At 44.4% G+C, this 144,179-nt stretch overlaps 1 protein-coding gene, 1 long non-coding RNA gene, 1 other non-coding gene and 2 pseudogenes across 6 annotated transcripts; 2 read left to right on the top strand and 3 right to left on the bottom strand.

Moving 5' to 3' along the window:
• Positions 1-21,289: 21,289 nt before the first annotated feature.
• Positions 21,290-21,394, bottom strand: LOC120094402 (U6 spliceosomal RNA). Its single transcript, XR_005488728.1, has one exon. It is a non-coding gene; the product is annotated as a U6 spliceosomal RNA (small nuclear RNA).
• Positions 21,395-22,081: 687 nt separating this feature from the next.
• Rps7-ps9 (ribosomal protein S7, pseudogene 9) lies at positions 22,082-23,101 on the top strand (annotated as a pseudogene).
• A 7,198-nt stretch (positions 23,102-30,299) lies between these two features.
• Nup35-ps1 (nucleoporin 35, pseudogene 1) lies at positions 30,300-31,644 on the top strand (annotated as a pseudogene).
• Positions 31,645-46,096: 14,452 nt separating this feature from the next.
• On the bottom strand, positions 46,097-54,654 carry LOC100909416 (uncharacterized). The gene is made up of 3 exons (NR_131119.1): positions 54,644-54,654; positions 47,223-47,292; positions 46,097-46,177 (listed from the first exon to the last, which is right to left on the bottom strand). It is a non-coding gene; the product is annotated as an uncharacterized LOC100909416 (long non-coding RNA).
• A 3,080-nt stretch (positions 54,655-57,734) lies between these two features.
• On the bottom strand, positions 57,735-142,626 carry Nedd4 (NEDD4 E3 ubiquitin protein ligase). Of its 4 annotated transcripts, XM_039080889.1 has the most exons (30): positions 142,461-142,532; positions 142,018-142,026; positions 135,738-135,893; positions 134,632-134,705; positions 127,437-127,515; positions 127,300-127,338; positions 118,841-118,894; positions 96,345-96,395; positions 94,923-94,984; positions 92,839-92,938; positions 86,831-86,997; positions 84,089-84,206; positions 83,847-84,011; positions 80,871-80,936; positions 79,109-79,228; positions 76,120-76,197; positions 75,833-75,887; positions 75,682-75,740; positions 74,585-74,650; positions 71,141-71,370; positions 69,722-69,843; positions 69,560-69,630; positions 67,273-67,368; positions 66,907-66,980; positions 66,495-66,555; positions 65,502-65,561; positions 64,654-64,761; positions 63,781-63,877; positions 61,139-61,211; positions 57,735-60,460 (listed from the first exon to the last, which is right to left on the bottom strand). In XM_039080889.1, the coding sequence occupies exons 1-30, from the start codon at positions 142,515-142,517 to the stop codon at positions 60,358-60,360; spliced, it is 2,670 nt and encodes an 889-aa protein (XP_038936817.1). In that variant the 5' UTR covers positions 142,518-142,532; the 3' UTR covers positions 57,735-60,357. The 4 variants fall into 4 exon arrangements, with proteins under 4 accessions (XP_038936817.1, XP_063121020.1, NP_037118.1 ...); XM_063264950.1 differs by lacking the exon at positions 142,018-142,026 and having other exon boundaries at positions 135,738-135,903; positions 142,462-142,626; NM_012986.1 differs by lacking the exon at positions 142,018-142,026 and having other exon boundaries at positions 135,738-135,902; positions 142,461-142,582.
• Positions 142,627-144,179: the final 1,553 nt, after the last annotated feature.

Below are 144,179 nucleotides of genomic sequence, written 5' to 3'. Positions count from 1 at the left end.
GACTCCATTTGTATCCTAATGCATAGTTTGTTTGGGGATAAAGTTCCGTGGGCTGCTGATGGAGTGTATTTTCTTTGGCGTTTGTGTGGAATGTTTTGTTAAGTCCATTTTATTTATGATGTCTGTTTCTTCGCTTATTTTTTTTCCAGACCACCTCTCTACTGGTGAGAGTGGGATAGGGAAAATCATCTATTAACCCTATGCTACAGTCAACCTAAGACCTACATAGAAAACTCTCATGTAGTAGAGGGCCCCTGTATACTGCATGTATTAGAATTATAATATGCTGTGGTGGGTATTTTCTTTAATGAATATGAAGTACCCCTTCTTTTTTTCTTTTTTTTTTCCGGAGCTGGGGACCGAACCCAGGGCCTTGCGCTTCCTAGGCAAGCGCTCTACCACTGAGCGAAATCCCCAACCCCTGAAGTACCCCTTCTTATCTCTCCTGACTAGTTCTGGTTTGAAGTCTATTTTGTCCGATATTAGCATAGCTATGCCTCCTTGCTTCTTACTTCCATTTGCTGGAATATTTTTCTCCATCATTTTACCTCAGGTGGTCTATTGCTGATGGTGGAGCATGTTTTGCAGAAGCAGAAAAAAGACGGATACTATTTTCTAATTTAATCTGTTAGTCTGTGTTTCAATTTTTAGTTTTGCTTTTGTTTGTTTTGCTGTTGGTTTTTGGTTTTCATTTGTTTTTAGCTGAGACAGGGTTTCTCTGTGTAGCCTTGGCTGTCCTGAACTCGCTCTGTGGACCAGGCTGCTGGGATTAAAGGTATGTGCTGCTACACCTTTTTATTATGAGTGGAGACCATTAATATTATGAGTTGTTATTAAAATATGTGAATCAATTCCTGTCATTTGGTGATTTTTATGGCATTTTGTCAGCTCTCTTTTGGTATTTGCTTTTCTTCTGTGACCTCTTGGTTGTGTTTATCCTTTAGATTAAATATTTGTCCTAGAATCCTCTGTAGGGCTGGCTTAGTGGCCATAAATACTTTTTAAATCTGTTTTTACTATGGAAACTTTTTATCTCTCCTTCAAGCTTAATAGATAGTTTTGCTAGGTATAATATCTGGGTTGACAGTTGTGGTTCTTCAGGACTTGGAGTAGATCTTTCCATGTTCCTCTAGACTTTGTCTCTGCTCTCCTCTGACTCATACAACCCTCCACTTCATCTGTCTGTTTATAGGGAAGCTTCCCTTTCCCCCTTGTGAGCTCATTGAGGTTCAGAGTTATGCTTTATTTAGTTCTGATTTGCTAACACGCAATCCATAGTGGATACACTGAATTTAATTAAGAAAAGACATCTGAGGACCAGAACTGGGAGGTAAACTCTACCCTTAAGTAGATGAGTCTCCATTTGAATTTGAATATGAGCCAGAGAGAGTGTTGATCTGGTAAATCTCTTAAATAAGATGTTTTCTCAGTAGCACAAAGAGGCTGAAGGCTGGGACTGTGTGTAATACTTTTGTGGGGTGTGGGGACCTGCATGTGTATGTGCATGTGTCAGGGTATCCATTCATCTGTGTGCACATGTGTTTTAAGACCAGGGATAGAGATTGAGTGTCTTCTTCAGTCATCCCCACTTTATTTTTTGAAGCAAGGTTTCTCACTGAGCCTAGGGCTCATTAATCCTAAATGGCTGGGCAGCAAGCTCCAGAGATCCTCCTGACTCTATCTCTGGGATGACCAATATGTCTACACCTGGACTATTTTATGTGGATGCTAGGGATCGGAACCCAGTCTTAGTGCCTGCCTGGCAAGCACTTTACCACCTGAGCCATCTCCCTGACCCATATTACTCTTGATTGCTTTCTTGCTTTGGATGAAGTCGGAAGTTTGCTAATCATGCGGAACATCTGCAATCCTTTTTTTTTTCCCTCAGACCTTGAACCACAGACCCTCTGTCTCCTAAGTGCTGGGAATAGAGATGTGTGACCTCATGCCAGATGGAATATGGAGTATGGGAAGATATACAGAGAGGGTCTGTTTGGATCCCTGGTGTTTGACTTTCCATCTCTTCTGTGTCCTTTTTATATAATCACAGAGAAGACCCCAAGGGAAAATGTGTTTGCCGTCCAGATAACCATACAAAATAGCCTGTTTCCCGAGCTTAGTTTTTCTTTCCTTTTCTTTTTTTCTGGTGGTGGTAATAGGGATTGAACCAGGGGCCTCATTCATGCTAGGCAAACACTCCACCACTGTGCCACACTCGCAGTCCTCTAGGATTCACTTAAACTTTATAAATTTTGCGTGAATGAAAATATTGAAGCACCTTGTGCTTGTAAAATTGGTTTCAAATTAGATAGTTCGAATTTCTTAATTGAGACTGAAGAGACTTTTGGGTAACTCGTGAATTGAAAGGAAAGAAACTGCCAGTTTCCGTCCCAAAGGTGACCCCTTTAAAGACGTATTTGTTAGTTATGAGTGACAGAGGTTACGGAGCCAGCCGGGACCATTTCTAAAGTGTTAAGCTGACCTTAGGTAACGAGGTCGCGAGGTCGGTGGGGGTCAGGATTGTGCAGGAGAGCCCTCTGCCTTTTGTGGAGAGCTTTTTAAAAGGTTTTAGCTTTCTGTCCCTCCCTCTCTTCTTGATGTCTCATCCTGCCTGGCTGTTTTTTAAAAAACCACCGTGATTTGAAATCTGACTCATGGGCTGACCTCCCCAGTGGAAGGGCACATGGACAGCCAGATGCTGTGGTCGGAGCCTCTTCCCATTTGGCAGGATGGAAGGAGCCCGAAGCCTGATAAGAAGGCATCTCTTACGTGCCCCACCCCCAAATCTATCTAATGCAGTCACTGTTTTCAGGTCTCCCCTTCCGCTTCTGCTTCTGCTTTTCTATGGCTCTGGTGACCTCGGATAAGTCATTCACACTTCCTGGGGAACCCCCCCCTGTCATTGACAAAATAAGAAATTCGGACTGCATGGTGTGTTATTGATTTTTATCTCATTCGTTTGGGTTGATAAAATGACTGAACCCTTTTGTTTTTGTTGTTCCTAATTAGTAAAAATTAAAAACAGATCAGGTTTTATTTTCCATGTTCTGTGCATCTCTTTTTTTTTTTTTTTTTTTTTTTTTTTTTTTTTGAGCTGGGGACCGAACCCAGGGCTTTGCGCTTCCTAGGTAAGCGCTCTACCACTGAGCTAAATCCCCAGCCCCATGTTCTGTGCATCTCTTTAGGGATAAAGCTGCTGCGTTAGCTTTGCCCTGTGTGTGACTAACAGCACTGTACACGGGGCAGTAGATTCTGGGAGCTCCTACTTAAAGGGCAAGTCCCGGAGGACTCGGGATTCAGCGTGAGTGGGGCCAGAGAGATGGCTTAGTGGATAAGGCAGTTGATGCCAAACCGGATGGCTTGAGTTTGATCGCTGGGACCTACATGGTAGGAGGAAAGGACTAACTCCCACGAGCAGCCCTTTAACTTCCCACATGTGCACCATGGCTGTGCGTGTGAACACACACCTATACACGCATGCGCAAAACGTTAAAATAAAATGCAATTTTTAAAAGTTTTTTTTTTAAGCGTTTAGTACAAGCGACTAAGCTTTGCTACATCATGTGCGCTTAGTGCGTGGTCCTATCTGTTCTCTCTGGCATGTGTGACGGCACCAGGATGAACCTGATACCTTACTACTACACTATGGGTTTGTTTGTTTGCTTGCTTTTTGGTTTTTTTTTTTTTTTTTAGCATAGACAAACTATGCTATATAGTCTCTTCTGAGCATTGAAGACACATTCTGACAGCCTTTGAGCAGAGAGATCCAGCTCCCTGCCCACTGATACCTGAACTGACTGGGTGACATTCCTTCGTCATTAATTTCTGTCCATCAATTGGGAAAATAAGTCAGCAGGATGAGTTCTCTCTCTCTCTCTCTCCCTCTCCCTCTTTCTCTCTCTCTCCCCTCCCCCACTTTGGAAAGCCTGCTGGAATTTTGACTGGAATGTTTTCCAGGCTCCTGGCTGTAGAAACCTCAGCTCCCTAAAACCACAGTTGTTTGTGTGTCTGCAGCCCTACAGGAGGCTACAATGGTGGAAGCCCAGTGTGGAGTGTCTTCCATTCCCTTATCCCTCAGGATTCCAGAGACTGGCAGGAGGACAGTTCTCCCTGCCAGGGGCTCATCTAGCTCTTCCCTCCACCTCCATTTTAGGAGAAAATGCCAAGGGGAGAAGAGAACATGACTGTGTTGATGATGCTGGCACCACAGACATCTGGTAGATATGCTGAACCCACAAGAACCAAAGACCTCGAGTAGAAATTTTAGAATTGTTTAAATCTGATTCAATTAAATGAGTATTTCAAGGAATAAACTGATTTTTTGTTTGTCTGTTTGCTTTTGTTTAGTCCTTGCTGGTCTGAAACTCAATATGTACATCAGGCTGGTCTCTCATCTGCTGGCCTCTGCCTATCCAGTGCTGGGATTACAGGTGTGTGCTACCACACTCAGGCTTGTATGCTAAAATTTGGTTCTGTGAGCAAGGGAGATGCAAAAAAACATTTAAAAAGCATAAGCAACAGGTTCATCTTCTAATGGGAGAGAAAGAAAAACACATCTAGATCTTACACAAGATACAAAATGAACGGTGGGTGGGGACCTGGGAGATGGTCATCTGGAAGGGAGAGCTCCCGGGAGGAGGCTTCTGGCAGAAGGTAGCATTTTAACTCAGTCATGAAGAACGGGTGTGATTTAGTAAACAGATCTGACTAGGGGGCAGAGGTCATGGAGGGTGATCCAGAAAAGCAAGGAGAAAACAGTTTGAAAAATCCTAGATGAAAAAACCAAAACAAAGCAAGATACTACATAGTAATGACTTCTCAGTAAAGTGTCCAGTAATCTGAAAAAAAAAATCCTAGAGGAGGCAGCAAATGACTGAAGGGATGGGAGGAGTTAGGATTCAGATAAGGTCCCGATTAATAGTGCTTTAAAAATCATTGAGAAGAAGATGATTAAAGGCAAACTGAGCACTTAGTTTAGGAAGATAGATAGATAGATAGATAGATAGATAGATAGATAGATAGATAGATAGATAGATAGATAGATGATAGATGATAGATAGATGATAGATAGATAGATAGATAGATAGATAGATAGATAGATAGATAGATAGATAGATAGATAGATAATAGATAGGAAAAGAGGGGGAAAGGAGAGGGTAGAAGGGAGATATTGTTAGAAAAAGAAAACCTGTCATATATAGCACAGAATATCTTAGAAAAACTTTAATATTACTTAGACATTGCTCAGACTAGGATAAGTGTTGGAAATAAAACTTTTGTATGTGCAAGACTCTAGGTGTATACCAGAGAGAAACCAGAGGACTATCTCAGTTGTCACCAGGGCATTCTCAGGGGAACTCATCCACTTCAGTCAAGCCAAGTTCCAGTTAGGCCAGACATATATACGGGCCAGCGAGCCCCAGGGATTTTCCTGTTCTGCCTTCCCAACTGGGACTATGCCTGTCATGTTGGTTCATCGAACTCGGGTCCTCATGCTTCTGAGGTAAAGCAGACTGCTGAGCTACCCTCCAGCCTTGCACACTATGGTTCTCATGTGCGTAATCACTAAGGCTATTGAGGCGAAAGCCTTAGCACTCTGCCAGCTCTCTATGCTGGTTGCTACTGGTATTATTTTTAAACCTTTAATAATATTTATCGCAATTTTTCTAGTTTTATGAAACCAAAGTCCAAAAAGCAAGAGTTGAAAAGTGCTTGGCTATGAAATGAGGTGGGAGGGATCCATAAAAATTTGACCCTATGGAGTGGAGACTGGAGGCAGCGGCATATAAAATCTGCGATGATGAGGGGCACATTGAGCCCCATCAGACCGTTCCCTCCAGCCTTGAATTTTAAGCTCAGCCAGTGTCCTTTTTTTTTTTTTTTTTTTGGTTCTTTTTTTTTCGGAGCTGGGGACCGAACCCTTGAACTTCCTAGGCAAGCGCTCTACCACTGAGCTAAATCCCCAACCCCTTCAGCCAGTGTCCTTAGTAGCTACAAACCACTTCTGTTCCCTAGCAACCTTCTACACGTCTCCCCAAGCCTAGGCCAGGTACCACGATATTTTCTTCCCATTCTTTCCTCCCATTGGTTGAAACACACAAGTGTTTTCTGTGTGTTCAGAATTCTGACCATGCACAGAGTTGTATGCCTGTTTCTCCCGCTGGGCTCTTCTGGCTGTCTTGCCCTTATAGGTACCCAAGAAATATTAATGTTATATGGCAATATTACGTTTATGGTTTTGGATGTTTTGTCTGCACGTATGTATGCATACTATTTGTATAAATATATAAGGAACCCAGAAGAAATCATGGGAACCCCTAAGAGTGCAGTTACACATGATTGTCAGCCATCATGTGGGGTGCTCAGAATTGAACCCAGGTCCTCTGTAAGAACAGCCAGTGCTCTTGATTGGTGAGTCATCTCTCTAGCCCATGTACATATCTGTTTGTTTGTTGAGACAGGGTCTCACTATATAGCTCTGGCTGGCCTGGAACTTGTCATATACAGACCAAGTTGGCCTTGAACTCGTAGAGATCTGTCTGGTTGCCCTCTGGAGTGCTGTGATTAAAGGTGTACTATCACATCCAGCTATACTTACATTTTAAATGTAGCTGTTGAAGGAGTAGCTCCAAGACCTAGATATTTAAAAAAATAACCATTTTTCCTCTCCCTCTCCCTCTCCCTCTCCCGCCCTTCCTTCCTCTCTTCCTTCTTTACAGAGAGGGTCTTGTAGCCCAGGGTGGCTTCGATCTTGGCATCCAAACCACTGATATTACAGGCATGTGACTCCCCTCTAACCTATAGATTCTTTTTTGTAAACTCTATTCTTTTATCTGAAGGTGAGAGAAAACTGTACTTATTGTTTTATTTGTTTATTTTATTATTTTTATCTTATTGTTTTTCTTTCCCTGTGGCATGAAGTTCTAGAGGGCTCTTTTGATACTGTTTGGTACTCAAGCTGTAGTCTACCCAGCTCGAGGCTAAGCTGTTTCTTGTTCCTTTTGTTGTCTCTGGGTTTCTCAATTTGAGAAACTAACTCCAATACCCTGGTGGTATGTGTGCCCTGCTGCTCAAATGTTCATAGAGTTTTCCCTGCTCTTTACTCTGCTGTCTTTGGTTCTGTAGGGGACCTTACCCAAAGCCATTCCTGATATCTGTTATCATTTCCCACCCCCAACCCTAGGCTAAGACAGAGTACAAACCTTTGTCAGCAACCTGCATGCTAATGGTTTCTATCACTGCCTCCTTTCTAGCATGGGATTTCTTCCTCTTTCCACAGCAGAAAACCTTCACCTTGGCCCAGGAGTTGACATTTGCTCTGAGACATGCATCAAGTCTCTTTTGATGTCCCAAGGGTCCCATCAAAACCTGAGTGGGATCAGCTTTTAATTGTCAACTTGATCACCTGGGAGGCAGGCTTCTGACCAGGTCTTGAAGTGGGAGGACCTGCCCATTGTGGGTGGCACTATTCCCTGTGCAGAGGATTCTGGATTATATAAGAGTAGAGAAAAACAGCTGAGCATTCACACTCCATGTTTTCAGATATGGGGGAAGGTTTCTAAGCCTTCAAAGTACAGTGTCAAAGTACCCTGGCGAAAGCAGCTTAAGGGAGATAGAGTCTGATTGTCTCTCAAGTACATTAATTCATGGCTCTCTGTTCTTGACTGTGATTGTGAAGTGACTTGCTACTTCGCGCTCCTGCCATGTTTCTTGAAATGATGGACTGTACTTGAGAGACAAATAGACTCTGCCTCCCTTAGGTTGCTTTTTGTCAGGGTATTTGACACTTTGAAAACATGGAATGTCCTTTGTCCCTCAAGGGAAAAATGGACAGTGAAGAGGGAGTGACTGGAGTCTTTATTATTTCAGTTGCAATAGGCGGTTGGTTAAGTGGACTTCGTGGCATAGAGAAGAGAACTAAACATGTAAACTTAGGCATCAAAAACATGAGGGTTGGACTAGAGAGATGGCTCAGCAGGTAAGAGCACTGACTACTCTTCCAGAGGTCCTGAGTTCAATTCCCAGCAACCACATGGTGGCTCACAACCATCTGTAATGGGATCCGATGCCCTCTTCTGGTGTGTCTAAAGACAGCTGCAGTGTACTCATATAAATAAAAATAATAAATCTTTAAAAAATATGAGGGTTTTGATCCAAGAGAATATTCTTTGTCTCCATACATGTCAAAGGGGAGGGGAAAATCAATTCAGTAATTTTTTTAAATTAAGCACTATGCTGATTACCCCCAGGGAATAGAGAGGAAGTTTGCAATTAGGTATAAGATCCTTTGGGAGTATGGGCCCAGGCTTCCTCTGTAGCCTTTCCCCCACCACAGCCTTCCTAGACTACTCAAACCTAAGCCTTTTCTGCCTTCATCTCTTAGACAAAATGCCTGCAAGGCTCCCCGGAGCGCTTCACATCAGCTGACAAAGTCTTCCTTAAAAAAGATCAAATTTCTGCAGCAGTGGCCTATTGCATGCAGCATTGTGGTAGCTCTTTTGCCCAGCCTGTCCTTACAGCAGCGACCTCAGACCTGTGAATCACCAAGGCCAGGGACTGAACCCATCCCACAGTACACCTGGCACATTCCTATGACCGAATGAAGGGTGTGTGTGTGCGTGCGTGTGTACACACATATGTGCACATATTTTTTTTTCTTTTCTTTTTTTTTTTTCAGAGCTGGGGACCGAACCCAGGGCCTTGCGCTTGCTAGACAAGCGCTCTACCACTGAGCTAAATCCCCAACCCCGCACATATTTATATATATGGATATGACAAACATCTGCATGACGTCTAGGCCATCAGCTATAGTAACATATATGTTGACTATAATAACATATGCTGAGTGCTGCTGTCTAAGAACTTTGCCTCCATTTTCTCATGTATTCTTACCCACAGACAAAGCCTAGCTTTTAATTTCCATTTAGAGGGAGTAGTATTGAGAGCTAGAAAGACTGTTACCTGTATAGAATTACTTTCTCACCTTACTATCTTACAACTGTTATTTAGTTGTTAAATGTGATTCCTAGAATCTTCTGAAGTTTCCCTTTGGAAAGTTTCTGCCTAAACAGGGATGTGGCTAAAATACAAATGTACCAATGGGGAGGCAGAGGGCTTGGGGCAGGAAAGGGACGCAGTCTAGCAGCAGAGGCTGAAGTAAGAGACGTTGCTGAAGTTCAAACCTAGGCTAGGTACCTGGCTCAGTTGGTAAAGTTCTTTCCCTGCAAACACACCCACGGACTTGAGCTCCATCCTCAGTACTCATCTACAGAAGAGCCAAATGTTACCTGCTTATATCCCAGCCCGGGCTGCCAGGAACGAATGGACCCGTCCAGTTTAGCATAGATAGTGAGATTCAGGCCAGTGAGATACTTTGCCTCTCCCGCTTCCTCTCTCTCCCCCTCTCTCCCCTACCTCCCCCCCCCCCCCCCCCAGTGTTCGGCAGTGTTGGTCAGGAAGTCCCCTCCCCCTCTCCAATACAGGCTGTTGATTGCAGGCTACAGCTGGGTGTTAAAGCCCTGTTGCTGAGGGCAGGGCACTGTATACTTTGGCTGTAGACCAGGGAGGGAGAATTGGGCAGGAACTGAGTTAGAAGCCCCCTGCCCACTGGCTGCCATTCCTAGTGCTGGAGACTTGTTAGTGCCGGTCCTACCAAACTATGAGCCCACGCACTAACACTGGCAGCATGCCGGGCAGGCTATGCACACTGAGGTAACAGTGGCACAGCTATTATGGGTACAGTGAACTGGGTTCCACTTGCACTTAAAACTTGCTCCACTGGAGAGAACCTGCGCTTGGTATGTAAAAAAACCCGGGGCCATGGGTCCTGGTGAGGAACGCTAGTGTTGTTTTGTTGAATGGATTCTATGTGCTTGTAAAGAGACACAATATATTACTGCTGCTGTCAGCCTTGGTCGGTGAGGCTTCTTTTTGCAGTGAGGATGGTGGTTGCTATGGAGACTCGTAACCAGTCAATCTTCTGGGAATAAACGCTTGTTGCTGTGGCACAGTGACCCAACACTCAACCCTTAATTGAAAAAAAAAAATACCATACACTTATGTCACCTTCTCTAAGCCTAGAGAATACAAGGGCAGGAAGAATTGGAAAGGCCAAAAGAAAAAATAGCACGTTGTACGGCATTTCCTCTGCATAGGACAGGATTTTATCCCTTCTTGTTATAGTTGCTTGTTTGTGTGTGTGTGTGTGTGTGTGTGTGTGTGTGTGTGTGTGTGTGTGTGTGTTTAAATGGTTTAACTTCTTGTGATGTGGTCATATCACAATTTTTTTTTTTTTGGTTCTTTTTTTTCGGAGCTGGGGACCGAACCCAGGGCCTTGCGCTTCCTAGGTAAGCGCTCTACCACTGAGCTAAATCCCCAGCCCCCATATTACAATTTTTAAAAGATTTCTTTCTGAATATGTGTCGGAGTTGGGAGCAGGGCACCTGTTTCAGGCACTCTTAGATGCTGGAAGAGGTGACTGAGGGCCACCCTTATGTGGGTACTGGGAACTGAACCCAGAGCTTCTGAAACAGCAGCAAGCTCTCCAAACTGCTGAACTCTCTCTAGTTCTGATAATGGCTCTTAAATCGAGTACCTGTGGGGGCTGGAGATATGGCTCAGTGGTTAAGAGTACTGGCTGCTCTTCCAGAGGTCCTGAGTTCAAATCCCAGCAACCACATGGTAGCTCACAGCCATCTGCAATGAGATCTGATGCTCACTTCTGATGTGCTCATATACATAAAAATAAATAAGTCTAAAAATAATTTGAGTACCTGTGATCATTAACATGAGGGCTGTCATGAAATGGAGCTTACTGACAACCTCTTGAGGTGGTAGGAAACGCATGAGCTCCTTCCTTCCCCAAGGTCATGTGAGGTGGGATGAGGATTAGATGTATTGGTTGCTCACAGATTATCTAATGCCATTCTATACTCATGTACAGCGCCAAATAAACTAATTGGCTCACCAAGCAAGGCTTGAGTAGAAACCTTTGTTCAGTCTGCCATTGTCCCCTCTAGCTGGTGTGGATAGGAAATGACACCACCTCCACCTCCCCCCCACCCCCGGGAAAGTCACACGTGAGCAGTTTGCCTTGTAGGTTCGTCCTCTGATGGCTGTAAGTGGAGTTGCTGACTTTTAGTTTGTATAACATTTTTTTCTTATGAGGATGAATGTGAAGGCCTCCAAAGCAAAAAGCAGAAGCCTCGAGACGGCCTATTTTGGAATAAGGAAGAAGCAGATGACCCAGACAGAGGGGAAGTGAAGAAGCAGGCAGTTGTAGGTCTGGGACAGTAAGGGCTTCTCTTGTCTGTGAGGGTTTGCCCCTGACATGATTTAGAAACAAGCCCCAAGCCCCTATCTGCGCCCTCCGTATCTTACCTTCTAGGGAGGGGCCTGAAGAGAGATTCCTCACCCCTGTATCCATTAGCTATGGCCAAGGTCCTAAGGTCACATAGTAAGGGTGCGAACTATCAAGCCTGCCCCTGTGAGCTGGGAAGGGGTCTTTGTAAGGTGAGTAGGACACAGAAGATATCCACCTCACTGCTAGATGTCCTAGTTTGAAGGCACTTGTGAGGAGAAGGGAGGGAAAAGACAGTTGATGGGTAAAAAGTGCCACAACTGTCAAGAAGATGGAGACTGAGAAAGAACTGGCTTTAATTAATTAATTAACTTTTTGAGACAAGGTGTACCATGTCCCTGGGGGGCCTCCCACTTGCTATGTAGCAGGGGAAGGCTTTGAACTCCTGCCCAGTGTTACAGTTAGAGCTCTGTCTCACCAGACATGGTTCATGTGATGCTAGGGGATTGAACCTAAGACTTCAGGAATACTACCAAGTGTTTTCATTTACTTTTGTGAACTGAAGGCCAAACTCAACACCTTACATAAGCTAGGTAAGTGCTCCGCCACTGAGCAATGCCTGAGGCCTCAAACGAGTTCAGTTCCTAACGACTAAAGAAAAGGCTGCTAGAGAGACGGCACCCACGTCACATAGCCTCAGCTTCAGGGAATCTGATGCCCTTTTCTGGCTTCCGTGGACACCACACTAACATCTACACAGACACACAATTACAAATAAAATATTTCTCCACTCCACCCCTGAGGAAGAGGGGAAGGAAAGACCGTAGGAGTCAGAGGGGGTGGAGGATACCAGGAGAACATGGCCAACCAAATCAACTAAGCAGGGCTCATATGGGCTCTCGGAGGTTGAATCAGCAAGAACACGGCCTACAAGGGCCTGCAAGGCCTCTGAGCATTTTAGCTTAGTGTTTCTTAGTGGGACCCCTGACAGTAGGAACAAATGTGTCTCTGACTTTTCTGTCTGCTCTTGGGACTCTTTTCTTCCTGCTGAGTTGTCTTGTCCGGCCTTGATATGGGGGCTTTTGCCTTGTCTTCGTGTATCTTGTTTTGTCCTGTTTGGTTGTTGTCTCTGAGAGGCCTGTTCTTTTCTGAAGGGAAACAGAGCGGGAATGAATCTGGGGGAGAAGAACAGTTGTGGGGAGCTCAGAAGAGTGGACGGGGAAATAGTGGTCAGGATGTATTGTATGGGAGGAGAATCTATTTTCAATTTTATAAAAGTGTACAGGATGGGGGAGCTGGGTAGGGAGATGGTTCAGTGGTTAGGAACACTTGTTGCTCTTGCAGAAGATCTAGGCTCTCCTGGGGCCTGTATGGTGGCCTACAACTATCCTTAACTCCAGTTTTAGGGAATCTGATGCCCTCTTTTGAATTTCACAGATGCCACACATGTATATGGCACACATACATACATGCAAATAAACTATTCACACCCCTAAATTAAAATAAATAAACTTAAAAAAAAGTATATGGAACAAAAAAATTAGTCTTATATCCTCTGCTAATTTGGCTTATTTGTTGAAGATGTTGGTGGAGAGAGAAAATTGGGTGACCAAAGGAAGGAATTCAGAGATGGCTTTCTGAATGCAGGGATGGAAACCAGAGGGTGTGCCTGAGGCTAGATCTGTAGCCGGGAAGGAGGGAGAAGGGAAGAGAGGCAGAGACCACGGGGTTGGGAGCTCTGTTTTGGCATCTGAGGTACTTTCTGCTCAGAGCCTCTGAGATGGCAGCTTACAGGCTGTGGATGGGTAAAAAAGGGAATCAGAGGCCAGAGGCAGAATTTGGAGTACTGTTTCTGCATTCATTTTGTAGCAAGTGATACTATAGCAAAGAGTTTTAAACTGAGCAGCTCGGACAAACAGAAATCTACTGTCTCAACCCTAGAAAGGGAGGTTAGAGTCACCTGCTGTCCTAGTTAGGCGATCCAGTGTTTTCCTTGCTCTGTTGAGACACCATTCCAAAATCAACTGGGCTATTTCATTTACATCACTGAGGGAAATCAAGGCAAAGCTGATGCAGAGGCTGTGAAGGAGTGCTGCTTACCAGCTCGCTCATGGACTGTTCATCTTGCTTTCTTGCTTTCCTTCTTTCTAAGATTTTAAATCTTATTTTATGCATACAAGTGTTCTATTTTCATGCACACTAGAGAAGGAAATCAGATTCTATATGAATGGTTGTGAGCCACCATGTGGTTGCTGTGATTTGAACTCAGGACCTCTGAAAGAGCAGCCAGTGCTTTTAACTGCTGAGTCATCTTCCAGCCCCCACACTGCTTTCTTTTTTTTTTTTTTTTTGGTTCTTTTTTTCCCGGAGCTGGGGACTGAACCCAGGGCCTTGCGCTTCCTAGGCAAGCGCTCTACCACTGAGCTAAATCCCCAACCCCCCCACACTGCTTTCTTATAGCACCCAGGGCCCTTAACCCAGGGGGAGCACCCTCCACAGTGGGTTGGGCCTATCTCATCAAAATCATTAATCAAGAAAATGGCTCAGAAGCTTGTCCCCAGGCCGGTGTAGTGGGGGCATTTTCTCAATTAAAGTTCCTGTTCCCAGACAACTCTAGTTTGTGTCAGGTTGACATGCAACTAAGCAGCACATCTGGGTTGTGACCTACCCTGAGTGACTCCATCTTGTCCTAGTTTTAGCTAACTCATTAGTGCTTCACCCAACCACTCCCTGGTCTCTGCTACCCACATCCTGCTGAACAGAGGATTCCTGTGCACTGTGCCTTGGTGGTGGTGGTGGTGGTGGTGGTGTCCGTGGTTTTACAACATAAAACAAATTGTTTTCATCAACTGAACTGAAACTTTTGAAACGTCTGCCCGCTGACCTGCCTCTGGTAGGATATAATTGTGGGGTTCTGCCTTCCTTTCTCTGGGGTCAAGAGTTCTTTCTGGCATAAGACTGCTCTGGACAGGGTCTAGAGAGATGACTCAGGGGTTAAAAACACTGACTGCTCTCCTAGAGGTTTAATTCTCCAGCAACCACTGATGGCTCACAACCATCTGCAATAGGATCCCATGCCCTCTTCTGGTGTGTGTCTGAACACAGCTGCAGTGTACTCATATAACTAAAAATAAATACATCTTTAAACAGCAATGAGAGAGAGAGAGAGAGAGAGAGAGAGAGAGAGAGAGAGAGAGAGAGAGAGAGAGAGGGAGAGAGATTCTCTGGCATCCCAAGTGGGCACAGCAGGTCTGTTCCATTTGAGGCTGCGGAAGAGGACCTACCCGTGCCTATCTCTCTCTGAACTTCTGTATGGTGAAGTCATTTCAGGCCCTTGCCTTTCTCTGTACAGGATGGTTTCCCTGTGTCTTCATTTGGCCTTCTTGTTAGACAATCAAGGTCACGCCTGAGTTCTCAGGGGCTACAGTTTCGCTATATTTTCTATTAGAGTAGCGTACCCATGAGTTTATTGGTATACTCACAAGAACATGGGTGACTTAAGGATACCTGTGTGGTGTGCAGGTTGGAGACTCTTCCGTAAGATCGATCCGTTTTCTTTTCTTTCTTTGTATGTTTTTGTTTTGTTTTTCAAGACAGGGTTTCTTTGTGTAGCTTTGGCTGTCCTGGAATTCACTCTGTGGACCAGGCTGGCCTCACATTCACAGAGATCCACCTGCCTCTGCCTCCTAGTGCTGGAATTAAAGGCATGTGCTACCACTTCTCAGCTAAAACATTTTCTTTTGAGAGGAGACAAGTCAACTTGTAGTAGTTCTCACTTTATACATGAGCAGACTAAGACTCAGAGAGATGAAATGAATTTCTGGATGTCATCCAGTCTGTGCAACCAAGGTTTGAATTCGGGTCTGATTCCAAGCCTCAGACAGAGCCTTCTTCCCTGTGATCTGAAGTCTGGTGCATCAGATTCCATTATAGATGGTTGTGAGCCACCATGTGGTTGCTGGGAATTGAACTCAGGACTTCTGGAAGAGCAGTCAGTGCTCTGAACCACTGAGCCATCTCTCCAGCCCAGCTCATGCTTTTTTTAATCCCAGGACTTGGGAGACAGAGACTGAGTTTGAGGCCAGAATAGTCTAGACCTAGACCTGGGTCCTGCTGTGCCCTCCAGCTACCATCCTGCCCCCTCTTCCTTTCCCTGGTTTGAGACCACCCAGGATTGTATACTGAAATCCTGAGAGAGAGAGAGAGAGAGAGAGAGAGAGAGAGAGAGAGAGAGAGATAGGAGAGTAATGGAAAGAACATATGACACTGACAGCTGGCCCCCACATACAAATGTGCACACACAGAGACACATGTGCACACACTCAAACATGAACACACACACACATACCACACACCAATTAATGATTTTAAGATTAAACAATGGTGACGTCAATACTCATGCTTTTATAGTACTTATACTTCATTTCTGCAAGACACTTAAGTCTTTCAAGGTACTTGAGGCCTGGCCTGAGGTTTAGTATCTACTGCCATCCTAAGATTACTGAAAGTGAGGCTTAAAAAGCTCAGCGAGGGGTTGGGGATTTGGCTCAGTGGTAGAGCGCTTACCTAGGAAGCGCAAGGTCCTGGGTTCGGTCCCCAGGCCCAGAAAAAAAAAAAAAAGAAAGAAAAGAAAAAAATTAAAAAAAAAAACAAAACTCAGCGAATTCTCTAGAATTTACCAACTGGCTTAGGAGCAATGGCTAGGCTTCTGGTTCCATTCTTTCCCCTCCACCCATAAGTATCTTCTTCACCAAGGATCTACTGGAACAGCAAGGACTCAATGATATCACCAGGAAGGCCAAGGAGAGAAGGAAGTGAGGGAAGGTCCCTCAGAGGCCACACTGGGTCACTATGATAAAGTCTCAGTAGACACGTGAGTCCACACAGGACAGGATTGTGGATCAGAGGGAATGAGTTGGTAACAGGCAGATCAAACGCTCAAGCAATGTCAAGGAGGATGAAAATGAAGAAATAATGCCAGCGCTTTGGAAATGAGCAGTCTACTCAGCCTATGACCTCTTGAAGGTTTCAAGAGAGCAGGGAAGGAAACAGGCGTGCAGGGGGCGGGGCTGAGGAAGTGGGAGAGTGAGTGGCTCCATTTTTCATTCAGAAAGTTTGGCAGGGAAAAGGAAGAGAGAACAGTTTGGTAGCTGGAGGGCACAGCAGGACCCAGCAAAGGTTTTTCCAAGGACGGGAGGTGGGGGTGGGGGCCCGTGTGTGTCTGGAATACATCGGATTTCAAGGCTAGCCTCCGTTTCCAGATGTGCAGTAGTCAGTGATGAATTCAACGTCTCCATCTGTCAGCACAGCCAGAATCTCTGTCACAAAGATTTTCATGTTTATCAGCACATGGTACTAATTCTGTTTGCATTGTCTTGGACGGTGTATTGCCCGACATTTGTCAGAGAAGTCCCTAATTAGATTCAAATGCATCCTAGCACACGGCCACATTGAGTGCATAGGGATGGAGAGCTTGGATTTGAAGGTATAAGGACCGAGGGGAAACAACGTGTGGACAGTTACCGTGCCCCAAGTCCAGTTTGGTCATCAGGAGCCCAGGGGTGAGGCCTTCTGCAGCATGTTGTCAGTGGAAGGAAATGAACTCAGCCCAACGCCCCGAACAACGGAGTGCTCACTGCACCGCTGTACAAACTGCTGTAGCCATCCATGGTGCAGCCCTGAGAACGATGCTTCTACTCTTTGCCCTTAAAGTATGAAAATGGAGGCTTGCCTTATTTCACATGCTTCCTTTCCATATGGGGAGTGTGCAGTCTCTTCCTACCAGAACTTTCTTTAGGCCAGGGAGCACTGGTGTAGAGTGGGCTACACCCCATACCAGAGCAGGCCCCTCCCCCACTCATTCCTCCATTATCAGGTCAGTCTGTGTGTGGGAAAAAAAGATCTGAGCTTTTTGCAAACAGATCTGGGGTGGGGGTTGGGGAGGAAGAAGAGAGAAGGACAGACACCAAATGAAACTCTTTGATCTAAAAAAAAAAATTCTTCAATGTGCCGATACACACACACACACACACACACACACACACACACACACACACAATTTGGTTTCTCTCTAGCATGAGCCTTCCTTTTTGAGGCCAAAGAGACAGACAAGAACATTGACGTAGAGGTTTGCTTTTGTAGATGTTAAAAATGGTGAAATCTGATGGGACTATCTAGCTCTTCTCTCAGCCCATAAAGGTACACAGGATAAGCTCCTGAATTATTATCTGGAATTAGGTAGATTATAGGTCCCTTTCACATATATTCTTTGCGCACACATCCCTTAGCCTCTAGAAAAGCTACCCCCTTGGGGAGAAGCAGGGCTGGAGAAAAGGCAGACTGCCCCAGAAACCTGACAAACAGAAACAAATATCCAGACCCACTGTGATGTTCTTTCAAGTTTTCTCAGCTCTTCACAAATACCCACTCCCCTTTGATCAGTTTCTTCTGAAGATTTGGGGGGAAAGATGCAACTGGCTTCCTGCTGCTCTGGCCCATTTTATCTCATTAGACCCTCTGCTCCTCGGGAGAAGGCCACTTGGCCAGGGGAACCCATATCTCCCTCCAGGAATGTGCTCCCTACAGTACGGCTGTCACGGAAGACTGATGGCCTCCCTGGAGTGTGAAGATACACAGGTTTCTCCTGTCGACAGAGCTTGTTCCCAGTGCCACCCATCCACTCCTGCTCTGGAAGGACCCTCCCTGCATTAAACCCCCTCTCCCCCATATTGCTGCCCAGGGTCCCTTTCCGGGCTCTCTTGTAATTGTCGTCCTAGCATCCCAGAGGCAGTTAATGCAGTACAGGCTCTTAAAAGGGCGCAGCGACAAGCTGGTTCAACAATGGCCGCGCTAACAGAGAGAAGCACTCTGTCATTCTCTAAGGTTACAATGGCCACAGATGTCAGGATCTGCCACCACAACTGCATACACACAGAACACATAGACACACACACAGAGACAGACACACGCACACTCGGACACACATGCATGCACTCATGCACACCCATCTTGCCAAGGCCTCCCACCACATCTGACTTCCTCGTCTCGCACCGGGCACTCATGGTCTTCCTCACTCACAGAGGAGCACCTACTGGATTTATTTGCTCCTGAGATTCAGTGGTGGACTTGGGTGTGGGGAGATAGTGATGATCCGGAAAGGCTCAAAAGATCTCGACTATACCACTGTCACAGAGGCTCAGTGCAGACACAGTTATGGGAGGTAACATGGACTGACCTGAGAAGGAGCCAGCCTCCTGATCTCAAAAGCTCTTTTTTTTCCCCAGCGCAGAGTTGATGTTTTCTTAGGGCAATGACAATTTCCTATTAGTGGGACACGAAGCCTGGCTTTGGTTTTGCAATAAAGGTCTTCACACAGACCTAAGAAGAAGACAGCAGCTACACAGGCAAACCTCCCCGGAGGGGCAGCAAATGCAGAGCAAAGCAGAGGCAGGAATTTTAAACTGATAACCTCAGAATAGCCAATTGGGTTGATAATCCCCCCTGGCGGCAGGTGACAAAGGCTTCTTGATGCCTTGCAGACAGGGCTCCCCTGCAGGGCCCCTAATGGTCAGCAGTACATTCCCTAGTGTCCCTGTGACCGTAATACCGCTCTAGGGAAAACCTCTTAGGCTCTTCAGGCTCTCTTCTGGTGTCAACAACCCTGGGGACAGTGAAGGGGGTGGGGGTGGGGCTAAGGAAGGACTGGAAAGACTTCGCCTCTAGCGCAGGGAAGTGCTCTGTAGGGAGGAGGAAGGATGACCCGGGAAGGGCAGATTCTGACCCCACCCTTGGTTTCAGAGCAAACGGGTGACCCTAAAGAAGGCAAAGAAAGGTTGGTCCTCCCAGCTCACAAGAACTCTAGAGGCCCGGCATCCTCTTCATTGGGCCTTGTAGAAAGGGACTGACTTCCAAGTGAGGCCCATCAAGGGAGGAGAGACTTGGACTTTACCCCTAAGCAAATGCTGAAGGGAGTGAAAGCCGACCCACACCCACTTCTGCATTCCTTTCTTCTCTCCCTCCAGCTCTTGGACTGAGGTGTGTGTGTGTGTGTGTGTGTGTGTGTGTGTGTGTGTGTGTGTGTGTGTGTGTGTGTGTGTTTCCCTGGCTTCAGCTGGGTTTCCTGAGACAATTACGTGGAGTTCCTCCCTGCCCTCTGTTTTCTTCTTTGACTAGCTAAGCTCTTCCAGAGCGCTCTGTCTGCGTCCACAGGGTTCTTGAGGAGAAGGTGATAGGATGAACTGTTTGGTACACAGTGGGGATGCTGTGGATGCTGAATGAACAATTATGATAAGTAATATGAGGAATAAATGGCTCACTCCCTGGACCACTCTCCAGAGCATTCTGCAATGTTCTAGAATGCTTTCAACCTCTTCAGTTAACATTATGAGAGATACTAAGAGGTCTTTTAAAAAAAAAAAAGACCTCTTTGCTGGGCAGTGGTGATGCACGCCTTTAATCCCACCTGGGGGGGGGGGGCACAGGAGGTGGATCTCTATTCATTAAAGGCCAACCATGTCTGCAGAAAACCCCTCAGCTCTTCAGTGTGTGCGCATGCGTACGTGCGCACAAGTGCCGTGGTGCACATGAGGAGGTCAGAGGTCAACCTCAAGTGTCAGTGCTCACCTTCCACCTCCTTACAGACAAGATCTCCTGTTCGCTGCTGCATCCCTCAGGCTAGCTGGCCGGCCCGTGAGGATTCTCCTGTCTCTGCCTTTATGCTGGGCTTATAGCTTTGTCCTGCTGGATTTGGCTTTACTCAGTTTCTGGGGATTTGAACTTAGGTCCTCACACTTGCATGGCAAACACTTTACCCACTGAGCCATCCCCCTACCCCCAACATGGGGAGGTCGTAAGTTACCTGGTATCTAGTAGAGGACAGGAGAATGAAAGCAACATTTGGAATCTGGCTGTGTACCAGGACATACCTTGTACTCCTCCTTTTGGTCTTTGTGTTTGAAACAGGGTCTCCTGTAAGCCCGGGCGGCCTCGAACTCATGATGTAGCTGAGGATGGCCTTGAGCACTCAATTCTCCTGATTCTGCTTCCCTAATGCTGGGATTACAGCCATGTAAAGGCATCCTCAGGATTTGTTTGTTTTTAAGATTGAAAATTTTTCTGTATGTGTCTACACACATACTCACGCACGCACATGCACGCACGCATGCATGTGCATGAGTGCCCATGGGGCCCAGAAGAAGGCATCAATCCCTCTGAAGCCTGAGTTACTTGTGGTTGTGGTTTGAGTCACTGTGGGAACTTAGCTCGGGTCCTCTGGGAGAACAGACTTTGAGCCATCACTCCAGCCTCATGATGTCCACTGTTTTGTGAAGCAAGGTTAGCAGAATTGAACCCACAGCTTATTGAGGACAAGGTAAGCGCTCTGCCGACTGAGTTATATTCCTAGCCTCTCAGTGACATTCTTGATGTGGGGAATTCTTTTTATTTTTTTATTTTTTACTCCTGGCTGTTCAGGAACTCTGCAGAACAGGCGGGCCTCAAACTCAGAATCATGCCTGTCTGTCTTCTAAGGGCTGGGATTAAAGATCTGTGCCACCATAGCCTGGCTGATGTGGGGTGTTTTTAAAAAAGAATGTATTTATTTTATGTATGTGAGTACACTGTAGCTGTCTTCAGACACACCAGAAGAGGGCATCAGATCCCATTACAGATGTTTGTGAGCCACCATGTGGTTGCTGGGATTTGAACTCAGGACCTCTGGAAGAGCAGTCAGTGCTCTTAACCGCTGAGCCATCTCTCCAGCCCCCAATAGGGTGTTTTTAACATGTTTACATTAATACACTGAATCACAAGTGTGGGCTACACTGTAAACAAGGTGAATTTTTAAAGGTATGCATATATAGACTGTCTTTAACTGTACTGGCTGGTTCTGTGTGTCAGCTTGACACAAGCTGGAGCTGTCACAGAGAAAGGAGCCTCAGATGAAGAAATGCCTCCACGAGACCCAGCTGTAAGGCATTTTCTTTTCTTTTTTTTAAATATGGAAGCTTCAGGAATTTGCGTGTCATCCTTGAGCAGGGGCCATGCATCTTCTCTGTATCGTTCCAATTTTAGTATATGTGCTGCCGAAGCAAGCACAGGCATTTTCTCAGTTAGTGATCAAGGAGGCTCCGAGGGCCCAGCCCTCTGTGGGTGGTGCCGTCCCTGGGCTGGTGGTCTTGGGTTCTATAAGAGAGCAAGCTGAGCAAGCCAGGGGAAGGTAGCCAGTCAGTAACATCCCTCCACGGCCTCTGCATCAGCTCCTGCTTCCTGACCTGCTTGAGTTCCTGTCCTGACTTCCTTTGGTGATGAACAGCGATGTGGAAGTGTGAACTGAACTTTCCTCCCCAACCTGCTTCTTGGTCATGATGTGTGTGCAGGAATAGAAACCCCAACTCTGACACTAACTTACATGTTATGATGATTTGACTTAAAATAATTTTTGTGTGTGTATATGATGAGTATACATGCATGTAAACCTTCAGATGTTGGTTCTTTCCTCCCTCCACTGCAGGTTCTGGGGACTGACCTTGGGGGTTGTCACACTTGAGCCACAAGTACTTGTACCACTGAGCCACCTCAAAGGATTTTTTTTTCTGACTTCTTCATGATTCGAAAGGATATGTACTCAGTGTAAAGAATACTCCAGATCTGTGACTTTCGATCCTTCCCAGGCTACACTGTACACACTCCCGAGTGGCTAAGAGCTGTCAGAGAGCTGTAGTTCTATGAGCCATGGCCTGCTGAAGGGGATCAAGCAATGGCTGCCATGAAGCATCCTGAGCCATGACGCTGGTAGGTGTCTCCAGTGCACTCTTGAATTATGGGTAATGTGTTCAGCTTAGGATGAGTTGCCTAGGTCCAGAGCATCAGTGTAAGCGAGGACGGCATGTGTCTTTGTCCATTTGTCTTACTATAACAAAGCACTTAGACCAAGTGACTTGTAGTGAGCAGGAGTTAATTTTCTCATGGCTCTGTAGTCTGAGAATTGCAAGAACGACATCTTAATTTAGTGAGTTCCAGGACTACATATCGAGACCCTGTCTCCATAGAAACCAAAACCCAAACCAAAACCAAACCAACCAAACAAACAAACACGAAATGAAATAAAAGGGTCAGACCAAGATTTGAGGGGGCTTCGCTTGGAGCGCACTTGACTCAGAGATGTTTGAGATTAAAGGTCACACCACACCCTTTCCAAGCCCACACTCCGTAAAGACGAAACCAAGTTCAGCTCGAGCGCCAAGATTATGAAGCCCAAGATTATGAAGGCCAAGAAGCGGGACGAGTCAGAGTCTGACTTCTCTCAGGTGCTGCTCAAGCTGCAGATGAACTCAGATCTCAAGGCGCAGCTGCGGGAATTCAACATCGCTGCGGCAAAGGAACTCGAAGTCGGTGGTGGTCGGAAAGCCATCATAATTTTTGTACCAGTTCCTCAGCTGAAATCTTTCCAGAAAATCCAAGTCCAGCTAGTTCATGAATCGGAGAAAAAGTCTGTGGGAAGCACGTGGTCTTTATTGCTCAGAGGAGGATTCTGCCCAAGCCGACCCGGAAAAGCCATTCAAACAATAAGCAAAACGGCCCAGAAGCTGCACCCTGACCGCAGTGCACCACGCCATCCTGCAGGACTTGGTCTTCCCAAGTGAAATCGTGGGTCAGAGGATCCGTGTGAAACTGGATGGCAGCCGGCTCATAGAAGTTCACTTGGACAAAGCACAGCCGAACAACGTGGAGCAGAAGGTCAAAACTTTTTCTGGTGTGTACAGGAAGCTCACAGGCAAGGCTGTCCCAGAGTTTCAGTTGTAAAGAAAATGACTGAGTAAAGTGTCATTCATAGTAAAAATAAGTAAGGTCACAGCACGTTGCTGCTGGAACCAGTGAGAAATCTGCCACAGACAAGCCTGGAACAGACCCTAAACACACAGGACTAGAAATGTGTACAGCGATCTTGGTTATTTTCCTTCGGGGAACGGTGTGAGTGGAGTCTGCTGGCTACCAGAGCGCAGAGGGGACCAGCAGCAGCAGACTTATCCTCGACAAGCATGTCCGGCTTCAGATCTGCCATGAAGAGCCAGGAGGTGGCAGGGTGCAGGCTGCTCTGGTCTCATCCTGAGCCCAGCTGTGGGCACACTGCTTGGACGAGCTTCTCGTTCCTAAGATTTGACATCTGTTCGCTAACATTCTGGTGGTATTTTCTGTGACAAAGCGATACATGGCATTTTGACATTTAGAAGAATATCAGAAAGAAGAATATCACAAAGGCTGGGGAGCTGGCTTAGTGGATAAAGTGCTTGCTGCACAAACGTGAGGACCGAGGTTCAGATTCCCATCTTCATACAAAGCAGACACAGGGTGCACACTTGTACTCCCAGTGCTGGTAAGAGAAAGCAAAGGATCCTCAGGGTGTGCCCACCAGCTAACCTAGGCAATCAGTGAGCTGTAGGCTCACCGAAGGACTTGAGAGGCAAGGGAGGGAGTCAGAGAGACAGTCCAGCAGGTAAGCGCACCAGTGGCCCTTGCAGAGGACCTGGGTTGGGTCCCCAGAACCTACATGGCAGCTCGCAGCAGACTAACTCCAGTCCCAGGAGATCTGATGTCCTCTTCTGAAAGCATGTCACACACGGACATTTAGACAAATGCAGGCAAATCATTCATGCACACAAAAATGACACAATAATAATTAATAATAAAAAGGAAATTGAGGGAGGTACCCAACATTTACCTCTGCCCTTCATACCTTCTCTCTCTCTCTCCCTCTCTCTCTCTCCCTCTCTCTCTCTCTGTATTAATTTATTTTCTGTAATTAATTTGCTGTGATAACAAACTGACTAAGAACAACTCAGGGAGGAAAGGAATGATTTCATCGTACAACTTCCAGGTCATCGTCTGACACTGAGGGAAATCAGGGCAGGAGCTGAAGCAAAGGCCATGGAGAAACACGGCTCACTGGTTTGCTCTTCACGGCTGCCTCAGCTCACCTTTTTATACAACCCACGGCCACCTACCCCTACCCAGGGATGGTACCACTCACAGTAGGCTGGGCTCTTGAATGTCAATCATTAACCAAGAAACACCCCCCATACACACACACACACACACACACTTGCCTATGGGACAATCTTGTGGAGGCTTTCTCAGTTAAGAGTCCTTCTTCCTAGATGATCTTAGCATGTGTCAAGCTAACAAAAAAACTAACCAAGGCACATGAGAAGCAAATATTTGGAAGTGCACTTGGTTCGTCTTACTCTGGGACAGCAGATGCCAGATTAGAGAGACCATGTGGCCGCTGGCCATAAGATGCTGCTGTGTGATCCTCGTTCTCTCAAAGCCCAAGATGAGGTCCAACTGCCATCGTCCTTCTGCATACAAGCCCAAGCAGAGGCCAAGCTTGACCTGGTATTGGGCTTCTGTAGAAATGAGTCTCCATGTCTGGTTTAGTCAGGGATCCCTTGCTAAGCCTCCTGCTCCCTGGCCATCTACAAGCCCAGTCAAGCTAGGAGATACCAGAACCACGTGGTGGCTGGTGACCAGGCATCCCCTGTGGGTATCTCACTGTGGAGAAGGTGACAGGTAGTATCAAAGCAGAGAGTGAGAGTAAACTGGGGCTAAGTAATGAGACCAAAGAAGCATCAGAAGCTCAGGCCACTTCAGTGTCGGTTCCAGGAAGCATCGCTGGCCCCAGCACTGGATGTCCCATTTTGCACAGGGACAGGACAGCGATGAGCACCACTGTTTATCTCTCAACTGTGTAACCTCCTTAGACAGTATCCTGCACACAGAAGCTGCGTAATGACCGATTCATGACTTCGCTTGACCAGTGCCAAGATTTAGATTTGGAGGGACTTGTCACAGAGACCATGAGGACTGAAAGAGAAGGTCTGATGAAGTAGTGAGCTTCTGTCCTCGGTCATGGCTGTTTCAATCCACCTGGGCTTTAAGAGGGTGGCATTCACAGTGTCCTGTGTGTGATCCAATGATGCTAGTGTGTATGCTGCAAACCAGACAGACACATGAAAACAATCCAGAAGTTTCCTTCCCTTCTCTACATCCCCTTTGCTCCCTCCTTTCCTTTCTTTTTTTTTTTTTTCCGGAGCTGGGGACCGAACCCAGGGCCTTGCACTTGCTAGGCAAGTGCTCTACCACTGAGCTAAATCCCCAACTCCTTTCCTTTCTTGTCAAAGTCTCACTCTGTAACCTAGGCTGGCTTTAGATGATTCTGCCTCAGCTTCCAAAGTGCTGAGACTACAGGTATACACAACCATGCCCTGCTGGGCTACCTGATTCTTTTAAAGTCTTTATTATTTATGTACATGAATGTTTTACCAGCATGGATGTCTGTGCACCACATGTGTGCAGTGCCCACAGGAGCCAGAAGAGGGCATCATATCCCCTAGGATTAAAGTTACAAATGGCTATGAACTGCCATGTGGGCGCTGGGGTTTAAGCTCAGGTCCCACGGAGGAGCAGCCAGTGCTTACCGGCTAAGTGATCTCTCCAGCCCTCCCTACCTGCTTCTTGATGCCATCTCTCATTACTGTGACCTCAGGATTTGGCCTGTGCTACAATACGTAGCTGCTATTCAATGAATATTATTTTACTAGGAGTTTGTTCTTTGTATGTTGCACACAGTGGTTTTATTTCTGAGGGTTTTTCCTTCTGTCTTTGAGTGACTAATGTTTCGTTGTAATGACCCATGGGACTGGCTGTCCCAGGAAGACCGTAAGCAAGGTCTTTGTAATCAGGGCCACCCACTGTCCTAACCCTGCCTGCAGTACCCAGGCTAGCACACTGTAGGACTTTTCTAAGCATACTGGGAATGAGAGCGCCTGTCCTAAAACTCCCATTAGCAGATTCTCCATGGTTACCCAGGTCAGCCCGTCTTCAGTCCTAAGTTCTTGCAGCTGGCCCAGTATGTGGCCCTGCCCCAGAGCCATATAGCTCCAGCTATGGAGGGGGACAGGAGGAGGACCCAGGCCCGGCTCTCGTCCTCAGTGTGTGTGCACATATACATGGTCAGTAGCACAGACGCAGGTATAAATAACCCTAACTTAAAACTCTATTCCAGAGTCGGGGGGGGGGTGGAGGGGGGGGACTGAGCAAACACATCAGAGGAAGGAGGATTGCTTCCAGCTGTGGAGACCAGGCAGGCCTCCAGGACACTCACTGTCTTCTGCCGCTCACGCTCACGCTCACCCCCATCGCTCACCCCCATCGAGGAGGAGTGACCTCCCAAGACTTCAAAGGACTCTGAAACTAAGCTGATAACAGCAACTGGAGAGCCCCTCCCTGGCTATGCTCCTTGGAGTACTTTAGCATTTACTGTGTGTAGGAATTAGGATTTCTGTCGTCCCCCCTCCCCCCTCCCAGGGGTGTGTGTATGTGCGTGTGTGCGTGTGAGCATGTGTGTGTGTGTGTGTGTGTGTGTGTGTGTGTGTGCAGGTACACAAGCACTATTGTGCATATGTGGAGGTCAGAGGACTACACTGTATCAAAATTAGCTTTCCAGCTTGTTTTTCTTTTTTTTCTTTTCTTTTTTTTCTTTTTGGTTCTTTTTTTCGGAGCTGGGGACCGAACCCAGGGCCTTGCGCTTCCTAGGCAAGCGCTCTACCACTGAATTAAATCCCCAACCCCCCAGCTTGTTTTTCTTATTTGTTCTTCTCTGCTATGTACCCAAGGCTAGGCAGCCTGCAAGCGCCAGCCTTTCTTCTGTCTTGGTCTCCCATCATCCTCATAGGTGGTGCTCAGATTACAGCCACTGCTGCTACTGTGTCCAGCCTTTACCTAGGTTCAGGGGATCTAAACTCAGGTTGTAAAGCCTGACTCTGTATTTTTTATGGTTGAATACAATTCCGTTGTGTCTATGTATCAAATTTCCACTGTCTGGTTGATGGATACTGTGGCACAGTGTAGCAACAAGCGTGGGTGTTCTGGTGTCTCTGTGATGTGCTTAGCTTCCCTTGGGTGCTCTCTCAGCAGCCAGGGGCTGGTATTGTTGGATCACAGGGTAGTTCTTTCAGTGTTGTGAGGAAACGCCACACTGACTTCCAGAGTGGTCAAAGAGTTTTTACCATTTTACCTTTGTTTTTTTAGACTTATTTATTTATTTCATGTATGTGGGTACACGGTCGCTGTCGAACACACTAGAAGAGGGCATCAGATCCCATTACAGATGGTTGTGAGCCACCATGTGGTTGCTGGGAATTGAACTCACGACTTCTGGAAGAGCAGTCAGTGCTCCTAACCACTGAGCCATCTCTCCAGCCCCCATTTTACATTCTTATCTAAGGGTTCCCCTTTGCCCATATTCAGACAGAAATTTGTTATTTTCTTGGATTAAAGCATTTGAAATCTAAGGGTGCTGGAGAGATGGCTCAGTGGTCAAGAGCACTGGCTGCTCTTCCAGAAGTCGTGAGTTCAATTCCCAGCAACCACATGGTGGCTCATGACTATTCTTAATGGGATCTGATGCCCTCTTCTGCCTTGCAGGTGTACATGCAAATAAAGCACTCATATACATAAAATTAAAAAAAAACTAAAAAAAAAAAGCAGTTGGTAGTTTAGGCAGTTTGGGTTTTTTTCTTCCTTTCTTTCTTTTAAATACCAGAAGAGGGCATTGAATTCTATTACAGATGGTTGTTACCCACCATGCACTTGCTGGGAATTGAACTTAGGACCTCTGGAAGAGCAGTCACTGCTTTTAACTGCTGAGCCATCTCTCCAGCCCCGTTTTGTTTTCCAAGACAGGGGGTTTCTTTGTGGAACAGAGCCCTGACTATCCTAGACTTGCCTTGTAGACCAGGCTGGCCTCAAACTATCAGAGATCTGCCTGTGTGTCACAGTGCCCAGATTTGGCAGGGTTTTGTTGTTTTTGTGATTATTTTATGAGTATGTTCACATGGCGGGCACTCTTGGGGTCCAGAAAGGGCATCACACACTTTTGGAGCTGTAGTTACGGGCGTTGGGGAGCTGCCTGGTGGTGAGCATAATTGAGCAGCAAGCATTCTCGCCTCAGTTTTGGTTTTACTCTGTAGCTTAGGCTGACCTGAATTTCCAGGGATCCTTCAGTCTCTCAGTCTAGAGTGTTAGGATTACAAGCCGGAGCCACAATGCCTGACACAACACCCTTTTAATTCCCATCTCTCTGAAGGCTAAGGATGGCTTTGTTTTCTTTTTATTTTGACCAGGCATAGCTCTTTTTTGATCTTTTAGATCATTTGCCTATTATTGATTGCATTTTGTTGTTTAATATTTGGAGGGTTTGTTTTGCTTTGCTTTTTAAACAAGATCTTTACATATAGCTGTGGCTGGCCTGGAACTCACGAAGTAGACCAGGTTCAAGCTCAAGAGATCTGCCTGCCCCTACCTCTTGTGTTTAAGGCTGTATAGATTAATTTTCCTGTTAATCTATCAGATGTTTAGTTGGCAAGGTTTTCTCCTGTTCTGTAAGTGCTCTTCCCTCTCTCTGTCCTTTCTGTTGCTACACAGAAACTTGTTTCCTGAAATCCCATTTGTCCATTCTGGAACTATTTTCTGAGCTTCTTTCCTTTTCAGAAAATTTCTTGTGTCTGCCTCCATCCTGAAGTGTCTTCCTCTAATGGCTTGAAGAGTTTCAGGTCTTACATTAAGGTGTTTTGTCCATCCTGAGTTCATTTCTTTTAGTAGGGTTTGTTTTGAAACAGGGCCTTGCTATATAGCTCTGGCTGTTCTGGAATCCACTATGCAGACAAGGCTGGCCTCAAACTCACTGAGATCTTCCTGTCTCTGCCTTCTGACTATGGGATTAAAGGTGTGAGCAACTATGCCCCAAATACAAGATTCATTTTTTATTTTATATATGTAAGTGTTTTCCTGCTTGTTCCCTAGCCTTGATGTAATGGCTCTTCCTGGTTGTCAACTTGATGATATCTGGAATGAACTAGAATCCAGAATTGGAGGGTTCACCCGTGATCTTGAGCCTGGAAGACACAAGTTTCTGACCTGGATCTTGGCATGGAGATCTTGAGGCAGAGTGACCATGAAAAGCTTAGGCCCAGGCAAGGTAGCACATGCCTTTAATCCCAGGAGACTAGGGCAAGGAGATCTCTGAGTTCAAAGTCAGCTGGGACAAAACAAGTCCCAGATCCAGTTGTGGTGGTACACACCTTTGATCTGGGCCACACCTTCTGCTTGACACCTAAATAAGGGCACTGGAAGAAGGAAGGTCCCCTCTTCCCCTGCTTGCATTTACTTGCCAGCACATCCATTGGAATCTACTTCTACAGAAGAGCAGCTGACACAACCAGCCTTGTGGGACTGAGCAACTACTAGGTTCTTGGACTTCCCATCCACAGCTGCCCATTGTTGGGGAGTTGGACTACGGACTGTAAATCATCATAATAGATCCCCTCAATATAGAAAGACATGCCATATGCTCTGTGACTCTAGAGAGCCCTGACTAACCTACATGTAGGTTGGTTCAAGTGCTTGATTTACAACTGAGCACTTGAGGTCTGCTCCTTTGGTTCTTAGTTTCTTCACGTTTTCTATCATGACAGGATACTTCAGATGATCATACAATTTCCTCTTTATTTTTTTAAAAGATGTATTTGCCTATTATGTATGCAGCATTTTGCCTGCATGTATGCCTGCAGGCTAGAAGAAGGAAGGCACCAGGTCTCATTACAGGTGGTTGTGAACCACCATGTGGTTGCTGGGAATTGAACTCAGGACCTCTGGAAGAGCAGTCAGTGCTCTTAACCACTGAGCCATCTCTCCAGCCCCTGATTATACGATTTTCATTGTGTTTTTCAAGATGAGATGTATTAGTGACTTCTGAGTTGCTATGTTAACCAAAGAAGCATCTTAAGGGAGGAAAGACTTATTTTGGCTCGTGGTTTTGAGAATGTAGTCCATTTGGACAGGGAAGGCCAGGTAGAATGCTCAGCAGTAGGAGCAGGTGGCAGACTCCTTGCATCAGAAGCCCACCAGTGGAGAAGAGTTTCTGCCGTTTTTGAGAAGTGGGAAGGACCTTACTGGAGTGGCTGTGGCCGTTGCAATGGCAGTGTTTGCAGTGGATCCCCAGGCACCCACGCTAGGATCTGAACCAATGATGTTGGGCTCACCTACATCTCCAGAGCCAGGCCAGTCCTTACCTAGATTTTTAATGGGGGATCTACCAGCTCCAGGGACTCCACAACTTCGATCAATTAGCGGCCCTTCAGTAGGAGCAATGGAAATGAGGTCACCTTTACTTGCAGGGGGCTCCCCACCACAGCCAGCTGTACCTGCTCATAGAGATAAAAGTGGGGCTCCACCTGCTAGAAGTATCTATGATGACATTTCCAGCCCAGGACTTGGATCAACACCTTTGCCTTCAAGAAGACAGGCAAGTATTTCCATGTTGCACAGTCCCCTTGTTGGAGTTACAACTGCTGTGACTGGGCAAAGCCTGCTCAGTCCAGCAAACAATGGTCAACTACGAAGGACGACACTATCTCCTGCCCAACTGGATCCCTTTTATACTCAAGGAGATTCTCTGACCTCAGAAGGTCACCTAGATGACACCTGGGTGACTGTGTTTGGGTTTCCAGAAGCATTTGCTTCTTATGTATTATTATAGTTTGCACAACATGGGAATATCTTAAAGCATGTGATGTCTAAACTGCAAGCCCGGAAAGCCTTAAGCAAAGATGGGAGGATATTTGGAGAAGCCATCATGACTGGTGTCAAGCCATGTATGGATAAAAATGTCATGGAAACAGTGACAGAGGAGTCTTGTCATCTCCATCTCTGGCCTTTACACCACCGATTAGGACCTTAGGCACTCCGACACAGCCTGGAAGCACTCCTAGGGTTTCTACCATGAGGCCTCTCACCATGGCATGCAAGGCCTCCACTAGTGACTATCAGGTTATTTCTGACAGAGAAACACCAAAAAAGGATGAGAGTCTTCTGTCCAGAGCGATGGAGTACATACACACTCGGTCGGTGGGACAGTGAGAGCTGGACTGAGCGTTAGCAGAGGACTGCCAGTTTCCTCAGGTTAGTTGTATAGCCATGCTGGCAGGGTTGGGGACCCATCTCGGATTCATCTTTACAAACCTTTGTTTAAGGAAACAGCCCATTTGTAGCTTGCACTTTAAAAGATGGCCGTGATACACCTGCAGAGAAGCCGTCCAGATGGTATTCTGTGCTCTGTGATACAGTGCATGCTTAGTGCCCTGTCCTTGGCGTCTGCCGCAGTAATTAAATGATTGAGCTTGAAGTGAGTCTCATTGGCTTTCATGGGAAGATGGATGAATTCCACAGAGCGACAGCTGCTTTACCAAGACACAGTGATCACGATTAGCAACTTGAATTATGGTCTTAATTTAGATAGTATTTAATATCTTCATATATGTCTTGTAGATTGTCATATTTTATGTTCTTTTTAAAAAACCATCTACCACTAATGTTTCCTAATAAACTTTGTCAATTTTTATGTGCTTAAAAAGAAGAACCCCACCAGTGATGTCCCTCTCCTGTCAGCAAAAGCCAATCTTCTAAAGGTTAGTTTCAGCTGCACCACAAGCTAAGTATTCAATATGATCCAGGGAGGATATTTCAGATTCAAACCATAAAGTGAGATAAAGGGAACCAGAGTATGGTTTGAAGCTAGAGAGGGAGAATTAAAAAACAAAATAAAACAACAGGAGGCTGGAGCTGGAGAGATGGCTCGGCAGCTAAGAGCACTCACTGCTTTTGTGGAGGACCTGGGTTTGGTTCCCAGCACCCAGGAAGGGCAGTTCACAACTATGTGTAACTCTAGCTCCAAGGGAACCAATGCCCTCCTCTGGCCTCTATGAGCAACTACGTGTCCATGGTGCACGTATACTCATGCAGGCACCAACACACCTACACACACATACAAATAATAAATGGATCTTTTAAAACGTCAGGGAAAGCAAGACAACTAAAAGTATAAAGAAAAGGTGTAGAGTGGCCAGGCGACACCAGCAATGCGCTGAACACGCCTCGCACCATCGGTACAGAGCGCGGATACAACAGTTCCTGTTAGTGGCGGGGAATCGGAGGTCACACAGAGAGCAGGCAGGAACAAATGTGACTCGGGAATTCCACACAGAAAGCACACGCTTGAGCAGTATACTGTGTGAAGGAAGGTGGCCAGAAGCCATCATCTTACTCTGTATTGCAGCCTCTGTCTTCACACTCAGCGTTGTCTGGACCTCACAGCATCGGTAGTAGGTAATGGGATATAGTTCAGGGGGCACCCATCTTCCCCAGAGGTGCTCTCAGTCCACTCGCAACAATGTTCTGGTGCAGACCTAAGGGACCAACTCTGCTACCATCTTCCTCACCGTGGAAGCTCATCTTTGAGAGCTCTGTTGCTTCCTTGGCTCAAAGCACCCATTTCCCGGTGCATCCCTCTAGGTGCAGCAGGTCACCCTCTTTTTACCACCCAAGGTGGGGCCTTCTGGACCTAACACAGTGCCCAGCGGATCCAATGTTATAGAACGCAGGGCAGTTTTGCATCACCTGTGCTGTACGGCATACAGAAAGAAGACAGTCTCCAATTTCAATGCTCTTTCTATCACGCACAGAGCAGTGTAACTCAGAAGGCATACTTTGCCCTCCAACTGTTCATAGCTAAGAAGTAGGTATTGGAGAAAACATTTGAAATGTAAATTAAAAAATATCCAATAAAAGAAAAATAAAGTAGGGTATCAAGTCGGATGTTGTGGCATGGCTGGAGCTGAGGAAATAGGGTGTCACATCCGTATCATATGCCACAGTATGGGTGGAGACAATGATTCATGTGTATCCCCTTCCCTTGCGTCTTCTAAAAGACTTATTTTTATTTTTACTTGTATATATGCCGCATGTGTGCATGTGCCCACAGAAGCTGGGAGAGGGCCCTCCGGAGCTGGAATTTCAGGTGGCTACAAGCCACTCAGTGTGAACTCTGGGCCCTCTCCAGCCCCCTCAGATATATTTCAATAAAATAATGTCTTATTCCCCAGCTCTTGGGACTGGCGTCCTTATCCTTCTCCAGCTCTGATGAAAAGTCTTAAACAGCCCCTTTCACTGTTCCGAAGTCCAACAAGTAACAACCATGTTACCATTTTTTTTTTTTTTTGGTTCTTTTTTTCGGAGCTGGGGACCGAACCCAGGGCCTTGCGCTTCCTAGGTAAGCACTCTACCACTGAGCTAAATCCCCAGCCCCAACCATGTTTTATGGTGTTCCTTCACCAAAAGGAGATCAACATGCCTTTCAGTAACTCTTCTCTGTGCATGTGTGTTGTGTGCGTGTGTGTTGTGTGTGTGTGTGTGCACGCGAGTGCGCATGTGTGTTGTGTGAGCGCTCATACATGTGGAGGCCGCTCTCTTTCTCCCTGCTCCCACTTTATTTGTTGACGCAGGGTCTCTCACTGAACCTGGACCTAGGTGTTTGGACTCTACAAGTGTTTCTCAACCTCTGGGTCTCGACTCCTTTGTGGATCAAATGGCCCTTTCATAGGGGTTGCTTAAGACCGTCTGAAACACAGATATATACATTACAGTTCATAACAGTAGCAACAGTACAGTTATGAAATAGCAATGAAAAGGTATTGTATGATTGGGGGTCACCACAACACAAGGAACTATGAAAGGGTCACAGCATTAGGCAGGCAAGAACCGCTGAACCTGACTAATAGGCTGGTAAAACCCCAGGATCCTCTTGTCTCTGCCTCCCAGCCCAGCATTTGCACGGGTGCCAGGGATCCGGACTCAGATCCTCAAACTCAGGATGAGGTATTTCATCCACCGAGTCATCTCTTCAGACCCCAAACACATACATCTTAAAGGTTCTGCTGAGGCCACTACCAGAGAACAAAGTTATGACAGCCAAACAGTCAAAGGGCCAGAATCTGTCCACAGGATAATTTCCTAATATGCCCAGCATGACGACCTGGAAGTGCCCAGTGCTTACCTATGCCAAGGAAAGGCAGGACTCTTGAAGCAAGGGTCAAAGGTTACAATACAAACCTTTGTATTTTCTACTTGAATCTTAAAATTATTTACTTCAGTGGTTCTCAACCTTCATAATGCTGTGACACTTTCATACAGTTCTTCATGCTGTAGTGACTCCCACCTATAAAATTATTTCTTTACTACTGCTATGAACCAAAATGTAAAGATCTGATAGGGGTCGCGACCCACAGGTTGAGAACCTCTGAGTTACTTTTAAGAAAAAAGAGTTAGATGATTATTTACATCAGAACTATTTAATGAATCTACATTTCAGCCCTGGTCTCTTTCTCCCCTTCCCCTTTCCTGCCTTCAGCTCCCTTTCTGCTCCCCACTCCCTTCTCTCCCCTCTTCTCTCTTTCCTGTGTATGGGAGGGGTCACTTGTGTAGTTTCTCAGGAGTCATCCATCTTGTCTTTTGGACAGGATCTCTCACTGTCCTGGATCTCACTGAGTAGGCTGGTTGGGTAGTTAGTGAGCCTTGGGGTTCCCTCTCTTCTTAATTCCCCAGCACAGGGATTACAAAATTGTGCCACCATAAGGAGCTTGTTTAAAAAACATGGGATTTAACTTAGGTCCTTTACAGACTGAGCTATCTCCCAAGTACACGTACACACACACACACACACACACACACACACACACACACACACACACAAATGCCCCCTTCCTTCCATTCTCTCTTCTCCCGCCTCGTCTTCTGTTTCTTTAACATGTGAGAAGAAACACATGTGAGAATTCTTTTGGGGATTTTCGATTCAAATTCACTTTATGTGTCCTGGACAGTCTTGGGGTAGTATCCAGGACATGGGCCTGCTGGCCTAACGTCTTTTTTTTTTCCTGCCCTGATCACTCTCCACAGTACTGACCTGACTCACAGTAACCTGAGACAACCAGAGAACCACTTTTTTCTGGGCCTCTCTAACATAGCTGCTGCCAGAGATCTAAGGTTGCAAAATTGTATCTGCTCCCCTCCCCCAAGCAGCAATTAGGCAATTGACAAGCTCAGTGGCCATTTGTACCTTCTAAACAGCGTGCAAATGGCTGATGGTGGGTGCAATTCAACAACAGCACATGCTCATCCGCGGCTGGCTGTTAGGGCTTTCCAGAAGCCAGACGACAGTCCAAAGACCATGTTAATGTGCTCGGAGTAAGAAAAGGGATAGACGGTGCATGGTGTAGCCACCCCTTGGGAGCATGAGCAGCATTATTTTTAAGATTAATATGTTGGCAGCTGGTAAGTAGGTGAGTTTCCTGCAGCCTTTGAAAGCGGAGGGGATTGACTTACAAACGACCTCCCACACTTTTGCAGGAAACATGAGTCCGTGGCGCCACCTTCTGGCAGAAATGACCCCAAGGCGTGGCTGAGGAAAACAGACATTTTATTGGAGGCTCCAGAAGATTCTGAGCTGGGGGAAATCACAGGACTGGTTTTGATCTGGTCCAGTCTTCGCATTTCTTAGGAAAGCGAACGGAAGCCTGGAACAGGGAACAGTCAGGAGTCAGGGTAGAGCTGAGACAGAAACTCAGCGGACCAACCGATTGCTACCTGTTGATCTTTCGGCTGAGCCCAAGTGTAGCTCAAGTGTATCCTCACACCCTCCATGTGAAAAGTGAGGTCAGAGAGGCTCAAGAGATGACTAATTACATGTCCCAGTGGCCTTTCATACACACAAATGACACTTGAAACAGAAACCCAACCTAGGCTCCACAGTGTCTGGGAAAATACCACCACTCTATCCTGCTCATGTCTCCAAAGCACCTGAATGGACCCAGGCCCATTTCTTTGGAGAGAAGACCGCGGTGGGGGTCCCCGGAGAGCATGGAGTCCTAAGAAGGCAAGGGGCTTACGAGAAGCCAGTCTGTAAATAACATTCGCCAGACGCTCTGTGCTTCTTGAGTTTTTTCACAAATGCCAGACGAGGGTCTTATTTGGGAAGAGTAGATCCTATGTTATGGAACACAGATCCCATGTTATGGAACACAGTGGGGGAGACGCTTATTAAATATAATAGATTGGGCCGGTGAGACAGCTCAGTAAGGCTGCTTGACTCCTAGCATGATGACCTGAATTTGATCCTAATGAACCACAGACTTCTGAAAGTTGTCCTCTGCCCCTACACACATGCCATGGCACATGCCTGCACACACAGAGAGAAATAGGTACAATATACATATATGCATACATATTAGATGACCATGAAGGGGAACGCAGGCATCAATTCCCACACAACTCTCTCTCGCATACATGTAACATGCCTACCACTGCCTACATTATTCCAAATCCCTAATCCAGATTGATTAGCTCCCAAAATCTCACTGAGAGACTGCCCATCTTTTTTGGATTTGTTTGTTTGTTTTGTTGGTTTGTTTTGTTCTTCAGACAGGGTTTCTCTATGAAACAGCCCTGGAAATGACTCTGTAGACAAGGCTGGTCTCAAACTCACAGAGATCCGCCTGCTTCTGCCTCTCGAGTGCTGGGATTGAAAGTGTGCACCACCACCGCCTGGATAGGTTATCTATTTTTAGTTCCTATAATTAAAGTTATCCTTTTGGTGACTCAGTTTGTCATACAACTGCAGCCTCTGGTCCTAATAGGTCATTTCTTGGCCCTGTTTGTCTTCTACCGAGAGGCGGCCATGTTCCTCCTGCTCACCTTGGTTTCCTCCATATCTCCTTTCTGGAGGTTCTGTTCCCGCCATGCAGCCCCCATCCCTGGTCACAGGTACAACCTGCTGAGAAGATCAGCTGAGAAGGACTTCACTCTTCCCTACCCAGGCACTGCCATGCTCAGCCCTGCCCTCCACCAGACAACAGTCTTACAGAGAGAGCCTCTGTACCTGACTGCCCCGATGGGCACACGGGCCTGGACTGTAAACATCTGCAGTTACTGGGAAACTCTGCACTGGTCACTGCAGATCTGCCCCACCTCCCATCTCATCCATAAACTAAGGGTGTGGGCCCATTTACCTCAGCGGTCCTCTGAGGCTCTGATGCAAGCCCTCTTAGTTCTGAGCGCCTACACTGGCATCACTGAGGAGAGCAGAGGCATTTCCAGTCACCTCGGTGCCCTCATCTGCATGCCAAGCTTTTCCTTCCTGGAAATTTCATAATGGCTACAGATTACTATTTGGAGATTCTTTCTGGCTGAGTTGAAGAATCCTTTACATGACTTTTCTTTCCCATCTCCCCCTCTCAGTGCAGCCCAGGGCACTTCCTCACCTCAGACTTCTCTAGGCCTTGTGTTGGCATCTCTTTGTGCTGGTAATGCCTGCCCTGCACTGGGACAGCCTTGAGAAGAAACCATGGGGATTTTCTTTTACTGTTCATGTCTGTTAGGTGAGGTAGCTTGTGGAGCTCAAACGTCAACCTCGGCTGCAGTTCCTCAGGTGACAGCCATCTTTTGAGGTAAGGCTTCTGGGACTTGCAAAGTAAACTAGACCGTGTGGTCTGTGAGCCCCCAGAATCTGCTCATCTCTTCCTCCCCCAGCACTGGTTTACAAGTGTTACCATGATTGTTTTTTTAATGTGGGTTCTGGGGTTTGAACTCTGGTCCTTGTACTTGCAAAACTCTGAACCATCTCCTCAGGCCCCAGCCTAGGGGGTGTTTTGAACACTGAGAAAATGCTGTACACATCTAGATCAATGTCAAGATTATGACAGCCCCCTCTTTCCATATAGTCATTGTTTTGATGGTCAGGAGTAACCCATTATTTACTACAATTTAGAGCTAGAATATATGAGACACTGTTTTTCTCTAATTGCTCTCACATGACGAAGGTATACATTTATTTATGCAAACACTTCATTTATCACAAGAGAGGATGCATAAAAATTTTGAGCATACTTTTTTTTTCATAAGGGAAGATGCTGGGTAGCAAAGTAACAGTTGCCTACCTGTGTGTCCAGACCAAACAATTCCTGACTTTTCCTCTCAGCCTATAAAGAACAACAGACGGGTTGTGGCTGAACTCTGAGTCTAGGCTAGCATGTTCTGATGCTGAGACCCCAGAGTCCTGCGTGCCTGGTGCCTGGTAGGTTGTCCAAACAGCCACAGCACAAAAAAGGGCTTTGCTGCAGCTTCCACAGGGGAATAATCATAAGAGAGAAAGAAAAAAAAATGCTTTAATTGCCTCGTGACTCTCCTTAGCTGTGAAATGAGGTGTCCTTTACAGCTGCCCCCCAGAGAGACTAAACACCCCGCCAGGACTATTTTGAATAGAGAGCCATAAAATGCCATCGGTTAACAAGAGGCAAATCTGTAATCTGGGCTATTTATAGCACTGGCCCCACAGGCACAAGGCCCAGAGAGCCTAACTGCCCGGCTGTCAGCAGCTGGCTTAGCCTGCAGCCGAGGGCCCAGCATCCAGCAGAAGCTTAGGTGGGAGGAAGCCTAGGACTGTGGGACTACAGTCAAACACACAGTGTGTTTAGGGGGTTAGGAGTTGGGTGGCCAGAGGCCAGAGCCTCCCCCAAGCTAAGCTATGAGGAAGGTGGCTGGGCTGACAGTGTTGTCACTACTTTTATCTCTTGTGCCCAACAAATGCTTGGAAGCTAGGATCTATACCATTGGAAAAATTTAAACATTAAATTTTTTTGTAGCTTTCTTCTGCAAAATTAAGCATCTGTAGAACTAGTACTGTGCAGGACGGCTGTGGCCAGGATCTTCACACCACCCTCCTCTCTCCTCCACCCCTCCCTGCTTCCCTACCTCCTCCCTTCCTTCTTCCCTTCTGCTGTTTTGAGACAGGGTTTCACCATGTAGCCCTGGCTGGCTTAGGACTCACTGTGTCGATCACTTCACACCCGTGGTGACCCTTCTGGCTCCGGATGCTGGGGTTACACTTTTACAGACAGCACCTAAGCAGCACCCACAGGCCAGCTAGAAGGAACGAGCGAGCGAGTGTAACCAACAGAGAAACTCATCCCATGAAAACAAAGTCGGGAACAGAAGACTTAGAACCAGAGTCTGTGAACAGTGTCTCCAGAGGGCATCTTGTCCATAAACAAGACAGGATGCTGTAACATAGAGCTAGAAGATGGCTCGTGGATAAAGGAGCTCGTCATCAACGCTGACAACTGGGCTTAATCCTTGGATCTACAGAGTGGGAAGAGAAAACTTGTCCTCTGATCTTTACATGCACGCACGCGCGCGCGCGCACACACACACACACACACACACACACACAAGCACACGCAAACAGACATGCCCACAGACATCTTTTGAAAACATGAAAATTAAAAATTAAAAAAAAAGGGCTAGACATTGAAACAATTGCTGAGGGCCGGAGAGATGGCTCAGAGGTTAAGAGCACTGACTGCTCTTCCAGAGGACCTGAGTTCAATTACAGCAACCACATGGTGGGTCACAACCATTTGTGATGGGATCTGATGCCCTCTTCTGGTGTGTCTGAAAGATATCGACAGTGTACTCATACATAAAATAAATAAATCTTTTAAAAAATCCTGAAAAAATTCAATCAAAGAGAAAAGAAATCTCCCAGATGGTAAAATTAAAACAAAAACAAAAACAAAAACAAAAATCACATAAGCAGGTCTTGGTGGTACATGTCTTATAGAGGTGGCGATATAGAGAACTAATTGAGAAGGACAGAATGTTCCAGAAAGAACCACAAACAGGCAGGAGAGAAAACTAGGAAAGTCATCGTCTTCTTCTTCTTCTTCTTCTTCTTCTTCTTCTTCTTCTTCTTCTTCTTCTTCTTCCTCTTCCTCTTCCTCCTCTTCCTCTTCCTCTTCCTCTTCCTCTTCCTCTTCCTCTTCCTCTTCCTCTTCTTCTTCTTCTTCTTCTTCTTCTTCTTCTTCTTCTTCTTCTTCTTCTTCTTCTTCTTCTTCTTCTTCTTCTTCTTCTAAGATTTATCTTATGTATATGAGTCTGTAGCTGTCTTCAGACACACCAGAGAGGGCATCAGATCCCATTACAGATGGTTGTGAGCCACCATGTGGTTGCTGGGAATTGAACTCATGACCTCTGGAAGAGCAGTCAGTGCTCCTAACCCCTGAGTCATCTCTCCAGCCCCAGGAAAACGTTCTAAAGGTGAACAGCGCACGTCAATGAGCAACGTCATAGGTAACAAAATCTACTTGGGCTACACATGAGGTTTACTTGCTCTTCCAGTCCTTTCTCTGATTCCTTCAACGGGGGTCCCATTCTCACTTCAGTGGTTTGCTGCTGGCATTCGCCTATGTATTTGTTGTATTCTGGCTGTGTCTCTCAGGAGAGATCTATATCCGGTTCCTGCCGGCCTGCACTTCTTTGCTTCATCCATCTTATCTAGTTTGGTGGCTGTATATGTATGGGCCACATGTGGGGCAGGCTCTGAATGGGCATTCCTTCTTCCTCTGTTCTAAATTTTGTTATTAATGTTCTTAAGGGATGGGTGGTACTGGGCTTTGTATGTTTAGGTGGACAATTATATCTTATCAATTGGGTCAAAGGTTATTGTGTTGTGTGTTCTTTTTTTTTTTAAGATTTATTCATTTATTATATATAAGTACACTGTAGCTGTCTTCAGACACACCAGAAGAGGGCATCGGATCTCTTTACAGATGGTTGTGAGCCACCATGTGGTTGCTGGGAATTGAACTCAGGACCTCTGGAAGAGCAGTCGGGGCTCTTTTCTTTTTTTTTTTAAATTAACTTGAGTATTTCTTTCTTTTTTTTTTTTAAAGATTTATTTATTTAATGTATACAAGTACACTGTAGCTGTCTTCATACACACCAGACCTCATTACAGATGGTTGTGAGCCACCATGTGGTTACTGGGAATTGAACTCAGGACCTCTGGAAGAGCAGTCGGAGCTCTTAACCACTGAGCCATTTCTCCAGCCCGAGTATTTCTTATATACATTTCGAGTGTTATTCCCTTTCCCGGTCTCCGGGCAAACATCCTCCTCCCCCCTCCCCTTCCTTATGGGTGTTCCCCTCCCCACCCTCCCCCCATTGCCGCCCTCCCCCCAACAGTCTAGTTCACTGGGGGTTCAGTCTTAGCAGGACCCAGAGCTTCCCCTTCCACTGGTGCTCTTACTAGGATATTCATTGCTACCTATGAGGTCAGAGTCCACGGTCAGTCCATGTATAGTCTTTAGGTAGTGGCTTAGTCCCTGGAAGCTCTGGTTGCTTGGCATTGTTGTACATATGGGGTCTCAAGCCCCTTCAAGCTCTTCCAGTTCTTTCTCTGATTCCTTCAACGGGGGTCCTATTCTCAGTTCAGTGGTTTGCTGCTGGCATTCGCCTCTGTATTTGCTGTATTCTGGCTGTGTCTCTCAGGAGCGATCTACATCTGGCTCCTGTCGGTCTGCACTTCTTTGCTTCATCCATCTTGTCTATATGGGTGGCTGTATATGTATGGGCCACATGTGGGGCAGGCTCTGAATGGGTGTTCCTTCAGTCTCTCTTTTAATCTTTGCCTCTCTATTCCCTGCCAAGGGTATTCTTGTTCCCCTTTTAAAGGAGTGAAGCATTCACATTTTGATCATCCGTCTTGAGTTTCATTTGTTCTAGGCATCTAGGGTAATTCAAGCATTTGGGCTAATAGCCACTTATCAATGAGTGCATACCATGTATGTCTTTCTGTGATTGGGTTACCTCACTCAGGATGATATTTTCCAGTTCCAACCATTTGCCTACGAATTTCATAAAGTCATTGTTTTTGATAGCTGAGTAATATTCCATTGTGTAGATGTACCACATTTTCTGTATCCATTCCTCTGTTGAAGGGCATCTGGGTTCTTTCCAGCTTCTGGCTATTATAAATAAGGCTGCGATGAACATAGTGGAGCACGTGTCTTTTTTATATGTTGGGGCATCTTTTGGGTATATGCCCAAGAGAGGTATAGCTGGATCCTCAGGCAGTTCAATGTCCAATTTTCTGAGGAACCTCCAGACTGATTTCCAGAATGGTTGTACCAGTCTGCAACCCCACCAACAATGGAGGAGTGTTTCTCTTTCTCTGCATCCTCGCCAGCATTTGCTGTCACCTGAGTTTTTGATCTTAGCCATTCTCACTGGCGTGAGGTGAAATCTCAGGGTTGTTTTGATTTGCATTTCCCTTATGACTAAAGATGTTGAACATTTCTTTAGGTGTTTCTCAGCCATTGGGCATTCCTCAGCTGTGAATTGTTTGTTTAGCTCTGAACCCCATTTTTTAATAGGGTTATTTGTCTCCCTGCGGTCCAACTTCTTGAGTTCTTTGTATATTTTGGATATAAGGCCTCTATCTGTTGTAGGATTGGTAAAGATCTTTTCCCAATCTGTTGGTTGCCATTTTGTCCTAACCACAGTGTCCTTTGCCTTACAGAAGCTTTGCAGTTTTATGAGATCCCATTTGTCGATTCTTGATCTTAGAGCATAAGCCATTGGTGTTTTGTTCACGAAATTTTTTCCAGTGCCCATGTGTTCCAGATGCTTCCCTAGTTTTTCTTCTATTAGTTTGAGTGTGTCTGGTTTGATGTGGAGGTCCTTGATCCACTTGGACTTAAGCTTTGTACAGAGTGATAAGCATGGATTGATCTGCATTCTTCTACATGTTGACCTCCAGTTGAACCAGCACCATTTGCTGAAAATGCTATCTTTTTTCCATTGGATGGTTTTGGCTCCTTTGTCAAAAATCAAGTGCCCATAGGTGTGTGGGTTCATTTCTGGGTCTTCAATTCTATTCCATTGGTCTATCTGTCTGTCTCTGTACCAATACCATGCAGTTTTTATCACTATTGCTCTGTAATACTGCTTGAGTTCAGGGATAGTGATTCCCCCTGAAGTCCTTTTATTGTTGAGGATAGCTTTAGCTATCCTGGGTTTTTTGTTATTCCAGATGAATTTGCAAATTGTTCTGTCTAACTCTTTGAAGAATTGGATTGGTATTTTGATGGGGATTGCATTGAATCTGTAGATCGCTTTTGGTAAAATGGCCATTTTTACTATATTAATCCTGCCAATCCATGAGCATGGGAGATCTTTCCATCTTCTGAGGTCTTCTTCAATTTCTTTCTTCAGAGTCTTGAAGTTCTTATTGTATAGATCTTTTAGTTGCTTGGTTAAAGTCACACCGAGGTACTTTATATTATTTGGGTCTATTATGAAGGGTGTCGTTTCCCTAATTTCTTTCTCGGCTTGTTTCTCTTTTGTATAGAGGAAGGCAACTGATTTATTTGAGTTAATTTTATACCCAGCCACTTTGCTGAAGTTGTTTATCAGCTTTAGTAGTTCTCTGGTGGAACTTTTGGGATCACTTAAATATACTATCATATCATCTGCAAATAGTGATATTTTGACTTCTTCTTTTCCGATCTGTATCCCCTTGACCTCCTTTTGTTGTCTGATTGCTCTGGCTAGAACTTCAAGAACTATATTGAATAAGTAGGGAGAGAGTGGGGAGCCTTGTCTAGTCCCTGATTTTAGTGGGATTGCTTCAAGTTTCTCTCCATTTAGTTTAATGTTAGCAACTGGTTTGCTGTATATGGCTTTTACTATGTTCAGGTATGGGCCTTGAATTCCTATTCTTTCCAGGACTTTTATCATGAAGGGGTGTTGAATTTTGTCAAATGCTTTCTCAGCATCTAATGAAATGATCATGTGGTTTTGTTCTTTCAGTTTGTTTATATAATGGATCACGTTGATGGTTTTCCGTATATTAAACCATCCCTGCATGCCTCAGTCGGGGCTCTTAACCACTGAGCCATCTCTCCAGCCCTTGTGTGTTCTTTTATGTGAGGGTTTGAGTGTAGGAAAGTATGTGGTGGCAGGAGACACTGGGCCGCCGCAGAGTTGGGATGTGTTCTGCCAAGATATCCAGCAGATATCTTGGGGCACTGTGGTGCAGACCTAGCGGGATAAAAGACAACTTTACTTTTTTTATTTTTTATATTTTTACAACAACGTCTGCACATCCCCACAGGTGTGCCTCAGAGCAACAGAGGCAACCATTACCGATAGAGCACAGAAGGACAAACGCCACAGACTTCTAAGGGTAAATGGTTGTCAACTAGAAATCTCTACCCAACAAGTTATCATCTGACCATGAGGACAAAGCCCAGACCCTTTCAGGAGTGAAGCTATAGGCAATCTGGGTTGTACGAATTTCACCCTAAGATGTGTTCTAGAAAAACAAATGGGCTGGAGAGATGGCTTGGTGGTTAAGAGCACTGGTTGATCTTCCGACGTCCCAAGTTCAATTCCCAGTAATCACATAGTGGCTCACGATCGTCTATAATGGGATCTGATGCTTTCTCCTGTCATGCAGGTGTACACACAAATAGAGCACTCATATTCAAAAATAAATCTTTTTTTCTTTTCTTTTTTTCGGAGCTGGGGACCTTGGCCAGGGCCTTGCGCTCGCTAGGCAAGCGCTCTACTGCTGAGCTAAATCCCCAACCCTCAAAAATAAATCTTTAGGGGCTGGGGATTTAGCTCAGTGGTAGAGCGCTTACCTAGGAAGCACAAGGCCCTGGGTTCGGTCCCCAGCTCCGAAAAAAAGAACCAAAAAAAAAATAAATCTTTAAAGAAAAACAAGGAAGCAAATTGCAGAATGACCCGGTGTGGAAGAAATGGGTCCAGTGTAGAAGAGTCACAGGGTCCCAAAGAGGCTCTGAGCAGTCAGAACAGAGGGAAATCCCAGGAAACGGTCACTTCACAGTTACGAGGACTGAAAATAAGTGGGACTGTGATAAAGACAACTGGTAGAATAAACACACGAGGAACCTTCCAGGAGGGGCCTAGGAGACGCTCAGAAGGTAGCAGTGCTTGATGCTGCAGCCTGGCAACCTGAGTTTGAGTATCAATCCCTGTGGTGCGAAGAGAGAATGACTCCTGAAAGTTGTCCTCTGACCCCCATGATTGGAGTCAGAAGCAGATAGTGAATTTTTCAAATGTATTTATTTGTGCTTATGTCCAAGGCCCTGGAACTGGAGTTACTGATGTGCCAGGAAGCCGCCAGAGGATGTGAGCGTTGGGAGCATGAGTTCTCTGCAGCAGCCGGTCTGTGCATGCCATGGTATGAGTGCAGGGGTCAGGGAACAACGTGTAGGAGTCAGCTCTCTCCTTCCACCATGTGTGTCCCATGGACTGAACTCATCCCTCAGGCTTGGTGGCAGGGACCTTTCCCCACTGAGTCATCTTGCCGACCTAGCACTGAATAGCAGTTCTCTATCTGGCCATCAGAATGCTGGTTTCCAGCCATTGGACTAAGCCAGTGAGCAGTGCAGGACATTATGCTTTTGGACCCAAATGTAAGCATCCTGAATCTTGAAAATACAGAAGAAAAAGTTAGATGAACAGTTAGAGAGGTCAGGGAACGAGTCAAAAAAAAAAATGGATGCTAACCAGGTAGTGATGGGGCACACCTTTAATCCCAACACTCAGCAGGCAGAGGCAGGCAGATCTCTGGGTTTAAGGCCAGCTTGGTCTACGGAGAGAGTTTAGGACAGCCAGGATTACACAGAGAAACCCAGTCTTGAAAAACCAATAAATAAACAACTTTTGAAATTTGGGTGCCTGTGTCTACACAAATGAGCGCAGGTGCTCATGAAGGCAAGAGGGGTGCACCCAATGTTAGGGAGCTGGAGCTCTGGGGACTTTGTAGGATGGAGTCATGCCCTGCAAGAATAGCATTTGCTCATAAGTGTTACTGAGTTTTTCAAGAGGGCCAAGTTACACTTTAAAATGTACTCATTTTTCAACTCATTTGAAGGCCGGGTTGAGTTTTTATTGTTATATCTAATGAGATGGAGACAATATATGTTCCATTCTCTGTGTGTGTGGGGGGGGAGCCGCACCTTAAATGGGATTCTGCCTCACACACTAAGTGATGTCTTCAGAGCCCACAGAGAGCTTGGCGGATTCCTTTGATGAGTTTTTATCAATGTCAGCTGCCGAGGGAGGCTGTGGGCAACCAGGAAATGCCAGGGACACAGGATTGCTTTCTTTCTTGGATCTGCCTCTCAGTGCTCTGCAGGAAGCCAGATCTTACCGCCTAACCCATAAAATTTCTTGAGAAACATAAACAGCTTCTCCCTTCTTGAGGAGAGAAGGCTGGTATAACCCACAGTCAATAATCTGAGACAGACTCATTCAGAATAGTATTCAGGAGAAAGAGTGTGTAGGCAGGCCAGTACTTGTAATAATGAGACAGCGGCTGTGCTGCAGAGAACTGTGTACACCTGTACACACACAGATATGAACACACAGAGCATACGCACACATGTGTAAGCACATGTGTAAATGCACGAAACATGGACAAATGCATGCACATAATGCACACACCTAGACACATGAGTATGCAAACACACACATGTATACTGCACACATATGCAAAACAGTACACACATGTATACTGCACAAAGTGCATGGGCACATGTACTCACACATTTGAGTGTGCATGCACACACACACACACACACCCCAACATACTAGAAATGGCAGGGAAAATGGATTTGTGGGCAGATAATGAAGAACCAAGAGGGTCAGAGCAAAGTTGTCCTTCCCTCCCCCCTCAGCAGCCTGCATAAGAGAATCATCCCCAAACTAAGTTACACTGGGGCATCCAAGGTCACCCAGCACTCAGACACACTAGATTTCTGAGGAGTTGTATTTTAACTATGGCGCCTGTCATAGCTTTACGATTCATGAAGGTTATATAAAAATTACAAATCCCATAAGGTCTAGCTGTCCTTAGTTTATCTGTACTCTTGTCCTGAGGAGGAGAAGGGGACCTGACTGAAACTTCAGATAGAAGGGTGGTCTCCAGCCTCACCTACAGGTCAGGCATGGGGAGATTAAGGTGCTCGTACGAAGCCTCGATGGAGCTGGGAAGCTGGATACAGCCTGAGTCCGGAGACCACCCAAAGAGACTGACCTCACTCCTAGACCTGCTTCTCATTTACTCAGTGGGTGAGCAATGGTGAGCCCTTGATGGCGCCTGGCTTACCTTTTTAACTTTCAGATGAGAAGGAGGATGTGTGCTTTTACCAACTTCTCTGGCATTCAACAGAATGAGACTATAAAAGGAAAAACATGTAAGACAATTAGATTGTCCAAATGTCAGTGATTCTCAAGCCTGTCCTAGCACTCTTGGCTGCACACCGCCAGGGAAAACAACCTATGGTTAGAGGTCTCACAGATGAGCGCCATGAGTTTGAAACTCACTGTGGGGGGGGGGGCTGAGTCACCCTCCCATCCTTGGGAGTATGCATGAGGTCTCTGTGTGTATGTACATGGCCAGCTTAAAGGGCTAGGGGACCTGGATTCCACCAGCCGAAAACATTACCAAGCTGTCCCCACACAGCTGGCGGGGCATACTGAGGCTGAGTCAAAGGAAAATAGTTATTGTTACCCTGGCAGAGACTGTAGCCGCCAAGCAGCAACATTTCTTATATTCAATTAGGGAAGCAACATCATTTCAAACCTCACATTTATAGCTGTCCTTTACAGTGTCAGCCCATTTGCTCTCTGCACCCATGCCCGCGAAGACTAAGCATCTTTTGGGTAATTCAATCCTCAGGAGCAGTTTGTGGTGTGGAATTGTGAAATACTTCTCCTCAGAAGCCCTAAGGGAGGAGAGATCTCAAACAGATGACGCAGTCCAGCGGCTTGTGCTGTGTGGAGAACATACTGGAGACCTCAACCTCTGTCTTGGCTGTCTCTCCTGGCCCGAGACTGGCTTCTGGAGCCAAGAGAGAGTGGGCAGGCTACAGTATGGCTCCCACAGGCCTTGGGGGCTCTCTTCCAACTCAGAACAAAAGTCTCTTTTCTAACACTGGAACCCACTCTGGAATAGTAGTCATGGGTATATTTGGGGCCAGGAATCTTTTTTCCTTTGGCTTATAATTTCTTTTCTTTCCCTTTCTGACAGGGTCTCACGTAGTCGAAGCTGATATGAATTCAGCATGTAGTTGAGCGTGACCTTGAACTCCTGATCTGCCTTCCCCTACCATTAGAGTGCTAGAATTACAGATTTGAATCACCATACCCAGGTGAGGTGGAAGCCAGGCCCTGGTGCATGTGAGGTGAGCTCTCTCTCTACCGACTGAGTTTTATCTCATTTCTGGTACTTTATTTCAGTGTGAAAATAAAAGGCCTTCTTTTCTATTCATGTCAGCTATACCCTAACTCTCATATCTTACCCTTCTGAGGCATTCGAATTTGTATGGTTACCCTAACTCATTTCTGGGTTCTACTTCCTCAAGGTTATCAGAGCATCTCACTGTGCTCCCTGCCTGGGCCACTTGACCTGGTTGATTTCTCTATCTACCTTGTCACCTCATGGACGTACTAGGGCTGTGTCTGAGTAGCCCTCCCCAAATTCTTAGGCAGCAGCAGCTTTCCAGCCCTACATGTTAACATGAGGAAGAAAGAGATTGCCTTTACCTGGGAAGCTCAGGCCCAGAGGTGCCAGGGTGGGGTTCAGACCTATGCCAGGTGGCTCAGGTCTTGGGTAGGGAGCTCAAACACCCTCAGAGGGAGTGCTGGAGCACAGTTAAGACTGTGAGCCCCAGCCATCAGTAGACATCAGGCTGTCCAAGTATATACATGTGTGCATGGAGGATGTCTATTGTTACAGATCCTAGAATACCCAGTAAAGGGGAGATGGCCTAAAATCTGGTCAGGTGCTTTAATTCTGGTCGGGTGTGAATGCTCACTTCCCCCTCTGAGGCTAGGTCTATTACGTAGCTCTAGCTGGTATGGAACTCACAGAGATCTGTCAGCCTCTGCCTTTCTAAGTGCTGGGATTAAAGGCTTATGCCACTATGCCTGACCCAGTAACCTTATTTATTTATTTTCTTTTACTTTTTCAAAAAACGATTTATTTATTATATATAAGGACACTGTAGATGTGTTCAGACACACCAGAAGAGGGCATCAGATCCCATTGCAGATGGTTGTGAGCCACCATGTGGTTGCCGGGAATTGAACTCAGGACCTCTGGAAGAGCAGTCAGCTGACCCATCTCTCCACATACACACCCAGGTTTTCTTTCTTAATGAGAACATCTCATACTCAGGTATCCCAGACTGGTCTCGAATTCCCTATGTAGCCAAGGATGATCTTAAGTTTTGATCTTCCTGCCTCTGCCTTCCAAGTGCTGGGATTACAAGGGTATTATTACTACACTTGTTTATGGAGTACTGGGTTCAAGCCCAGGGCTTTGAGCAAGCTAGGCAAGCACTCTACCGAATGAGCTATGTCTCCAGCCCTGATTCCTGACTCTTTGATGCTGGCGACTTTGTACAGATGTGTTATATTCAATAGGATAGTATTTAAGTGTTGATTGGGGGAAGATTCTAAATGTAGCTGGCTTTGTATTTAAAAAATTAATTCTCGGGGTTGGGGATTTAGCTCAGTGGTAGAGCGCTTGCCTAGGAAGCGCAAGGCTCTGGGTTCGGTCCCCAGCTCCGAAAAAAAAGAACCAAAAAAAAAATTAATTCTCTATACTAGTAGCATTCATGAGACCCCAAGTTTGATTCCCAGCACACCATAAACCAGGCGTGTTGACTCACACCCAGAATCTCAGGACTTGAGATGTAGAAGCAGGAGGATCACAGATTGGGCTATCCTGTGCTATACAACAAATCTGAGGCCAGCCTGGACTGGACGAAACCATCTCTTTTTTTCTTTTCTTATCCTTTCTTTCTTTCTTTCTTCCTTCCTTCCTTCCTTCCTTCCTTCCTTCCTTTCTTTCTTTCTTTTTCTTTCTTCCAAGACATGTTTTCTCTTTTGTCCTGGAACTTGCTCTGTAAGACTGGTATCTAACTGAACAGCTAAATGAGACCTTTTTTTTTTAAGGGGAAAAAAAAAAAGCCGGTGTTGGTCGTGGTGGTGGTGGCGGCGGTGAAGGAAGAAGAGAGGGAGGAGGAGGAGGAGGAAGAGGAGGAGGAGTTTAATCCCATCTATAGAGTGAGTTCCAGGACAGCCAGGGCTACACATGAAATCCTGTTTTTAAAAAACAAAAAGAAAATAAGGGCTAGAGAGAGATGGCTCAGCGGTTAAGAGCACTGACTGCTCTTCCAGAGGTCCTGAGTTCAATTCCCAGCAACCACATGGTGGCTCACAACCATCTGCAATGGGACCTGATGGCCTCTTCTGGGGTGTCTGAAGACAGCTACAGTGTACTCATTTACATAAAGTAAATAAATAAATGTTAGAGAGAGAGAGAGAGAGAACCCGGAAAGTGGTGGCACATACATTTAATCCCAGCATGCAGGACGCAGAGGCAGTGGATCTCTGTGAGTTCCAAGCCAGCCTGGTTTACAGAGTGACTTCCAGGACAGCCAGGGCTACACAGAGAAACCCTGTTTCAAAAAAGGAAACAGAGGGGTTGGGGATTTAGCTCAGTGGTAGAGCGCTTGCCTAGGAAGCGCAAGGCGCTGGGTTCGATCCCCAGCTCCGAAAAAAAGAACCAAAAAAAAAAAAAAAAAAAAAAGGAAACAGAATATAAAACTAGAGCAAGGAAAAAAGGGATGAAGAGAATGGGAGAGAGAAGAATGCAGACAAGATAAGGCTCAGCTTGGCCCCTGTCTCCTGCTGGTTCCTTCTGTCTAACTTGGGATATCTGCACATCTCACCTGCCTAACAGTAAGTTCTGACTCCATATCTGCTGCCCTTAGGTACTAAGAGTCTCCTAAACGGCGAACAGGCAGCTCAGGCGCCAGTTCTCGCCATGGCTGTCCCCCTTGTGGGGCGTAAGGGACAATCGTCTGCTTCTACTTTTCCACACCAAGATAATTCCTGCTCCTCCCCCACCGTGAGTAACTCATAATTATCTGCGAGGAAGCCCTTGTTTTACTTCCCAGGCCACACGCACAGCTGAGAGTGAGTGAGCTGATTCCAGTTCAAAGCCTCCAGCTGGACCCACTTCCCAGCCAGTGCTCCATCTGCAGCCCATTAGCCCTCGGTCTGGTCGCATCTTGTTATTATCCTCATAGCCAAAAAAACAAATAGATGTCTCTCCCACAGCCTGTGCCTTCCCCTGCATGTCAGAGGTTTGCTCCCAGTGACCCCTGCTACCCCAGTCCCCAGGAGCTCCTGCCTCAAACAGTGGCTTTCTCCAGTCTGTTTGTCGCAGCCCTTAGTTTCTTGCTCTTTCAGATATACAATCTCATTCCTGTTCACCTCACAGCTGTGCTGAGCACGCCATCAGCATAGCTACTGGGGACACCCTTAGCTCACTGGTGTCCTCTGTCTCTCTGTCTCTCTGTCTGTCTCTGTATCTCTGTCTCTCTCTGTCTCTGTCTTTCTCTGTCTCTCTGTGTCTGTCTCTGTATCTCTCTCTCCGTCTCTGTGTGTTTCTGTCTCTGTCTCTGTCTATTTGTCTCTGTGTCTCTGTGTCTATCTCTGTCTGTCTCTGTCTGTCTGTCTGTCTCTGTGTCTCTGTCTCTGTGTCTCTGACTCTCTCTCTCTCTCTCTCTCTCTCTCTCTCTCTCTCTCAGAATTGCATGTTTCCCTGAGTAGACTTGCTATAGAGCTAAAGATCTTCAACTTTTTTTTTTATTTAAAGGATTTATTTATTTTTATGTATATGAGTACACTGTAGCTGTCTTCAGACACACCAGAAGAGGGTATCAGATCCCATTACAGATGGTTGTGAGCCACCATGTGGTTGCTGGGAATTGAACTCAGGACCTCTGGAAGAGCAGTCAGTGCTCTTAACCGCTGAGCCATCTCTCCAGCCCAATCTTCAACTTTTGAAGCCCCTCCCTCTGCCTCACCACACCCAGCTGATATGGTACTGAGGACGGAACCCAGGATTCCCTTCATGACAAGTGAGCACCTCATCAGCTGAGTCACAACCCCAGCCCTAGAGGGGCTTTCCTCACACCCCTCCTCCTCTCAAGCAGGCACTTTGGCAGATGCTGGCATGAGTTGAGTTTTTAAACTCTTCCCCGCTGTGGTGGTCTCAGTAAGAATGGCCCCTGTATAACTCATATATTTGAGTATGGCCCCATTAGAGGACCTGTGTCACGGAGTGGACTTGGAGGTTTCAAAAGCCCATGTCAGGTCCAGTCTCTGCCTTCTGTCCCTCTGTCCGTCTGTCTGTCTGTCTGTCTGTCTGTCTCCTTGCAAATCAGGCTGTAGGTCTCAGCTACTTCCCCAGCATGTCTCCTGCCTGCTATCATGCTCTCTGACATGATGACGATGGACTAAGTCCTGAAACTGTAAGCAGCCCCTAATCAAATGCTTCCTTTGTAAAGAGGTGCTGTGATCTTGGTGTCTCTTCACAGCAATACAACAGTGACCAAGACACCTCCATAAGCCGCATCAGCCCGACACCCAAGTCGTCAATAGTGAAGTGAAGCGAAAGTGCTTCTGGGAAACAGAGCATCCTCTTTAACCAGAGATCTAAGGGTAAGCTCGGCAGTCGCAGAACATGGCAGTCGACAGAGTGAAGCTTAGTTCTCAGCATTGGCAGTCGACTTCTCACTTGCTTGGATGTAGCTACTGGGAAGACATGGCATACATATCTATTGGGTAGGGCTGCAGTATGGGGGTAAACCCTCGCACAGGTCTCAATACAGCTCCCCCTTACTCCCTAAGGCCACCTACCTCAGGAATGCCTAAGCGAGTAATTAGAATTCTTTTTTTGTTGGTTTTGAGACAGGGGCTTATGTAGCTCAGGATGCCCTAGAACTCCCTATGCAGTTGAAGAAAAGCTTAAGTTCCCGAACTTCCAGCACCCGCCTCCCAGTGCTGGGCTTAGAGATGTGCAGTTATACCAGCTTTCCGACTAGAGGTTTTGACACTACATCCCCAAGTTCCTTTCCACACCATTCCCGGCTCGCAATGGAGCAGGCAAGCAAAACAAGCTCCTGGACAACCACAGATTATTCCAGACCTGGGATCGACTGTCTGCCCAGGACTTTCTCTTTTCTTTTCTCACAAGTCTCTTTTTTTTTTTTTTTTTTTTTTTTTTTTTTTTGGAGCTGGGGACCGAACCCAGGGCCTTGCGCTTCCTAGGCAAGCGCTCTACCACTGAGCTAAATCCCCAACCCCCTCACAATTCTTTTGAAGAGGTAGATGACCTCTTCACATATCACCGACTCCTCCTGACTGAAAAACCAAACACTGCCTACAGACTTGCAAGCGTGTCCCCATTGCAAAGCAGCACTGAGAAAGCAAGCCCAGCTGGTGCTCTGCCATCATCACTGAGGGCGTAGTTAATCCGCTGGAGGTTGGACATGAGAGAGCTCACTGTCGTTGGCCTGGAAGAATATTTATGCTGCTCTTGGACTGGTGCCCAGGGACGGAATAGTAACAAAGTCGTTTGTCTGGACTGTGCTTTCAAGTCTAGCATCAGCGAAAACCCTGTTTATTTAAACAAAGATTAGCATAGTTTGGGGTGCCCATCGACTCTGCATAGTTTAAGTGACTTTTCTGGACTTTCCCCTGTGTAAAATGTACTTGTTTTGGGATTGGAGAGATGCCTTAGAGGCTGAGTGTTTACTGCTCTTGTAAAAGACCCAGGTTTGGCTCCCAGAACCCACATAAAACAACTCGTAGACATCTGTAACTTCAATCCCAGGAGATCTGATGTCCCCTCCCAGCCTCTGTGGACACTGCAGACAGGTGGTGCACGTAAATAGACTAATTCACATATATTCTAAAAATATTCTTGTTAAAGAGAATCTATTTTCAGGAACACCTAGGATTTGCCTTGATAATTATTTTTCCACAGAAGTTAAATTATGGTCCAAATAAGGAACTAAACAGTGCTGCTGTACCCGCAGCTGTGTATTTGGTCTCTGGTTAACTCCACTAGGAAGGAATGGCTACCCCACAGCCACTTGATTGCAGAGGAGGGTCCATCTATGCCAGAGAAGGGAGCCTGCCACTGCCCTTCTGGGAGATGAAACAGGGCTAACAAGTGCAGGGTAAATAGCTAGCAACTGGCTGGGAGTGGCTCTCCTCCGTTCTTGACTTAGACCAACTAATCCCACAAAGAAAACCAACCTTCCTTGAGTAAAGTGACAACTCTGGCCTTTCGTTTTTCTGCAGGACAAGGAAACATGTAAGGAGTATTGAATCGCTTGGGGCTAATTTACCCTCCACGCTGTTGAGAATAAACATCAGAGGGCTTACCTGAGAGCATGTAGTGCTGAGATGCACTGGTTGGTGTTTCTGTCCGTTTATGCAACCTTGGGTTGACAAAGAATAGAAAACCATACTGTGTGGCCCTCCTTAGGGTTTCTCTTGCTATGATGAAACACTATAACCAAAGCAACATGGCGAGTGTTTGTTTGGCTTTCTCTTCTATATTACTGTTCATCCCTGAAGGAAGTCATGTCAGAAACTCAAAACAGGTCAGGAACCTGGAGCCAAGAGCTGATGCAGAGGCCATGGAGGATGGATACTTACTTGTTCCTCATGGCTTGCTCAACCTACTTTCTTAAAGAGTTCAGGAACATCTGTCCAGGAACAGCCCCACCCACAATGGGGGTGGGCCCTTGGACTCTCCCCATCAATCAATAATTAAGAAAATGCCCTTCAAGCTTGCCTACACTTGATCTTATGGAGGCACTGTCTCAACTGAGGCTCCTCTACTAGGAGATTCCAGCTGGTTCCAAGTTGACATAAAACTAGACAGAACCCTGCATGTTACAGGATCAGACACCTTGGTGTTTTCAGAATAGAATCTCCGGTCCTTCTCTTCATACCCTTTAAATTGTGGGGAGGCAGATTTTCCTAGGAGCAATCTAGAAAAGAGTGCTGGTCAGGTATGCCTGTGGTGTGTGAAGGAAGATCTTACTCCCATGACCGTGCTGTGCAAATGGCTTCACCAATCTGCCAAGGGAGGGCACCCATGTGGGCCACATCTTCTCAAGTAAGCAGTGACCCAGGGAACTTTTTCCAATGGTGACAGAGAGCAAACTGGAGATTAGAAACTCGAGGTGCATTCCCTGCCTGAACAGAGTTGGACTAGTGAAAAGGGATGCAGATCAATGCCTAGCTGACTCCAGCCACAAGGAAGGAATTCAGACCCGAAGCTACCAAGAATTGGGCTTCGGCAGCCCCTGGAGGGATCCTGGAGGAGGGAAAGCCTGGCTAGTTGGCACCCAAAGTTTTGACACCAGCAGAATTCATGGAGACTTCTGACTTAGAGAGCTGTGAGGTTGGAAATTCGTCTTGTTTTTAGATGCTACGTTTGTAGCGACTTCTGCAATGAAAGAGGACCACAAACCTGGGTAATAGGTTCAGCTTCGCTTTTCTCTTTTCTTCCTCTTATTTATTGTTTGTTTATTTATTTATTTATTTATTGGCATGGTCTCTGTGCCCTTGGCTGTCCTGCTGTCCTGCAACTCAACTTTGTAGACCAGGCTGGCCTGGAACTCACAGAGATCTACCTGCCTCTGCCTCCCCAGTGCTGGGATCAGAGACATGTGCCACCATCTTCCAACTGGTTTTCTTTGAAGAGTATTTGTGTGAACATATCTTCATAAGTATGAGTTATTTAATTATTAATGATACGATGGTCAAGTTATTTAATCAATGCCAATAGCATCAGGTATGGCACCACCCAAACAGTAATGTCAGCTCCAGGTGATCCAACACCCTCTTCTACCCTCTGAAGAAGGGAGGTTAGTTATTAGAGCATATTAGCCTATTAGAGGCTACCCCACCTAAGAAACGACTCCTCCTCCCCAGCAGCTGTTCACTGTGACCTTCCCAGCAGTGAGCAGCTACCACTAGCCTGTCACACTCTCTTACAGAGAACCTGAACTCAGTTCTCAACACCCACATCTAGTAGCTCCTGTCTGTAACTGTAGCTCTGAGGAATTTGATGTTATCTTGTGCTCTCTGGGGGAACCTGATCTCAGGTGTGTTTATACAGACACACAGAGATGAATAAATAAAAACAGAAATTAAAAATAAAAGATGCACGCAAAGCCTTCTGTGTCCACAAGCTACCCAAATACGTGCAAGTTATGGAAATAAATTATCATTAATACAAAGTTATTGGTCATAGTGTATACCAATGCTGGGGTCACTGAGCCCAAAGAAAGGAAGAACTGGAAGAGCATATGCTCCCAGAAATACAAGCACTGACACTTTCACGGGTCATGGGTTGAGGGTGACCAAGTGAGGAAGGACATAATTTTAAGATTTTAAAATGTTTGATACTCTGTGAATTTCACATCATGTTCCCCAATCCCACTCGTCTCCCCTTCTCTTATCCATCCTCTACCCTTGACCACACCCCAACCCCGAATCTCAGTGTGGAAGCTGTGGTATGCCAGTCTATCCCTCTGCCCACACAGCTTGACTTGCAAATGTTAATTGCAGTAAGTCATCGGTCTGGTTTAAGGTCTCTGGTTTCTGCTACTCCTGGATCTGCACCAGGTTTCTCTTGGGTGTCCTGTTGTCCTGTGTCCTGCAGATCCTACAGCTTTGGGTCTTCAGGGCAGGTTTCCTTCATATGCTCCAACAGTTCACAGATGGGATGGGCCAACACCAAGCCCTGCACTTGGGCCTGGGAGGTAGCTGAGATGTTCAGCTTGCCTGCTCACTCCCATCAGGACTACCAGTGAGAGTTCTCCAGCACTGGCCTGGCCTGATCAAGCTCTCTCCCTAGGGGCTGGCTTTTTAAATATCTTTATGAGCAGAGACAGTACCAATGGGAAGCTATGAGTGAGGACGTTCAAGGACCCAGGGTACAGAGGTCTCTCTTTATCAGGTCTAAAGGAGGAGCTGTAGTTTGGGTGACCCCCTACTTTGATTGACAGTTAAGGTGCTGTCACATCTCATAATGCAGTTGATTTCAACCTTCCTAATGCTGTGACCCTTTAATACAGTTTCTCATATGGTGACTTCCAACCACATTTTCACTGCTACTTCTTAACTGTAATTTTGCTGTTATGAACCATAATGTATCTGATATGCAGGATATCTGACCCTTGTGAAAGAATTGGGGGTTGTGACCGACAGCTATAATACATCTGACTTTAATCATACACACACACACACACACACACACACACACACACACACACACACACACACACACACACACACAATTATGCATAGGCATAGAAGACAAATGGGGAATTCTCCCCAGAGTTTACTGGAAGACATTTTGTCTCACTGCATATGCACCCTAAAATTAGTTAAAGTCAGATCAGCCCTTCTCATCATACTGCTTAGATACTGTCTAAATCTGATTGCTACCAGGAGGGGGGAAGCTCACACTTTTGTGGGGTTCTGAAGTCCTGGTGCACTGTTTGGAGAGGGTTGTGTGCATAGTACATGCAGAAATTAGGCTGCTGAGTCCATTATTATAGGGAGAACATAACCCAAAACCAAACAGGGAGCCCTAAGCTAAAGTACCTTCTGTGCTTGCCAGCCTAGGGGCCAGAGGGCAGCTGTCTGTCACAGTTAATCATGGAGGGCATTCACACGTCAAGTCAGCCTTGAGAAGCTGAAAACATTTCTAAGTAAACGGAGTCACAGCTTTGTTTTTAAAATTAGAATAGAACTTTATTTGTGGAATTGAGATTTTGAAAATGATTTTATAGTTTATGCAATAAATTTCGATACATTATTCTGGATATACATTTACCATATAAGAAAAAATTTAAAAACAATGTCAAATAGCTTCTCATTAAAACCAATTGTGTTTAACTTGATACTTATAAGGAATAACTTGAAAGGTATAAATAAAATTGAAAACAAATACCATTTGGGTTTGCTTTTATAATGCAATTTTGTGTTTCATTTGTTGGGGGTAAGGATTAGAGAAAAAGGCTAAAATACTTTTTTTTCCCTAGAGAAGTACAAAGCCTTTGTGTTTCGTGTAAGTGACTTCACAATGCCCCAGTGGCAGAATGTCAACAAGGTGTTTTCATGCACTGGCATGAGGGGCTGTGGTGTTCCACCCAGGGTCCCTCCAGACTGTCACTACACACTGGGGTAGGGGTGCAACACACCTGGTCTCCTTAACACCAGGTTCTAGTGAAGTCACAGAATCATCCAACGGGAAATGGGTGTGAGGAAGAGGAAGCTCGTGTTTTCTAAGCTCTGCTGTGGATGAGTTCTCTCAGAGGCGACACTGAATAACCGTGTGTACAATTCTGTTTTCACAAGATGGTTTCACCCATAGTTCTATACTATGGGGACATTCCAGGTAACACACCGGCCCATATTAGTGTTACTTTGCCACTATGGAGAAAGTGAACTCTGACACTGAGATCCATACATGAAAACGCACATAAGCCAGTACTCATTAGGGATCACCCTTGCCTACGGTAAATGAACTTTTATTTTTAGGTTAACATGCTCACTGGGAGGGGGAGCTGACTGAGACTGGTGGCTTGCAGGAAGTACCTTTTTAAGAACTTAACATAGCCTTTAGAGACAGAGAGGGCGGGCACAGGTATTCACATCTGCCAGACAGGGAACTGGAGCCCTGTACCGCAGGCTCGGCTGGCCAACGATAAAATCAAGACTGGACGGTGGCCATGCCTGGCTGACTCTGATCACCCTGGAAGCATGCACTGGCCTATGGAAAGCGTTTCTGCTATCGTCACTGAAATCCCTACCATGGGCTGACAGGCACTAGTCATGTCAGAGCCAGTAAGCTTAAACCAATGGCCCCAAGTTATTTCTTACAGCTCCCACAGGCCACTTATAAGCATTCCAGAAAGTTTATAACACAAGCTTACATTAACTCATTACATGCCACACTGAAAAACAGGCTTCGCTTTTCTCATGTATAAAGAGCCTTTTCTGATCAGTCACCAGTGTAAGGTGAATACAAGGAACCTTGGCAGACATAACCTTGCAGTCGGACTAGGACCTCGCTTTCCTGTCCTTCTGCCGTATTCTGCTAACTCCTGCTTTCTACTGTTAGTACAGTCGCCTACACATCTCTAAGCTTGAGGATAAAGATGGAGCTGACGGTTTTACCTCAAGGGCCTGGTACACAGCCAGCCCGCACTGCTCACGCGTGGGCTCACGCGTGGGCTCACGCGTGGGATCTCTTCCTGTGCTTCAATGTGGTTATGGTGGGAGTCCACCTGTAGCTTTTGCTTGCCCCAAGGGTTTTTGACTTTAATAAAACATAATTTTCATAGGAAACAGTATTTTTTAGAAAGCATAAGAAACCTGGTAACAAATTCATACAAATTATGCATTGAACTACTCTTTGGTTATTTTAAACAAATTTTTATACTAATGTGATACTAAAAATATAAAAATGCAACTACAGAAATTCGCTTAATCTGTAAACATAATGAACTCCGTAAACACGTATGTACTACGTGACTGCAAGCGTGAAGAGTGGCTGGTAAGGGCAAGTCATACATGTAACTCGGTTCTTCACGGCATGCTTAGAAACACTGCGTGTGGAGCTTGTTTCGTGTTTGAAGGAATTCTAACGCTAACACAGGACTCTAGCCTTGAGGGTGCACAGGCAAAAAGGAGGCCTAGTACTCACTACACACTGCGGACAAAAGCTTGCCCCACTTGTCTCCAGACTCGCCTTAGGCTCAAGCTGCATGCTAACACACGTGAAATACTTCCAAGTGAAGAGTAACTTTTTTTTTTTTTTAAAACACAAGTGACTTACTTAAGTGACTAAAAACACATGTGATACATCTTCCAAAGCGGCTTCAAGGGGTCTAGGCGATAAGGTACACTAGGCAGGTCTACAGAGTAAGTAAGCGACACGTGGTACTAAGTGTGTCGCGGTTTATGAATCAATCATTAAAGACTTTCTTTGTCCAAATTTCATCTTAAAAAAGCGTCAATTTTTCCCACCAGCTACTCATTACAGATATTTCACAGTTGGAATCTCAGTAGTTTTAGAAGGATGTGCCTAGCAAGATGAAATACGGTCAGAACTCAGGCACACAGGACTCACATCCTGCCGTACACATGAACCCCAACAACTGGACAAAGGAACAAGTCAGCGTGGTGGTGGCTGAAATCATGGATAAACAAACTGTCCTCTGGACTCTTGAAGAGCCAGTGGCCATCTTTTAGAAGTTATCTGGAAAATGCTAAAATGTGATTTTGTTTTTGCTTTTGCTTAGGAACTATGGTGTATAAGACACCACAGCTTGGTTTTTTGTAATCTAATCAACCCCATCAAAGCCCTGCGTGTTCTCAATCGCCATCTGAAGTTTATCCCAGAGTTCGTCAAAGGATTCATAGGGTGGCAGGTCCAGGCGGTTGAAGCTGAAAAGATTGAGAGAATCTGGTTAGGATTGACAGTGAAGGGGGAAACGTCCCCATGGTAACCACAAGACCGCTGCTGCCTGTCAAGAGCGTGTTCCATCACTGCATTCTGAGGTCACAGCTGCCAGGGAGGCTCTCCTGACCCCCTGTGCAATCTTGCCCTCACACCTGTCTCCAGATGACTGGGTTCGTAGATCATGATAGCCTTTAAGACGGAATGTTCTAGCACTTTGGGGAAAAGGTCAATACTCATGGAATGGAGAAAAAAAAAATATATATATATATATACATACATGTATATATATATAGCCAACTAAACTAGTTGGGCCTCTATTTCTTTTAAGATTAATTTATTTTATGTATGAGTACACTGTAGCTGTCTTCAGACACCAGAAGAGGGCATTTAATACCATTACAGATGGTTGAGACCCACCACGTGGTTGCTGGGAACTGGAAGTCAGGAAGAGTCAGTGCTCTTAACCACTGAACAAGCTCTCCAGCCCAGGGCCTCTATATCCTTAGCTACCTGAATTTTGAGCCCAAGCAGCATGGGTTTCAGGATCCATGTTCCTGTCCCTTCCTGTCTCTCCTAAGGCTGCCACACACCTGTATAGTAGGAGTGGCTCCTATGCCAGCAGCAAGGGACTATGTCCTGTCTAGGGTAGAACAGCTACTCACCAGGTATGTGCTCTGGGCAGCTTATCAGGGGTGCCCCACTGTTCCACTGTGAAGGACTGTGGTCCATTTGAGCCTGTGGAGAAGACAAGTTTCTGTGGTTTAACTTACTTTACCCACAAGTCCCTAGACAATTCAAAATACACTTTTCCATATATAAAACTTGTACACACAGAAAACGAATCAGAAGAGAAAATGAAGCCTCCCCTGTGCTAGGATTTACTGTTGAGTTATAAAACTGTCTGTCACTTCACCTGAGGGTGCTGTGCTCTGCCCCACTGTGGCACACTAGGTGGCACTCAGCGTTTTGCTAGACCTGACCCAGCTGCATCTTGAATCAGGGCTTTCTTTACAGGTACAGGTACAGGTACAGGTACAGGTACAGGTACAGGTACAGGTAGGAAGGAAAGAAGGAAGGATGGACGGACGGACGGACAGACTTCTTGCTTTTGATTCTCATTGAAACCAGTTTTAATTTTTTTCCCTGATTACGTAATGCCACTGTAAAAACTGAAAAATGACAGAAAAACCATAGCTGAAGGCTGTGAGAGTCATTACAATCCTAGCTCATGAGGTCGCCGTGGGGAGGGTTTTGTGTGGTTTCTGTGTGGTTTTGTTTGATTTGTTTTTCAACATTTAATTTAGGGCCTCCCATATGCCATGAACACACTTGTTACTGAGCCAGTCTTAGCTTTTAAGTATTTTGATTATAAGTATTTATTATTTTCTCCGTATCTAAATGTGCATGTGTGGAGGTCAGAGAAAAACCTGTGGGAGTTCTCTCTGCACCTGTGGGTTCTGAGGACTTAACTAAGGTCATGAAGCTTGGTGGCAAGGGCTGACCTGCTCAGTCATGGGGCAGGGCGTCTTTGTCTGCTGTTCAAGACTGGGTTTTGCTCTTAGTCCAGGCTGTGCTGGAACTCACAATGTAGCTGAGGCTGGCCTCAAACTTCTGTCAGTCTCTGTACTTCAGTTTCCCAAGTAGTGGGACTCCTGAGTCTTCCTGAGTGGTTCTCACCCTTCCTCATGCTGCGGCCCTTACTTAACACAGCCTCCCACTTTGTGCTGACTCCCAACATAGGGTTGTTCTGTGGGTACTTCATACCTGTGATTTTGCTAGTGGTATGGACTGTAGTATAAATATCCAACATGTGACACCCCTCCAGGGGTTGCCACCTACAGGTTGAGAACCGCTAGCCTAGAGCAGTTTGTGTGCATGTGGCCCTGCTACACGGTCTACAGTTTTTCTCATTACAGACATTTTAGAAACTGCCTTTCTTTTTCTTTTAGAGTTTCCACTTAGCTGTCTCCAATCCTCAACATCTCAAGTGCCAGATAAGCCGGCTCACATTCTGATCTGTGACTTTTCCACTCTCCTCCTCAAATCCCATAATCAATTCCAAATGTGCACGCATCATTGCCAGAAGGTTTTCAAGAGGCGTAACTTTCTATATTTTGTCCTCTATGATCAGATCCCACTATAACTTTTAGTCCTGGGGCTGGAGAGAGCTCAGCTGCTAGGAGCCCACACTGTGTGGCTCACAACCTCCCATAACTGTAGCACTGGGGGATCTGACATCCTCTTCTAGCCTCCGTTGGCAAGCACATGGTACAAAGACATAAATGTAGGGAAAACACGATTACATATAAACTAAAATGAAAAATAAAAGGAAAGGAGAGTGGGAGCTATGTGTGATCTTATCTGGGATCCCCCCATCTTCCACAAGAATGAAGCTTTACCCACACCTCACACCAAATCACAAAAGGACTCTCTGCTCAAGAAAGCTTGGGAAAACTTACTCTTAATTTAACTTTATTTTTTTAACAAGTTCCTAAGAAATCGTTGAGTTCTTCCTAATCTGTGTTTGCTGGAGGTGTGCATATATGCACACCTCACATCAGGCGTGTGACTACGCTCTCTGCTCTTTATTGAAATGCCCTTTAGGATTTGTGGACTGAATGTCTGTGGTAGCTGAAGCAGCAGGAAGAGAGTCCTTGGGTAAGAGGGAATTAGACTTTCTTTAGTGTAGTCTATGTATCCTCCAAGGCTACTATGGCATAGATGTCAGCTAACGCTGTTTCACTGCTGTCTCCACCCAGTATGCTAGAGCAGTGGTTCTCAACCTGTGGGTTGCAACGACCCCATTATAGGGGTCACCTAAGACCTCTGGAAAACAAAGGTTTATATTATGATGCATAATAGTAGCAAGATTACAGTTATAAAGTAGCAACGAAAGTCAGCATGACACATGGAACTGCATTAAAGGGTTGTAGCGTTAGGAAGCTTGGGAAGGAAGGAACTGGGCTAGAGGTGCTGCTGTTTCTGGGACTACAGAACGCAGCTCAATGCTCAACGGCGAAAAGTAACTCAGCCACATGCCAGGTTCTTGGTCACTATCCAAGATAGTAGTAGTGACAGAAGGTAGTGACATCATCCACTTCTTTTTAGGGCAGGGTCTCTTACCTACCTGCAGCTTGCCAATTGGTCTAGGCTGGCACTCTACCAATCAAGTTGTCTCCCAAGCCTTCAACTAAATTTTTAAAAGTTAAACTAGACTTGAAATGGTAGAAACTTAAAGACTCTTCAGCTATGAAAATAACAGTCAGCTTCTGTGCACTTCTGAGAATCTACACAGGACTCTTACCATAGAGTTCAGCAAATCCATTCATAGGCACACGGGATGTGCCAGTAACAAACTGAAGTAAGCGTATTCTTTTTTCTGAATCCATCATCAAAACAGCCTGAAAAACAGAAAGACTTCTGCTAGAGAAGAGTACTGAAAATAACAGAGAAACTGTCTTGGAAAAACCATTTGACACCCCAAGCCCCACCCCGCAGTGGTGGTGGCAGGTGGATCGCTGAGTTCAGAGCCAGCCTGATCTACAAAATGAGTTCTAGTATGATAGCCAGGGCTACACAGAGAACCCTTATCTCGAAAAACAAAAGTCATTAGAGTTTAGAGAATAATCACTAAGGTTTTGTTCTTATTCTCAAAAAACTTATTTCTAAGGCTTTTCCCTCAGAAATGGAGAGGGCCTCAGCAGTGAAGAATGCTCACGGCTCCTGCAGATGGCCTGGGTTTAGTTCCCAGCATGCACATGTTGGTTCACAATTGTCTGTACGTCCAGGGGATCTTACACCTTTTGGCTTCTACTAGTATTGTACACATGTGACATAAACTCATGTAACCACGTATACACACACACTTAAAAAAAAAACCTTTACAATAATTACATATTACTAAAAGTCACATATCTAAGAATTTAGAAGAGCCATGTTACAAGTTCTTCGAGACAGTCCTCACACTGGTGAAAACTGATGTGCTTATTTCAGCTCATTTCCTACGATTCTGAATGCCTTCCGTACTTACCTCTGGATATCAAGAAGGGTAGACTCACATTCAAAGGCATTTATGCAAAATTAGAGGCCTGTCTGCTTTGCTGGTGCACTTTTCAGAGTGCGACACACTCTGAGAGTCACTCTACAGGTGGCGTAGTATGACTGAACCTCAGATTACCTTCCAGAACCAGTGGATGACCTGGTGGTTTAAGCTGTATCCATTTTTGTATTTTGTATGTTCCCTCCAGTCGTTCACGTCCACATCTCCCAGACCACACATGAGAAGCTGCAGACAGACAGACACGCAGTCAGAACTGTGAGCAGGGAAAACCGGTGCAAAGCTCTGGGTTTTTTCCTCTCCTGAGTCAGGGTCTTACTACATAACTCTGGATGTTCTATAATTCATTGTATAGACCTGGCTGGCTTCATATTCAGAGGGTCACCTGCCTCTGTCCCTCAGTGCTGGGAATGGAAGAATGCATCGCTACATCCAGCCAAAGCTGTTTTAACACAGAACATTTTCTTTGCTGCCCTGTTCTATTGCATGTTTATATGTATTGCAGCATGTCTATGTCATGTTGTGAGTGAGGAAGTTAGCGATAGCTTGTGGGAGTCCATCTCCACTCTAGGTGTCAAACTCGGGCTGTCAGGCTTGGTGGAGGGTGCTTTTCCCATCTTGTGGGCCCTCCAGTTCTCTTTTTAAAGACAGGGTCCCTGTAGCCCAGGTTAGTTTCAAACAATGTAGCTGTGGATGACATGAACTACTGGTCTTGCTCCCACCCCTCGAGTGCTGGCTAATGGGTATGTACCACCACACCCTTCTACACCGTGCTGCGGATGGCGCCCACGGCTTCACACCCTCCCTCCTCCTCCCCACTTTCTCTCCACAAACTGCCATACTCTCCCTTCCTCCCCACTCCTCCATGCCCTCGCCTCCACACCAGTGGCACTGAGGACTGAACTCAGGGCCTGCATGACTGCTCAACACTGAACTACATTCCCAAGCACAGCACAAACAGTTGTTACCTCTAGTTCATTTTCATCGAATATCTTGATCAGATCCTGTGGTATCAGTTCAAAAAATCCCTAGAAGGAAAGGAATGTGCCCAAAGCTGGTTAGCAGGCTTGGCACGCTCAAGCATCTTGTGGATGGAACACTCACTCCTACACAGATCTTGCCAGCATACTTTCATGAACAACCCTTCACTGTGATCTTAATGTGGCCGTCCTGTCTTTATTTCTCAAAGTGGCTATGTTAAATCCTCCCTCCTCCCTCTTCATTCCTTCTACACGTACTGAGGAGACTGAGGCAGACAGAAGCCCATCCCCCATCCTGGCCAGGCCCACTGCAGGAGGTGAGCCCCCTCAGCGGGCCTCACCCCTTCTGTTGCTCCCTCCTCCTCCTCTCCTTCACCTACTGAATCCTGTCCTGGCCTGGGACCTGCAGTAATCCTGCCTAAGTCCCCAATCGTGAGTCAACTGCACCTTTGTTAATTTCCTGCGTTTTCCTCGTCAGCCCCACTCAGGACTGAAGACACTCATTCTCACCACAGGCACAGCTACTTGCTCATAGCTCTTTTCTGCTCCTCTAGTCCCCAGCTTAGTCTCACTGTGCCCTCTGTCCCCACTTCCCAGTAAGATTCTAACTGTGCAAGACAGCCAGAGCAGGAAGATTTGCCCAGGAAGATATAGTGAGACTGCCACACAGCACCTGAGCAGAGGTAACCAGCCACGTGGCAGAATAAAGTTCTCTTAAGTTCTAATTCTCCTCAGAGAAGATCCTAACTATAAGGCCAGGGTCCATGTAAATGTATGTAAATGTATGCTGAGTCTGAGTCTTATTTCGGGGTCATGGGGCTGGAAGAATCAGGATCCAACTGACACTCCAGGGAGTCCTCCACAGGCCTCCATGGGCATGCATATGCACAGTATTTGAAAAACATAAAATCAACCTAAAAACACAGCTAAAAAGGGTCTTTGAAGCTCTGGTATGGCAAGCAATGAATGTGGGGTACCCACCTCTTTAAAAGCAGCCATTTGCTTCTGGATTCTGTTCACAAATCGCCACTGGATTACAAGGCTAAAAGGAGAAAAAAATAAATAAAAACATTTCTTTCTGTTTTTTCCCCCATACAAACCATGAAAAATGTTTTCAGATATGTCTATTCCACTGAGAGACAGATAGACTAGCTGTGCCCAAGGCAAAAAAATCGGAAAAGAAACAGGGAGAACTAGGGTGTGCTTTTCTTAAGAAAACTGATTGTGGCTTGGGGGGAGAAGAAAGAGCAAGTAAAGGAAAAATCTTCTGAAGGAGAAGGAAGAGAGAAGAGGGAGAAGGAAGAAGAAGAGGAGAAAGCAGGAAGAAGAGGAGGAAAAGTAGAAAAAACAGCTCAATCATTTCTAGGAAAATACTTAGAAGTAAAGTACTCACTAGATATACTCCTTTTTGTTCTTGTTGGTGACCACAACCTCCGATCCACCAGTTTTCAGCTCGTGTTGATGTGTCTAAATTAAACATGAGTGTTTTCATGAGGAAAATGGGAGAAAACTACATGAATTACACCAGAAGCCTAGTGCTTTGGATTAAATCCATTCAAAAGTTAAAAGCTAAGAAAGCTTAAATATTAGTCACACATCAGTGGCGAGTACAAATGCTGGCTGAGAGACACCTTTTGCCACGAGAAAATAAATGCACAAGCTGAACAGAGAAGTGTCTCAGGTGCACTGGAGTGCACTACACTTAGGTGACAACACTGGCTTTGGAAATGACGTTTATAGAATCTGAAAGTCCACAGACCTGTCCAAAAAGCTCTTCATCTATGATAAATCTCAGGTCCAGCTCCGTCGGGTCATTTTCAAGAATCCATCGCAGAGAACTGTAATATTCACTATCCTAGAAGGAAAAGTGCACTCTAATTAAGTGAGTAAGCAGTGCTAGGAATTGAACTTAGCCTAGAATTCTATCTTCTAGGCATGTACCCTACCACTGAGCTAAAACAGCACTTAAAAAAATCTGTATATAGAAAGGTACATGAACATGCATGACATCTACACTGATGGGCTGGGGAGATGCTCAGTCAAGCATGAGGATCCCCACCGTAACATGAAAAGTTGGGCACAGAGCACACACCTGAATTTCCAGCACTAGGATTGAGAGATTGTATGTGGAATGTCTGAGTTCATTACTGGACGGTACTTAAACGTTAAAATTAAATATACTATTCTAACCAACCCACACAATAACTATGTGCTCTTGTCTTACAGTTTCCAAAGACCCCTGCTGGAGCCGGGGAATGTGGAATGTGGCTCACTTACTGGTGTAGGACTTACTAGCATGTGTAAAACCCTGGGTTTGATTCCTGGAAAGGCATTAACCAGCTGTACCTATACCTATAATCACAGCACCCAGAAGTCATGGCTGGCTACATGATGCGTTTATGGAGGCCAGCCTGTGCTCCATAAGACACTGTCTCAAACAACAAGAAAAAGCACAACAAAGAATCCATGGGGCCTAGAGAGAGACAACTTAGTGGTTAAGAGCTCTGGCTGCAATTGCGGAAGGTTTGATTGCTAGCAGCCACAGCACAGCTTTCTGGCCACTGAGGTACACATACACACATGCAGGCAAAACACTCATACACAAAAAATAAAAATCATATTGTTTGTGATATGGAAGCCATGTGTATTCACACTACACAGGGCCATACACAAGACTTCGTCTTTAGGCTTCTGTTTCCTTTTAGGAGACCCCACAATACCCTGCCTTTGGAGTGGAGGCTTTAAACATTTGCCATTCATTAAAAATAAGTCTAACTCAAACTGTGATGAAAGAGATTATCTGTTTTGTGGCGTCTGGAAAGACTCCTCACTGTTTTGTGAGGTTACCGAGCATGATGACCTGAGTTCAGGTATTGGGACCCACCTGACAGAACAAGAGAAGCAACTACGGCCAACTGTTCTTTGACCTCCACAGGGGTCCCATGTATAAGCAATGCTTCCCTCCCCCAAACAGACAAATGTAATAAAAATAACTAAGTGTAAATTTAGAACATTAGCAGATAGCTGTCGACAGAGAGGGCTCAGTGGGTAAAGGCAGGTACCACCTTACTTAATGAGCAGAATCAGGGGCTGGAGAGATGGCTCAGAGGTTAAGAGCACTATCTGCTCTTCCAGAGGTCCTGAGTTCAATTCCCAGCAACCACATGGTGGCCAACAACCATCTATAATCTGGCGTGCAGGTGCATACATGAAGGCAGAAAATGTATGATGTATACATAATAAATAAATGTTAAAAAAAACGAGCAGGGGGTTGGGGATTTAGCTCAGTGGTAGAGCGCTTGCCTAGGAAGCGCAAGGCCCTGGGTTCGGTCCCCAGCTCCGAAAAAAAGAACCAAAAAAAAAAAACCAAAAAAAAAAAAAAAAAAAAAAAAAAACAACAACAACAACAACAAAAAAAAAAAAAAAAAAAAAAAAAAAACGAGCAGAATCAATCCCTGGAATCCACATGAGGGAAGGAAGCAGAAAACTGATCTCTAAATGTGGGTGCCTATATGCATACACAAAGATATGTAAATGTAAAGGAATTCAGCAGAAGTGACTAATAGCTGCAGTGCATGGCAGACAGATACTGATGGAGGGAGGCACAAGAATAGTCAGTGGTGGATATGGGCCCCGCTCAGTCACTCTCTGCTCTGCCTCGCTGAGACAGGGCTGCTCGCTGATCCTGGAACTGAGCCCAGACACCGTCCAGCCTCTGCTGCCAACAGTGCTGCGGCTTCAGACACTCACAGACACAACCCACTTTCTATGAGGTGCACGATGTAAACCCAGGTCCTGGGACTTTTTAAAAATTTTGTTTGGTGCCCAGCAAATGCTCTTACCCACTGGGCTATCTCCTTAGCCCCTATCTATATTTTGACACATGAAAATTTATTCATTTCTGTTCTTACTATAAATTAATTGGGCTGTGTATGCAGCTTGGTGGTACAGCACACACTCAGCAAGTGCGACCACCACTAAGTCAATTCTGCAAATAACCACTGGCTATTAAATCCTCCAGATTCCGGCGCATGAGAGAGACCTACCACGGACTCCATGTCGTGCAGTGTTATCAGTTTCTGAAGCATCATCTTGTAAAAGGGGCGGATGAAAAACCCTTGTAAGAAACAAAATATTTTTAGGGTGACTATTAACCAAGAAACAACAACAAAAAACATATAAAAAAAAGTCTGCTCCTCAATGCTCACCATCCAACAGCTTGCCATGATAAACCGCCATCCCAGCCACACGGCCAATGAACTTGAAGTATGAGAGGTGATCTTCATTACACAAGCCCGAGTTTGGATTTATCTGCAGAGTGTAATTGTCCCTGTAAGACAAACCACACTCACGTGATCCTCTTGGTATCTCATAGAGCAACAGTCTATGTAGACAAATGGTAATGAAGTCTCCCCTGTGGCTACTTTTCTCTCCTAATACCAGTGACTCTGATAATGGTCTGAAATAGCCACTTCCGTTAAAAGGTGGAAATAGTTCCTAAGAACACATAAACAGATAGACAAACGGCCCCTGTAAAGACAGAGAGAGACTCAGGAAGAGCACTGATGCTTTTATAGATGACCTATGTTGAATTCCCAGCACCCACATTACAATTGGCAGCCATCTTCTGGCCGGAGAGGGTACTGCATGCATGTGGTGTGGGGCATAGACAAGCATGCAGGTGAAAACCTATTCACATGAAATGAAATTAAAAAACAAAGACCCAGGGAGCTATCAAAACCGTCTATAGGATCTCCAAAGTCCTCCCCTGGGCTAGGTAAAGTAGCAGCAGGAGAGAAGATACTCTGACCAACAGAGCTCCTGAAGTCGTGCAGGAACTCCAGGGACACAGCCTTTGTGGGCCTCACCCATGCTAGGAAGGGCTTCTCTGTTACCCTTGAGTCATGCCTGCTGCCAGAAGAATCCCTCAACCACACTTCTGAAAGTACTTCAAGAAAGCCCACTGGTTTGCCATGTTGGGCTCTGGTAGAATCCTAAGCTGATCTGGGATGAAGAGAGGTTTGTTCATGTTTTCCAAGGAAATGCCACTTGACATATGCTAAGTAAAATTGCCCATAATACAGCCAAGAGCTGTATGGTCTCATGTATCTAATTTGAGTATGCAGTCAGAGTCACAGAGAATAGTAGACTGGTGGCTGCCTGGAGATGGAGGGAAAAGTGTTTAATGAATGTAGAATTATGGCAGGAGGATGAAAAGGTTGGAGAGGACAATCCAGAATGCACTCAAGAAGTCGGCCGAGTATGTGCTTACAGAGGGCTGTTGTGGGCACTCTGTGGAGGAGGGCCTGCCCACTAGGTACAAGACACAGCACACACAAGGTTAAAATGGTAATTCTTATGTTCTATAATACAATTTTTAAAAAGCTGTTTTTGAAATATCAGTCATAATTTCCCTGTGTCACAATCATGGAGTCCACGCTTCCTAAAATGCAAACTAATGTTGGATGTTGGAGACTGTAAATTATTTCACCTTCGGTACACAGCCATTTAAAGTATTTATGAAAGGTGTGTGGACATGTGGCTCAAGTCTTAGCTAATCAAGAGGCTGAGGCAGCAGGACTGCTTAAGTCCATTCACCGGGGACCTGGTGAGGAAGAGGAACTTACGTAGCGGAATATTCAAACAGGCCATAATAGGGATTAAACATCTCCTTTGAGATGAGGAAGAACCATTCTCGGGCAACTCCTCCATAGTCAAGGCCCTTTTCACCATCAAACTCAATCCAGAGTCGGGCCTTGAGGAAGTCAGCTCTCTTCACACCCATAATTCTCCGGTAAGAATCCTCCAGAATGTTTGCACGGCGAAGTTTCATTTCAAATTTGTTTGGAATGTCAGTCTGCAAAGCCAAGGACAGAGACATTGTTTTACGTCAACCCAGTGTGTTTCCACACTTCACTAGGTGTCCACAGTCCTTTTCCTTTAGGTAAGGGCAGCAGGAATAGCCACTTGGATGTACTGACCTTTCTTTCCCTGAACCGAAATTGAGGAACCTAGTAATCCAGGTTGGCCATTCGCTTGCTAGCTTGCTATATAGGTCAGGCTGGCCTAGAACTTTTAAGACCTTGCACCCTCACAGCCGTCTCCCCCCCCCCACCAGTCTGGACATCCTCACAGAAAGCTAGGAAGTGTGGTCTTAACATTCGTCAACACGGAAGAACCTATGTATCACTTCTGATTCTTATGTCTAAAGACGCTAAGATGATGAGAATGAACCCTGGAAGGCATTTAGCCAGTGCTGTATTCCACACTAAGGTACAGGTTTGGCCATTCCGCCATCAATGTTCCTTCAACCTACTGCTGGCTACTCGCTACTGGTTGTTCTTACTCTTGTTCCAGGCTCTGTTCTCTGAGTGTGATGGGTGCAAACCATTCATTACAGCACTATGATACACTACTCTATTTTCTAACACAAGGAAACTAGAGACAACAGAGCTGGGCTCTGACTTCCCAGTCTCTGCTCTGTGCGTGGGGCATTTGGCTCCCGCATCTGTACTTTGGAGACAAACACAAGTAACCATGCCTCAGAGCCTACTGTAAATACTATGATACGTATCTGAGTGTTTCATCCCTGAGTGCTTTGTGTGTAATTGTCAAGTGGGTACTGTTAGAATAAGTTCTAACAGCCTTCTGCCAATTCAAAGACAGACAGACCAATCTGTTAGTATACTTACAGAAAACAGAAAGCCCCAGGGAAACTAATATCAATAGCCCACAGATGCAATATAGGCACCACACTGGTTTTCCCTGCTTGGGAAAGTTAAACAATGGTAGGAGTGGCGAGAAGTGATTTTTAAAGACTAATTACCAGGGCCCTGTGTGCAAGTAGAGTCCTGTTCTGGGCCTGGCACTATGTGCCGGAGCGATGGGGAAAGGGAGTTAAACTCCAGGGGTAGACAGACTGTAGGAATACAGTGTAGGGATAGAAGTGAAAACCTGCTAACACATCAGATGTGGCTGTGTCCCTGAGGCCTGTGCAGTACAGTGTAGGAGTGGGCGTTAAGTGTAGTTCTGTCAAGTTCAAACTAACAGGAGCCATGGGAATGCAAGACTGAGCTCTTGGCTGACCAAAGGCAGAAAACTGCTGTGAATTGGAGACTAATCTGGGCCCCATTATGGATTCCAGACTTGTTTCAAAACACCAATGATTTATTTATTTACATTTAAAAGTTGAGTGGTGTGTGTGCACTCTCGAGCATATGTGCAGACAGGCACGTGCATGCAATAATGTCATACGCAGGTCAGAGGACAAATTTTCATGGGTGTGAATGTGCAGGCCAGAGGTCAATATTCATTGTCTTCCTCAATTTCTCGATACTGTATCTTCCTTTTTAATTCCTTTTGAGACATGTTCTCACTATGTTGCTCTGGTTGGTCTGGAATTCTCTATGTAGACAAAGCTGGCTTCAAACTTAAGAACTTAAGAGATCAATCTACCCACATTCCTGAAATGCTTTAAAGTCAGAATGCCTAAAAGTAGAAGTTAATACACAAAGCTATTGATTATGATTTTAAAAAGCAGTATTTCATTTTGTTAAACTTGTGAATGAAAAACCCTGGTATCCAACCCACCATTTTGAATATCTGGAAAAATCACCAGCTTGGAACCCAAAAAAGCACAACCTAGCGTTGCCACCTAGTGGCCTTGCTCCTAAACTGCAGGGGAAGGAGGATGGGACCAGTCCATGAGGAAGGCATTTAAAATGTTGGTTATACCAAAGGATGGCAGATGATTTAAGTTAAGTTTGGTCATGGGAGAAAGAGTAACAAACATATTGGTCAAGCACAAGGAAATGAGTAACAATACCAGCCATCTGCACTTGTGCTAACTGTTAACTTTTACACTGTGTAGAAATGTGCTGTGTTGGGGTTGGGGATTTATAGAGCGCTTGCCTAGCAAGTGCAAGGCCCTGGGTTCAGTCCCCAGCTCCGAAAAAAAGAAAAAAAAAAGAAATGTGCTGTGTTTTTTTTTTTTTTTTTTTTCTTTTTTTTTTTTATTCATTTATTATATATAAGTCCACTGTAACTGTCTTCAGATACACACGAGGTATAGACAAGGGCATCAGATCTCTTTACAGATGGTTATGAGCCACCATGTGGTTGCTGGGAATTGAACTCAGGACCTCTGGGAGAGCAGACAGTGCTCTTAACCGCTGAGCCATCTCTCCAGCCCAAAACTCATCTTACTTTTTTTTTTTTTCTTTTTTTTTTTCGGAGCTGGGGACCGAACCCAGGGCCTTGCGCTCGCTAGGCAAGCGCTCTACCACTGAGCTAAATCCCCAACGAAATGTGCTGTGTTTAAAGCTGAGAACGAATGGCTATTAACACTTAGAGTAGTAAAGGGAAGTCTGGAACAAACACAAAAAAGGGAGAAAAAAAATCTCCTGAGCACCAAGTTACAAAGACCAAACCCCAGGAGGGCAAAGAATAAAGCAACCATCTCATGATGTTTTTCTAAATTACAAAGACTCCTGGAAAATAATGTAAGCATGTTGGTTTAGTAAGTTATCTAAAATATATGTATCCCAGGACTGGAGAGATGGCTCAGTTAAGAGCATGTACTGCTCATGCAAAGGACCTGAGCTCAGCTCACAGGTTCACAGTGAGTGGCGTACCTAAAGGTACCTATAGTGATGCCATGGCAACTACAACACTCATACACACAATGAAACTTGTAGCTTTTGTTCTGTGTTTTGAAAGAAGGTGTCAGTATGTATCCTTGGCTGTCCTTGAGCTCAGAGAGACACCTGCTTCTGCTTCCTGAGTGCTGGGATTGACAGCATGCACCAACATGTCTAGCCTAGAAAAGTAATAGTCTTTTAAAACTAATGGAGCTGGCAAGATGGCTCAGTGGCTCAGAGGACACAGATGTAGGCCCACAGGGCAGCTTAGTATGCAGTTGCGGACACCCAGATCAGGCATGTATGTGTAATGTATACATGCACGCATGAGGAAAAACACTCATACATGTTGAATAAATGAATCTTTAAAGAAAATAATTTAACACGCACACCACACCATTTTCTGTGAGTAGCTGTTATGACGTCACCCACCTGCTTCTTCAGCTTCCTTCGGAAAAACTCATACTTTCTTTTGTAATCTCTGGAGTAGGGCACTGCCTTTAGTGGAAAAAATTTGAAAAAAAAAAAGAAGTTTAGGTTGTTCTTATTGTAGATGAGATTATATGTCCCCCTGGATATTTTAATGAATATATATAAAAATAAAATAAAGAATTACTTGAAAATTAAGGTTTCATATGAAGAAAAGCAAACAAAAAACTTAAATTAAAAAATTCTCTTTAAGATAAAATTAGACACAACATTCAACTGTCTCTTTGACTGCAGTTTTCTTCATGTAATTTCTTTTTCCTTTTATAAAGGACAGTCTTTCTGTGTCTTTGGCTATCTTTGAATTTTCTATGTAGACCAAGCTATCCTTGAACTCACTCACAGTAGTCTTGCCGGCCTGTGACGTCTGAGGTTAACAGGATGTGCCAGCATTCCCAGCTCATGTAACATGCCACAGACAAAGAGAGGTCTTTCAAGCACAGAAAATCTCTACTTCTGAAAGGCTCTGAGAGTGCCTTCTCCATTAAAGGAAAAACTAAAAACTCCCACGAGATCCCTTTATTATTTTAAAAGAGTATATACATCATAAAAAGAAAGAGTACTAATCTAAAAAAGGAAAAAGAAAACCAAGCAAAACAAACAAAAAACCCCCATACATCCTATTTTCATTAATTTTGTAAATTAAACAAAATCTGAAGAAATGGAAAAAGTAGCTACATGAGAGTTTTCTATAAACGAACCCAACTCAAAAACAGTATAATCATGGGGCACTGAAATATTTATACAAACATGAACAAGGTTTCAACAGTAGGCATGTGCAATGGCTCTGACTAGAAATCTAGTTTCAGGTGTGATCCCGGAGATGGCAGGGGCTGCCACTTATCCTGGCTCAGACTGGCCCCTCTCTGCTTGGCATCTTGCTTTGAGACGGCCTGGACTGCACAGTCTACTGTCCGAGTGTGTGGAGCAGGGTAAGATGGCCTCACACCATCGTAAGAGCAGGCAGCGTACGGAGGCCAGAGAAGGCTACTCCTCTACAGTTCCACCCTTGACCCAGAGCACCAGGATGCGGGAAGACTCACTGGTCCAGTTATGGCCACATTCTGCATCCGAGGATCTTCCCACTGTGTCTTCTTTATATCTAAGAGGGAAAAGAAAAGAGATGTTCCTCTTCCTGGTGCCCACAACTGCGTGCTACCAACAACTGCAAAAGAGGAGGCATAGGGCACGTACTGTGATTTATGAAGAAGACCCTTCCATCTGTGTGCGTTCTTTCTTCCCAGCCTGGCTGTAATAAAACAGTCATTGCAACTACTTCAGTACCACATCTTACATGTACAGGTCATAAAAACACAAACAACAAAAAGATGCTAGCATTGAGTGCATGCCTAGTTTGCAATAATCATTTTTAGCAAAAGGTTATCAATAGTTTAATAACAATGTTAATTATAGTTGTTAAATAAACTTCTACAGGTACAAAATGTCTGAGTTAGGCAGGTGAGCTCAGCAGCAGAACTTACAGGTAAAGGTCCCAGGTCATTGGAGTCGACTGGTGTCTTTCCTCTCAGATGAGCAGGAATTTTCGATCTTGGATCATCCTTTATTTGTTTTAGTCATAAATAAAACAACACACATTTTAAACACTTTGGCTACAGTTGCTTTGTAACACCAATAGATTTTTAAAACAGTAGTTAGAGCATTTGCCATGGGACTGTGAGGACAGGGTCTGGATTCCCAGGGCCCATGCGAATGGCAGGCAGGCCCCAGTCCACTCTAATTCTACCCTTGGATGACAGAGAGGGGACCTCCCCCATGGCAAGCTGTGCAGATTAACTAGATACAAAGATAAGTTGTGGGTGGGTGGGCGGAAGATGTGACAGTTGTTTCGTTGAATTACTTGAAAAGTGGTGGAGCATGAGTTCTGCCATCAACCTCAGGCCTCCACATCCATTCACGTGCATACACACATATGAATGTATAAAAACACATACAAAATACACACGCATACATAGAAAATGGAAAAATAATGAAATAAATAAAAATCTCCTATATTTTATTCACACTTCTTGCGTTTTGAGAGAGGGCCCAGACTGGCCCTGGAGTCCTGGTCCTCCCACCACACAGCCTTTTGAGTGCTACCTCAGGCACTTATAACAGGCACGTGCCACTGCACCAACTTATAAATCCCTTGTGACTTATTTCTTCTTCTAGAAGATACTGCTGGGAAGTCCTACTAATAGGAGAGTGTGTCACTTCCTGGCAGAGTCAGAACTGATGTTGTCCATTGGGAACCATTTCAGCCAACTGTGAGGTCACCACAGGTACTGAGGACACTTTACCCAGCCCATTAGAACCTGAACTGCATCCAGTGTTCCCTGCACAGAAGCTGGTACAAGAGGGTAGCATTCACATGCAGGCCGGTGAGATGGCTCAGGAGGCTGAGGCGCCGACTGCCAGGCCCCACACCCTGAGTCTGATACCTAGGACTCACATGACAGAAGGACAGAACAGGCTACTACAAGTTAATTTCGCTCTGACCTCCAAACACAAGCAGTGACACAAATGCATGTACATAGACAGGCTAAATGATGATATAGGTGTAATCAAAGAAAATAATGAATAAACAAACAGAATCACACGTTGTGGTCCTATCTGCTTGAGCACTTGGGTGTACTTTCCCAAGATAATTCAAAATGCATATGGGGGCTGGAGAGATGGCTCAGTGGTTAAGAGCACTGACTGCTCTTCCAGAGGTCCTGAGTTCAAATCCCAGCAACCACATAACCATAACCATCTGTAATGGGATCTGATGCTCTCTTCTGGTGTGTCTGAAGACAGCTACAGTGTACTTATAATTAATAAATAAATCTTAAAAAAAGTTCTATTTATTTGGATTAATTAATGTACAATTACTTTAATATTCTATTAAGTTATTAAACTCTTTCAGATTTGTTTTAGGTATGCTGACCTTTAAAATAGTTCTTTCAGTCTTAAGTGTTACAAGTTTGAAGAACTTTTTTGTGATTAGCTAAACACCACCCAACTTTAAGAATTAAAAATTAAGAAATATCAAGAACACTGACTGCTCCTTCAGAGGACCAGTGTTTGTCTCGCAGTACCATGTAATAGTTTACGACCATCTGTAACTAACTCCAAAGGATCTGACACCCTTGACACCCTCTTCTGGCCTCCAGGGCTACACAGGCATATATATAAATATAGGCAGTCAAACACATAAAATAATGTAAATAAATTCTAATGACGACACTAATAACAATAAACATCTGTCCTGCTTAGCCTCAGTCTTTCTGGTAATATTAATGAATGAGACAGAAACTTGAAAGTTCTTTAATCTCATAAAGGTAGAAAAATTATTACTAAAAGTATTGCTAAGCCTTTATGACTAGTGAGCCAAAAACTGGAAATAGTTTATGAACACCTCTATAAAATCTAACATAATCTCAACAAGAATAAATGTACATTGAATACAAATAATATTAATAAGACTCCCAAGAGTTGGGGATGTGGCTCACCTAGCGTGCATAAAGCCCTGGCTTCCAGGCTAGAGGTAGCTCAGTGGTTAAAAACAGTGGCTGCTGTCTCCAAATGGCAGCTCATAGCTGTCTGTAACCCAGCTCCAAGTGATCTGACCTCCTCACAGAGACACACATGCAGGCAAACACCAATGCCCATAAAATAAATAAACCCTAGCACCACAGAAACAGAACTCATGTGTGGTACCTGGGAGGTAGAGGCAGGCAAATCAGGAGTTCAAGTTTAGCTTCAGTTATACAGCAAGTTCTACAACAGCCTGGGCTACATAAGACTGGGTACTGAACCTGTGTCCTCTGCAAGAGCAGCAGGTGCTCTAAACCACTGAGCCAACCCTTCACCCTGTAATTATAAACACTCGTTCACAGACACTAATCATCAAGACTACCCTTTAGCAAAACATCTGAGCAGGCACCCAGGGAGATGACTCGATGGATGAAATGCTTGCCATTAGTGTGAAGAGCTGGGCTCAGGACCACAGCACACACAAAAACGCCAGGTGGGTATCGTGGCCTGTGTATGATCCCACTGTCTGAGAGATGGAGACCGAATCCCAGAGAAAACTCGAAATTCAGCAGAAGACCCTGACTAAAGAACATGGAGAGCTATTGAGGAACACACATGGTATCAACTCTATGCCTCCACACGGTGTTCTTTCATGTGTGTATAAACACATACATACACTCATACACATTTACACGAACATGCCCACAAACACATAAACACAATGGCATGCATGCCAAAACTAAACAACACAGGCACTGAAGGTGCAGTCCTCTAAAGGAGCAGATCACTGCGTTGTTCCTGTCCTGATCCAGCAGACTTGCTTCAGGTAGTAACGCGTGATCAGTCTATGCTGGAGGCCCACAGGAGATGGCAGAACACACAGAAGATACTAGAACTGTGGGGTCTGAGCTTATGCCCAGGGCGCTAAGACAAGCTAAGAGTGCAGAGTACCTGCATGGTGGGCTTGGACCATGTGGTTGTCTTAGAGTTGTGGTCTACATAGTACGATCGTCCTCTGTCATCTTGTTTTTCTTCCCAACCTGGTGGCAATCCAGATGAAGTAGGCAAAAGCTAATACACACAACAAAAAGCCTCCATGTTAATCAGCAAGAACTACTGACAGAGGCCTCGTGCCTTTCTTCACTGCGAGTGCTGAGAAACCCTCGTTTTTATTTTAAAGGTACACCACTCATCAGAAAATATTGTTAAATTTATAACAATGAACCACAGTTAAAATCATATTTTAAAATATATTTAAAAAACATAGCAATTTACCTGGGAAGAAAGAAAAGACAATGAACATAATAAAACTTGTCAATACGCGGAGCTATGTAATTTGGGGTGGGAACATTCACACACAGGCTTGCGTACAAACTGATGGGACTACTGTTAACTCGGGTCCACTTTGCTTATGACAAGTTGAGGCTTTGGAAAGGAAACTAAGCCAATGTTTCTAAGAAAAGGAGCTAAAGCCTAAACTGAGGCATGCTAACCTCAGAAACCACAGTTAGGTGCTGGGTGGCAGAGTGGATCTCTGTGAGTCTTGAGTCAGCCTAATCTACCAAGTGAGTTCCAGGACAGCCAGGGGCTACATAGTGAGATTTTTGCTTCTCCTTGCACATGCTATAGTCTGTAAGAGGAGGCCAGACTAGACGGGGTATCCCCAAGACAGGATAACAAGGTAGTCCCTTCATGGCCTTTACGATTTTGTGTCATGTTGACTAGGCCAGTGGTCTTGACTGGACTGAATCTTTTTCCAAGACAAATAAGCCACACTCCTGAGCTGATACATAAATCTCATTTCTCAAAACCGATATATAGAATGCCAGTCAAAGGCGCACTGATTGGCGGGAAAGAGGAGGGACTTCCCAGAGGAGACATGGGACGTGCACACATCAGATGAGCAAGGATAGAACTAGGATTTGAGAAACCAGGTGTTAGGAAGAGAGTAGGAAGGGGCCAAGGCGGCAGACAGCAGGCAAGGGGAAGGGTAGGCTGAAGAGGCGGGAGCCTCAGAGTTTGATTCTATTTGAAAAGCAGGTGGGACGGGACAGAGCTCAGTGAGTAGAATGCTTGTCTAGCTTTCTTGAAGCCACAGGTTTGAGCCCCACCTCTGTGTAAATCAAGCATGGAGGAGTATGCCTGGAATCCCAGCAGGAAAACAGGCATTCAAGGCTTGAGATATATGAGGTCTGGTCAAAAACAAAATAAAGTGGTTACGTGAGGCAATGAGAACTTGGTGTAATCAGAGAGGAATCAGGAAGAAGTGAGAACCATTGTGGAGATGGCAGGACTCTGATGAGAGCACAGGAAAAGAGGCACCTGGAAAACGCCAATGTGGCAGCTACACACACTGAGCCAAGTGAAGGAGGGTCCTGGCTAGACAACCCACACAAAGGGCAGGTATGACTGTCAGGTACATGTCAATCACAGCTGCATGCTGTGCATGACACATGGGTAACAGTGGCCCAGCATCTCCGAGCAGCAGGGACCGAGCCGAGAAGCCACATCCCACTTGCCAACACCATCACATTAGCATGGGGCTCGATTTATAAGAAACAGCACTCTGAGGCTCAATTTCCAAGGTTGTACGGCATGGTTCCTCCATCCCTGCTGAGCAGTCACTCACACTCACTCTTGTGATATCCAAGAATTAGAAAATTAGCCGAGTTTTTTTGTCATTCATTCTTAGCCAAGAGGAGAGAAAACTCACCACAGGAAGTGTAGGCTGTTCCTCAAAGATACAGGTTTGCGAGCTGCCTCCTCTGCTGGAATGGTTCTTGAGGGGAGGAAAACAAGTAACACTTTGAGGTCTATCCTCAAGCACAGGCAATGGAGTGAGACTATGGGGACAGAGTAGGACACGGCATGTGGGAGGGTGTTGCCAAGACCCACGGGGGATGCTTTCTCTTTCCACCCTCGATCCTGGTCCTTCCACTTTCTGGTCCTCCGATGTCCACAACTGGACTTGGATTTTCCCTCTAGCTCATTCTTTCATCTTGTCATTCTTATCCAGTTTAAATATGTCTTTTTTGGCTATACCCAAATAAAAAAATTTCACGTTGATTACCCCATCAGTGACAAGGGGTTCCTGTTTCAAGCCACATTTCTGCATGCCGGCTCTAGCCAGAGGGCTGGTTCTAGGCCCCACTGTTCTCTGGCTGCAGCATTCAACAGAATTTCAGCTTGGTTGTGCAGCACCAAACACCATGCTTCTGCCCTGGGAAAATGCCCCTTCCTCATCCCCAGCCACTTCCCGATTCACAGCTCAGGACTGGGCATTCCACGCCAATGATTTATTTGCTGGAAATCCATAGTCTCTTGTCCCCTTCACCTCAATATACAAGCTCTAACCACTAAATGAAGTATCTTACTTTTGTTATTAAATGATATGACTTCAAAACTTATAAACATTAAACATAAAATCAGAATATCCTAAATTGTATTGTTTATGGTAACACAAATGGTTAACCTAAATTCATCACAACAGGAAATGGTGTGTACTTTCAGGACAACTTGTTTCTCGTGATTTTAAAAGAACATTGATATTCATGGAAACAGTCCAATTAGCAAATGAAAAAAATAACCAAAAGGCAAGTGTAAGAGGATCTCAAGGGGACGAAGGTGTAGCTGGGAGGTAAGACACATGCTCTGCACACGTAAGGTTAAGTTTGATCCTCATACCCCAAACCAACCAACACATAAAAACACAAAATAGGAACACACACACGAATATACACGAACGAACGCGCGCGCGCGCGCACACACACACACACACACACACACACACACACACACACCCCATTTAAAATTACATATAGGATCGGGAGAAAGGGCTCTGCAGTTAGAGTGCTTGCTGTTCTTCCACAGGACCAGATTTTGGATCAGCGCCTCTCCTGTAAGTCCAGCTTCAAGGGATCTGATATTCTCTTCTGAATTCCTGTACCCATGTGCACAAACCCATATACAGATGCATACATCTGATGTTCTCTTCTGAATTCATGTACCCATGTGCACAAACCCATATACAGATGCATACAGACATGCACACGGATACATTAAAAATAAATCTTCTGTAAAAACTTTAAAGGTATGTAAGTATGTGTATACATGTATGTTTATGAATAGATATTTAATGTCTAAGACACTATATATCAAGCCACTGATACTTATTAAGGCAACATAATTTGGAGTTAAGAAGGAAGAATCATGGGGCTGGAGAGATGGCTCAGCGGTTAAGAGCACCCGACTGCTCTTCCAGAGGTCATGAGTTCAATTCCCAGCAACCACATGGTGGCTCACAACCATCTGTAAAGAGATCCGATGCCCTCTTCTGGTGTGTCTGAAGACAGCTACAGTGTACTTATATATAATAAATAAATAAAATCTTAAAAAAAAAAAGGAAGAATCATTTTTGATTTTGTAAACCTCAATAATGTCTCAGGGTTCAACCCATTCATGAAATGGTTGAAGAATACACCTAACAGTGATGGTAACTCACACAAGGCCTAAACATGACAAGGGTACACTGCCGCATCTGGCTTTTATTTTACACAGTTCTGGCATCATGCTCAGGGCCCCATATAAGCATGGCAAACACTTTGCTGAGTCACCTCCCCACACCTATTCTGTAAATCTGATGAATCCTTTTCCTGGGCCACTGACTAATTAAATAAGCAAACGGGAAACAGAAGAGACTGTGGGAAAGAGGAAAGGGATCAGGGAAAGGTGACCTGACGGATACTGACATAGGTAGGGACATACAACCGTGTAAGTGAAGCCTACATACTGCTCTTCTATGATGAGGGTCTGGTTACCAGCATCCACATGGTAGTTCACTCTCTGTAACTCCAGTTTCTAATCTGTCATTTATGTTGGGCCTCAGAAGACATCAAGCATACACATGGTATAGATACATGCAGTCAAAACACACACACACACACACACACACACACACACACACACACACACACACACACACTCTTTAACACCCCCATTCCCACTCCTACCCCAATCTCAATTCACACAATCAAGACAGACAAGAGGCCTCCACCACTCAGGAAGTAAGCTGGCAGACACAGGCAGGGTCATGGCAAATCCAAGTTGCCTTTTAAATTGTGTCTGAACACAGGCAAAAAAACAACAAAACCCAAACAAACGAAAGCAAAACTAACAAAGCCAAAAGAAACAAAGCCATTGCCTAAGCTGAAGAATACCAAACGGCTGTCAGGTCTGCTCTGCTCTGCTCCTCAGTGAGTTGTGTCCTCACAGGAGCCTGGTTACTCAAGCACACCATTCTCTCCACTTCCTGACAGCATGCAGAGTACACTCCTCGTTCCCCCAACCTACTTTAAAACTACCTAAGGAATGAAACTCCACTGTCCTCCCTGACATCCTCGCACCGACAGCGAGTTCCTTCCTGCTGAAATGAGCAAGTCAGCGCCTGGTTGCAATGTTTCTGATGGGTTTGCGAGGAGGCAGTGAGCGAAGGACCCTGAGACCAGTGTGCACTAGGACTATCCACATTCTGCTCCACGGTGTTACGGGGGAGGAAGGGTAAGTGAAGAACCACACTGGGAAGTCTCAGCAAGTCACCATCACACGCCATCGAAGACAGAAGCTTACATGAAGCACAGCTGTCAAATCTACTCATGACATGAAAGCCATGACAAAACCTAAAACATCTTACTGAGCTGGTGACTGGCTGGCTGGTGGCCGGGTTTCCATACATGGTGAGTCTGGTATCTAACTCCTCTGCGAGGCGGACCTGCACGTCTGGGTGACCTGACGGAGGCGACTGAACAGCCTGACCACTGTACATGGTGTTCTCATCTTCTCGTACAATCTCCCAATTCTGAAAAGAACAGAATCCACACTCATCCACTGCTTAACTGTGCTGGAAATGGGAACAAGAGAATGGCGGGCTCATACCTCAGGGGACTCGTGGTTGTCAGGGCCATCCACATCCTCCGATATCTGCCGCCTGGTGGTAAATGCTCGCTGCGCCTGCAGCTGAATGTCACCATTCTCATCATCTGTGAGGTCATCCCTAGGGCAGAAGTGTAAGAAGGTATCACCCTGTCTTGCTACACTTAGAATCAAAAAGTCTGCAATTAGGAAATATTTCGATTGAGTTTATGGGTCCGGTATGCTGATCAGACTGTCAGCACACTGGTAGCTGGTCTAGGGCACTGGGGCAGGAGAGAATATACACTGGAAGTAGAAATCTCAAGCATGTGTAACAGCTGATGTTGTTCATCACTGTGCCTAGTTTGATCCTTACATTATGGTAAAACACTGACCAAAGGCAACCAAGGGAGGAAAAGGCTTATTTAATTCTACAGGTTCTAGTTATGGCAAAGGGCAGGACCAGAAGCAGAGGTTGCTGCTAACTGCTTCCTCACACCCCAGACCACCTGCCCAGGGGTGCCACTTCCCACAATGAGTCACACCCTCTTACATTAATGATCAATCCAGAAAAGGCCCTCAGACATGCGTACTAAACACAATTCCTCAACTGAGGTTCCCGCTTACCAGCTGAGCCTATCAAATTGTGAATTTTATTCACATATATGGTAACAAAAGTGTTAACTAAACTTGTATAAATAAATATTCATGTGTGGAAGTCAGAAACCTACTTGCAGGGATTAGGTCTCCCTTTTTATCTTGTTGGCTCAGAAAGATCAAGCTCAAACAGCCGGTTATACTGGCCCCGAAAATATTAATTTGTTTGATGTTAGACCAAGATAGCTTAGGAAATCAGTTGTTCAAAAACATAATTTTTGCCATAGTGGTGACATACACCTTTAATTTTATTAATTAGGAGGAGGTAGATATCTTCGAGTTTGAGGCTAGGCTGTGTCTACAGAGCAAGTTTCAGAACAACAGGTCCCAGGGCTACACAGAGAAAGCCTGCCTCAGATACCAAAGCCACCAAACACGCACACATTCTTAAGGTGAAACATGAAAAATTGCATATCCTGGGGCTGAAGAGACATCTCAGCAGCTAAGAGCACTGGCTGCTCTGCCAGGACACAGGGCTCAGTTCCCAGTGCCCAAGGGGTAGTGCACATCTACAACATCAGTTCCAGGAGCCCCTATCCTCTCTTCTACAGACCTACAGGAGGGCAAAACAGCCATACACAAAGAATGAAGTAAAAATTAAGAACGAAAACGGACATTGGGCAGCTGGGGGTGCTGTGTGATCTACCCGTGGGACACTGGGCAGCTGGGGGTGCTGTGTGATCTACCCATGGGACACTGGGCAGCTGGGGGTGCTGTGTGATCTACCCGTGGGACACTGGGCAGCTGGGGGTGCTGTGTGATCTACCCGTGGGACACTGGGCAGCTGGGGGTGTTGTGTGATCTACCCGTGGGACACTGGGCAGCTGGGGGTGCTGTGTGATCTACCCGTGGGACACTGGGCAGCTGGGGGTGCTGTGTGATCTACCCGTGGGACACTGGGCAGCTGGGGGTGCTGTGTGATCTATCCGTGGGATACTGGGCAACTGGGGGTGCTGTGTGATCTATCCGTGGGACACTGGGCAGCTGGGGGTGCTGTGTGATCTATCCGTGGGTGCACACACTGTAGTGACCGTGAGCAGACAGGAGGCGCTTGGTGTAGATACCGTTCATCCACGCCACTTCAGGATCACAGGAGCACTCAGCCTCCTCAAAATCCAGATATTCAACCCAGCATTCCCACCAGACAGAGCGTGAGAATGGTGTCCAACTGTCCATCTGTCCACAAGCATCTTCTCCCAAACCCTCCAGCCACTAGAGGATCATTCTCTATTGTGACTTGTAAAAACATAATTGTGATTAATGGTTCTAAGAAATGCTTAAGTTTTTTTTCTTCCACCTTTTACTAAAAAAGGCCACTAAGGAGATAGGAGCTTGAATATATGAAAGGTTATATATATTCATCCTTGCCCTCTGCATGTGCATGACCCATGTCTACCATCCGAATTAGAGAAGGGCCCTAACAAAGAGCCTTCATTAGTGACCCCTCCATGAGTAAAAACTAAATTATATTTTAAGTACTGGGATGGTGGTTCAGTTCCAAAGTACTAGCTTAGCAGGAAGAGGACACTGGGCCCAAACTCTAGCAGCACAACAACAGTGCAGAAAGTTACGAGTGGCCTTGACCTTCGGATCCTCCTTCCTCCACCTCTCAAGTGCTATGAGACAGGAGTCACTTTATGTGATGCTGAGAACGCAACTCCGGGTCTCCTGTAGGCAAGCACTCTACCAAGTGAGCCACAGGGCTAACCTGAAGTAATTTTTCAACATATGTGGGGCTTTTTTTTTATTACATTTTATTTATTTACTTGTTATGTAGTGTGTTGAGAGCTGTGAGCATGGCATGGCACACATGTCGTGATTAGAAGATGGCTTTTGGTAATCTTCTCTCTTTCTACTCTGTGGGCCCTGGCAATCAAATTGGAATAGTCAGGGTGGATGGCAAATGCCCTTCACACCCTAAACCATTTTGTTGGCCTCCAAATAATTTTAACTATTATCAAATCATTTTTTAAAAACCTCAGGTAAGATAGAAGTTTTTCAGTGGTGGTTGGCCTGTAGTTTAGGGATTCCCTACACCACTATAAGCCTACTTGAGACGCAGCACCAACATGCTAAGAAGCAGCAAAATCTATGCAGATTGGCACATACTCAGGGCTTGGTCTTTTCCATTGTGTTGTTCTAGACTCATGGTTTACGTAGTAGGTCCTTCCAAGGACATCCTGCCTCTCTTCCCACCCTGGAGGTAGGGGAGAAGGTTCTGGTGGATGCTGCAAATGGGTGGCAGCATCTGGTTGGTCCAAAACAACCCAGCCAGGCTGAAAAACAGAATGGAAGCAATTAACTTAATGACTTAAAACAACAACAACAACAACAACAAAAACAACAGACAAAAGCCCAAACCCCCAAACTCTTTACAAATTACAAATAAAGGAAAGTTTACATTCAATTCAAAAAATTGTGCATAAACAGAATTAGTTCATGTTCAACTCTTTTTTCTTTTCTTTTCTTTTTTTCAGAGCTGGGGACGGAACCCAGGGCCTTGTGCTTGCTAGGCAAGCGATCTACCACTGAGCTAAATCCCCAACCCCCCATGTTCAACTCTTAAGAACAGAATGTGAATACTTTGTAACCAAGGCTTTCCTGCAAAATGATAAACATTTCAATATTGTTTGAGAATGCCTTAAGTTTTCAAAAAGCTTAAAATACAAAACAAAACATACTAACAAAAAGGAATAAAACAATAAACCCCATGACAACTAAAACCAAATCCTTTCAGTAACTGAACAACGATGTGACACCGGAAGGTGCTGAGGAACACAACTGAAGCCAAGCTGAGCCTGGCCACTCACCCCTCCCACTGAGAAAGTGCACCGCTTATGATAGAAATTAACAAACACTAGAGACATTAAGAGTTGTCCACTGATGTCCAACAGACACAGGAGAGTGCCTGAGAATCAGTCACCACTCGGGGATGTGTACTGAGAGACCCATCATCACTCTGATACTGAAATGTGCATATTTCTCCCCTACACCCAGGACAAGCACTGTGGCCAGGCCATAAGAGTCAAACAAGGGATTTTAACAAAAGAAATGCGGGGTTGGGGACTTAGCTCAGTGGTAGAGCGCTTGCCTAGGAAGCGCAAGGCCCTGGGTTCGGTCCCCAGCTCCGAAAAAAAAGAACAAAAAAAAAAAAAAAAAAAAGAAATGCACAGGAATTTTGGGTCTTTAAAGAGACAAAATGTATAATGCCCCAAGATAAAATAAGGAATTAAGTAGAAAATGTACTAGTATTAACATGCTTTCGTATTGAAAACCTTTAACCGGGGCTTGAGAGGTTGCTCAGTGATTAAGCACATACTGTTCTTGCAGAGGGCCTGAATTTGGTTCCCAGAACCACTATCAGATGGCTAACGACTGCCTGTAACTCCAGTTCCAGGGGATCTGGTATCTCTGGGCCACACGCACGCACGCACGCACTCTCTCCCTCTCTAGTTCAGTGGGGAATATAGCTCAGTTCATAAAGTCTGTGCCTAGCATACATTCCATCCTGGACACCACATATATCAGGCACGATGGGTTATTTTCCTGAGGCCGATCTATCAAAATTCTGATAAAATTATTATGTTATAATTATGTCATAATAAATGTTTTAAAAATAATGAGTCAATTTTCAAGTTCAAATAGAAACAAACAGGCCATAACCAACATCATTCTAGGAAAGAAGAGATGCATGGAGAAGAGTCTGTCAGAGAAAACAGTCTAAGTGGTACAACACAGCTCAGAAAAACAGAGTAGGAAACACAGAAAGAATAAAAATCAGAGGAACGTGGCATTCAAACACATAGACACTTGTTGAGAAAAAAAATTAATTCATATCCCTACCTAGTAACCTACACCAAGATATACCACAAAGCCAAATGTTTACAAAGCAAACCCAAAGACTGTTAGAACAAATTTGGAGTAATTTAAAGCAGGAAGCTGTTAAATATGATGGCAAACCCAGAAAGCACAAAAGAATTATGAACTTCCTTGGAAACTCAGACGCACACATGCCCCAGTGCTGCTGAATTAAAGGAAAGCAGACAAACTGGAAAGGTCCTCCATACTGGGACAGGTAAACACCTGCATACAGGGCTTCTATTCCTTGTGTTGGCAAAAAGTGTGCAGGCGGATACAGGCTGGGAAGAGCAGCTCGACCCTTGGAATTAAGGAAGGAATTAAGTGGAAAATGGACTAAGTATTAGCATTAACATGCTTTCATATTAAAAACCTTTAACAGGGGCTTGAGAGGTTGCTCAGTGATTAAGCACATACTGACACCAGACAACAGAGGGTCAGGAAGATGAGAGGAAGAGGGGCTGGAGGAAGAGGGGGGGCTGAAGAATTACCTGGGAGGGGATTCTATGTGGGAAGCTAAAGCTAGTCCCCCTCACGTACACTCTCTTTTTCTCTTTCCACTTCCACAGGAGCTGATACTCAAATTCCATTCTCTTCTCCTCTATTATTTCATCTCGATATTTTTGTTTTCCTTTCCTGTATACCATCATAATATGCCACTTTATAAAAGAAAATCTAATCCTGTGTACAGAGTCAAACTACATCTCCCAGGGGTTGGTCTCAGAAGATGTGGTCTGAATTTGCTAGTCCTTTGCAAGACTGTTTACTCAATGTGTTAGATGTTATGCTAGTACGTGTACCTGTGCATGACACGCAATGCTGTGTCCATGGATGGCAGAGACACTGTGTCACAGAAAACTAGTTACAGATGGTTGTGGGCCACCATGTGGGTGCTGGGAACTGAATCTGAAACCTCTAGAAAAGCATCCAGTGCTCTTAACCACTCAGCCATCTCTCCAGCCCCAAGATTTCGTTATTGAATGTGGCCAATGGCTACTCTGTTCTCAGATTAATAAAGTCTAACAGTAAAAAGGAATTTACTAAGGAAATTAAAGAAAGAAGACACACAGGGACTACAGAGAAAAAAGGTGATGGGGAGGGGGAGGGAGTAGAAGGAAGACAGGGGCAGGGACTGTGATCAAGGTACATTACACGCATGCACGCAGGGACATGTCAGAATGAAAGCAGCCTTTCATGATTCTGAGTGTGTTGAAAGATTCTGAGGGGGTTTAGAGAGGAATCCTACTGCTGAACATGAAACAAGACACTGGAGTGAAAGTTCACCATGCCCCTCCATTTCACCATTCACACTAGGTGACTTATCAGTGCCTCAAAGCCCAGTGCCAAGAGGGCTGATGCCCTCTGGCCTCCACAGGCACCTGCACACGTAGTATATGCATACATGCATACATACATACATGAATTAAAAAAACTAAAAAAAAAAAAAAAAAAAAAGAATATAAGGCCAGAGGCGGATCAGGCCTTTAATCCTAGCATTTGGGATTGGGAGATCCCGGTGAGTTTGAGGCCAGCCTGGTCTACAGAGTGAGTTCTTGGACAGCCAGGACTATACAGAGAAACCCTTTCTGAAAAGTGCTGAGGAGTACACACTGGGCTGGTTGGCCCTTAGGCTGAGGAAGTGGGTTCTGAGGACAGAGCTCAAAGTTGGGGCCTCAGGCTTTAGCCTACTGAGCCATCACCCTGGCCCAAGAAAATGTGTATTTCTTCTTTTAAGGTCTGCTTTAGTGTTGTCCGTGTAAATTAAAAAACAAACAAACAAACAAACAAACCCCAAAACAACGGAACTTATTTTAGGGCCTTAGAAAATGAAATGATTTCAAATTTGAAAAAGTACAACTGTACCCCAAACATTACTAGGAATGATAACATTTTCAGTCTTCCCTAAGAAACATTATCTAATTTCCTCATAAAATAATTTTCTACAAGACAAGGAATCCTAGTTACTAGTCTCAAAACCAATATGCAAATACCTACAATTTAATGGAGTCAGAGAGACCAGAAACTAAGTACAAAGACCAACATTTTACCCTAACCTTGTAGAATTCATCCCGCTCCCCTGATGATGGCAAACACAAGACACATGTTACACAGAGCCACATTTACTCAGAAATGCAGGCCGCCCAGAGCTCGCCTCCCTCCAAAATTACAATTGTTTTCTTTTTCAAATAGCAGAATTTAAATATTTAGTCACAAACTAGATGTTAAAGGAACAGGCAAGACTTCTCTGGTCTCTGGCTGCCCAGAAGATAAATAAGCACATTTGTGTCTGAATTCCTTGGCCTTTTCATAAATAAACAACACACTTACATCTCTTGAAATTATAAGGTGGCCTCTGAAGGAATTCAAACATTGCAATGGGAGGCCACAGCATGAAGCCAGGCCAGTCTACACCACAGAGGCGAACTGTGAATGAGGTGCCTGTGATCCCAGAGCAAGCAAAACCTGGAGAGAGTTCCCATGGAATGAGATGCTGCTCAACGTTTAAAGACTCGAGGAAAGCCTCTTCTTTCTTCATAGCACAGAATCTTAATGTCAAACAGAATTCCTGTACCACACTGCTATGTCCAGACATTTAGACCCCTCAAAATCTCGTACATGTGGGACCAAGTGAGAAGGCTGCAGGTATGAAGGCACTGTGAAGGTGGGAGCTCACAGAATGACGACCTTCTGAGAGTTGTCCTCTGACTTCTACAGCATTCCACAAACACCCTGCACACGCACACAGACCCACAAGTGCACTCACGGAGGGAGGAAAATGCATGAGTGAATGTGAACAGGGTTTGGAGAGACGGCAGGTAAGAAAATTCACTGTTCTTCCAGAGAATCTGGGTTCAATTCCAGCACCCACATGGCAGCTCAGAACTATCTGTAACTACAGACCTAGGGGATGTAAAACCTCTGACCTCACAAGCACCAAGCACACACACCCAACATATGAACACCCACGTAAAATGAACAAACAAGTAAAACCTAGAGAAAATAAATGTATACTTGAAAGATTATTATAAGGAAAACAAAGACAACAGAGCAGCAGAACAGTAACCAAGCAGGTGGATATATATGTATTAAGAGGGGGTAGGTAATGAGCTTCAGTCCCCAAATTAAGGGTCATTATATTCTTGGATTTAAAGGGTAAAACAACTTTCTACTCTCAGACATTCCCCTAGGAAACAAAATCTCACAGACACATGAAATACCAAAAACTTTACTAATTTACTTCCTGTGCCAGGTATCCAGGCACATGAACTAGAGCCCACACCTCAGGGAGGGTTCCTGGCATCATAGCTCTCATGGAGATTAGAGCAAACCCTCAATCAAAGAGAGACAAGCCTGTGAAGAAAACACACACAACAAAGAACCTTCCAGATCAGAGCGCGGTTGTGCACGCACGCATGTGCACAGTTGCGTTCTCTCTCTCTCTCTCTCTCTCTCTCTCTCTCTCTCTCACACACACACACACACACACACACACACACACACACACACACACTCTTACCCACTCCAGTGTGTAGTAGAATAACTAGTTATACCTTCTGATGAACTCTACCTCTAAGGGGACCACAGACAGGACGTGGAGTTTGTCTTTTTAAAGCCAGGGAAGAAACCCTAAAGGCAACCTAGTGCAGTCCTGTTTCCCCACAAAAGGAAAACCTAACACATCTGAGGTCACAGGGCTACTCATGTGGGGCAAAGCCCACCCCACTCTGATACTCTTCCTCCATGTACCCAGATGGCTCTCAGGCACCCGGTCTGACTCTTTGTTAGCTCTGTCACCCATGAAAACCAACAACTTATACTCACTTCAAATAAACACGACAAGAAAAGCAACAAGAATTACACATACTAAGTTTCCTTTACACTAATATAATTATTATATAGTGACAGCAATTTTCACATAGTAATGTCTACAGACTTAGCTTTATACACATATATTTTCTTATTCTAAATTAGACAAGGACATGGTTTTTACAAAAAAACTAAAGACAATGATGTAATTATAATAAACACCTACATTGGTAGATATTTCATTTCCCATTTCTACCTTTAAGTCTACCAATAACAACCACTCTACATAGAAATACCATCAGAACTGCCTAAGGAACATTTGCTCAAGTCAACATCCTGGTGATTTTCATTGCATGCATTAGTTTCGCTGAACACCCTATTTTTCTACAGAGTATGTAGAAAGATATCAGACAGCCCATTTCACCCTAAGCAAACATTCCTGGGAATCTCACCTCTAACTCCTCAGCCTGGTCTGCATTTTCATCATCTGAGCCGTTTTTAGGTAAGTAAGTCATTTTTAATCTCAGATAACCTTTAACTCTTGATTTGTGGCTGTGGAAAAGAAAACAATTATTTATGAAACTTGAACACCAAGAAGAAGGCATTTATTTGCTGAGTTTACAGAATGCCTGCTGGCTCTGAGGGGATCTACTTGGGGCGCAGTGTCAAAATCATGTTTCTGTTAAGATAGAAAAGACTCATCAAAGAGAACAGAGGTTAGAAAGGAGAGCAATGGGGTATAGAGGAGTGGAAGAAGGCAGGAGGGAGAAAGGGAGGCTATGACCTGATGGGATGGGTGAGAAGGGGTAACTGAGTAAAGGACAGGGAAAACCCTGCTGGCACTTCAGCGGCTGGTAGCACACAGTGCGATGTGGAGATGTAGTCACAGAGTTTCTAGCAATTGGAAGAAGAGCTAGCAGGGTAACAAAAAAAAAAAAAAGGCGAGACTATTTCCTTAGCTATTTTTGGTATGCACACATTGTAATCAGCCCCAAACTAGAGGAAGAAAGAGATTGGACTCTTAGACTTCCTATAGAGGAATTAAACACAGGACTTTGCTCATACAGAGAATAAATAACAACAGTCACAAAGCCATGGCTCCTTTAAGTTGTTTTAATATTTATATTGCAAAGACTAGGTTAAAGCAGTAATTTTAAATGAAAAAGATTTAAGTGTCCATAATACAGTATTCAATGCATTTCTTACTTTGAAATAATAAAGTAAATGCTATGGTTTTCACAGATGGGTTACTCTGACTTGTGATGATTAATCATACATTCTAAATTGATTTTACTTGACAAAGTGGCACAAAAGATCAAAAGGAGTTTCACTTAGAACTTAAAATTAAAATCTGGAGGGCTGGTTCAATGGTTAAAGAGCACTTCCTGTTCTTGCAGAGGATCCAGGTTCAGTCCCCACTACCCACATGGCAGCTCACATAGGGCTGTAAGATCCAGTGGACCTGACTCCCTCTGCTGGCCTCATCTAGTACTGCACGCATGTGTTGCACAGACACCCATATACAGTAAATAAAGTGAGCAGCTCCTTTTCAAAAACTAAAGTCTTAGTTAAAAAAAATTTTCAGTTCAGGAAATTGCAAAAACAAGTGCACTAATTTGGCTTAAATTTTATTCTCTGTTCATGCTATTTTCTCTGATTGTGTGAATCTTCTAAAGTATTTTTGAAATTAAATTTAGCAAAATAAAGTTAAATATTTTCTTAATTTGTTTCTGTGCATATGAAGGAAGCAGCACATTTGTTTTACAGGAAATAACTGCTATTAGATAAATATAAGGGGGACAAATCATTCCTAAATTTTGTGTCATTTTAGGAATTTTATTTGCAATGTGCATAAACACTGTTTAAAGATAACTATGTGCATCTGTGTGTGTGTGTTGTATGTATGTGTGCATGTGTGTCCACGGACACCAGGAAGGCAGCAGATCCCCAGAGGCTCCAGCTGTGAGTCACACAACATGGGTGTTGGGTCCACTGAAAGAGTAGTGAGCATTTAACAACCGAGCCGTGTCTTCCAGCCACCTCAGTGTATTTTTCTTTTTTTTTTTTTTTTCTTTTTTTCCGGAGCTGGGGACCGAACCCAGGGCCTTGTGCTCGCTAGGCAAGCGCTCTACCACTGAGCTAAATCCCCAACCCCTCACCTCAGTGTATTTTAAAATCTAAAACAACTAAAGCTTTAAAACAAATAATACAATATATTTAAATAGTTTATCTATAGGGTGTTTAAATCCTGACATTTTAAAGGTTTAGCAAAGACAAAGTGTGTGGTATGGGAGCGGCATGTGTAGCTGGAGGATGGCTGAATGGTTCAGGAGCACTGGCTGCTCCTGCGGAGGACCTCATACAATTCTCAGCAGCAACAGCAGCACCAAGGGATCTGATAGCCTCTTGTGGCCTCCTTGGGAACTGCATATACACGATGCATATTCAGGCAGATAATAATATACATAAAATAAAAATAAATAAAAATCACAAAAAAATTTAGCTTAATACACTATAATCTTATATATTTACTGACCTTCTTGGATGAAGAACAAAATCCTTAAATGTATATGGTCTCTCCATTCTTGGGTTTTCAGTCTAAAATGAGAAAGGGGGTTAAGTACTTTTGAGAGAATTTATGAACTATAATGAAAGGCATATTGAAGAATGAGAAAAGGAAGTTTTAACTTGATAAAAGGGTCAGCTGGTAACCATGTGACTTTTGCTTCTTCTACAAGAGGAACTCCAACAAGTGCCAGAACTAAAGGAGTCAGCAGAGTGGGGTGTGGGGAAGAGGGGGGCGGGCTGAGGTGTGGGAGCAGGTAGGAGGCAAGTAGTAGAGGACAGTACAGAATGGGCAGAACCCCGCCCCAAAGGAACATAGGATATGTACAGTATCAGCAGCTTGACTCAGTTAGAGTAGAAAGAATTCTAGAACAAAACCATCAACAGCCTGGAAAGTAAGAGCAGGTCAAATATTCACAAAAGTCTAAGATCACTAAACACTGCATAAAGCCAAAGCCTCGAACACTGAGAGGGCACAGGTGGCCGGCTCATTAATCCTCTCTTTGTGTTGCTTCTCTACTTCTACTTCTTTGCATTGAAACTAACCTCCCTTCCTTTCTATGGAAGTCCTCCTATAAAGCCAGGCTGGCCTCAATGTTATAATCCTCCTGCCGTAGCCACCCAAGTATCAGGATTACATGAAGAACATACCCAATAAGAAGCTATTTCCTTAACATTTTTTGAAATTATTTTCTCTGGTTCGTTTCCACTCTGCCTTCTGACTTTCTTTCGGCCCACCCATGTAGACTAAGGTTTTTCACCTGGTCTCTCATGCTATTTGGGCACTGTGAACCCGCAACTCCTCCTGTTTCTTCTCCCTACACAATATACAGTTAGTTGCTACTAACTGACCACTTTCAACTTTGAAATTTCCCCCGTTTTGTATCAGAATTTAAAATGTATATTGCATGTGTACAGGATCCATCAGAAGTCAGAAAAGGACACTGGGTCCCATGCAATGGAGGTTTCTGGTAGCTGTGAACTGTCAGGAGAGTGCTGGCAACTCAGTCCCCTGAAGCACAGAGCCACTTCTGCAATCCCCCCAGTGACATTAGATTCTGAAAGGCTACCTAAGACTTTCCCACTGCTGTTTCCAACTCCATTTTCAGGAGTTTGAACTGCCCTGCAGACCCTTAGTTCCCATCCACAGAGCCCAGGGTCTGGCTCTGCTTATAGGGGTAATTCCAAACCCTTTAAGTCCAGGCTCCATCTTGCCACTAATCCCTGTGGTTCAGTTTCTTGTTGGAGCTCATGTAAGGAAATCTTAAGAGAGAGTGAAAAGGAAAATTAAGATGAATTTCAAGAAATGGCTGACATACTAAAGATTCATGTTAGCAGTTATTAAACTAAAAATCACAAATACAAAGCCAAAGTCATGGACACCTATACTAACCGGTAAAGGATAGAGAGGGACATCCACTTGACCCAGGAAATCATCTCTTGTCTGTAAAAGAAAGGAGAAACAGTATTACGCATACACTCAACATCACTGTTTGTTCTTTGATGAGAAACTTGTTTAACCCACTGCAGCATGAGTGGAGGTCAGTGAAAATAGCAACGCCCTGTGGTGCACTCTTGGGCGAGACAGCAGGACTGGTCCTGCAGATAGTCACTGCACAACAGAAGTATGGACGTGCAAGCACATGACAGAATAGCAGTAGAAGCAGAAGAGCTGCTCCTGAAGAGAGATGGATAAGTGAGAGGGAGGAGTCAGGCACACAACCGCGCAGCGCACAGGAACTGTTCAGTCCTTAAGCAAACATCTGCTAGGTTCTGCTTAAGGGGTGGGAAAGCAAAGCGTGGCATTAACAATACAATGGGAAAGTAAGCAGGGAAATCTCAGGATAAAAAACAAACAAACAAACAAACAAACAAACAACCCCAACAATCCTCACTGGTCCCTGAACTGCTCTCCTTAAAGGAACAAGGCTCAAAAAGACTCCAGGCAATGTTCACCCAAGAGGCAGCTTGTGGCCAGCCCAGCTAAGGTAGCTTGCTAGACTGAGAGTCAACAGTCTTCCAGGAAGGGACCACAACAAGCTCTCTCTCCACCTAGAACCGTATGCATGAAATTTACTACACACAAAACAAGAGGGAGGAACCAGGCAGAAAATTATTTGAAAAACTCCAAGTAGGCAAGGTTTTTTCAGGACTGGGAAAATAGAAGCTTAAATTTCAATAAGCAGATGCCTGACAAATCTGAATTATGAGTGAATGATAAGCACATCATTATTAAATGCTAGAAATTATGGGAAAATCTTGAAAGACAGCAAATTTAAAAACAAAAACAAAAAGGCAAAACCACTGCACACAGGAAATAACAATGTCCATGGTGGAGCTACAGAGATGCTGGGTGGTTAAGGGTGCATGTTGCTGCGATCCAAAGTGGCTCACAACTGCCCCCACCTCCACCTCCAGGGTACCCGATGCCTTCTTCTGGTCACATTCACCCACCCCAACCCCATATTGACAGACATAACTGAAAATAAATTTTTAAAATTTAAAATCTTGGGGTTGGGGATTTAGCTCAGTGGTAGAGTGCTTGCCTAGCAAGCGCAAGGCCCTGGGTTCGGTCCCCAGCTCCGAAAAAAAGGAAAAAAAAATTGGTTAAATCTTTGACATATAATTCACATAAAGTTTACCCACTTTAAGTGTAGGCGGTGTATACACAGGTAGGATTGATTACATGTTGAGGCTAGAGACCAACATGTTAAAACCAGGTGGCATCCTCTATCCCTCTGCCTTACTTTTTAAAAAGTATTTTTATTTTATGTGCATTGACGTTTTGCCAGGGTTTACATCTGTGTGAAGGTGTCAGATCTCCTGGAACTGGCGTTACAGTTATGAGCTGCCGTGTGCATGCTGGGAACTTGAGCCAGGTCCGCTACAGAAGAACAGCCAGTATTCTTAACCACTGAGCCATCTCCAGTCCCATCTCTGCCTTATTTTTTGAGACAAGGTTTATCACTGACCCTGGAGCTGATTTGCCTGAACAGGCTGGCCAGAAACTCTGTCCACTCAGGTGCATCTGGCACTCTCAACATTTATGTGGGTTCAGAGTTTCCAAACTCAGGTCCTCATGTTGGTAGCACAAACCACCTAACTAACTGTGCCGTCTCCCCAGTCCTATTCTCTTCCCTTTATAAAGAAAATGAGTTGAACTGTCGTAGACTGTGAGTGTGTGTGTATGTGTGTGTGTGTGTTTGTGTGTGTGTGTGTGTGTGTGTGTGTGTGTGTGTGTGTGTTAAGCTGTCTCTCTGTAGGAATAGTTTTCATGAGACACTGAGGAGCAGGAGGATGAAATTAATAAACAAAGGGTTGAGCATGCTGGGTGGATTGTAAGGCCAATAAAATTAATGAAGGGGCCTGCAAGTGTGAAGCCCAGAGGCCCAGACTCTAAAACCTATATAAATGCCAGTCTGGTGTGGCTGGCCGCCCACCTATAATTCCAACCTGGGGAAGAAGCAGGGGTCCCCCATCAAGCTGGCTAGCAGACCTAGCCACATCAGCAAGCTCCAGGCTGGGTTCAGAGACCCTGTCTCAAAGAGTAGCATTGGTAAGCATTGGTGAGATGATTCTCAGCATTAACCTGAGGCCTCTACAAGGACATGGACACGTGTGTATCCACACACATGCATTCATGCGCACACACATTATGCCTCCATGAAAAACAAACAGTAATCAACGAAATGAAGTCCTCCACACCTCTGGCCACAAGATGGGGAAAGACAAACAGGTAAAAGGGAAATTGACTCTCCAGGAACGATAGCTGATAATCTCCACAGCCATTGGTGTCACTCAACGATTGCAGTAAGAATGGACTTGTCCTGCCCCACGCACTACCCAGCTGGGACATTATTCATCAGGTTGGAGTCATCTTAATGGAATTTTTCCTCCAGACACTTGTTTTTTCCTTCTGGTGTGAATTTTACCAAAATAACCTTTTCTAAGCAGCTAGCCCCAGTTGGGTTTTTCTACTGAAGGGTAAAAGTGCTGTCAGCCCATGGTAGAGCAGGGACACCATTAGACCATAATGGTGCTGAGCTTCTGTCCATGGGGCCCAAGACAGGCATGCGAACATTTATCCCTTCATTTCTCATGCTGAAATAGTAACTATTTGAGCAGGTTTTTCAAACATGGAGTATGAAATACAAGCATCAACTAACTCTTTGTGGAACAATATGTCAAGATGTCCTTGAAGACAGAAATCCTAGCTGAGGCTTTTTGACATAATGATTGTAAGCATCCAAAATAAACCACCAGAAGTAATCCTGGTATCTTCTAACAAGTCCTACTCTCAAAGGAATGTTTATGTGAGCATAAATCCACAGGACAATCTCAGATGTCAGTAGTCCCCAGGCACCACCCATCTCTGTGTTTCCAGACACTGGAATGTGGTGTCACTATCTGAGTAGGATAACTGACCTGCAAGTCCTAGTGACTTGCTTATCTCTGTTTCCCATCATATGCCACCAGGGCCACTCTAATCTATGAGGTGGGACTGGAACTCATAGGTCCTCATGCTGACTCAGCAAGCACTTTACTGACAGAGCCATCTTGTTGTGTTACATGGTCGGTTGGTTGGTTGGTTGACTAATCTTGCCCAAAACAAGGTTTCTTTGTAAGCCCTGGCTATCTTGGCACTCACTCTGTAGACCCAGGCTGGCCTTGAACTCAAAAGATCCTCCTGGGGTTGGGGATTTAGCTCAGTGGTAGAGCGCTTGCCTAGCAAGCGCAAGGCCCTGGGTTCGGTCCCCAGCTCTGAAAAAAAGAAAAAAAAGAAAAGATCCTCCTGCCTCTACCTCCTGAGTGCTGGGATTAAAGGTGTGTGCCACCATGCCCAGCTCTGACCAATGTTTAATGGTTCTATGTCTGTGAGTGGCAGGAGTGCATGCTTATACTTAGTACATTGTCGAGAATGCAAAAGGTCACAGTGTGTGTTAAGAAAATCACATTTTAATGAGGTATGTTTGAATTAGTCACTCCAGTACTAGATGTGCTTCTAGAATATAACCAGGTATATAAGACAATAAATGTGAAGGTCAGGCAATTTATGTATTATAAATTAATTCCCATAAGCACCTTGAGAATCAGGTTAAGTAAAATGACTTTTAAGATAGTTTTAACCTGAGTTAGTGCAGTTATATATCCCACAGAGAGGAAACATTTTCCTGTGTCCATCACTGTGTCTATAAATTGAGTAATAATTCAAGGTGTCTTCTCTAAAAAGGAATTGACCAGAGGCAGAGCCAGAGAGGTTACTTCCTGTGGAGAAACACCCTAGTCCTATTGGAAAAGCCCTACATTACAGAACCTACAAGAACTGCACACTGATTCTCTTTCAAAAACAAACAGTCTGACCCCCCCCCCCACACACACACACTGAAACTTTAGAAACTTTAAAACTTTAAAAAATTAAAAATATTCAATTAAAGGGAAACTTGGGGAATAATTTTCTGGAAATCAGAATAAGGAAGAAATAAAAAAATAAGAGGAAAGCCAATTATATGATCAATCTAAAAAGTGCCAATCTTGGGCAGTAGAAATTCTAGAAATAGATTAGATGGAAAATCTTTAATGAAGTAACTCTTCAATTAGACATGTTAAAGAATATGGGTCATCTCACATCTTGGAATTTGGATAGTCAGGTGTTTGAATGAAACATTTGGAGATTATATTATAGCATTTTTCTCTCGCTGTTCTCTATAAATTATGTTGTCCTCCCATCTCATTAAAGGCTCTTTAAATCTCATAATAATTTTTGTTATTTACATCAGGTTCCTATTCTGTTTCTGGTAAATACTTCAGTTAGACTCATTTGCTCTGAACAGGACTTATGTGTTCTTTAAGCTCTATGACCCTGTAAGGGCTGAGCCTTGGTCATGAGGAAAGGCCATTCTTAACTAAAATAGTTATTTGAAACCAGCATCAACTCAGAGGATCCCACCTCCAGGCTTGGAGGAGCGCAAACACTGTCTGTAAGCTAGCTGGATGGGCTTTGTTGAAATGTTCTTTAAAGTCTTCTCCATTCAATTTTCCTTGCAGAAACTTGACCTGGGTCTCTTACTCAGACACTGAGTTCTAGGGCACCATTTTAGTGGAATGCGCAGGCTATGAATCAGTGTACTGTGGAAACTAATCCTTGGGTCAGGATCACAATATTCCATTGGCACTCACCTTAGGGACGCGATATTCATTTAGGAGAACCATTCAGTCATCACTTAAATAGCCTAGATTGGTTATATGTCCCTGCCAGGGTGTCAGCTCACCCTCAGCCAGCAAGATCAGTTCTACCTCATCCCAAAGGGACCGCGACTTTATTCATTAATCAACACTTTCAATGGTGAACTCCTGGTTGTGAACTGCCTGATGTGGGTGCTGGGAACCCAACGCAGGGCCTCGCTCCAAGCCCTGGATAGTCATGTACGCTGCTCTAAAAACAGGGCAATTGCTAAGTGATTTAACACTGATTTAGAGTTGACTTTTAGTAGCATTATAAAAGTATAAAATGATTCCCTAACTTCCTTTAAAGTAGCAAAGGGAGAGCCACACCTAGGCGTGTGGAGTTTACAATGTCTCAATTGTTACATAGTGCTGTTTAAGAATTACATAGTTTCAGTAGCATCCTGACTGGCATGCCTGAAGAAAGTATGCTTACAAGATTCAAACAGTGCTTAAAAAAGCCAGAAGAGTTAAGGAAAACAGAATATTCCAACAGTCCTCATGTTGAAAAGGGAAAATTTAACATAACCATTTTTAACGAAACACACCAAGGGGCTAGAGAGATGGTTCAGCAGACACTGGGTATGCCCCATGGTGCACTTACACACATGCTGGCAAATCGCTTATACATATAAAATAAAAACAATTAAAAAATAAAATAGCACAGATGTTTCTGAATGGCAGATTTTGGTTAGTTTCCAACTATTACCACGAGCAAAGATGTATATATAATCCTCTTCAACATCGAATGAAAGGCCACCATATGGTAAGAACTTAAAGTCTGGATAGCATTATTTTCATTAAGATTGACAGCATACCGAAGACAAATGTGGCTTCTTTGCTGTGTGTCCACTTTTAATGGCTAAACTCAAGATCTAAGCATCTGAATGTAAGCTGAGTGTTGATTATTTTACATCTAGCATCAGGAGAGTCAAGCACCACTGGTTTCTTATTCCACACAAAAAATAATCAAATCCAACCAGTTACAAAGGTTCCATTTCTTTTCAAATTCCACCCCTTGAGTCACCCTGACTTATATCTAACACATCTGAACAGTAATACACCCATTCTGTAAAGCTCCTATTTTGTCTCTCCTGTGAAATCGTTTTGTACTCAGTAATGAATTCAGCTGCCCACTTTCTCCCCTCTTGAGCATGGATGCAGACAGTACTAAGTGCTGACAGAAACAGCAGTCACTTCATCCTGGAGCACTGGAGAAGCAAAGCACTGAGGAACTGAGACAGGGTCTCTCTCCATAGCCCTGGCTTTTCTGGAACTCAGTTATTCCCACAAGCAGGCAAGGGCAGGCAGATTCTTTCTTGCTCTGCTTTCATGCCCGTTCTCTTTCTCCCATTTTCACGGCCCAGTTCATTCTGGACCCTGCAGATGCCTCTGGCTGTGCTGTCCCTCAGACCTACAATCCAATATCCTCACCCAGACCTGGGAATGGCTGCGTCCTCATTGTCATTCACCATTATGTTCTTAATGCAAACTTTTTGCTTGGCAACATGCTTTTTTTTTTCTTCTAGAAAGCACCATGTCTCATGGCTCTGCAATATCTCTTTAAGTCCTTTCTTCCTCCCACAGGCGCCCAAGACCCTATCTAGAACTGTGTGAGCTGACTACTGCATGTTTTCTAAGTGGGCTGACGACAAGGTATTTCCTATATCTGGTGAGCTGAGATACAGGGCTCAGTGCCATGCCAGATGCTTAGCTCCATGCTCAGACCTGGTGCTGGGTGGGAATATACCCCAGCAGCCTTCCAAATCTTCACAAAGCTGAGACTGCTTTCAGCAACCATCTCCATGTTGGCAGTCCCCAGAGCAGCTCACAGATCTGCTCCTCTGCTGTTTTCAACAGTTTCCTTTGATCTTGAAGCACCTGTCATCATCTAACTCCAACCTTCTAGTCTCCCACAAGGACCAGCACTGGAGGCTGAAGCAGAAACAGCAAGGCTTTGGACACTCTGAGGATATGCTGACAGACAACTGCTTCACCTTCTCCCAGCCTTCCCTTCTGCTAATCTCCTTACCAACATCAGCACATGGCCTAGCCACACCCAATAACGATGCCAAGCCTCCTGCTTGGCCATGCTCCCAGGTCCAGGTCTAATCTTCTCTTGTCGTCCATCACAGTCCAGAAAAGTTTACAACTGCTAGCACCAGCAAGCCCCATCTTACAAGAAACTGACACAGCCGCCTATTCCCCAGTTTGAAGGAAGAAGCCTTAAAATCTTGGCTCACTTCTGCATAGAGGTTCTACGTGGTTTTATTTTCTCTAAATGTTTTATTACAGTTACAATTTGTTTATGAACACATATACGTGTGCCACAGTGCATAGGTGGAGGTCAGAGGACACTTGTGGGAGCTGATTCTCTCCCTCTACCACACGGGTGCCAGGAATTAAAACTCAGGTCATCAGCAAGTGTTCACCTGCTGAGCCATCTTGTCGGCTCTATTTTATTTTTGGTGTCAGATGAGAGGCTGAGAAAAGCAAAGCAATGCTGTTCACATGCTCCAGTGCATGGCCCGCAGCCATGGAATCAGTGGCTATGGAAAAGGGGAGGGGCATACGAAGTTGGGAAGGGGAAGAGGGGATAAAAGTGGATCAGGAAGGAGTTAGAGAGAGGAGTAAGGGGTGATTGTAACCAAAACATATTATATGAGTGCATGAAATCCTCAAATAGTAATAAAATATGATATTCTTTTTCTTTTTTTTTTTTTTCCGGAACTGGGGACCGAACCCAGGGCCTTTCGCTTGCTAGGCAAGCACTCTACCGCTGAGCTAAATCCCCAACCCCAAAATATGATATTCTTAAACAGGAATTATGGCTATGTATGGCAGTCCTGAATTTCCACCTAGTTTTCGGTTCAGACACACAACACTGACAGCATCCAGTCTGGGTTTACCACCTACACTTTCCTATCTAAGGTGCCAAGGTGAGGAGCAGACAGCCCCACCTTGCCATTCCTGGGGAGGACAGCACTTTTCTTTGTAGAGATGAAATTTGTCTTATTTCATTTTAAAATCACAAAATACTGAGTTTTCTCTGTAATAATCATCAAACCATGCCTACGTCTACACGATACTGCACTCACTGGATGAAGGCATCTACACTTGCTGTTCCTAGCTATTTTATTATTTCAACTTGGGCTCCAACCCTGGGGTTTTCCTAGCAGACTTTTGTTAGCGTCACTAATGAGCTCCTAACATACAATGGAGAACTGAGTTCTCTGTAGTAGCAAATGCTTTCTTCTGGCTACAGGTCACCAAGCTCTCCTTGCCAATCTACTAGCTTACTGGGTCTCCCTTTTATCTTATTTCACCCTATACTCATAATTCGTGGTCCCCATTGTGTTTGGTGTGAAGCATGGCCCAGCATGAGTTGATCCTTACCTGAGGCTTTGAGCATACTCCTCCCGATTGGTCAAGATTGCCAGCTCCTCTGGCCTCAGTTCCCATTCCTCCAGCACTACAGACCTTCTCTGTATCTGCACCATACTCAGGGTGGTCTCACCTCTGTACTCCCTGCCTTCCTTCATGACATCAGTGTTTATCAAAACATCACACAAGGTAAGAAAAGTTATTCACTTAAATCCATGGTGCCACAAATAATTAATCTCTTAAAAACACAAAAGTGATGGGGCTGGAAAGATGGTTCAGGTTAAGAGTATGTAGTGCTCCTACAGAAGATGAGCTGGGTTCCTTCCCATCGCCCACAGCAATGGCTAGCAACAGCCTGCAAGTCCAGCTCCTGGGGATTCAGATATCTGGTCTCAGGACACTTAAACTTAAACACATACATATACCTACCACAGACACACAGACACAATTATTTAAATAACATAAAGATATCTATTTGTAAGTGCTGTCTTCACAGGACATGAAGGACTTTCTCTGCAGAATGAGGTAGGTGCAGGCCTATCTCAACTCTAAGCCAAGCTTCATGTCCTCTCAGGCCTTCTGTACTTCCCACTCAAGCCACACACAGTGACTTGCAACATAAGGCTCTTGCACATTTCTGGCCTTCATACACCAAGACTTCTGCCTAAAGTGGCAATTCTTACTAGGAGGCAACTTGCCCAAGAGGACATGTGGCAAGTCAGAAGCCATTTCTGACTGACTTCACTGGTGGGGTGTGCAACTGGCACCTAGTGTGCGATGGTCAGGTTCCCGGCTCACCACTCGAGAGTACACAAGATAGCCCTACCCCACAAAAAAACCTATCTGGCTCCAAATATAGACAGTGTTGAGGAGAATTCCTGCCCTGAAATACCCATCTGGACCTTTCCGGGAAACTTAAATTCACTTATTAAAACCCAAATCTAGTGTCATCTGCCACCTTGGTGAAGGATTCTGACAGGTCCCCTCAATGCCACGCTTCTTTCTAACAGAGCTATCCACTTCAGCCTGTCACACATTCAGTGTTGATATATTCATTTTTTTAGTATCTGTTACTAGAATGATGCTGTTCCTGTAAACAAAGATTATATGTTACCCGGCTTTTAGTCTCAGTGAATTAAAGATGACATATTGACAGAGAATACATAGTAACTTCAAGCAAATTAAGCCAGGCCCCAAATACCTCTAATGTCATTATAATTATTCAGCTCTAGAAAAAAATATATGGGGTTGGGGATTTAGCTCAGTGGTAGAGCGCTTGCCTAGCAAGCACAAGGCCCTGGGTTCGGTCCCCAGCTCCAAAAAAAAAAAAAAAAAAAAAAAAAAAAATGTACATATATAGATATACATATACAACACATATATTTTTTGGAGGGGCGCGGATTTTTAAAACTGGTCATTATATTCCTAGAGCACAGTTCCAGTGTTGACATTTATTTATGCATTTTTTTAAACAGGAGATTAAATGTCATTCAACATAGGCTTAATGTCTTAAATAATGTCCATTAAATTACAAAAAATAGAAAACAGAAAAATAATAAATGCTAAAACATGCAAATATTTAAAATATTAATCTTAGGAAGAATTATTTTTAAAATTATTGAATTGTGTCATCTTGAGATTAATGGTGACTATAATGATTAAGACATAGAAGTATTTTAGGATGCACTCCTTTAGGCTTAAGCAATATGCTCATCTAGGGTTAAGTACCAGACAAGGAGCAGGAAGCCTTTTATGTCAAAAAGCAGAAAATAACTGGATAACAGAGGAAGGCACATGAAAACCAGGGTGGAGCTGGAAGGCTACTAAACAAAAAAATGGAACCTCTCAGCACCCCAACAACCTAACAAGCGAGATTCGGAACACACTCCGCAGGGAAAAGTGAACCAATAATAAGCAAGCGGACGATAGACTTCAGAAAGTTCAGTATTATCTTCAGAACTGTGTATGTCCCCCTTGGCTCCTTAAACTGACAGGTGACCATACTCATCAAAGAAATACCACCTTTACCATTTGAAATGTACAAAAGCAAACAAACAAAACACACACACACACACACACACACACACCCCAAAACTCCTGAAAGATTGTTTTTTGCTACACCTGAAATAGACACTAAAAGGTAGGTTTCAGGAGCCCATTTTTAGTCTCAGCTGTAAGCAGAGGACAGCCTGTGTCTTAGATACAGGTAAAAAGTCTTCACTGGACATTAAACATTAGTCATTTACATTACAAGCCGGGACACTAAGCTGCAGGGAGCTCATAGCCAAACACAGAAGAGGCTTGAGACTGCTTTGCCTCACCAGGTTTCTGACCAAAGCTGTTATCTGATTTCACTGCTACTCAGTACAGATGGCTGACATTACCAAGAACGACTCCAGTATCAACTTGTTAAATGCGAATGCAGACTCAGCATATCTGAGCACGAACCCAGACTGACTGGAGACATGGGAAATATTTTGGGAGCTGTTTATTTATAAGCGAGTTACAATAAACCACTATAATTAGATTAATATATTATTGATAAACACAGCATTGCTTCTGAAATGTCATTACTATGGTCACTCCGTGTTTACAAAAGGAATTAGCATAAGCACTAACTTTACCATTTTTTTTTTCTTTCTTTTCTTTTTTTTCGGAGCTGGGGACCGAACCCAGGGCCTTGCGCTTGCTAGGCAAGCACTCTACCACTGAGCTAAATCCCCAACCCCTAACTTTACCATTTATATGTAAAATTAATTTAGACACAGTAGACAGTAAATGTAACTTATACCACTTAGACTGTTTTTATAAGGTAATTGTTTAATACATATTGAAGAATAATTTAAAGTTCTCAGACAAATGGCACCTTCTGTATTCTTGCACAACCAAGAAAGTTTAGGCACAAAACTAGGCCTTAGGTTCTAACAAAGCAGTATTTGTTAGTTTGCCTGTGGAAACATATTCTTAGCAATGCAAAGGCGTTTAGTTTACATCTCACTGGATAGGTTTAAAGAGCCCCTTGGAAAGCAACAGTGACAAATGATAATGTTACACAGTAACAACTGTCTCAGGGATATTTCTATAATTCTTTTCAGATTAATAACTTCTTAGGTTTCTTCAAATGTAGAGTCTGGGAGGAATACTGACTGAACCAGCAAAGTACTGAAGTTGCTTCAAGATCCCAGCACTTCCCACTTTTTGGTGTGGTGGTTTTGGGGAAGGGAATTGAACCGATTATAATGTTCTAAAAACTGAATTTTGCAAGTGGAATGAAAACTCTTAAAACAGATCAGAATTTGAAATCTGATCTCTCCTTATCCCCAGTGAAGTAGATGCACAGATTAACCTCGGGCACAATGACTAGACTGTGGCAGATTTCAAAAGAGAGGAAAAAAGCCCAATTACCTAATTTTCTAACTCCATCTGTCTAGACATTATCCGGATTTTCCCCCCAACACTGGGTATCATGAAAAGAGGTAAGGTCCCTCCACCAGAAGGAAAGGAAGAAAGGAAGAAAGGAAGAGAGAGAGGGGGGTGGGGAGGAAGAGAGAAAACCTGTATCTTGTCAATCTATAGCTAATGTCATCAGAAAAACAATTAAACTTTCCGGAATTCAGCAAGACCTTCCAAATACAGATATTTTGAATTTTAGTTTGTAAGATTTTTAAATGCTTTGAAAAGTCCAAATTACATAAAAAGCCAATCTGGCTAAGATCTGTAAGAGTTAAATTACTAATTAAATAAAGCAACACTGTCAAAACAACAAACTAATGTAGTACATAGAAAATTATAGGAACTACCTAGTAAGTTTAAGCCAATTCAAACACATAAAACTTAGAAATCAATACTGCTGAAAAAGTGAGCTACATTTTGGGAGGTGGCATTGACTGGAAACTCAAGAAAAAGAGGGTGGGAGCAGCATTCCTGTGGCTAGGGTGTATGTAAATGCAAAACCCATTTATTTTTCCTCTGCTGAAAACATTCAATATAATAAATACTCTTTTTATCAGCCATCTTACAAATGCATGCGTTTTAAGAGGGAGAAGAAAACCCCGTTTCTGAGGGTAAGAAGACAAATGGAGCTGTTGGAGAAAACAAACAACACAGGATCGAGTGTTAAAGACCCAGCCAGTTCTGGAAGAATTTTAGGATTCAAATAACCAAGGAAAGGCTTTTTGGTTTTGGTTTTTTTAAAGAAGTTTTCCACTGGAACAGTAACAAAGATTTTTACAAATATAAAGTTGATGCTTTCTAAATGCTTTCTCACTAAGGGCCACAGAAAGGAACAGATAATGTTATTATCAATTATAATCAGCATACAGTTCAGGAAGTACTTTACAAGACCAGAAGACTCTTACCTTACGGACACCGGACAGTTCGTTTGTCAAGTCTCTCTCTCTCCAGAAACTATCAACTTTACCGTCATTCCCAGATGCAAACTTTATGAGCAACTGAGATGGTCCCCCCTTTGAACAACTGTGCTTCAGGCTGGATAAACAGGAAACATTCGGATATGTCCCACCCAGCGAGACACTTCTTTGCAAAGCAGCACGGCCTCTGCTTCTCTGTGAATTTGGTCTTTCCAACTCTCCACGGATGTTTACATGGGAATCCGTGTCTGGTGTAGTTGGTAAGCAAGGAGATGCCCTTTGTGTGAGCATGCCATGGTCCAAATCAGACTGGAGCTGAAGTTCTAACCTCTCTGATGTGCGGCCAACACATGGGTTTGCACAATCTGACGCTGTTTGATTTTGTTGGGTCAAGTGCACAGAAACACAGGAAAATCTTTCCGGCAACTTCTCACACACAGTTTGTTTGGGCCTATTATCTGAAATGACAATTTTCTTTTGCAGGGAGCCCTTGGCATGGAGCGGCCGAACATCTCTGACTTCCCCAGGAGTACAAGTCACTTTAGATAACCGAAGCCCGCTGACAGCTGTCGACAGGAAGCCCCTGGTGCCAGTTCCGTCTTCATGATGTGCAGTTTCGGTAGGAGACACAACCAACTGGTGTGAGGTCTGGTAGGCACCCCTGCTTGTCGGGGATGCTGGTGGAGTGTTTGAAGGACTCCTTGGGAAAATGACCAAAGATGTGCAGCGCTTCAGTGGAACCTTTGCATTCCCGCTCACCGGCACTTTCATAATCTCTACTCCATGTTCCAGGTCTTCCTGGGCAAAGGGAAGCCTACTGGGACTTCTGCACAGAACTTCACGGGGAGCAGTGTTGACTGGCACGCTTCTGTTGGAGGTGTTGTCAGAAGGTAAATTTCCACTGAAAAAGGTCTCATAACCACTACTGTCGCTGACAACACTGCCTGTGTAAGAGCATCCACTTGTGAGGCTTGCACAAGACCCACAGTCACTACCATTGCTGCTGTAAGACCCATTGTCACTGGCTGAGAAGTTACTGAGGCTGCCATTGTACATGGCAGAAATACCTAAGAGGCTGCCATCACTGGCACTGGACACCTCACTGTCAACTCCAGTGCTGCTGCAAACACTATCCTTTAAAGCACAGGTAAAGGAAATATCGTCCCTATCTACCACAACAGTGCCGGAGGGAAGACACCCACCATACCTGGGCTGCAGTGAGATCTGCAGGCAGCTGCTCTTTCTGTCAGTACTTTCGGCGGATCTATGATCTACCCACTGAGCCAGTGGCGTCTGTCTGGGGATCAGCCTCATTTGAACCACGCTGGCCACTGAGATCCGGGGTGGCCTCTGGCCGTGTGTGTGAATGTGGTTATCCAAGTCATCTCCAGAGGGTTCCGACAGAGGGTAAGTCTTGCTTCTTCTGGCTGCGAAGTGCAATCGTAAACTCTGTGCCATTTGTTCTCATTTCCAAGCATGTTCAGGGCTGAGAGTCAAATCGAAGAGCTCTGTCTGTAGACAGGCTAGCAGCGGCTGTGCTGCAGCCAGAGAAAAAAACCAGCAGTGGCGAGAAAAAGCTGGTCAGGGGCGTCTTTAACCTCAGGACGGCTCGAGACTCCAGACTTCACAGAAAAGGACGGCCGATGCCTGAGATTGACATTCCCCAAGTGTCTAGAATCACTGGGAGTCAGAACGCCTTCACTGACAAAGCACTTGATTTCCAGCGACCTTTAAGCTGAGCTCAGCTGCAGTCCTGACTCAAACACAGCCAACCTTGTTTCAATTATACCTTCGCCAATTTGCATGAATGAGTAACACAAGAACAAGAAGCTTCTTGCATTTCAACGGGAAACCCAGTTTTTCACCCCAGCCCAAAATGAACATTTAACTCCCGAAATCTCAGTGCCTGCAACTTTCCCCGGTAATCCTAACCACTAATGTTTTCACCAACCGCTATAGTATTACAGGAAGTGGGTACAAATAAAACTTGTGTGATTGAGTATCAAATTGAAGATTGAATTTCCAACTAGTGGCCATACTGAGGGATTAGTCAGGTTAGTTAATGCGGGAAATCTGAATACACTCGGAAATATGAAAACATGGGGTGAGGCGCATAAAACTTGACTGTGAAGTCAAACAGATAAATATTTTAGCAAAACACAATTATGAAAGTGAAAGCTGACAGACTGAACTACAAAGTGAGCCTAGTAACACTGTGGTAAACACCAAATAACCTCCTCAAGGGGAAATTAAAAAAAAAAAAAGGCTGAGGAGAAGCTGTCACCAACCATTTTGTCCTGTAATTTTAAGGCTTTTTGCAGCCAAGTGGTACAGTCTTTAAATGATGCCATTTATATTTTGACTATTAAAATCCTGCCAAGAAAGCCTGGGCAAACATTCCATTAAAAATATATGCAGATTAGACAGAAAAGCTACACCCCAATATAGTTTGAACACATTGGATATTTTATCCCACTGTGTGCAATTCATTCACTTAAAGAGAGTGTTGTGGCAAGTAAAGAAACCTAAAAAGGATTTAACACATCAAATAAACATATCTCAATGGCAATTCTGTTCTCAGAGAGTCCTCTGCTGGCCCCTGCTGGTGCTTTAAAACAACCCATGTAGCTGTTAGATACCTATAAAGAAACACAAACCAAGCCACATATTTCATAACATAAACAAAGCAGGCCCTTGTTTACGTTTCTGCCCACTGGCACGGTCTTTGAGGTAGAATTATGAGTGCTGATAAAACGCTCACAGCAGAGAACAGTAGACTGCCTGTCCTTCAGAGGGGCTGATTCTCTGAATATATAGATATATATTTCTGACGTGTTTATATAACCTTCACTGTATTTTCAGCTTACTCGGCAATAAAAGCTTCATATTTTATTTAATCCTCTCCCAAATGTCACAGACCGAAGTTGGTATTCTATTTGAAAGAAACAAATTTATTTTTAAATAATACTCTAGAGTGTATTTAAACCCCTTACCTGAATTTTATAGCAAGAACTCCAGCAGTAAGCATATACTGGCCCATTCATAGGAGAAGTAAAAAGCAAACAGTTGAGTTATTTACACTGCATGGCACTACACCCAAGCTGGATTTTTTCTAAGTTAAATTTTTTTTCCTAAGTAAAAGCAAATATGTAAAACATATACTCATACTTTGTTTTAAAAAGCTGCTTAAGTCAGATCTGTTTTTAATTCCAATTTTCTAACAGTATTTTTAACCAGTTAATCCATAACAAACTAGAATCTGTTAAATTTGTTTGACTGAAATTAGACATTATACTTAGAAGGTGCATAACCTGTTGTGCCTTACAGACTTCAGCAAATAAATACACTCAAATTATTCTTCTTTTTCTGAATTGAAGGAAAGTCCTAACCTTGTTTCTTCCTTCTAACTTTCTTTTGGGATTAAGTTAGGAGTTAGATGTACTAAATGGGTCACTTGTAATCGGATGATCAGTATCATCTGAGTACACCGGCCTTGGGATAAAATTTACAGTTAGTGAGAATCTCTGATTATTAATAGAAAGTAATGCTGAGTATCTGACATATTTTCTCCTTGACCAACAGCTTTGTTGTAAGATTTTAAGCCTCCAACCACAACAGGCTTCTTTTTTCTTTTCCCCCTCTCTTCTAATCCTACTAAACATAAAGCAGGTACCAGACTACTCCAGCTGGGAGGTGGGGTGGGGATGATGGGTAGATACTGTCACTGCTCCCAGTGAGTACCTGATTTCTTATTACGGTTGGGATTTTTGTTTGTTTTGTGTTTTAAAGTTGACCCACCGCTGAAGATGTAGGTCAGTTGGGTAAAGTGCTTACCTAAATTCACACTGCCCAGCTCCCTAAAAACCTGGTATGGAGGTGACACACACCTATAATCCCAGCATTTGGGAGGTGGAAACAGGAGAATCAGAAATTCAATATATGGTAAATGTGGACAGCCTGGGCTATGTGAGACATTGTCTCAGTTAATTAAAAAAGATAACCCAGTTGGCTACTTCTGAAGGAATATTCGTAAGTTCTACAGATAGATAAGAAGCAATGATAACTGAAGAACTGGAGGAATCAGGCAAGACAATCAAGTGTTGAAATCCCAAAATGCTGAATAGCCCAAATTGTAGGCTCAGATCTCCGGCGATGCAGAGGCACACACCACAGTTACCAGGGCCAATGTCAACTCCGGTCTCAAGCCAGATGAATGAGACGTGCTGGCAGCCCTCATATGGGAGGCCTCTGCTGTCCTGTCGAAATCTGGAGTCTGGAGAAAAATGGACAGGGCCTGAGGATGGAAGCTTGGATCCTCACTCTGAGCTGTCAGGTCACTGGGTATGTCCCACACAGAATAAAGTGATGGTTTATGCTATGTGGGCAGCTCTAGGTACCACTGATTACAGATGAACCTTGAACACTGACATTCACTGTAATAATTGTACTTATCAACTTTGACTACTACATTAGGGCACTAGGCTGTTTGAACAAATTTCAATCTCCACATTGCTGAAGGTATTTCTAAAAATGGGAAGAAGATGCAAACCAGTAGCCTTTCAGTTAAAGCAGTTGGCTGTCCACAATGTGTAGTCTTCGTCCAAACAGCTGAAGGCCTCAAGAGAAAAGGTGTGCTTCTCGAAGAGGCAACTTTACTTGTTTTTAAGACTTATTTTTAATATTTTTAACTATGAAGGTATGTTTGTACACATGCAAACGGGTGCCATGACCTTAGATGGCAGAAGCATAAGAGCCTCTGGCACTAGGGTTACAGGAAGTTGTGGGCTGCTTGACACGGGTGCTGAGGGCCAAACTCTGTACAATCACTCAGAGATGACTAAGACACAGACACAACTACCACCATCACTTCACGCCTTAAAACCAGCTAAGGAAAGAAAAGCACAAGCGATACATGATCAGAGAAACATTTTCCAGAGGCCTGGAAAATTTCTCTACTTAAAATTCTACCTGTGTTCTTCTCCTCACTCTTTCCCAAAGAGGTCGGCCAGGACACGGTTTCAATCAAGGACAGATGTTTACAGTGCTGAAGTCTGCTGCGGGCGGCCAGCCCAGCTGCTATGGCTCCCAGGGCAGCAAGCTCATTTCTGAACTTCAGTGATGTGCTGAGGTGTGGGTGGCCCCCAGCACACGGCTCTGGTTTTTTCTGGCCCCTGCTAGCTACTCACATTGACTTCCTGATAAAGCTCTCTCTTCCAGGACACATAAAGATTATCACAACAGATACAGCCAACACAAAAAAGGCACCATGTTGAATGTTATAACAGTTTAACTCGTATCCTCATGAAGAAATGTCTGAGGTTGGGGACGAGGTTCAGGTGGCAGACTGCTGTGTAAAATGCAGGAAGCCCAAAGTTTGATCACTAAGTCCACACATGCCACCACATGTGGAGGCGTACACATGTAACCCCAGCACTGGAAAGGAGGAGACAGGAAGATCGATGTCTGAGGTCATCCTCAGCTAAATAGAAACAGCCAGGTGTATTATCACACGGCTTTAATCCTAACACTTATTTGGGAGGCAAAGACAGGAAGACATTTTTGAGTTCAAGGCCAGTATTGAGTTGCAGGACAGACAAAGCTATAGTGATATCTTGTCTTGGGGAAGAAAAATATTCCCCCCAAGTGTTTTCCTAGCCCTTGTCTCCTAAGAGACTGACTGACAAGTTCATTTTTATTGTAAATAATTAAGTTTGTAATTTTAGTTTTTGGAGGTAGGGTCTCCTTCAGGCCCAAGCTGCACCATGGCTCCTTGTATAGATGACAATGACCTTAAAATGAATCTTCCTGGGGTTGGGGAATTTAGCTCAGTGGTAGAGCACTTGCCTATCAAGTTCGGTCCCCAGCTCCAGAAAAAAAAAAAAAAAGAAAGAAAGAAAGAAAAGAGAAAAAAAAAAGAATCTTCCTGCCTCTGCTTCCCAAGTGCTGGATAATGGGCTCGCACTTCCAGTTCCTGTTTCCTGTTGCCTGGGGTTACCACTGATGTGCCAAATCAGAGCCAAGACCCTGATGGAACTGCCACATCCATCACCTAGATGTTTAACCACTAATACCAAAGGGGGTCTCCCTCTGAGCTCAGGACACACAGTACAGAACTACACACATCAGCTCTAAAGAAGTGTTAATGAAACAGTGTTTGACAAACATGAATGCTGGTAGTCAGGAGACAATCACATCCCATGACAGTCAATGGAAGGAAGGATGAAACAACCAGACCCAGAGGAAAGCACAAGGAGCTATCCTGCCTTCTGGATTACATTTAAATAACTTGAATAACATAGTCCACACACAAGGATCAAGGAGAAAGTCACTCCAACATGAACATTAGCAGCAAATGTTGCATAGGAAGTGAAGACAAAGTAACCCGAAATTCAGCTTCCCAATACCCAGCCTAGAGATGCCATCAGATATAGTGCAGCAAGACACTGCAAAGATGCCTATAAATTGAGAAAAGCAATTTGAAATAAGTAGACTATCCACCTCGGAAGGTTAATGCACGAATTATGGCATTATGACCATAATATATGATGGAAAACTGCCTTGGTGAAAATGTCAGTGTGGTGAATCTGAAATACAGCATTTAGGAAAAAGCCTGTCAGAAACACACTCATAGCTGCTGCATGTGTAAGCTTAAACACATACAAAAGGGAACTAGAGAGACGGCTCAGCTATTAAAGAGGCCTTGCTGTTCTTGCAGAGGGCCAGAGTTCAGATCCCAATACCCGTGCCAAGCAGTTAAAAAACCAAGAACTCTACTTCCAGTGGATCTATCGCCATCTTCTGGCCAACATGGGCACTGTACTCTTGTGCATAAACAGAAACTCATATATACATAATTTTAAAAATATAAATCAATCTTCTAAAGTTATGTAAAAGGAAATAATGTTCTTAGGGATATATATGTACTAACATATATGTATGCATGTACACACACACTAAAAATATTTTACAAAGAAATGTTAAATAGAAAACTTGTAATAGTAGCCACTACAATGGGAAGGAAAAGGGACACTACTGGAAAGGGTACAAGAGGTCTTCAGAGGCTGCATTGATTTGCTTCTAAAAGTAAGGATGTGCATCGTGTACTTTATGTATATGCACATTTCTGGATTTAAAAGTAAATCACCAGGGCTGGAGACGGCTCAGTGGTTAGGAGTGCTTGTTTGAACATTATGAAAATTCAGAACTCAGAAGCCAACACACATACACCATCAGCCAGGCATCTTATAAATGTCTGTGACTCTAGGTGTAAGAGGTCTGATGCCTTCTTCTGATCTCCATACTGAAGGGTGTGAACACACATGTAAACACATACAAATAAATAATAAGTCTTAATATATGGTCTTAAAAGCTCATGCTGCCTGTTGATAAAAAGACTGCTTTGAGTATTAGGAGTTCTCAGTGGAGTATCTGCTGTCAGTGATACAACAGTCACTTTCTTTTTTTAACTATTTTTGAGGCAGAACCTCCTAATATTAGTACAGGCTTGCCTAGAACTGTCTAGACCAGGCTGGCCTAGAACTAACTCATGTCTTCTCTGATGCAGGAGCTTGCTCTGTCTGTCTCTCTCTCTCTCTCTCTCTCTCTCTCTCTCTCTCTCTCTCTCTCTCTCTCTCTGTGTCTCTCTGTGTCTCTCTCTCTCTCTGTGTCTCTCTCTCTGTCTGTCTCTCTGTCTCTCTCTCTCTGTTGTTGTTTTGCTTTGGGACAAGGTTTCCCTGTGTACCTTTGGCAGTCCTGGAACTCACTCTGTAGACAGAGGTGGCCTTGAACTCAGAGATCTGCCTGCATCTGCCCCTGAGTGCTGGGATTAAAGGCAGGTGCCATGACCGCCCAGCTGGCCTAGAAGTTCCAATACAGAGTTCTAGGATTACAAGTATGTGCCTCCATGCCAGACTCAATTATCATTTCTTGAAAATAAAAAAAAAATGTTATGCAATGTAACAATATTTTTTAAAAGTTCTCTATTAAAATTATTGTGTATATGTGTGAGTTTACATGTACATGCAGAGACACACAGAAGCCAACAGAAGCTGTACTGTGTTCCTCTGTCCTCCCCCACGTACTCCTGTAAGTCAGGGTCTCTCCCCTAGGTTGGGACACATGTTTTCTCTGGAGGGTAGAGGGCCAGCAAGCAGCAACAATCCTCCTGTACCCTCTGACAGGAGTTACAGGAACTTGCATGGCACTCCTAGGATACCTGATTTGCTATCCTGGTACTGAAATACAAACTCTGGTTTTCACAACTGAACATTGGGCACTTTTAACTAGACCAGTTCTCCATCCCAAATCCTCTTTTTCTGTCAGTCAGAAAAGTGACTCAGCCAGCACTCGGGAAGCAGAAGCAGGTTAATCTCTGTGAATGCCAGGTCAGCTCCATCTACAAATCAAGCTCCAGGATGGCCAGGAAAACAGAAACTCAGTCTCAATGCCTCTCTCAGCCAAAGGTGATTCAAATTACTTAATTCCTATTTTGGTGTATTTTTTAACCAAAACAGAATGAATACTTAACATTACTTTTCTGTTAGGGTTTGGTTCTGAAGTGTGCTGCAAGCTTGGGCTTCAGTGAGCATCAGTGCTCAGAGGTGAGATGCGACTGGACCACAAGAGTGCTGATCACATCAACTGACGGGACTGGACCTATCTCATCAAGTGATTGATTTGTGCATTTACAACTTAATGAACTTAGAGATCGGGATTCCCTTACAAAGGTGGCCAGTTTCGTTCTGATCGAACCTTCTGCATGATACTCGGCCTCATCACAGGGACCCAAGTAAACCTAAGTGCACATGGGCTACAACTGCTAAAAGCATGAGCCTTCCCTCCTCTGGGTCACAGACACAGTGTCAGGGGGAGGCTAAGTAATACAATACACATGTTCAGATCTTACAGGTATAAATTATAAATGTAACCTGCTCATGGGAAGGTTTAAATAGACACCCAAAAGACGGAAAATTGTAGAGTTCCCAGATGTTTTTCAGGAAACCAAGAGGCAAAATGATCATTTTATAGAAATGGAAACCAGACTGAGCCCAGAGGTTTAGGCCTATAATCTAAGCACTTGGGAGACAGAAGTAGGAGAGTCCTGGCAAGTTCATGGCCAGCCTGACCTGAAGAGTGAGTTCCAAGACAGCCAGAGATATGTAGGTAGACTGCCTCAAAACTAAAACCAAACCCAAACCAACAAAAGCACTTAGGTCTGGCTTTGTCCTGGCCTTTGTGAATAATATTCATTCCTTCAGTGTAGACAGGCTCTTGGAAGAGTATGGACAAGAGAGTAGATGGACAGTAAAACTGGACAGGGAAACCTGAAAAGACCCATAGGAGCCGCCTCAGAAGCATGAGGGCCAGAGTTCTGATCCCCAAACCCACAAAGAAGATGGTCAGTGATACACACTGTATTCTCAGCATGGGAGAGAAGAGGTGAAGATACACAGGTTCCAGGATACTTGGCAGTAGCTAGGCTTGCCTACCTGGCAAGGCTCCAAGCCATTGTGGCCCTGTCACAGAACAAAAGTTATAAAGTGCCCGACTTTATAACTTTTCTGTGTGTTCTGACACACACGCCGAAGGTGGGGCACTGTGGTACACATACAAAACATGCAACTGCATATATTCTAGGATTCAGAGTACATGGCATGGAAAATGGGAGAAAGAGGGGCTTATCTCCCGGACCTTCATTGAGAGAGACTTTACAATCTCCACACCCAGGATAGGTCATTCAGAACAGAATGAAATGGGAGGATTAATCAAAGGAAAGAGAAAGAAAAATATGCAGCCACACCAGTAGCTCAGAAGTCTCTCAGATCACAATCACAGATCTTGACCCGTCCCCCACAGTCTCCTGAAGTTCACCATCAGCACAACCTTCACACTCATGCAGGGTAATAGAACTTACCAAACGATTTTCATCAAACACTTCGAAAAGAATCCGGTGCTGTTGTGGAAGGACCTGAGTAAAAGAAACAGCCTTTCTTTAAAAACATAAACACCACCTGTAGATGCCAAGAAACATCTTCAAAATGAGCAACTGATGACCCAGTTATGCAGTTCCATTGCACCAAGAATAGGCCACTCACATGTCACCCACAGCCACCCTCGATCAAACACTTTTTGTTGTTGCAACAATACGTAGTATTTTTCAAAGCTAATGTCTTCTTTTGTAGACATATTTCAGTAGTTAAAATCTACTTAATACCAAACATAAAGGAAGCTTTTTTAATATACCTGAGGTTGAAGATATTACATAAAATTATATTTTGGAAGGGAGAGATGGCACATGGCCATGGTAGCTGTCCTCAGACACCAGAAAAGGGCATCCGATCTCATTACAGATGGTTGTGAGCCACCATGTGTTTGCTGGGAACTAAACCCAGGGCCTCTGGAAGAGCAGCTAGTGCTCTTAACCGCTGAGCCATCTCTCCAGTCCCCCCCCCACCTTTTTTTTTTAATTTGAATTGATCTTATCTATTTTTTAAGTTATCCTGTCTTTCAAAAAAAAAAAAAAAAAAAAAGAAAATCAATACTCAAACAGACAGGACCACAACATGTGATTCTATTTATTCATAAAAACCAGGAAAGCAACCATAAGACTCCAGGTTTCCACACATATAATAACTTTATATGTAAATGGCTTCAACTCATCAATAAAGAGGCACAAACTGGCCTCTTTTAAAAACAAAATCTAATTATCTAATAATATAATTATCTTTTCTAAAACGAAACAAACAAAAGGCCCATATCCTTCAGGCAACAAAGAATGGACTATCCAGGGAACTGAAACTGAGAGAAAGCTGGCACAGTTTTGCTATCTTACATGGTAGGCTTCACACCAAAATTATTCAGAAGTAGGTTTTTTCTGTTTATTCATTTTTTTAAATGACTGCATATAACAATCCACCAAAAAGATGCAATACCTATAAATATATTTACAGCAAATATTGAGGCTCTCAACTTCACAGAACAAACATGAAAGGGTATAATATATCAGACAGGACTCACAGTGATGGAGGTTGGTTTGGTCAGTACCCCACTCTCATCCCTAGATACATCACTCAAACTAAGTCAACACAGAAAGCTTAAGAGCGATACTACGAGGCTGACCAAACTGAGCTAGCTGATAGCTATAGAACACTCCATCTCCATTTAAAAGATATAGAATACACATTCTTGTCAGCAGCCCACAGAGCCACCTCTAATATAAACCACATTCTAGGCCATGAAGCAAGTCTTACCAAATACAAAAGAATCAATATAATCTCTTATATCTTATTAGACCATGGTAGAAATTAAACTAGAAATCAACAAAAGGAACACCCAGAGAAATTATACAAATGCGCTGAGACTGACAGCTCTTGATTAACCTCTGTGTCATTAAAGAAATCAGGAGAAAATGAAAAGGCTCTTGAGGTGAAATCAGAACCTTTGGGGTACAACTAGGGCAGCTCTGCCAGGAAGAGTGGGCCTCAGATGCTCAGGGTTAAGAGCGCCTGCTGCCCTTCCAGGACTCACATCAGCTGGCTCACAACTGGTTTTAACTCCCACTCCAGGGGATCCTACACTCTGGCCTCTGTGAACACTACACTCAACTCCACACATATCTACCCATAATTAAATATAATAAAAATAATTTTTTTTGAGACTCAGAAAAAGGCTGATGAGGTGGACAGGCTGGCAGGAAGAAAGGTTGCATGCAGGCCTGCGGATCTGAGTTTGTTCTCTAGAGTAAACATGAAGAGAATCTGACTCCCTCAAGTTGTCCTCTGACAACCACAGTGTACCTTGAGTGTACACACATGCATACACACTCGCTAACATAAAGATTTTTTTAAAATCGGAAATATCTAAAATATACTTATAATCCAACAAAAATTTGATATGAAATGGATAAATTTCTAGATATATCTGACCTACTAAAATTAAATCAAGAAGGAGTAACACAAAGCTGCTTAGTCATCAAGACTGAAGCTGTAATAAACGGTCACCCAACAAAGACGGTCCCAGCAGACACATCTACTGCTGAGTGCGGACAAGCCTTGGAGGAAAGTGACTATCAATGGGCCTTCATCTGTTCTTTACAGCAGAAAGGGAAGGAGTGCAATCCACCCCATGCTACAACACCAAAAGCCAAATCTAAACAAGAAAAAAACAAGGCTATAGACCAATTCCCCTGACTCATATACACACAGACACACATAGACACACACACACAGACACACACACACACACAGACACACACACACACACCCCACACACAGACACCCACCCACCCACCCCCACACACACAAATCTCACTAAATTCCTGTAAAGCAAACTTAAGAATTCACCAAAAGGGGCTGGAGAGATGGCTCAATGGTTAGGAGCACCAACTGCTCTTCCAGAGGTCCCGAGTTCAAATCCCAGCAACCACATGGTGGCTCACAACCATCTGTAATAAGATCTGATGCCCTCTTCCGGTGTGTCTGACACCTACAGTGTCAGTGTACTCATATATAATAAATAATAAAGACAGCTACAGTGTACTCATATATAATAAATAAATCTTAAAAAAAAATTTCACCAAAAAAGTGTACCCTGACGAAGCTGGTTTCATTGCAAGGAGCAAGCTTAGCTCAACATGTGCATATCAATGAGAGCTTAATCAGAACATAAATAGACCTGAGGGTAGAAAGCATTTGACTCAGGCAAAAAGGACTTTGGCAAAGTTCCCTGAAGAACATACCCTAACATAATAAAGGCTGTCACAACAAACATTAGCTAACATTATGATAAACTGGGAAAACTTAATAGCATAACCTCTAAAATCTCAAGGGAGACAAGGGCACCCACTTTCCATGCCTATTCAATTTAGTGCTATAAGTCTCAGCTTCACCAGTAAAAGGAAGAAAGAAAAGAACCCAAACAGAAGTCCGATCACGTTGCAGATGACTGATCCTTTACTTAAAAGACCCTAAAGACCCCACCAGAAGAGGTGTAAAATCTGATTAACACTCTCAGCAAAGCAGCATCTACAAAATCAATATGCAAAAACCAATAGTTTTTCTAGACACCAGTAATACTTGCCAAGCAAAAAATTAAAACAAAACAGAAACCTGTGGAGCTAGAGAGAGGGCTCAGCACTCACAGCCTCATACACGGTAGATCACCATAAGTTCCAGAAAAGTAATTGCCTTCTTTTTATATTTAGGGACACCAAGTACACATGTGCTTTACATGCATACATGCAAAAAAAAAACAACATAAACAAAAAACACTCATACACATAAGATAAAATAAATCAATCTAACAAAAAATTTTAAATACATATGAGGTAAAAGCCCCTCTAATTAAAAGTTCAAGACACTGAAGAGGTCGAAGACATTACTGAATATAAGAATATAGAAAAACTCTCCCAGAGACTAGATTTAATATTGTGGAAATGGCTATTACCAAAAGCCAACTTCAAAATCAATCCAATCCCTATCAAAACTACAATGAAAATGATTCACAGAACTAGAAAAAAAATCTAAAATTCAGTGGAAATAAACAGACTTGAAACAGCTATTATCAATGGTCACTAGAACAATATACCATCCTTAGCAGAAGAAACAATGCTACTTAGTAAGAAAACAAAACACCATTCTGGGAACACAAAGCAGGCATGGAGGTGAAGGACCAAGAAATAAACCCAAAGAAGAGTCACCCAATTTTGGACTCAACTGTGAAGAACTGTGGAGAAGACCTGGCTGCTTTAATCCTGGTGTACTTCCAAAGTAGGAGAATGAAACCAGATCCTTACCCCTATCTTATACAAAAATCAATTCAAAATCCAAAGACCTTAATGTAAGTTCTGTAAAACTGTCTGGGAACATACTTTAAAATGAAAATATAGGCAATAATTTTCTGGTGCTAATAATATAAGAAACAGTGATAACAAGTGGGATTATATGAATTTCTATACAGGAAAAAAAAGCCAGCGTGATGGGAACCTGCAGATGGAGTGAAATGTCTGCCAGCCACACATCTGATGGACACTAATACCTCACACATAGAGAGCCACAAAAATTAAACTTTAAAAGAATCAACTCATTCAAGTAAGTAGGCTGATTGCCAAAGAAGAAACACATTGGCCAATGTATACTTTAAAGAGTTCAACTGCTCAGGGACTCTCTCCCACTGCAGCCTCAGGACTGATGTCAGGAAATGAATGATAACAAATGCTGGGGAGGATTCGAGGGAAGAGTCATTATTCACTGTGGGTGGGAATGTAGACTTGTGCAGCCACAAACATGAGAGGGAACCGGGGACTGGGGAGTGCCTCAGTGGCCAAGAGCACTTGTTGCTGTGCAGAGGATCCGGTTGGCAGCATCAGTGGTCCACAACCATCTGTAATTCCAGTTCCTAGGAAGCCATTACCCTCTTCTGGCCCCCACAGACACTAGGCACGAATGTGGTGCAGAGGCACACAAGCAAGCAAAGCACTCACACAAATATAATAAAATAAATCAATCTAAACACTTTTAAAGCCCTGAAAACAGGAAAAAAATTAATTGAAAACAGAACTACCATTTGATCCAGCTGTAAGTCTTGGGTTAATGACAAAAAAGAAATAAAAAGGATAGGAAAGGACGTAGACTGCTGGGTATGGTGGAGGGCAAAGTTTACTGTAGATAAAAGGGAGACACATAGCTGAGGTAGACACATCTGGGAGAGCAAAGAGTGGTCATGACCCTAAAACGTGGGGAGAGGGGGAGGAAAGGGAGAGCAGAGAACCAGGTACAGCAGCCAGAAGGACAAAGGTACCAGGAAAAACAGGCAAGAAGCAAAATGTCTGGATTCCGTGGGAAGCGCCTGGGGGAAGCTCGGCCTAACCCCCAGAGAGAGGAGCTGGGAAAGCTGGAGCCAGGACCACTCAGATAGGTTAAATAGGCACCCAGCCAGTTAACACAACAGAGGGACTCCACACCCACACTTAATAGTCTCAGTCACAGCAGGAGAGGAATGGATGAAGAAAATGTGGTCCGTACACAGGGTGGAATCGGAGGCAATCACTAAGAAAATGGATGCAGGGGTTGGGGATTTAGCTCAGTGGTAGAGCGCCTGCCTAGCAAGCGCAAGGCCCTGGGTTTGGTCCCCAGCTCCGGGGGGGAGGGGGGGGGAAGAAAAAAAAAAGAAAAGAAAATGGATACAGCTAGAAATATGAGTGAAATAAGCTCCTGAGATAGACAAATACTGTATGCGTGTGTTTGTCTAGAGTTTAGGTCACAAAACTAGACGTGGGGCCCTAACAGCAAAGGAAGAGATCCTAAGCAGGGCAGGAAATGGAGAGGGTAACAGAATCCCAGCAATAAGAAGGGGAAATGCAGCAGTAACTGGGGGACGAGGGAGCCAGCCCGGGAGGGCAGGACTACCAGAGGGCAGGGGAGGGGATGACTGAGAACGATGGCTGATGACAAAGGAGTCCCGCTGCGCAATAGCGCACTCTGTAGGTCAGCCTGGAAAATGAACTGAAAGAGAAGACTGTCTTATACTCTGAAGCCATCGAGGATATTTTTACAGTCAATGCTCACATTTTCTTAGAGTTAAAAAGCAAGAACAAAGAAATAAACTCTAGGGGTTGGGGATTTAGCTCAGTGGTAGAGCGCTTGCCTAGGAAGCACAAGGCCCTGGGTTCGGTCCCCAGCTCCGAAAAAAAGAACCAAAAAAAAAAAAAAAAAAGAAAGAAACTCTAAACAAGTAGAGATAAAGATTAATTTTAGTTTTTAGTCCATTCCTTTCTGTAGCATCTTTATATTAATACTTTCATTAACAAGTAAATGTTATCAAAAGTAAATAAATATTTATAATGAATATAATGTATAATAGTTAAATATGAATTTAAAAATAAGTAAATCAAATAAATCAAAATCAAATAAATAGGCAGGTGGTGATGCTGCATGCCTTTAATCCCAGCACTTGGGAGGTAGAGGCGGCAGTTCTCTGAGATCAAGGACAGACTGGTCTACAGAGCAAGTTCTAGGATAGCTAGGGCTACACAGAGAAAAGAAACCCTGTCCTGAAACAAAGTAACACAAAATAAGAGCAGATGTGCAAAAAAATGTTGGTTCACTGAAAAAAATGTACATTATTTCTGAGCAAAAATGCAGTAAGTAATGATACATTTGAGAAGTCTTTGAAAATTCTCCTAAGTAACACCCACGCAAGAAAACTGCCCAAAGCTGACAGAGCAAAACCACAAGTGAGTTTCACTTTTCTTGGAATGACTCTAACCAACTCAGAGCCATTTAAGATTCTCAAATCTCAGACAGGTTTCGAAAGCTCGTTCTGACATCCTGATTGAAGGAGACCTTCCTCTGAGCAGGAACAGCAGAAGGGCCTTGCTGGCGATGCACCGGAACGCAGACTCGGGGGTCTATGCCGGCCAACTTCTTCCCTTCTCTTATCTACATTAAAACCAAGGGTTTCACAGAGGCCACCAGAGGCAGTTGCAGACACATACAATGTTTTAAATGACCACTTATTTTCACTTTATGCGCTATATTCTCTCTGCATGTATGTCTGTGAGGTATCAAAGGCCCTGGAGCCAGCAGCTTGGTACACAAAGAACAGCTGAGAACGGTCTTGTGGGTGCTGAGCATTAAACCCACGACTTCTGGAAGAGCAGCCAGTGCTCCTAACTGTTGAGCCATCTTTCCAGCACCTACCTCTTTTTAATACAGAATTTTGTTTTAATAAAACAAAATAAGTACTTATTCAGAAGCACATGCATCAGAGGTAGGAGTGCAGACAGGCTTGACAGCTGGATTGTGAGCAAGATCAGAGCTGTGGAAAGTATACTGAAAGAGCAGAAAGGAAGATATCTTTTAAAAGCACTGGCCATGCTTAAGCCTACAGGCAAACGGGAAAATGAGGCAAAAAAACTATTTTAAGGAAAATACAAGCAGAAATGATCCAGCCAAGACACTGGAAATGCAATTCCACCCTGCAGGGAACCGAAAGGGCTGGTGGAGAACTATGCCCCTCAGAATCTCCTGGGAGCTGGAATAGCAGGGCTGGAATCTGAGGTGGGGTGAGGTAAGAAGGCTGGAAGGTCAAGAAAGGTGTGTAAGAGCCACATCTACTTATCCACAGGAGGCTCCCAACTAAAGTAGGCTAAGAGCACACCAAGTGTCCAGCTTCTCAATGGCCTTTAACCATCAATCGCCTTTATTTATCTTTCATAATAAGATTAATGGTTCCTACTGTACCATCAGAGGGCTCCTAATGTTAACTCTCTTTTAAAAGATTTATTGAATTTTTGTGTGCATGTGTGCCTGGTACACGCAGATGTGAGAACGGGACACTGGATCTCCTGGAACTGTACTAACAGATGGTTGTAAGCTACCATTTGGGTGCTGGAAATTGAATCCCAGGTCTTCTGTAAGAGCAACAAGTACCTTTAATCTCTGAGCCATCTCTCCAACCCCTAATTTTAGATCTCAAAATTTTTCTCTGGGTGACTGGGCAAGGTGGTACACACCTTTAATCGTAGCACTCATAATACAGAGACAGGTAAATCTCTGAGTTTATGGAGCTAGTTCAGACCAAATGTTAACATTCTAAGCTTCACCCCCACAGTTACTTGGCAACAGCCAGATATGCCTGATAGAAAAGGGGCTGCTTGCCCCCTTCTCATTCTCTTGCTCTTGCCTTGCCCCCACCTCCATTCCCCATCCCCTCCCTCCTCTCTCCACCTGCAGATTGCTGGTCTCTACTCCTCTTTCTCTACCCCCAACCTCGGCCTTTCTCTGCCCCTACTACCCTCTTAACTCCCCTCCCCATACCCTGTGGCTGGTCCTTAGGGGGTTAGGGGGAGAAGAGATGTCTCAGCAGAGGCATCCCCTTCCCCCACACCTCACTATACCTCCATAGAACATATCGCCCCCTTTCTTTATCTTTATATAAACACATCAACAAACATCGCTCACAGTGAGACTCCTGTCTCAGAAAAAGATTTTAAAGTTTCTTTTAAAAATTTTGGATCCAGTGCAATGTGTCAGCTGATTAGTTTGTTATGTAAGCCTGGCCTGAGTTTGACCCCTAGACCTAAAGGTGGAGGGAAAGCCAGGTCCACAGAGCTGGCCTCTGATCACCAACACACACACACACACACACACACACACACACACACACACACACACACACACAGAGGCATGTGCATGTATACACACACACACAGAAATGGCATTTGCATGTCCTAACTCACAGACACATCACACACACACATAAGTAATAAAATCCAAAACTCTAGGCACATTCCAAGATGTTATTTTAGAATATTATAAATGAGTACTTATGGTACCCACAGAGGAAAAAAAACTTTTTTCCTGAAATACTTACTCTGAACAGTATTTCTTCGTTCCATTTTGGATTCAAAGACTAAAAGACAATAAAAATAGTACAATTTATTTTTTAAAATAACTTGCCATAGAAAAAACAAATTTATTAAAAATCTTTGGAAGCTGGCTAAATCTAACCTTTTTGATAGTTTTCGTCTGCACGCTGGTAAGGACTCCACTCATCGGGTCATACAATGTCACTCTTACATAAGGATCACTGTTAAAAGGTAAAAACAAAAGTTTCAGTAGTAGTTTAGTCCAAATCTTCAAATTACCAGATTTCCAGTTCTATTGTTTTTATTATTTTGTACCCTAAAACACCAGAGACCTGCACACAGGCTCTGGTTTATAGAAACTTACTAAAACCTTTAATTACCACATCAGTAAAATGGACAGAGATTTAGAGTACAGCACTTGGGAGAGTGGGGTCCACGCCTTGACTGGGCAGCAGGCCTGGGTGCAGGTGAGCCGTCCCGGAGGGCATCATGAGAGCAGGAGGGCTGACCATGCCTCCTGCCAAGGGCAGCACTGGGTGGCTGAGCCAGGCAGGGCAGTGCTGGAGAGCTCACCCTGATACTGCAGATAAGAAGCTGGTGGGTTGGCCAGCTCACTACCACCCAGGCCCAGATCCAGGGCTCTGAATTGGCCCACCTCAAATCATGCGAATGGCTGAGGCACGGGAAAAGGCCAGCCCTGCTGTTCCAAAACTGGAGGATCTCCAGACAGAGCAACAACTGGTAGGAGTCCTGATGATCTAATATTGATGGTGTCACAGAAGTCAGAGATCTTGAACAGACCAATGGCAATGAATATTTGCAAATGAAGATGTGTGGACAGAGGAATATACTGTTACACACCACGGCTTCCACGATGAGACGCTTCCCATGCTTTTTGTTGTTGTTTGCTTGCCTGCTTTTTTATTTTGGGGAAGGTTGCAGGGGCAAAGGACAGATATGAGGGGGTGGGGAGATAAGTAGAATTGTGGAACATAATACGAAACTGACAAAGAATCAATAAAAAGATTTTAAAAAGATAGTAAGGAGTAAAAAAAAAGATTTGGAATGCAGACCACTTAATGACTCTTATAAACTCTAAATATTTTTGAAAAACTGCAGTTAAAAATAATTACATTTGCAGGCACAGCAAGGCACAACTTTTTTTCCTTAGGTAATTTTTTTATTTACATTTCAAATGTTATCCTCTTTCCAGTGGGGCACTTTTAATCCAAGCAATCAGAAGGCAGAGGAAAGCAGCTTACTATGAATTTCAGGCTAACCAGGGCTACGTGGTTAAATCCCTTTCTCAAAACAAAGATGTTGTAGAAGCCCTTCCACTTTTTTTGAAACAGTTTTTATTCATGTTTATGAGTGTGTATGTATGTGTGTGTGTGTGTGTGTACATGCATGCAGATGCCCATTAAGGTCAGAAGGTATCAGGCCCCCTGGAGTTATGGTTACAGAGTCATCTAACATAGATAGGTACTGGGAACCAAGGACTCAGGCTCTCTGCAAGAGTAGAAAGATGGCTACTCTTAAGTGAGCCACCTCTCAAGCTCCAGAAACCCTCCTGAAGGGAGACAGATGGCTTTGAGGAGCCCAAAGAGGCACTCTTGTCTAGCATGATCCACCTGAGAAGGTCCCAGTCAGCCCATTTCACCAACTCCTTTGTCCTAGCTTTTCCACATTCTGAAACTCCACTAACTCCTTCCTCTGGCAATGCAGGGCATGTCTTTCCTTTCTCAATTACAGAACAGTTGGTAAGAGCTTACATGGCAATTACTCCACATCACACTGTTCAAACAGCTTCTGTGGATCAGGGTCAGCTGTGATCCATTCCTCCCAAGTTGTAGAGACTACACAGTAGTCTGAGGGTGGAGGCTGAGGCCACAGCACTGCTCTCAACACAGCACTCAACACAGCAGCCCCACTTTGCATATTCCGATCCCACATCTCTTGAGAACCAGAGTGCTTTCTGTCTGTTCTCAGATCTACTCTGAAAATGCTTTGAAATACTCATGTCTGGGTTCTGACACCATTTTAAATGTCTTCTTTCTCTTCCTCTCTCCCGGACAGGTTATCATGTAGCCCAGGCTGACCTTAAACTCTCTATGTACCGGAGAAGGACCTTGACTTTCTGATTTTCCTGCCTGGACCCCACGTGCTTGGATTACAGACTTGCATCACAAGCAGATTTGGGGTTCACAGCTAGGACCTTGTATATCCTAGGAGAGCCAAGCTACAGCCCAGCCCTACCCTCAGTCTTTCTTAAGCCACTTTAGTATTGTAAGTTTCAAACTGATTACCCCAAGGTATTCTTACCTGGTCTCCTGTTCATCTACATTTCCCTGTCTAATCCCATCCATAGTTTTTATAACTAATTATATATCAAACAAAAACTGCAAAAATTGCTGGATACAGCGGCACAAGCCTTTAATCCCAGCACTTAGGAAGCAGACAGAGATCTCTGTGAGTTTTAGGCCAACCAATGCTACATAATACCCTGTCTCAAAAAAACAAAACAACAAAAAACCCACAAAAGTAAATATTAACTCTAACCCAGATAGCCTGCCATCTAGACAATTATATTTTGTCCCATTCAGTGGTTTTGCTCATTTTTTAACTGAATTTATATTACTATTGAGTTATAAGATAGTTAAAACTAGGTGTTAACAGGTGTCCGACTGCTTCTTTATTGCAATATCCTCATCTGAGATTTCTCTTAGGTCTTTAAGTGTACACACATCATGGTCAGTCTTGGGTCAGTGAGATGGAGCAGACTGGGCAGGCTGACAAGTGATTCCCCGGAGCCCACAAATGGAGGAGAGAACGGATTCACACAAACTGACAATCTACATGCCATGCCAAGGCATGTGTGTACACACACACACACACACACACACACACACACACACACACACACACGGGGTGGGGGGAGGGGGAGGGAGGGGGGAGAGAAGAGCGTTTTCTACTTCTCCACAGTGTGGCTCATTATATATTTACCTCCTGGGATCACAATGGAATCACGAATCACAGCAGACAATGCAGATACTTCAGTGACTACTCAGGCATAGTGTGATGCTGCAAAACTCATGGGAGCTTGCTCTAAACTCTCATCAGTTAGAAATAGAAATTCACATGGGCAAGACCTGAATCCCATGTTCTCACCCACATAACGCTCACACTCCTGGGGCTCCACAGCTGCCACTTGCCCAGTGAGGCGCACTCTGTTCTCTCTGAGGTTTATTCAGTTACGGACCATTTCTGTGACTTTTACTGAGTTGCCCCGTGTTCACCGACTGACATTCTGAACCCAACTTCTCTCCTGGCAATGGGCTCCCTTTGTGGGAAGGAAGAGCATGGATCCAGATCAGACCAGTCACGGGGCATTGACCAAGATATGCAAATCTCCTGAGGCACATCTGGTGACTTGAGGTTTTACCATAAAAGCGTTCTGAAAACACAATGAAATCGCTGGAGCATCGTGAGGGCGGGTCTAAAGTTTACAGACATTCCCTCTTGAGACCTCATAACCAAATTATAAACAAATACACAAGAGTTAATTCATAAGACCTATAAGAGTGGATCAAGGTAAAGACTCCAGGGGCTTCTGAACCATAGACTGTAAACAACAAGCACATGCTTGGTTGAGATAACACCAAGTTTCAGTTAATATTATCAGGCAGCAAAGACAGACAATGCTCACAAGGCCACGACTGTCACTGTACTGTGTACATTTGAACATCTATTTTGCAGTCAAGTATGTTTGCTCTGCAACCATTAGGATGTGTGTTCTTAAGCCAAAGACATAGGTAATACTGTACAAAGTTGTTTTTATCATTTTAAGATTTATTTTTAATCGTGTGTGTCTGTGTGGGAGTCTGAATGCTGGTACTTGCAGAGGCTAGAGGCTTTGGATGCTCTGAGAAGAAGTTACAGGTGCTGTGAGCTACGAGACATAGTGTTGCAAACAACCTTGAGGCTCTGAAAAAGCAACAAGCAGGCTCAATGGCTGAGCTTTCTCTCTCCAGCCTCATGTGATTTTTAAGAAGTATCTGTTTTAACAATTGTGAAAAAGGCATGAGTGTCTTTATCAATTACTACAGAATTTTTCATTTTCCTTTAATCCTGTCAACTTCAAGCCATCCATCTCCAAGTTCTGTTAGCAGGCATATACCCATTTCTGACTATTACGTATCCTGGTGACTTTATTATCATTGTGAGATATTTAAAGTACTTTCGTGTTGAGCCTTATTTCATCAGATTCTGATTGTTGTTAGTTTTGTTTTCCAAGACATGGTTACTCTTGTGTAGCCTTAGCCATCCTGAAATGCTCTATGTCGATCAGGCTGGCCTCAGAGATCCACCCGCCTCTGCCTCCTAAGTGCTGGGACTAAAGGCGTGCACCACCATGAGGGGCTCGTACTCATGGCGATCTTCATTATACCATCTCTGCATCCATTCCATTTTCCCCAACTTAGCTGTATCAATTATTAAGCTGTATTTAAGTGTATGTTTTTTAAAGAGAGTTTCATTATTTATGTGCACACAATGCATGCTTCTGTGTTGTGTATATGTAGTGCCTGCCACAGGCATGAGAGGGCTGCATCTCTGGGAGCTGGATTTACACACAGTTGTAAGCCAGTCGATGTAGGTGCTCTGAAGCAAGATCTAGAATTCTCTAGAATCCAGCAAGCACCTAGAACATGCCTGTCTCTTCGTGCCAACACACCCTCTACTAATGACTACCGGATCTTTGTGCCCTCCTTGATCCATGCCCCCCACATCCCCCACCACCAGGGATTCAACACAGACCGCTCTAGTTGTAAAGGTATCGCTGTGTAACTCAGCCTGGCCTAGAATTCCTGCTGAGTGGTGGAATTACAGTCGCTTTCACCACATTTATTAAGTTTTATTTTCTAATTTCTGCCCAACATTTACTTATCCCATCAATGTTTCATGTATTACATGAATATAATTATTACATAATTAGAAACAATATATGAATGCATGTTTTCCTTCCTTTGTCCTGTCACCATTAAAAAAATTGTTTTGTATTGGCTTTTTAATTATTTCAAGAATTTCATTTTAAAATTTCTTTTACAGCTATGGTGTACAACTGTGCTTGCATAGCTATGGTGGCACTGGCTCATGCCCTTAATTCCAGCAACTGAGAGAAATAGGCAGGCAGACCTGAGTTCAAGGGCAGCCTGGGCTACAGAACAAGTTTCAGGATAGCCAGGGACATAGAGAAATTCTGTCAACAAACAAAACTACAACAAAAACCCTGCAAATGTCTGCTCTTATAAAACCTAGTGTTCTTTGCCTCACCGCTGACAGATGGCTTATTTATGTCTCCTACTTTTTTTTTTTTGGTTCTTTTTTTTTTTTTTTTTTTTTTCCGGAGCTGGGGACCAAACCCAGGGCCTTGCGCTTCCTAGGTAAGCGCTCTACCACTGAGCTAAATCCCCAGCCCCATGTCTCCTACTTTTTAGTGATTCACTTTGCCTTTGCTTTCTATGGCACCGTTCTCCCACACAGGGTCACAGCAGACACGTCCGTCCTTTGTGCTGTAATTCCCATGGGTATTTTTTTCATCTATATAAATCCCTAAGAGAAGGTTGGGAGTCCCGAGTCCAATGGATTCTGTATAAGGTTAAGAGCACTTACTGCTCTTGCAAGGGACCTAAGTCTGATTCCCAGCACAAACATGGCAGATCACAGACATCTGTAACTTCAGTTCCAGGGGACTCAATACCTTCTTCTCACCTCTATGAATATCAGGCATACACACATATACATGAAGACAAAACACCCTCACACAAAAATAAAACTTTTAATTTAAAAGTGTCTGAAGATTCCAGGTATTTATTGCTTCTGATGCTTTTCCTCTCTTCACCAGGAACTTTAACCTGCTTTAACATTTCTTCTTTAAAAGATTTGTATGTGTACTTGTGAGTGCAGTGCCTGTGGAGGCCACATGAGGGCGCCAGATCCCCTGGAGTTGGTCACAGGCGGGTCCCTGGGAATCCTCAGTAAGAGCAATTCCGGAATGCCGAGCCAACACTCCAGTCCAGTTGTATATTTCATTTATTGTTTCCAGATTTAGACACTTACTCTTTAAAAATATTTTATTTCATTATTTAGCTCTCTGGTCTTTCTGGAACGTAGTTAAAACAGACCTTTCTTCTTTTTTTTTTTTCTTTTTTTGTTCTTTTTTTCGGAACTGAGGACTGAACCCAGGGCCTAGCAAGCGCTCTACCACTGAGCTAAATCCCCAACCCCCAGACCTTTCTTCTTTATCATCTTCTAATTGGTAAATGATTCCCATTAATCTATATTCAGTTCATCTTTGCTCTATGTATCCATTCAGTTATCATAATCAACCAAAGTACTTTAATTTCAAATATATTTTAGTTGTAGAATTTCCCTGTTTGTCTGTCTGTCTGTCTGTCTGTCTCTACTTCATTCCTGAAACTTCCAAGGTTTTGACTGACCATGAGCATATACTCTTCCCTTTGGCCCAGTTTTTGTTTCCTGAAGACACTGTCTCGCTATGTAGGCCTGGCAGCCCTGGACTCAGACAATCCTTGAATTCAGAGGTCTTCCCGCCTCTGCCTCCCAGCACACTCTGCTCACAGACTCTTTATTGACTGACATTTACTGTGCTCCACTTCCCTGTCTCTCCACAGACCAGGTGACTACATGTTGTGTCCCGGACATTGTAAGCTGAGTTAGTTACAGAGAATCTAGGTTCTGTTATTTTTCCATGTTTATCTACCTTGTTTGGACAAGGGTCACAAACTCTATTGGGCCAATAGCTCTCCGCTCAGATCGTCTGACACCAGCTGAGGGTACAAATCTTTTCCTTACCACTGCCATGCTTCCTTCCAATCTGTTCTTCTCATTTCTCCACCACGAGAGTCCAACCTGCTCCAGGGTTTCAGGCTGTGGGACTACCTCTCCCGTTCCAGGTTGTAATTCTCCCTGGCTTCAGACTAATTCCCATAAGGGAACCACTCCACACCACTGCTTCGCTCTCATGTGGCTCGCCCCAGTACTCCCGCTCTGCTCATTTGATGCTCAGAGGTACTTTTTCTATTGCACCCAGAGATTATGGTGGTTATTATCTGCTAAAGGATTTAGAGACTTAAAATAAAAAAATCTATAACTATCACTGATCACTATTACAGATACCAAGAAAATAATCAACCACCTAACCTGTAAGGTCCTCACTGTACACCAAAATTTGTTATTATCATTCAGATTTTCATTTAATCAAAGTCCAAGAAAGAAATATTATTTCTTTAAACTCCAAACCCACATATCATACTTACCTGGCTCCCAAGATGTCTTTCTTGGCCAGACCTATGCCAGCTATAACCTTCACTCTCACAACTCGCGTGTCATCCTAAAATGCAAAGGGTGGTTTTACTTAAGTAATTACAAGTTATCTAATACAATGATAACCAGAATACTAAATTTGGAGAATATTTAAAAATAAGTAATCTGATTAAAAGGTATATAAAAGAAGATAAAAACAAAATTTATCATTTTTAGATACATTTGATCACACACACAAAAAGCAAAGAACTAGAGTCAAGTTATTACACACAATAAGAATTTAGCCTTAAAATTTATAAGAAAAATTTAAAGGGGGCTGGGGATTTAGCTCAGTGGTAGAGCGCTTGCCTAGGAAGCGCAAGGCCCTGGGTTCGGTCCCCAGCTCCAAAAAAAAAAGAACCAAAAAAAAAAAAAAAACTAATGACAATGGTAACTAAGGAAGTCTCCATTGTTACCACGTTCACAACATAAAATCAGAAGCTCATCATAATCATGTAATAACTACTAAGAAAAGGCAATTTTAAGTCTCATTAAAGAGTTTATAAATAACAGTGAGCGCACTATGATATGTCAAATAGCAATGACCTAGCAGGTCACAGTGGAATGAGGTCCTATGGGAGAACTTCCTTGTCTTAAAAGAGACGTCTCATCTAAGGGGAGCTGGGTGAGGAGTTGGAGGGGCGAGAATGGTCAAATTACATTGTGTATGGCTAGGTGAGGTGATGAACCACTCTAATCCCTTGGCGTCAACATGACAATAATTTAAGACCAGCTTGGTTTACAGAGTTAAGTTTCAGGCTAGTTGGGGCTATATAATGAGACCTTGCCTCAAAAGAAATCAATCAATCAATCAATCAGTCAATCAATCGTGGGGCTAAGAAATGGCTCAGTAGTAAAAAGCATCAGCTGTTCTTCCAGAGGACCTGGATTCAATTCCCAGCACCTACATGGTCACTCACAACCAACTATATGTCCAGTTCCAAGTTCTGGCTGAAGAAGCCCTCTTCTGGTCTCTATGGACACTAGGAACACACACCATATACAGACACACATACAAACAAAACATCCATACACATAAATAAAAATTTTAAAAACGTACATTGTGAAGCTCGAGATATGGATCGGCAGTGAAAAGCACGTGCTCCTCTTCCAGGGAACTCGGATTTAACTCCCAGCATCCACATGGTGGCTCACAAGTATCTGTGACATCACTTCCGGGGGATCCACCACCCTCTTCATTCTTATCCAGACAGAACTCCCATACCCGTAAAAATTAAAAAAAAATACATTATTATGAAATTCTCAACAAATTAATAAAAATATTACACTTTCTAAAGTGATACATAACAAAATATTCAGGGGAAAATGGCACAAACTCTGTAACTTATTCTCAATGGCTCAGCAAGTAAAAAGTTGGATGTGAGTCTATCTGTGCATGTGTAAAAAGGAAATGAAGGCAATGTTTCCAAGCTGTGGACTGGAGTGATACACTCTCTCTTAACTATCATACAGACTACAAATAGTTTAAATCCAAAAACTGGATTCATTTCAGCAACTGGGAAAAAATATCCCAACAAAAAGCAACTTAGCGGACTTATTTGGCTTACAAATTCCTCAGTCTGTCATGGAGGGGAAGTCAAAGCAAGAATCCAAACAGGTCTCACATCATAGCCAGTCAAGAGCAGAGACCTGCTGGCCATTAGTCAGCTTTTCTTACATTGTTTGGAATCTCTGCCTAAAAAGTCTGTAGGGCAGTTCAGTATAATGAAAACTTCCATAAACTCAGTGCACAGCCTGGTAAAACCACATTCATTCTTTTGTTTACAGACTCAGGCTAACTGGGCTGGCTAGTCTTATGTCAACTTAACACAGCTATTGCCATGAGAGAAGGAACCTCAATATAGAAAATGTCCTAAGGCTGGACTGTAAGCAAGTCTTTTTAATTAGTGATTGATGTGAGAGGGCCCAGCCCATTGTGGGCCAGGCATCGTCTGTGCTGGTAGAGCCAGGTGCCTTAAGGCAGGCTGAGCAAACAATGAAGAACAAGCCAGTAAGCAGCCTCTACATTAGCTTCTGCCTCCAGGTTGCTGACCGGTTTTGAGTTCCTGCTCTAACTCTTTCAATGACAGACTATGTGGCCAGTGTAAGTTAAAAGCCTTTTCCTCCCCAACTTGCTGTTGGTCAGTGTCTCTTCAGACAATAACTAAGACACTAAGTGAGAATAAGTTACCAGGGATGTGTGCCCTCACGTTAGACTGGGTCTTCTTACATGAAGTAGCCATCGAGACAACCCCCCACAGATCTGACTCAGACAATTCCTCAAGAGCCGTCCCCCTCAAATCTGTACATGGCTTTAATGCCAGCACTCAAGAGGCAGAAGCAGGCTGACGGATCTCTGGTCTGCATAATGAGTTCCAAGGCAGCCAGTGCAACACAGTTAAAACCCAAGTCTCAATACACATTTTTTTCATATACATGTTTAAAATTGTACCAGATACAGAAACAAAATTAGTAAAAATGCACAAACTTCAAAGGATGTTAAGAACACTGTTGAAGGACGTGAGAGAACTAATAAATGGAGATACTCTCTGTTTGTGAGGACTATATTTAATAAGTTGTCTACTTTCTCCAAAGTAATCTGTAAATCCAATACATTTCAAACTCCAACCCCTTGAATTTTTTGTGGTCTTAATAAATGACTTGAGAGTCCATACTGGAATATAAAAACAAGACATTAACAATGGTACCCAATTACTATCTTATATAACATATATAAGAAACAAAATTCACTGGGCAGTGGTGGCTCACGCCTTTAATCTCAGCACTCAGGTGGCAGAGGCAGGCTGGTCTCTGTGAGTTCGTGGCCAGCCTGGTCCACACAGTGAATTCCAGCATAACCAGGGTTACACAGAAAGACCGTCTTGACAAAACAAAATTGAATAAAGTTCACAAGAGAGTGTCAGCAAAACAGTGCCATGCCCCCTGGCCCTTGCTGCCAAGACAGGAGACTCAATTTCAATTCCCTAGACCCACATGATGACAGCTGACTCCCACAAGTTGTCTTCTATCTTCCATTCATGCACCATGGCACACAAATGTCTACGTGCGCACGCGCGCGCGCGCGCACACACACACACAAGTAAATAAATGTAATTTTTTTTTCTTTTCTTTTTTTTGGAGCTGGGGACCGAACCCAGGGCCTTGCACTTGCTACGCAAGCACTCTACCACTGAGCTAAATCCCCAACCCAATAAATGTAATTTTTTAAATCTCAGAAAAATCTTCCCAAGAATTTCTTACTATTTCTATGAATTTAAGTAGGGAAGATTCAGGGTTGGGAACAGGGCTAAATTAGTATATACGCACATGCAGGATGCTATGCATGCACACGTATAGCCAGGAGCATCCTGAACCTTAATGCAGCACCACACCCATAAACCCAGTGCTCTTGCTAGACAAGCACTTGACCAACTAAGCTACAATTCTAGCCTCAGACGCTGGCATTCTCTTTTGTTACTTTTATTTTTAATTAGATGTTTGTGTTTGCGGGTGGGTACGTGCATCTGTGTGGGGGTTCCTGTGAAGGCCAGTAGAGCGTGAAGTGATCCTCTGGAGTTTGAGTAACAGGTTTGCTTGTCTGTGTGCTGCCTAGTGAGTGCTGGGAACTGAACTCCGGTCTCTACACGAGCACTAAGTGTTCCTAACTACTGAGCCTTCTCTCCAGCCCCCAACACTGTAACTCCTATGTAGAAAATTTCAATCTGCTTGTCAACAGATAAAGCCAAAGTGATACCCTTCTTTTTAACACCCCACCCCCAATCTTCAGTAAGTGCATCTAACTAGGAAGCCTACTTCTCACAAACACTAACTGGGAAACAGTTCCCAGCCTCTAAAAAGCTGGCAGCCCCCCCCCCCCCCCCCCGGGGAGGACATCAGGCAGTAATCCTCAGGCCCACATCTTCTCTCTCCCACGAAAGATTGAGGAGAAATGCTTGACACCTCTAATCTAACAGGAAGCAGACAGGCAGATCTCTGAGTTCCAGGCCAGCCTGATCTACAGAGTTCTCCAGGTGATATAGTGAGACCCTGTTTCAAAAAAGAAAGGAGGTGATAAGTTAGTTATTTTCCATAGTTAATCCTAAGTGGCCATCAAAGCAAATCTTGTAAATTGTATTACACTTCTTCATTTAGCTAATGTTTTAATAGTAAAATTTCTACAAACAGAACCTCTTTCCACAGGCTATGCATAAAAGAACTAAAACTCGGGCTGGAGAGATGGCTCAGTGGTTAAGAGCACTGGCTGCTCTTCCAGAGGTCCTGAGTTCAATTCCCAGCAACCACATGGTGGCTCACAATCATCTGTAATGGGATCTGATGCCCTCTTCTGGTGTGTCTGAAAACAGCTACAGTATACTCATATAAATAAAATAAATTTGATAAAAATTTCTTTAAAAAAAAAGAACTAAAACTCATTGAAAAGTGGGTGTTAGATGCAACTTTTTCTATTCATCTTTCTCCTTGTTTCTGTTCCAGATCTGTGTGGATCTATTTCCTTCTTTTGGAGAGAGGAGCTTACAGCATAGCTCCGTCTGTCTTAGTCAAGTGATCCTCCAGCCGGTTCCCCCTGGCTTGACAGGTGTGCTCTGATGCACTGCTACATGACTTTGACTTTATTCTTCCCCTGAGAGAAGGTCTTGCTATGTAGCCCTGGCTGTTCAGGACCTGACTATATAGACCACACTGGCCTCGAACTCACAGAACTCCTCTTGCCCCTCTCTCTCAGGTGCTGGTATTAAAAGCATGGGCTACCACATCTGGTATATGCAATGTGGGCTATCCAATCCTTGGCTTCAGACATACATACTAAGCAAGCACTCCACCAACTAAACTAACCACACCCCAGCCCAACCACTTTTAATCACAGGCAGCAGGCTGCCTACTCTGAGTAGTCTGAGCTCAAGAGATGACACAGCTGCCATGTTTCCGTCTTTAAACGAAGAAAAAAATGTGTATGGGGGATGTTGTGGGGTGTGTGTATGTAAGTATGTGGCTATGTATGTGTGTTTGTGGTATGTGTATGTGTTGTGTGTGTGTAGTGTATGAGATGTGTGTGCTGTGTGGTATTTGGTGTGTAGAGTATGTGTGCAGTGTGTGTGGTATGTGTGGTGTGTGGTATTTGGGGTGTGTGTGTGTGTGTGTGTGTGTGTGTGTGTGTGTGTGTGTGTGTTCCAAGCCCCCATTTGGTTTTGTGATAAACCAGAAAATAAATGCCAAATGACAGCATGAGCTTCCAACTATAACCAGCACACAAGAATTTCTATCTTTTTCACCATATAGTCAACTCCTTGGAGGCTGGCAGTCTTTTATCCTCTGTATCCCTAGGGCTTGGCACAACACACACAGAACAGTTAATGAACGTCTGCTGAGTAAATATTAATAACCCAATTAGCACCGCAGAGGAAGATGCTCACAACCATGTCTGTCTTCCTACCTCATTCCCTTAATGAGCACAAGTAGACACAGAAAAATAGGAGAAAATTGAGTCACAGAACCCATATCTAGACCTTTATCATGGGGATATAAGAGGCCCCGAGTCATGAAATCTTCAAAGGGCAGATCCTCCATGAGTTCATGAAGTCCTTACTACAAAGGCAGCGCTCCTAGCCCCCGCTGCTGAGACCCACTGGCTGCCATAGAGATCCTTACTTCCGCTGGGCAGATGAAAAAGACAAGCAGGAATACAGATACTGGGCCCAGAGGGAGAAAACAGACAAAAGATGACTTTAACGATATTTAGTCTGTGACCAGCTGGCTCTGCTGGAAGGAGGTAGAAAAAGAAATCTGGCAGAGCCAGCCTCCCAGTAGCAACGGAAAACCCAAGGCCAGGGTCGGACCCCAGCTTGAGATCCTCCACACTGAGTGGGTATGCAGCAGGCAGGGGAGACAGGAAAGGCATGGTAGCCGCAGAACAGCAGTACCTCCTGACTCCTGCACAATAACGTGGACTGCTAACTGTGGCCTCTGGCTAGAGGACGTGGAAGGCTGCTCCTGAGTGGCTAAACCATCGGGCTGCTTGCCACATTCTAAACGTTACCCGAGGACTGGGCTTTTTTCTAAGGGTTTACTTATTTATTTTGTGTGTGAGCGTCTTGCCTGAACGTGCTTATGCACACCACATCTATGGCTGACTTCCACAGAGGTCAGAAGAGGGCATCATTTCTGAGGACTGTAAAGCACCATGTGGGTGCTGAGTAGCCAACCTAGGCCCTCTCAGTGCCCTTAACTGCTAAGTCCTCTCTACAGCCCATTTTGCAACATTCTAAAGAATAAAGCATTTTAGCCCACCCTGCATTTAATAGCCCAACTTACTGCTCCCGTGCTCCAGTACCCACTCAGTGGCCTTTGCTTTGGCCTCTCTCCCCCCACTCCTCTTCCCAGCTTCACCAACTATTCTCAACTTCTCACATAAAGATGTAGTCTTATTTGTGTGTGTGCTGGTGTCACCGAGGCCAGAGGAGGGCACCAAATCTGGCGTTGGAATTACAGGTTATGAGCTGCCCCACCATGGTGCCGTACTTAATGGTCCTTTACAAGCGCTCTCAACCACTGAGCCTCTCCAGACCCTTTACTAACAACTTTTATAACAACAACTTTCTAGATTTCCCATGAGTAACCTCTCTCTAAGCCTGGCTTAGTTCATTTAATATGTCCTCCCTCCCACCCATGTTTTTTTTTTTAAATACCACGATTGCCCAAGAAATTAATTTCTAGCCACAACACACATACGCACACGCAGGCACGCGCGCTTGCACACACAAACGTTTTCAAAATGTTGCAATAATTATCTTACATTAATAAAGTGCCCACTGTGTATAAACAAAAAGCTCTTTGGGAAATGGGAAAAATTGGAGGGCGCCATTACGATAGCTTTTGGAGGTATCTGAGAAAGGAATAGAAATTGGGGGGGGGGGGTTGGGAATTTTCAGCTAATTGGGTCCGATCTTGATAAAAGGCACATGTGACCGCTAGATTAAGTAACAGGAACTCGCAGATTGGATTCTCGCACTCACACACCACACGCACACGCACAATCTGAAAGGGTCACTGTTAAACACTACGAAGTCTCTAATGCCCCACCCATTTGAGACAACCGCCAGCTCCATCGAAGCCCTCCTCAAGAGGGCCTCACTTTTAGCTGAGCGCGAGGCAAAGTCGCGATTAAGTTGCTCGACTGCAACAGACGGTTTTGCCTGCCGCAAATCCTTGGGCTGCAGTTTTCTTGGCCAACAGCTGTTGGGGGGGGGGTCTTTAAAGTATTTATACTTTTTTTGCCTTTATTTTTAAAAATACTAACAGAGGCCTTGAAACAAAGTGTGAACTTCCCACAGCTGACTCTCGCCGCGGAGTCAAAGGAATCCCACCCCACCCCCACCCCCACCCCCACCCCCACTCCCCTCGTTCCCACCCTGGTCTTCGGGAAGCCATAGTAGAAGAAAAGTCGCTAAGTTCTGTCTGCTCCCGCTGCGGCAGGAGCTGGATGCTGAGTCTCAGAAGGCCGCCCCACCCAAGCCATCGCCCTCTCCCAGAGGTTGAGCGCGCCCAGGCGAAGCCAGGGCCCCCCGGAGGGCCGCCTGGGAGGCCCAAGGCCCTGAGCAGCGAGGCGAGCAGGCGGGGATAGGCTCCCTCGGCGGCCTCGTGCGCGCCTCTCTACACCTCTCCCTCCCCGCCAGCCCCGCTCCGGAGCCCGCGGCCCAGCCCGGGCCTCGACCGCTCGCCTCCCCCGTCACGATGAGACCCCGCGCGGCCCGCAGCCGCCCCGCACCTCGTCCTCCGAAAGCACTGGGGCCTCAGTGTCGTCGGCTGCCATGTCCGAGCTCATACTGGACGAACCGCCCCTGCTAGGCTGCAGCAGCCGGAGAGGAAGAGGAGGAGGAGGCGTCGCTGCAGCGGAGGAGGCCCACTCCGGGAGCGCGCGGGGGTGCAGGGGCGCGCGGCGGGAAGGGGCGGGACACGCTCTGCGGCTGCGCGAGAGGCTGGGGGGCTGGGTTGGAGCAAGCGTGGCGGGACTCCAGAAACAAGGAGCTCCGCAGGAGCGCGCGTAGAGAGGCCCGCGGCGGGGACGCGCGCGGGGGGAGGGATGGGGAGGTTGGTGGCTGAGGCCCGCAGCCCCCGGAATAGGCGGGGGTGGGGTGGGGTGGGGGAAGGGACGAGAAACGTGGCTCTTCCGCAAAGAAACTACCTTGCGGTTTTGCTCAACAACAGGTCTCCCCGGATGCCTGCCACGACTCGTAATGTCGCCTGCAGATTAGGCGTTTTAGCCCCAACCTAAAGCCAATTTGAAAGCGTGCTCTTGAGGGTCGGAAGCCTCCTTAGGACCGGGGAAGGAATGCGCAGGCCTAAATCTGGTGGGGTGTCGGCCTCAAGGCCAGCCACCAGGCGTAGTCAGCCATCCAAACCTGCATAGCTGAGCCTCAACCGTCAGCGCGGCAGAAAGGCCCTGAAGAAAGGGTGGGGGAGGGAAGATAGCCGCTATTCCTACGTTTTGAGACACGGCTTGTTGTGGCTCCCAGGCTAGCCTCCAACTCAGCATCTTTCTGACTCACCGTCCTGAGCCTACATTACAGGCCAGAATGCTAGCATGTTTTTCTATAGTGGCAAAATATTGCGGAAATTAGACTCTCAAAATCTAATTGCAGGGGCCGCGACATAGCTAAGGAGGTAAATAAAGGCCCTCTCGGCACCAAGCCTGACGACCGAGAGTCCGATACCCCAAACCTCCATGGAGGAAAGAGAGAACCGGCTCCAGTAAATTGTTCTCTGACCTCCCACCACACGTACCTACAATACATTTTAATTTTTCCCAAGAGAATTAAACTAATTCTGAATTACTAGTCACCGTGTAAAGCGTTGATGGGCGTGAGCAATTGGTTGTTTACATAATATTTCTTTGAACATTGTCGGCATCCATTTAATTCATATTAGCTGTCAGAATCCTGTTAATATGTAATCCACGTCTTATCATTTGTGTTAGGACAGATGTAACAAGTAATTATGGGTAGAGTATTCCTGAATAATCAGGATTGTTGGCTTAGTTAAATCTTATCTATCCTGGCTAGCGCGGTAAACTAGTAGCAAGAGTGATTTCTAGCATGTCCAGGCCTAGCTTTGGAGGCCCAGTCTCACAAATAAATGAACAGGCAGTTGTAGAATTAACTCTTTTGCTTTATAAACTCACACATCTGTGTTCTTAGATGTTAAGAATAAAATAAGCCAATCCCAGTGGCCCACATCTTAGTACCAGCACTTAAAGGCAGAGAGGCAGGAGGATCTCTGAGTTAAAAGCCAGCTCCATCTACATTGTGAGTTCCAGGACAGCAAGAGCTACCTAGTGAGAAGACCTGTCTCAAAAAAGGGGGAGGGAGAAGAAAAAGAAAATTTGAATATATCCATTGTGTCTCTTATTTTTGAGAATAATAATTTCTCTTAATACCTCACTGCATTTTATTTTAATAAAACAGGGTCTCACTGTATAGCATTGATG

Source organism: Rattus norvegicus, chromosome 8 (genome assembly GCF_036323735.1).
Source record: "Rattus norvegicus strain BN/NHsdMcwi chromosome 8, GRCr8, whole genome shotgun sequence".
In the NCBI taxonomy this organism is placed as follows: domain Eukaryota; kingdom Metazoa; phylum Chordata; class Mammalia; order Rodentia; family Muridae; genus Rattus; species Rattus norvegicus.
Note: the sequence above shows the minus strand (reverse complement) of the source record. Positions and strands in the feature narration are given on the sequence as shown.

Excerpts from the sequence above, each read along its gene's own strand:
- Nedd4 (XM_017595479.3), bottom strand. The coding sequence starts at position 110,385 with ATGGCACAGAGTTTACGATTGCACTTCGCAGCCAGAAGAAGCAAGACT. Across the intron at positions 75,741-75,832 it reads GGTCTTCTTCATAAATCACA|ATATAAAGAAGACACAGTGG; the intron begins GTACGTGCCCTA and ends TTTCCCTCTTAG. Across the intron at positions 71,371-74,584 it reads GAAGGAAGCTGAAGAAGCAG|ACTGACATTCCAAACAAATT; the intron begins GTGGGTGACGTC and ends TTGGCTTTGCAG.